The following is a 137,990-nucleotide window of genomic DNA, read 5'->3' on the forward strand; positions in this document are numbered from 1 at the left end:
GACACGAATGCATACAAAAATGTAACTCAGTCAATGTACAACTCTCACTTCTTTCTTCAAAAGTCCTTCCATCATACAAATAGTTTCAGTTCTATGTCTGGACTCACAAGACTTTATGCAAAGTGCTCATTCTGAACATTTAATGCCTCAAACCTTGTCTTTGTTGGTTCTGAAGGGCTGAGAGAACATTCTGAGCAGAAAATAAGAATGTAACTGGTGCATATAAAATGCACGTTTGAATTAACAATCATATTATAATGGAGAGAAGTTGAGCTGCATCAAGGGCTGGGGGTAAGGTGTAAAGCAGCAAGTCTACCCACAAGATCCTTCTAAAATGACTTTGCCAATATTTTTTTAAACATAGTGCAATTGTCCACAGACTTCTTCCAGTGTTACTGCAGCAGTGTCCAGATCTCTGTAGGTTTTCATCAGCAGCAGTTATGAAATAATCATGACTTTGAATAAAATTGCTTTAAAACTGTTTCTTCTGTAGACTGTGCAGGAAATAAGAAAAATATGGTCAGTACCAATTGGGATCTCCTTCATTAAAAGAAAACATTTAATGAAATGAAAATTTGTTTCAAAATATAAAGTTCTTCAGAAAGCTTGTGACTGATTAAGGAGAAACCTCTCCCATTCGAAGTTCACTCACCACAATTTTCTCAGCTGTCTCATGGGAGTTGTCAATGGTAAGCTCCTCAGCAGAAGCAGGTGGGAACTGTTCAGTCCTTAAACTAACTTCAAGGCTTTCCCTCACCATCTGCTAACCACTTTATCAAAGTTGCAAATGAAGGGGCATTATTGCCAATTGTACAAACTAGAATGACATGGCTCTGCGTGGAATTAGCCCTTTCAATTTCAAATAACTGCTGAGAGCACAATGTTCAGAAATGTTTTCTGCAATATTTCCTACAATCAACTTTCAAAGTTTTGTAGCAAAGTCTAAAAATGATCTGGCATCCTGTCCAGGGTGTACCCTGCCTCGTGCTCTATGACTGCTGGGATAGGCTCCAGCCCCCCGCGACCCTCAGCTGGACTAAGTGGTTGAACATGAGTGAGTGAGTCTAAAAATGATGTGACCTAAAAGTACATACAAAGAATTGACACTAAATGTATATTAAGTTTCACTGCTATGGCATCATGCCTTCATAGCTGATCTCAAAACATTTCATAAAAGTCTTGTGTGAAGTGATAATGTGCAAGAACATAAATGCTTCAAACACACTCACAGACCAAGGGCTATGTGATCTCAAACCCCTCCCCCATCTCAGATGTCCCCTTTGTTGGCGTTTAAGCCTCCATAATTGAAATGTATAGACCCACGAGAGAAAAACCTAGAACTTCTCACTTGGTAATGTTAAAGGGCCTCTTTGTTGAAATTTTAGCAGCACCTGTAGAAACAAAGGCAAGGCAAAACAATAGGTTATGTAAGAAGATTATTTTATCCACTTTCTCCCGCTAGATCTTACAATATTATAACTTCATTAGCATCATCACTGTCCTTTCACTGTACAAGATTTAGATCCTTGCACTGATCTGTTTTAAAGTCATTTCTACCTGTGACCAATTATGCATGACTGATAGGTTCTAATTTAAATTAACTTGCATGACAAGAAACAAAGTGGAGCATATTTATGCATCCTCATCATCATCATATCTTGTGCCAATACTGCAAACAGTTCAAGGCTTCTTGGTTGGCTTCATATGGGTCTTGTTGGGTGACATTTGGACCCAGTTCACAATCATGGAGAATATGTTGCATGGTTTGGTTCGGGTGGCCACATGGGAACTCAGCTGTGTCCCCATTTCAGGAGGTTCTGCCTACTTCACTCCTGGCTCTGTTCAGGGCAGCCCATTTCCTTCTGGGCAAGTGAGTATCATGAGGTAGGGACTTACAGGGACTCTAGAGAGCTTTGAGTGGAGGTAGAGTATCCAGAGTTTTCCATCGGTCTAGTTGGTATACCGCCGAACATTTATGTAAATTAAAATAACGTGAGGTTTTAAATGAGTGGGTGTCCATTTTTTTCTCAGGTTTTATTGAGTCATATTGGTTGCATCAAGTGATACCCTTCTCGAAGACCCAGAGATAAAGAACTGTTGCAATTTTTTCATTTTTCCATTAAATAATTGTCTTGGGTGAAAACAACATAAACAGTCAGCAACATTTTTATTTATAGAATGTCCTTTGCAGTGAAATAAAGCTCTGAAACTCTTGCCCCTTACAAATGACAAAAATGCACTGCTGGGTGTCAAGAGGATATGCTATGATATTGGGCATTATTATCACTTACTGAGGTGTTGCTGGGCCGGTAGCATAGATTTACATTTACGCTACCTGTCCATACCCCAATACCCGCTTGTGCAGCGCAACCCAAGAACTGTCCGCAGACGATAACATGAAAAGGCGAGCAGTGTGTGTTGGTCCCAATATGGATATTCCGGACGATTTTATCATGGATAGTACGAAAATGAACAGCAGCCAAAGCAGACAGCTTGATGAGGATGCTCTGGCAAATCTGGAGAGCAGTGCGGTACCAGCCAACACGACAAAGTTAAAGTGAGCCAACTTTTTATGTACGCGTTTGCTGGGTGTTGTGCGTTTTGAAATGACATTAAATACTGTTAATGTGATCCCACGTGTTGTGTATCTCAGTAAGTGATAATAATGCAAATAACACGCAGTTGTTGTGCGGTATGCATTTTCAGAGGCCCGATGTCCATGCCCAGTCGCCCAAAATGGCTGATATTCGCCCAAGTTAGACGAGGGTGAATATCTGTCATTGCAGGCGACTGGGCATGGACATCGGGCCCCTGAAAATACATACCGCCCTCCAAAAGCATGTTATTGTATTAGCATAGTCTCATTTGAGGGTAGGCGATAAAAGGGTTAAATGAAGGAGCATATGAGGCAAAAAAATTGTATTTCTGGGGACAGCCCCATTATCATTATACACATTAAATCTAGTTATAATCGCTCCCATTTGCCTTGTCTTCCCTTCTCCACTGGGAACCAAAAAAAGCTGCACTTTTTGCGATTGCTTCGGTGATTGCAAACGAAAACAAAACAGTACACCATCTTTTCATGTGAAGTGATGCTGTGTTTGTGTTGGGCACTGGCAGGCTGTCCCTGGAAGTGCTCAAATCCTGTGATATCACCCAGGACTTCAAACAAAACTGCGCTGCCCCAATGGTAACTTTTTTTTTTTTTTAACTGATCACATGACTAGCAGATGCAGCTGCACTGTGAAATTTTAAAGTGTTAAATGTGCAAGTGTGGGGAATGCAGGACATTTGTTCAGGTTTATTTTATGCAAACATTACTCTATGTAACTGTCTACTTATGCATGGAAACACCTTTTTGTTTTCGCTTAATTTTGATGAAGTACCTTCATCTTGACCACAAATAAACAAAGAGGTACGGTGTGGAGTACTGAGATTACCCCCGTACTAGATTTGTATATTCGCCATCTGCGCATGCGCGAAAAACGACTTTACCCTTTCTGTGTGCGAACCACAATCGCGAGATTGCACGAAATCCACTAACATTTAAGATTGCAGACTCAATAATTTGCCTAAACAAACACGCAAGACAATTACATGTCATTAGTTTTATAGCGCAAGTATTTATCGCATTTTTTTTTTAGTTATCAACAACTCCATTTTTTTCTGTCCAACGGGTGGTTAATCACGGGGAAGAACTTACTTCCTGGTTTAGCCAAGTGTTTAGCTAGCAAGATTTTGTCGATTACTGATTAAACAGGGATTATGTTACTTAACATTAGCAGTTAATTTAACAAAAAAATCCCATATATTTAATTACGAGGGTGCTCGTACTTTATGCAAGTGTTCGTTTCGGTAAAACCATCATCCGTTTCTAAGCTAATGCTAACGCTAGCTGCCAAACTTTAGCAGTTCCTTTACCTGTGTAACTCTGCAGTAAAACGTACAGAGAAAGAAAGTGGTTGTTTTGAGTAGCGTAAGATAAAGAGATAAAAGACGGTGCTGTTGCCACATTTTGTTTAAACAGACCGTGGGTGACTCACCAGTACGTAGTTCAGTCAGGCATGGAAAGTCCCCAGCAGTCTGCTGATCGTCATGGCAACATGCAATGCTGCTACTTCCGGGAATTACCAAAACAAAAGTGAAGAAAACGAGCCCATTAGAGCAGAAAACCGGAAGATAGCAAGAACATGTAGGAGAGATACATGTAGCACAGACAAATTGTTGGGTCCTGTTAATTTAGACCAGCCTGTTTTAACATGAAAATTTGCCAATATTGTTTATGGAAAAAAAGCTATTAAAATACCTTTAATATGTATATTGTCTTGTCTCACTGTTGTAACAATGTTTTGGCTGCTGTCTTGGCCAGGTCACTCTTGGAAAAGAGATGTCAATCTCAATGAGTTTTTTACCTGGGTAAATAAAGGAAATGAATGAATGAATGAATATGTCACAGACATGAACAAGCAAAGCTCTTCAGCATCTCACCATGTCATTTAGCTTCTTCACACATAATTTTCATTAAATGCTTCTGGGCATCTTCATGGAATTTACACACTAATCACTGACTGACCTCGTGTGCTGTCAAGGTACGCGCTGCCTCCCACTTTAGTGTTCCCGGATTCAATGTTGACTCAACATTTAGCATTTCCTGTTTCAGTGTCAACTGTGCACTGAATTCCTGTGAGATCTCCTCTATTCAAGTGAGAGCTCCTCTTAATCTTTTGTTGTTGTTTATTAAGACAAACAAAAAGTTACACAAAAACCTTATAGAGGATAAATATAGCAGTGCAAAAACAACATAATGAAAAACGGGTAAATATCCTCTGCCGTATGCTCCAGGAAGTGTTCAACATTTGGCATTTCCTGTTTCACTGTGGGCTCAAAATTTGGCACTTCCTGTTTCAGTGTCAACTTGCCACTGAATTCCCACGAGATCCCAAGAGATTCTCTACTGTCAATCCAGGAAGTGTCAATCCAGGAAGTGTTCAATCTTTCTATCTTTATTAGTTGGCTATGTACCACAGGCCTTTAAGGTGGCAGTAATTAAACCATTACTTAAAAAGCCATCACTTGACCCAGCTATCTTAGCTAATTATAGGCCAATCTCCAACCTTCCTTTTCTCTAAAAAATTCTTGAAAGGGTAGTTGTAAAACAGCTAACTGATCATCTGCAGAGGAATGGTCTATTTGAAGAGTTTCAGTCAGGGTTTAGAATTCATCATAGTACAGAAACAGCATTAGTGAAGGTTACAAATGATCTTCTTATGGCCTCAGACAGTGGACTCATCTCTGTGCTTGTTCTGTTAGACCTCAGTGCTGCTTTTGATACTGTTGACCATAAAATTTTATTACAGAGATTAGAGCATGCCATAGGTATTAAAGGCACTGCGCTGCGGTGGTTTGAATCATATTTATCTAATAGATTACAATTTGTTCATGTAAATGGGGAATCTTCTTCACAGACTAAGGTTAATTATGGAGTTCCACAAGGTTCTGTGCTAGGACCAATTTTATTCACTTTATACATGCTTCCCTTAGGCAGTATTATTAGACAGCATTGCTTAAATTTTCATTGTTACGCAGATGATACCCAGCTTTATCTATCCATGAAGCCAGAGGACACACACCAATTAGCTAAACTGCAGGATTGTCTTACAGACATAAAGACATGGATGACCTCTAATTTCCTGCTTTTAAACTCAGATAAAACTGAAGTTATTGTACTTGGCCCCACAAATCTTAGAAACATGTGTCTAACCAGATCCTTATTCTGGATGGCATTACCCTGACCTCTAGTAATACTGTGAGAAATCTTGGAGTCATTTTTGATCAGGATATGTCATTCAATGCGCATATTAAACAAATATGTAGGACTGCTTTTTTGCATTTGCACAATATCTCTAAAATTAGAAAGGTCTTGTCTCAGAGTGATGCTGAAAAACTAATTCATGCATTTATTTCCTCTAGGCTGGACTATTGTAATTCATTATTATCAGGTTGTCCTAAAAGTTCCCTGAAAAGCCTTCAGTTAATTCAAAATGCTGCAGCTAGAGTACTGACAGGGACTAGAAGGAGAGAGCATATCTCACCCATATTGGCCTCTCTTCATTGGCTTCCTGTTAATTCTAGAATAGAATTTAAAATTCTTCTTCTTACTTATAAGGTTTTGAATAATCAGGTCCCATCTTCGCTCTATTGGGGAATCAAATCCATATAGTTTTTTTTTTTAAATAAAATGGTCGGTTTCTGTTCTAATAGACCTCGTATATATATATATATATATATATATATATATATATATATATATATATATATATATATATAAAAACCCTGGCAAAAATTATGGAATCACCAGCCTCTGAGGATGTTCATTCAGTTGTTTAATTTTGTAGAGAAAAGCAGATCACAGACATGGGGGATGAAAATTTACAGGGTGATTCCATAATTTTTTCCTCAGAATTGAGTGATTCCATATTTTTTTCCTCTGCTTGGTCTAAAAAAGTAACCGTTACTGACTGCCACAATCTTTTTTTCTTGATTTCTTATAGTGTTTCTTAAAGCCAGAAAGTTGTCATTTGAAATGACTTTAGTTTTGTGTCATGTCTGTGATCTGCTTTTTTTCTACAAAATTAAACAACTGAATGAACATCCTCTGAGGCCGGTGATTCCATAATTTTTGCCAGGGGTTGTATATACATATATATATATATATATATATATATATATATATATATATATATATATATATATATATATATACATATATATATATATATATATATATATATATACACACACACACACAAAACGTAAACAAACTTGTATTATACACATATGCCACATAAAATGTAATTATTCGCATGCCAACTTTATTCTGTCAAAAACTGTAAGGCTGACTTAGGTTAATTAAGATTAATAGCGTTAGAATAGTTACAAAAGCAGACTTACGTAAGAGTTGTTGAAGACGAGTACGACGATAAGGCGACTGTGGGTCATGAAACAATGTGACTGGTTTGTCAAGTCTGTGGAATTTCCAGGGTTTCCCCGATCACTTCTGAAAGTTTCCACTTAAGTCTGTGCTGACATTTACAGTAGTGACTGTATTTATTAAGCCCCCCCCACACACACACATTTTCAAAATAGAGGTGACAGCTTCATGATTTGTGACTTTACTCCATGTAAAGGCCCAGTCACATAGCAAATTAACGAAGCACTAAAGTACCTTCAACACTTGCCTGAAGAAGCACAGCTTGTGGGCGTGACACATCTGTCTCATCGACACGATTTTTTTTTTTCCATAAATGACGTCACTTACTGCACCTCTTTAAAAGCCAAGATTTAATTTCTGATGGAAGAGGAATTCCTGTGAATGCTGTATTGATTTACTAATGAAGTAGGGTGCTTGAAAGTTTTACTTTTTTTGTAGGTGTAAAAAATGATGTAAAAAACTACTGCAAATGTTATTTGCCAGTTGAAAAAGGTGTAACTTTAACACATTTAAAAATGTTCAGTTAGTTTCAGTGTTGCATGAATGTATAGAGCAACTTATCCAAAAGTGAGCACATATGTATAAGTGACAGCAAAAGTACATTTAATCAGTCACATTATTCACTATGTCACAACATAAAATTACGTAGATATTATCGTTACACAAATCGTTACACAAACCTCCACCAATACTACTTTTCTGTTCCACAAATTTTTACCTTGGAAAAAAGTCCTGTTAGAAGTGGCTTTTCATAAGATAAAATATAATACAAAATATAGATCAAAAGAGATTTCATCCATTCATTCATTCATCTTCTACCGCTTAGTCCATTTAAGGGCCTATCCCAGCAGCCATAGAGCGCGAGGCGGGGTACACCCAGGACAGTACACCAGTCTGTCGCAGGGCCACAAACAGACAAACAAACACAGACACACCCACACACACACCTACGGACAATTTAAAGATTCCAATCCACCTAACCCGCATGTCTTTAAATAATAAAATAAATAAATAAAACAAATAAATTTATCTCACTCAAAATTCTACTCACAACACCCCATAATGATAGCATGAAAAGTTTTTTTTTTAATTTTTGCAAATTTATTAAAAATAAAAAAATAAACTAAGAATCCACGTGTACATAAAGTATTCACACCCTTTGCTCAATACTTTGTTGAAGCACCTTTGGCAGCAAATACAGCCTCAAATCTTCTTGAATATGATGCCACAAGCTTGGCACACTCATTCCTCTTTGCAGCACCTCTCAAGCTCCATCAGGTTGGATGGGGAGCGTTGGTGCACAACCATTTTCAGATCTCTCCAGAGATGTTCAATCAGATTCAGGTCTGGGCTCTGGCTGGGCCACTCAAGAACATTCACAGAGTTGTCCTGAAGCCACTTACAGTTAGAGACAATCCAACCACTAAGAGCAGTGGACAGCCATAGTCAGCACCCAACTCCAGATGTAGAGACGCTGCCTTGGTCAAGGGCAGAGACAGGAGCAGATCCTAAATAAGCATGTTTTTGATTATGGGAGGAAACCAGAGTGCCCTGAGGAAACCCACGCAAACACGGGAAGAACATGCAAACTCCACACAGAGAGGTTGATCCCACAACCTTCTTTCTGTGAGGCACCAGTGCTAATCACTAGGCCACTGTGCCACTCAGTTTGGGAACATGCCCACTTTGGCTGAATATCAGTAATGTTCACCAAATGGGATTTTCAATATTAAATTCAAATGTTCACAAAATTCATAATCCAGATCAACCTTTGCCAGGTGATAGTGAGTGACAGTGTGCACCTCACTTTCAAATATGAGAGCTGAGAGATTGGGGCATGTTTGATTAAGATGTAATGTAAAATATACATTAAATAAGGTTTTCAATGTTAAATTTAAATGATCACAAAATCTGTAATCTGGGTCAGATCCGGATCAAACTTTGTCATTCAATAAGGGATACCATCGTACATAATGCAATGAAATATGAAAGAAATTCAATCTTTTTTGACACTTATGAATTTTTGAAAATTTGTTCAATGTTAAAGGATAGGGATTTTTCCAATTTTCCAACATTTTTCCTGACTTTGACCTACAGTACTGTTCAGAATAATAGTAGTGCTATGTGACTAAAAAGTTTAATCCAGGTTTTGAGTATATTTCTTATTGTGACATGGGAAACAAGGTACCAGTAGATTCAGTAGATTCTCACAAATCCAACAAGACCAAGCATTCATGATATGCACACTCTTAAGGCTATGAGATTGGGCTATTAGTAAAAAAAAAGTAGAAAAGGGCGTGTTCACAATAATAGTAGCATCTGCTGTTGACGCTACAAACTCAAAACTATTATGTTCAAACTGCTTTTTTAGCAATCCTGTGAATCACTAAACTAGTACTTAGTAGTATAACCACAGTTTTTCATGATTTCTTCACATCTGCGAGGCATTCATTTTGTTGGTTTGGATCCAAGATTTTGCTGGTTTACTAGTGTGCTTGGGGTCATTGTCTTGTTGAAACACCCATTTCAAGGGCATGTCCTCTTCAGCATAAGGCAACATGACCTCTTCAAGTATTTTGACATATCCAAACTGATCCATGATACCTGGTATGCGATATATAGGCCCAACACCATAGTAGGAGAAACATGCCCATATCATGATGCTTGCACCACCATGCTTCACTGTCTTCACTGTGAACTGTGGCTTGAATTCAGAGTTTGGAGGTCATCTCACAAACTGTCTGCGGCCCTTGGACCCAAAAAGAACAATTTTACTCTCATCAGTCCACAAAATATTCCTCCATTTCTCTTTAGGCCAGTTGATGTGTTCTTTGGCAAATTGTAACCCCTTCTGCACATCTTTTATTTAACAGAAGGACTTTGCGGGGGATTTTTGCAAATAAATTAGCTTCACACAGGCATCTTCTAACTGTCACAGCACTTACAGGTAACTCCAGACTGTCTTTGTTCATCCTGGAGCTGATCAATGGGTGAGCCTTTGCCATTCTGGTTATTCTTCTATCCATTTTGATGGTTGTTTTCCATTTTCTTCCATGCGTCTCTGGTTTTTTGTCCATTTTAAAGCATTGGAGATCATTGTAGATAAACAGCCTATAATTTTTTGCACCTGTGTATAGTACGTTTTCCCCTTTCCAATCAACTTTTTAATCAAACTCCGTTGTTCTTCTGAACAATGTCTTCAACGTCCCATTTTCCTCAGGCTTTCAAAGAGAAAAGCATGTTCAACAGGTGCTGGCTTCATCCTTACATAGGGCACACCTGATTCACACCTGTTTGTTCCACAAAATTGACAAACTCACTGACTGAATGCCACACTACTATTATTGTGAACACCCCCATTTCTACTTTTTGTTTTTTTACTAATAGCCCAATTTCATAGGCCTCAAGAGTGTGCATATCATGAATGCTTGGTCTTGTTGGATTTGTGAGAATCTACTGAATCTACTGGTACCTTGTTTCCTATGTAACAATAAGAAATATACTCAAAACCTGGATTAATCTTTTTAGTCACATAGCACTACTATTATTCTGAACACTACTGTATGACCTTTCTTCTTGCCTATCAGGATATGAATCCTCTTTAAAATTTCATCATATATGAAAAATTGTGGGTTACAGGCTGTTCACAAAAATACAGACAAAACCGAGTGAAAACATAACCTCCGAGGTAATTATTTCTCTTCTTTCTCTTATTTCTCTTTATTTCTCAGCTTGTACAAGGTCAAAAATGCAAAAGTTTGGATCAGCTAAGACAGGTCCTAGGGGATGTTGTGAATGCAAAAAAAACTGAAAGTAAATACTTGGTAGGAGTAAATGAGGTTTTTTTTTTCCTCCCCCAAAAAAATGAATTACGATTTATTTGCTTGTTTCAGCTGTGGTTAGTTGATATGTGATTGAAGTGGATACGTTTGTAGAGGACACTTTGCTTGACATTTTGGATGTATAATAAGTGTATGTTGGTGTCAGCATTGGTTAGTTATGAGTGTTCAAATGTTCCAAAACAGGGAAAGTCCCCAAATTTGGGGACTCTAGGGTTTAAGAGGTTAAAGGTTTTGGTGGGCTGCAGAAAATTTCAGATGTCAAAGAGCCCTGGCATTCTTAGGTTTGGGAATGGCTGTTCCAGACAGCACGTGGATTTCATATTCATCTCAAAGACATTTTGCCAGTAATCCAAGTTACTTCTACAAGCAAGACATTTAGAAGTCCAAGATGTCCAGTTGTGGTAAACTTTAAGACCTCAGTCACACATAGCAAGAATGTGCAGGAATCAAGCAAAATCAGCCTGAACTTCGAGTTTTGCAGTCAGGAGGGACAGCCAGTCAGGACAGCCGTGTACGACTGCCGGACGACCACATAGAATGTGGGTGGATTCAGTCTGCCCTGAGTCATGCACACCCACACGACCGCAGCCCAAACATTGTCGAGCAATAGTGCAGAGACAGAGACTGCTGTCAGACTGCCCCAGAATTATAAATAAAGCATCCAGACTGGCACATGGATGCGCTTGAGTGCTGTCACTCCCTCACTTGCCCACCCACTCATATACTGATTCACTCATCCATTCTCTCCCTCACACGCACTGACCTCTGAGCAGGACATGCAGGATGGACATGCATGTCGGCGTGATGAGCACACAGAACTTGGAGGAGCTGTGCACTGCGCTGACTGATTCACTGGTGTGTCCCAGGACGGCACCTGACATGGGATATGTTTATGCTGTGGTGGATGAGGCATTTGTGAGCCGATGTCGTCAGCACATGCCACAGCCAGTGTGAGCGGGGCTTCCCTGGCTGTTGTCTGCCTTGCGCTGTGAAACGCACCTGGGGCTGTACCGGAGGTGAGTTCATATACATATTTATGGTGTCATGGGCTGGTGAAACAGTTCCACTGTCATTCCTCTGACAGTTACATGGTGAACATGTCAATCTGTGTATTATGGGGGTGACATCCTGTTCAGCCGCATTGTGGGTGCCGCGCCGAGCCTCTGACGTGCACAATGGCACATAGACTTGCAGTGACACACGGTGCTTTGTTTGATTGCGCAACGTTCACGTCCACTTCACATGATGGATGCATGCCACATACGTTGCATATCAACATATCCTTTGCACTCTCAACAGGATCAAGTGGTGGTGCAAGTACGTGGCACAAGTGGGACATGCCGACAAGACGTGTCTATTTCGGGGTTCCCCGACCACAATCAGATTGTACAGAATGCTGTTATGGCGCAATACAAATATGCAGATTGCAGTGGGATTGTGCTCAGATTGCACATAGACTGTCGTTCGATGGGTGTCCTAACTGGAGTGCACCACGTGTTTTACATGTGCAAAACATTCGAAGCAGCCGTGGGAAGGGGCCCAGCCATGTCAACTGCTCTGAGACAGCTGTCCAACGTTTTCAGACTGTGTCACAGAACATTTCGTATGTGGGTCGATTCATCATTTGGACACCCTTCAGCCTCATTCGTGCTATGTGAGCCGGGGATCTAAGACATCTCCTACCTGGATGATGAAGAACCTTCATCAACACATTTCTACACACTTTAAGGCAGAAGCCTTGAAACTGGTGAGGAAATATGAAAGGCTCTAATATTTTAATATGTTTATTGAACATGAAAATGAGTATAGTAAAATATATTATATAAAGCACATGCATAAAAAGAATAAAAAAGTTTTGAATACTTCCAAATACACTGTAAAAAACAAAGCCAACATCATACTGTATGTAACAAACAGTACATGCATGAAAAACAGGTTAGGTAGTGTTTCATTAGGTGAGAAAGCAATAATAATAATTTAAAAAAATCATTAGACAATATTTTATGATTAAAAATTGGTGACATGGTTCTTGGGAAGGAATAGTCTTCACCCTTTTTTGTGCTGTAGTTATTGGAATTACTGGAACAGGGTATCTTTCAATTAACAGCTTCAAATTCAGATACTCGTTATTTAAGACACACCGCAGTAACAACACAACACATTAAAATTTGATTATAGACTCAAGACAGCTTAGTGCTCCAAATACCGATGACTGCATTTCATCCTGTATGTAACAGAAGGTTGCAGCACCAGTTTTAGAACAAACAGAACATATGGTTTGAACAAAATACAGCAAAAACACAGCATCCATAATTAGCACACAGTTTCTTTTCTTACAAGGCACAACATGGTTTTTAGCTCTATGTCCAGATTCTGACTTACAGGGGTTACATCAGAGTCAAGGAAGATTTCCATTTGAAAACTGAACATTATACACCAAAAAGGCAGACAAGTAACAAGTTTATGAACTGGAACCTTAATGATTCAGGCAGTGACAGATTTATAGAAGGGGCAAGAAATACTTGGCAATTCAATGTATAATTTGAGCATGTAAAGAAGGAAATTCAATAGCGTTATAAGTACAACGCAAATTTATGAAGCCTGTAGAGGAAACCTAACACCAGTTCATCAAAAGGTTGCCTGAATGTTGGATGGGATTTTAAGAATTATATTTGGCCACAATGCCTCATGCCCAAGATAGGAGAGAAGAATTATCACTGATGGTGAGAAAGTACTTCAAGTGTTTGGTACGCAGAACAGAAAAGTTCTCTTCTTGTGGCTACTTTAAAAAAATGTGATGGATAGTGCGACTGTATCCTGTGTGATTGAGGGTCTGGACACAACAGTATCACAACTTTAAAATAAATTGCTGCCCAACAAAATAACACAACACCGTTGTGAACCTTATACTGTATTAACTTGTCACAGGAAACAAAGACTAGACAAAATCAGCAGACTAAATCTATTGCAACACACACAATAACAAAAAAGAAAAAAACAAAAACAAACATGAGCCAACATTTAGTTACATTTTTAAAAACTGGTGTCATTTGTTTGGTTACTGAATTGCATTTTACCATTTTATGTTTTTCTTGGATACAAATGCTCAGGTGCAGTGTTTTCAGAAAGAGATCCTACTAATAAAGCATACTGCACTAACGGCCAATGCCAAGACTGTTATATTTTCAATCATTCTCCATTAAAGTTTTTGTCAGTTTCTCTTCAGCTTTTACATACATATAGGCCCACAGTATTTTACTAATCTTTGTAATAACGCTTGTGGATTTTAATACTGTTTTCTAGCTTATGAGTTTTTTTAAATACTTGAGGCTATTGCAAGCTTTTTGTGAGTTCAATCAGCTTTTTTTATCCAGTTGTCAACATACATCAATCTTCCAAACACTGTCACAAACTAAGGTCGGGAAAGGTTTGACAGCAAATGCTGCTGCTGGTATTTACGCACTTTTAAATTTAATTTTGGGAAATTTTCAATAGTCAAAATGTGCAATTCCAAAACCTTTATTTCCAACATACATTCATTTTAGGGTTCTTAATTCAGATAGAGAATTCACATACCCCTATATGTATGTCCAGATCTGAATTTTAATGATTTAAATTTTGAATCCGATTTGAGCTTACTGAAACTGAGCAACTTGACCATATATTTAGAATGTTATTGAGACGAATTCTGTATGAATTTGAGAACTTTAAAATAGTAATATACTAGAAATAAAAATTTGGAATTTGCAATAGTTGCATCCACAGCATAAAATCTGTGACAAATCAACATGCAGACAGACAATGTAGTCAGTAAAACAACACAAATACACTGCTAACCTGGTGCACATATGACTGCCACTTTTCAATCTTGCTTGTTCTAGTATCTCAAAATCTCTTGTGAATGTTATTCAGTGAATGTCATAAATTACCATTAATGTAATAAACAGGATGGGAAGATTTCAACTTTTCATCTTTCATACACTGGGTGGGGGGAGCATGGTTGTTACGGTCCAGGTAAGTGAACCTCTCCAGAGTTCAGCACTCTCGCTGCACTCTTCTGATGGCTGAGTCTAATGAGTTATTGATAGCTTAGAACGTGGTCATAATCCAGGACAGTCACAAGTCTAGACACTCCAATTCCTCAATAAGCCTCTCAAGATGCAGACCTAATGGGCTCCACGACCCTTTTAAACACCCAACACATGCAAACACCGAAGCTTGAGGTCAGAACACATCACTGACACATCCTACAGTTGACTATGAAGAAGCCAAATCATCTTATTAGGTCTATCAAAGAGAAAAGGCTCAGAAATTTCTAAACAAAACCCTCTGCCCTCATCACCTACAATTGCGAGTTAACAAAAGGCAGCAGAGGTAACAACCCAGAACAAAGATCCAGCCGGTGTTTCTGTTTTAAGGTGTTTTTTTTTTTTTAAACACCATTAGGACTTATTACTTCTGCAGAACCCATGCACTACATATCAATCAAATCTGAAATTCTTTGACTTATCTCCTCCACTGACCGTAGACTGCGTATAAAGATTTCCACCTCTTTATATACAATTTGACTTTCAATTGCCAACATGAGCACAAAAATCATGGCTCTACTGCCCTCAAACATGTTAATCAGAAGGGAGTCCCTCTACACTTGGACAATTCCTACCTTCCTCACATTTATCTACAGGATGTTGAGAGGTAGTTGCAATATATGCATGTGTTTTATCTTAGAGATGAGCCAAAGTATGAGTTTGTAACTGCAAAGCACGTGAAGAATATACTTCTTAGTGTTAAATACATTATTATTTTAAAGGTTTTCTATTCATTATATAGCCCTTATATGTAGACTTTACAAACACAACCTTCACTTGGTAGCAATTTACTGAAAAAAGTATCACACAAGTGTGGACAATAAAAGAATTCTGTCCTCTAAACTACTCAATGATGCACTTTCCCAGGGCAGTGTGGGAGCTTTTCCTGATAACTAAAGAGAAACAAGTGTGGATGTTCCGTTCCTGTAAAACCAGGCCAAAAGGGAAAACACCATCTTCTTACTACCATCAGTGAGTCACATTATTTAGTCAGTCATAGTTGGAGTAGTGTTAGACATCCATCACAGGTATCCCAGCAAAGTTTCTCTGAACCGCTTTTGTTGTAGTGAATCCTTCAGAAATCTGAATCTTGTTTTGAATTCTTGATCTCAAACCATATGTGGGTGCATCTATAGCCAGGTGAGCAGGCTGTCTTTGTCCATATGTGAGCTGGACAGAACGGTCTCCATGTCCATCAGAAGGTCTGAACTTAGACCCTCAGGGATGCAGGGCATTAGCTCATCCCCTTCAGACATCGGGAGTACAGGCATGGTCTCCTGTAAAGACACTGATGGGTTCTCTCCAACATCACCTAAACAATTCAGAACAGAGGGTAAAAGTTATTGTTCATCCACAAATCTATGTTTGAGGATAGAGAAAGTATTCTGTTATTAGTAAAATGAAGCTTTGAAATGGCTCCTTTAAGACAGTCATGACATATTTGAATTCTTGTTTGCTCTGTAAGACAGGCTGTTCAACCATGACATTGCTCCTTCTGACCTCCTTTGGGAGTAGGGGTTGGTCAATAGTAGCTCTTTTCCAGTTAAAGCAGCAAACACAGAAACATACTTCCTTTGATACCTCAAAATGGGTGGTGTTTACGTTTTGTATCTGTGCAAATTTTTTGGCTACAATCCTTAAAGTAGACCTGCATTGAAATAAACGTGGTCAGATTTCAGAAAGAAATAGCTGATATGTATTTATAAGACCCTTATGAATGCAGTAAAGTAAATCTGTAAGCCCAAATTTGTAATTCAGTGGAGAAATCTTCATTTAAAAATGACAAATTTGCAGCTAAAATTTAGCCCTCTGTGAAAAGTTTCTACAGCCGTATCATTTCCATGACGTCATGGACAAGACGACGCGCTCCCGCCTTCAGTCCGATCCTGCATTGAAATTGATTTTATCTGTTAGTAATGTTACTTACACATGTCCTGGTTTCAACATCCAAAAGTAAGCTGCAATGAATGTGAGATACAGATCTGTGTGCTCAGATCAGCAACGACATCGACAGCGGGCGCCATTCTTCCTCTCCTGCTCTCTGCCTCTGCTGCGCTTATTAAGTCTGCGGGCTCGTTAACGAGCTTGTTAACCGCCGATGCAGTGACTGCTTTGCAGCCGGTGTTGTGCTAGATTCAGCGCACAACACCGGCATCACCTCTCTGTCTACTGAATGGAGCTGCAGCACACTTGGCACAAGTCCTGAGATTACGCTCGCTGTTTTAATGCGAAGCGGCCGGTACACCTGTTGCTGCAAGGACAGACTTCTTGCTGCAAAATCCACAGCACCGCACGTCTCGGCAATCGGAGCCCCAGAGCTCCATGGACGCTGAGAGAGGTTTATATATTTTTAATGACTGGGAATCTTTGCGGGTCTCGCCTCCATATCCCACAATGGTACCGGAGGCGAAAGACAGTAGATTTTCATTGTGACACCACTCAATCAAACGGGCATATGAAAAAGTCCCCCAAAATAATTTTCAGGCAAAAATAAAAATAAATGTATACTCACCAAATGTACCGCAAGACAATATGAAGTTTTAAAAACCGTCGATCCTTCCGTATAAGACAAAAAGGTAAGCGATGCAAACTGACGTAAATCCACTAATTACAATTGGCGCAATGCATGCTGGGAGAGGGTCTTGTCCGTGACGTCTCGGCAGCGTCCATGATGAGAGGGACAATTTGTGGAGGGTTAAATGTTAGCTGCAAATTTGTCATTTTCAAATGAAGATTTCTCCGTTGAATGACAGATCTGGGCTTACAGATTTACTTTACTACATTCAGAAGGATCTCATGTGTAAATGTAAGTCATTTTTTGTTCAAAAAATCTGACTGCATTTTTTTCAATGCAGGTCTCCTTTAATAACTGTTTTGGTGTAGTTGAACCAAAAGACATGCACAGGACAGTCAGCAGTCATTTAAGTTCCGAACATACACATTTCAAGCTCTCCATCGGCTAGTTTCGTTTAACATGAATCAAATACATTAACACACACACACACACACACACACACACACACACACACACACACACACACACACACACACACACACACACACACACACAAGATTAGTGGTCAGCACTGTTGCCTCACAGCAAGAAGGTTGTGGGTTCAATTCCCACCTGGGGCCTTTCTGTGTGGAATTTGCATGATCTCCCCATGTTTGAGTGGGCTCCCTCCAGGTGCTCCGGCTTTCTCCCACATTCAAAGCGTGCACGTTAGGTGAATTGGAAACTTTACATTGACCATAGGTGTGCATGCAGGTGTTAAATGTGTCTGTCTGTCCATACGTGGCCCCGTGATAGACTGGTGTCCTGTACAGAGTATACCCCGCCTCAAGCTCCATGATTGCTAGGATAGGCTCCAGCCAAATGACCTCTGACCTGTGACCTTTAACAGGAGTTATATACACACACACACACACACACACACACACACACACACACACAGATATAACTAGCACATTGCCCATGGGGATGCAGGGGTTCTAGATTGGGTAGTGTTTATAAAAGTTTCTATAATGACTTGGAATGAAGTGTGAGTCCAAAATGTTTTAGAACCTTAGACAATTTTTAGTAGAATTCAACAACCACTTTATTTCCTGTTAATTATGTAATTTTTAAAATGTTAATTACTGTCTTGAATGAATGAATGAATTTATTCAACACACACAAAAACAACAACAAAAAGAAGATGGATTGACAATGAAAAAGAAAATGGATTGACAATGCATCCATGTGCCTGAAAGGGTGTAGGCCGAAGCAAAGCTTTTAATGCCTACCCCTTTAACTCAAAGTAACATCATCTAGTCATCAGAAGGAGTGCAAAGAAAGAAAGAAAGAAAGAAAGAAAAAAAAAACAAAAAAAAAAAACTATTCCCACTCCCATTTTCAACCACATCAAATCTCTTCAACTTAAAGGACACAATCTGAGTGTTACCAAACAAATTTACAATTACAAATGGCTACACACAAAACTCATCCTTCTTCAGCAGATACATATCTTGAAAACATCATTTCTTCTTGATTTTTAAACTGACTGATATTTGGACATTGTTCGAGTTCATCCGTCAGGTTATTCCATAGTCTAGGGCCACACATGGAGACACAGAAACCTTTCCTGGTCATCCAAGCGCCAGCAATTTAAAAATAATACAAGCCCTGTAAATTATATTTTCCCTCTTGCTCAGTAAAATATTCTTGAATTCTAAATAGCACTTGTTTATTTTTCACTTTGTACATTAATTGAACAGTTTTGAACAAAATCATATCGTGAAGTTTTAATATTTGAGATTTAATGAACAATGGGTTGGTGTGGTCTCGATAACCTGTCTTAATGTATTTATAAATTGTTTAGGTTCTTGTTATAATGCAGAAACCTTACAGAAACCTGGTTACAGCAGGATGAATATGTTAGTTTAAATGAGTCAACACCCCCGAGTCACACTAACTGCCAGAATGCTCGTAGCACGGCCGAGGCGGAGGATTAGCAGCAATCTTCCATTCCAGCTTATTAATTAATCAAAAACCCAGACAGAGCTTTAATTCATTTGAAAGCTTGACTCTGTCGGACTCTGTAGTTTTCTCTGGGCCCCTCCCCAATCGGACCGGGAGTGACATGTTTAGCCGCATGTTCTCCTTGAATTGCTGGCTGTCTGAGTGGTGTCCAAAAAATGAGGTGGGCTTCATAGATAATTGGCAAAGCTTCTGGGGAAAACCTGGTCTTGTTAGGACAGACGGCATCCATCCAACTTTGGATGGAGCAGCTCTCATTTCTAGAAATCTGGCCAGTTTTCTTAAATCCTCCAAACCGTGACTATCCAGGGTTGGGACCAGGAAGCAGAGTTGTAGTCTTACACACCTCTCTGCAGCTTCTCTCCCCCTGCCATCCCCTCATTACCCCATCCCAGTAGAGACGGTGCCTGCTCCCAGACCACCAATAACCAGCAAAAATCTATTTAAGCATAAAAATTCAAAAAGACAAAAATAATATAGCACCTTCAACTGCACCACAGACTAAAACAGTTAAATGTGGTCTATTAAACATTAGGTCTCTCTCTTCTAAGTCCCTGTTAGTAAATGATATAATAATTGATCAACATATTGATTTATTCTGCCTTACAGAAACCTGGTTACAGCAGGATGAATATGTTAGTTTAAATGAGTCAACTCCCCCGAGTCACACTAACTGCCAGAATGCTCGTAGCATGGGCCGAGGCGGAGGATTAGCAGCAATCTTCCATTCCAGCTTATTAATTAATCAAAAACCCAGACAGAGCTTTAATTCATTTGAAAGCTTGACTCTTAGTCTTGTCCATCCAAATTGGAAGTCCCAAAAACCAGTTTTATTTGTTATCTATCGTCCACCTGGTCGTTACTGTGAGTTTCTCTGTGAATTTTCAGACCTTTTGTCTGACTTAGTGCTTAGCTCAGATAAGATAATTATAGTGGGCGATTTTAACATCCACACAGATGCTGAGAATGACAGCGTCAACACTGCATTTAATCTATTATTAGACTCAATTGGCTTTGCTCAAAATGTAAATGAGTCCACCCACCACTTTAATCATATCTTAGATCTTGTTCTGACTTATGGTATGGAAATTGAAGACTTAACAGTATTCCCTGAAAACTTCCTTCTGTCTGATCATTTCTTAATCAATCAATCAATCAATTTTTTTTATATAGCGCCAAATCACAACAAACAGTTGCCCCAAGGCGCTTTATATTGTAAGGCAAGGCCATACAATAATTATGTAAAACCCCAACAGTCAAAACGACCCCCTGTGAGCAAGCACTTGGCTACAGTGGGAAGGAAAAACTCCCTTTTAACAGGAAGAAACCTCCAGCAGTCTTCTGCTGGGACTGGTTGGGGCTGAGGGAGAGAACCAGGAAAAAGACATGCTGTGGAGGGGAGCAGAGATCGATCACTAATGATTAAATGCAGAGTGGTGCATACAGAGCAAAAAGAGAAAGAAACAGTGCATCATGGGAACCCCCCAGCAGTCTACGTCTATAGCAGCATAACTAAGGGATGGTTCAGGGTCACCTGATCCAGCCCTAACTATAAGCTTTAGCAAAAAGGAAAGTTTTAAGCCTAATCTTAAGAGTAGAGAGGGTGTCTGTCTCCCTGATCTGAATTGGGAGCTGGTTCCACAGGAGAGGAGCCTGAAAGCTGAAGGCTCTGCCTCCCATTCTACTCTTACAAACCCTAGGAACTACAAGTAAGCCTGCAGTCTGAGAGCGAAGCGCTCTATTGGGGTGATATGGTACTACGAGGTCCCTAAGATAAGATGGGACCTGATTATTCAAAACCTTATAAGTAAGAAGAAGAATTTTAAATTCTATTCTAGAATTAACAGGAAGCCAATGAAGAGAGGCCAATATGGGTGAGATATGCTCTCTCCTTCTAGTCCCCGTCAGTACTCTAGCTGCAGCATTTTGAATTAACTGAAGGCTTTTTAGGGAACTTTTAGGACAACCTGATAATAATGAATTACAATAGTCCAGCCTAGAGGAAATAAATGCATGAATTAGTTTTTCAGCATCACTCTGAGACAAGACCTTTCTGATTTTAGAGATATTGCGTAAATGCCAAAAAGCAGTCCTACATATTTGTTTAATATGCACTTTGAATGACATATCCTGATCAAAAATGACTCCAAGATTTCTCACAGTATTACTAGAGGTCAGGGTAATGCCATCCAGTGTAAGGATCTGGTTAGACACCATGTTTCTAAGATTTGTGGGGCCAAGTACAATAACTTCAGTTTTATCTGAGTTTAAAAGCAGGAAATTAGAGGTCATCCATGTCTTTATGTCTAAGACAATCCTGCAGTTTAGCTAATTGGTGTGTGTCCTCTGGCTTCATGGATAGATAAAGCTGGGTATCATCTGCGTAACAATGAAAATTTAAGCAATACCGTCTAATAATACTGCCTAAGGGAAGCATGTATAAAGTGAATAAAATTGGTCCTAGCACAGAACCTTGTGGAACTCCATAATTAACTTTAGTCTGTGAAGAAGATTCCCCATTTACATGAACAAATTGTAATCTATTAGACAAATATGATTCAAACCACCGCAGCGCAGTGCCTTTAATACCTATGGCATGCTCTAATCTCTGTAATAAAATTTTATGGTCAACAGTATCAAAAGCAGCACTGAGGTCTAACAGAACAAGCACAGAGATGAGTCCACTGTCCGAGGCCATAAGAAGATCATTTGTAACCTTCACTAATGCTGTTTCTGTACTATGATGAATTCTAAAACCTGACTGAAACTCTTCAAATAGACCATTCCTCTGCAGATGATCAGTTAGCTGTTTTACAACTACCCTTTCAAGAATTTTTGAGAGAAAAGGAAGGTTGGAGATTGGCCTATAATTAGCTAAGATAGCTGGGTCAAGTGATGGCTTTTTAAGTAATGGTTTAATTACTGCCACCTTAAAAGCCTGTGGTACATAGCCAACGAACAAAGATAGATTGATCATATTTAAGATCGAAGCATTAAATAATGGTAGGGCTTCCTTGAGCAGCCTGGTAGGAATGGGGTCTAATAAACATGTTGATGGTTTGGATGAAGTAACTAATGAAAATAACTCAGACAGAACAATCGGAGAGAAAGAGTCTAACCAAATACCGGCATCACTGAAAGCAGCCAAAGATAACGATACGTCTTTGGGATGGTTATGAGTAATTTTTTCTATAATAGTTAAAATTTTGTTAGCAAAGAAAGTCATGAAGTCATTACTAGTTAAAGTTAATGGAATACTCAGCTCAATAGAGCTCTGACTCTTTGTCAGCCTGGCTACAGTGCTGAAAAGAAACCTGGGGTTGTTCTTATTTTCTTCAATTAGTGATGAGTAGAAAGATGTCCTAGCTTTACGGAGGGCTTTTTTATAGAGCAACAGACTCTTTTTCCAGGCTAAGTGAAGATCTTCTAAATTAGTGAGACGCCATTTCCTCTCCAACTTACGGGTTATCTGCTTTAAGCTACGAGTTTGTGAGTTATACCACGGAGTCAGACACTTCTGATTTAAAGCTCTCTTTTTCAGAGGAGCTACAGCATCCAAAGTTGTCTTCAATGAGGATGTAAAACTATTGACGAGATACTCTATCTCCCTTACAGAGTTTAGGTAGCTACTCTGCACTGTGTTGGTATATGGCATTAGAGAACATAAAGCAGGAATCATATCCTTAAACCTAGTTACAGCGCTTTCTGAAGACTTCTAGTGTAATGAAACTTATTCCCCACTGCTGGGTAGTCCATCAGAGTAAATGTAAATGTTATTAAGAAATGATCAGACAGAAGGGAGTTTTCAGGGAATACTGTTAAGTCTTCTATTTCCATACCATAAGTCAGAACAAGATCTAAGATATGATTAAAGTGGTGGGTGGACTCATTTACTTTTTGAGCAAAGCCAATAGAGTCTAATAATAGATTAAATGCAGTGTTGAGGCTGTCATTCTCAGCATCTGTGTGGATGTTAAAATCGCCCACTATAATTATCTTATCTGAGCTAAGCACTAAGTCAGACAAAAGGTCTGAAAATTCACAGAGAAACTCACAGTAACGACCAGGTGGACGATAGATAATAACAAATAAAACTGGTTTTTGGGACTTCCAATTTGGATGGACAAGACTAAGAGACAAGCTTTCAAATGAATTAAAGCTCTGTCTGGGTTTTTGATTAATTAATAAGCTGGAATGGAAGATTGCTGCTAATCCTCCGCCCCGGCCCGTGCTACGAGCATTCTGACAGTTAGTGTGACTCGGGGGTGTTGACTCATTTAAACTAACATATTCATCCTGCTGTAACCAGGTTTCTGTAAGGCAGAATAAATCAATATGTTGATCAATTATATATCATTTACTAACAGGGACTTAGAAGAGAGAGACCTAATGTTTAACAGACCACATTTAACTGTTTTAGTCTGTGGTGCAGTTGAAGGTGCTATATTATTTTTTCTTTTTGAATTTTATGCTTAAATAGATTTTTGCTGGTTATTGGTAGTCTGGGAGCAGGCACCGTCTCTACGGGGATGGGGTAATGAGGGGATGGCAGGGGGAGAGAAGCTGCAGAGAGGTGTGTAAGACTACAACTCTGCTTCCTGGTCCCAACCCTGGATAGTCACGGTTTGGAGGATTTAAGAAAATTGGCCAGATTTCTAGAAATGAGAGCTGCTCCATCCAAAGTGGGATGGATGCCGTCTCTCCTAACAAGACCAGGTTTTCCCCAGAAGCTTTGCCAATTATCTATGAAGCCCACCTCATTTTTTGGACACCACTCAGACAGCCAGCAATTCAAGGAGAACATGCGGCTAAACATGTCACTCCCGGTCCGATTGGGGAGGGCCCCAGAGAAAACTACAGAGTCCGACATTGTTTTTGCAAAGTTACACACCGATTTAATGTTAATTTTAGTGACCTCCGATTACTGCCGATGTGAATTACAATCTTACCAAATTTACGCTTAGCCTTAGCCAGCAGTTTCAAATTTCCTTCAATGTCGCCTGCTCTGGTCCCCGGAAGACAATTGACTATGGTTGCTGGTGTCGCTAACTTCACATTTCTCAAAACAGAGTCGCCAATAACCAGAGTTCGATCCTCGGCGGGTGTGTCGTCGAGTGGGGAAAAACGGTTAGAGATGTGAACGGGTTGAAGGTGTACACGGGGCTTCTGTTTAGAACTACGCTTCCTCCTCACAGTCACCCAGTCGGCCTGCTTTCCCGGCTGCTCGGGATCTGCCAGGGGGGAACTAACGGTGGCTAAGCTACCTTGGTCCGCACCGACTACAGGGGCCTGGCTAGCTGTAGAATTTTCCACGGTGCGGAGCCGAGTCTCCAATTTGCCCAGCCTGGCCTCCAAAGCTACGAATAAGCTACACTTATTACAAGTACCATTACTGTTAAAGGAGGCCGAGGAATAACTAAACATTTCACACCCAGAGCAGAAAAGTGCGGGAGAGACAGGAGAAGCCGCCATGCTAAATCGGCTAAGAGCTAGTAGCTACGCTAAGCTAGCGGATACCTAAAAACACGCAAAGTGAATAATGTGTAAATAATTTAGAGGTGATTCAGCAGAAGGAGTGCTTTAGTTAAGGCACGTAAAGATTACACTGGGAAACAAATCGTAATCTAGATAACTAGATCAATCTAACTACGCAGATTAAACAGCTAACAGATACAGAAAAACACAGCTGTGCTCCGGAACAGGAAGTGATACAATACCGCAGTGAGAGCCAACCACCAGTAGAGGCAAGCAAGAGAGTGGCCAGACCGGAGCCTAACATTTACATTTACTCTGATGGACTACCCAGTAGTGGGGAATAAGTTTCATTACACTAGAAGTCTTTCAGAAAGCGCTGTAACTAGGTTTAAGGATATGATTCCTTCTTTATGTTCTCTAATGCCATATACCAACACAGTGCAGAGTAGCTACCTAAACTCTGTAAGTGAGATAGAGTATCTCTTCAATAGTTTTACATCCTCACTGAAGACAACTTTGGATGCTGTAGCTCCTCTGAAAAAGAGAGCTTTAAATCAGAAGTGCCTGACTCCGTGGTATAACTCACAAACTGGCAGCTTAAAGCAGATAACCCGTACGTTGGAGAGGAAATGGCGTCTCACTAATTTAGAAGATCTTCACTTAGCCTGGAAAAAGAGTCTGTTGCTCTATAAAAAAGCCCTCCGTAAAGCTAGAACATCTTACTACTCATCACTAATTGAAGAAAATAAGAACAACCCCAGGTTTCTTTTCAGCACTGTAGCCAGGCTGACAAAGAGTCAGAGCTCTATTGAGTCGAGTATTCCTTTAACTTTAACTAGTAATGACTTCATGACTTTCTTTGCTAATAAAATTTTAACTATTAGAGGAAAAAATTACTCATAACCATCCCAAAGACATATCGTTCTCTTTGGCTGCTTTCGGTGATGCCGGGTATTTGGTTAGACTCTTTCTCTCCGATTGTTCTGTCTGAGTTATTTTCATTAGTTACTTCCTCCAAACCATCAACATGTCTATTAGACCCCATTCCTACCAGGCTGCTCAAGGAAGCCCTACCATTAATTAATGCTTCGATCTTAAATATGATCAATCTGTCTTTATTAGTTGGCTATGTACCACAGGCTTTTAAGGTGGCAGTAATTAAACCATTACTTAAAAAGCCATCACTTGACCCAGCTATCTTAGCTAATTATAGGCCAATCTCCAACCTTCCTTTTCTCTCAAAAATTCTTGAAAGGGTAGTTGTAAAACAGCTAACTGATCATCTGCAGAGGAATGCTCTATTTGAAGAGTTTCAGTCAGGTTTTAGAATTCATCATAGTACAGAAACAGCATTAGTGAATGTTACAAATGATCATCTTATGGCCTCAGACAGTGGACTCATCTCTGTGCTTGTTCTGTTAGACCTCAGTGCTGCTTTTGATACTGTTGACCATAAAATTTTATTACAGAGATTAGAGCATGCCATAGGTATTAAAGGCACTGCGCTGCGGTGGTTTGAATCATATTATATTATTGACCTCTAGTAATACTGTGAGAAATCTTGGAGTCATTGTTGATCAGGATATGTCATTCAATGCGCATATTAAACAAATATGTAGGACTGCTTTTTTGCATTTACGCAATATCTCTAAAATTAGAAAGGTCTTGTCTCAGAGTGATGCTGAAAAACTAATTCATGCATTTATTTCCTCTAGGCTGGACTATTGTAATTCATTATTATCAGGTTGTCCTAAAAGTTCCCTGAAAAGCCTTCAGTTAATTCAAAATGCTGCAGCTAGAGTACTGACAGGGACTAGAAGGAGAGAGCATATCTCACCCATATTGGCCTCTCTTCATTGGCTTCCTGTTAATTCTAGAATAGTACCATATCACCCCAATAGAGCACTTCGCTCTCAGACTGCAGGCTTACTTGTAGTTCCTAGGGTTTGTAAGAGTAGAATGGGGGGCAGAGCCTTCAGCTTTCAGGCTCCTCTCCTGTGGAACCAGCTCCCAATTCAGATCAGGGAGACAGACACCCTCTCTACTTTTAAGATTAGGCTTAAAACTTTCCTTTTTGCTAAAGCTTATAGTTAGGGCTGGATCAGGTGACCCTGAACCATCCCTTCGTTATGCTGCTATAGACTTAGACTGCTGGGGGGGTTCCCATGATGCACTGAGTGTTTCTTTCTCTTTTTGCTCTGTATGCACCACTCTGCATTTAATCATTAGTGACTGATCTCTGCTCCCCTCCACAGCATGTCTTTTTCCTGGTTCTCTCCCTCAGCCCCAACCAGTCCCAGCAGAAGACTGCCCCTCCCTGAGCCTGGTTCTGCTGGAGGTTTCTTCCTGTTAAAAGGGAGTTTTTCCTTCCCACTGTAGCCAAGTGCTTGCTCACAGGGGGTCGTTTTGACCGTTGGGGTTTTTACGTAATTATTGTATGGCCTTGCCTTACAATATAAAGCGCCTTGGGGCAACTGTTTGTTGTGATTTGGCGCTATATAAATAAAACTGATTGATTGAAATTGATTATCATATGCACACTATTATTATATGGCTACAACAGTACGTGCACTGTGATTGGCTGATTTCCGGTCTGACATCTTCCCATATCAGACCGTTACCATGACGACTGGTCTGGAATGTATACTGTCAAGACCTTGGTCTGATATTTTTCCATACAGACCTTGTGCTTGGTTAATAATCCTTTATTATTATCATTACTTCTATTTTGTCATTTGATTTTTAAATGGGCCACAATGGAAATAAGTGTTTTCACTTTCTTTTGTCATCCATGTATTTTCAATTATATTATGTACTTACATTGAACTTACTACACTGAACAAAAATACAAATGCAACACTTGTTTTTGCTCCTATTTTTCATGAGCTGAACTCAAAGATGTAAAACATTTTCTATATACACACAAAAGACCTATTTTTCTCAAATGCTGTTCACAAATCTCTCTAAATCTGTATTAGGGAGCACTTCTCCTTTGCTGAGATGCCTCACAGGTGTGGCATATATAGATGCTGATTAGACAGCAGGTGTGCCTTAGGCTGGCCACAATAAAAGGCCACTATGAAATGTGCAGTGTTTTATGGGGGGGGGGAATGTCCAGAAAACCAGTTATCTGATGTGATCATTATTTGCCTCATGCAGTGCAACACATCTCCTTTGCATAGAGTTGATCAGCAGCAGTTGAAAATTAAATAATTGCAAAGTGCTGCCTGGTAATAAGTTAAATAAAATGTTCTCAAATAAAACAAATTTAGGAAATATTATAAAAAATACATTCCTAGTAAACAGCTTTTAACAAAACCTTTCCACAAGTAAAACAAAGCACAACAGTTCCAGCATGAAGCCCTGTTCAATTTTATTCAACCTTCATATTTTTGCCAGAAAATTAACTTGTCCAAAACTGTCACTCTAAGGCATTTAAGAGAATTAATGTTAAAGAATCCCTTTACTTTTGTACAATTTATTTTATTTTCTATCTCTTTCTATTAACTGTTCGTTTAATGTTTGTTAATATATCTTTTTAAATAAAGTTTTGAAAACAAAAACATTGTGGGAGAGGCAAAAAAGTGAGTAAAACCACCTTAAAAATATTTAGAATCACAAATACACTTGATTCTTGGTTTGTTTATTTATTTTGACATTAAAATTGGCCATCACTTATTACAATAAAATAACTTCTCATGGCCAGGGCTTCTCAAAGTCTGGGAACTGTTTAATCACAGCGCAGCAAACGAGGTCAGTAGGCTGAGTGAGTCTGAGTGAGGAGGATTGTAGATATCCCTCCGCTCAGTGCTTTATAGGCTGCTGCAGCGGAGGAGGGGGAGACCCGCTGCTGCTCGCTGACTTCCACTTTCAGTCACCAAACATCAGAAAAGTCTCCAGTAACGCCAGGAAAATTAGCTAGATTTGTCGCTAGTCGCTTTTGAGAAAATAAGTCATCAAGAGGGTGAATGAATGAGTTTATTTGGCACACGTGTTAATAATATAACAATTTAACAAAAACAATAAACAAACCAATATAACATTATAACAAAATAACAATAATATAAACCAAAAAACAAACCCCATGTGTCCGAAAGGGAGTGGGTTGAAGCAGAGCGTATCACGCCCACCCCTTATACCACAAATCTAACAATTATATAAGAATTATATCCACGCCTGCTCCCAGCTCTCCACATGTCTCCAGCAGCCAGCCTTCCAGTCCCCCTGACCTCCCACCTTCTACCCCCCGGTCACCTCCAGTGCACTCCGGACCTTGTTCCTCCTCCGCCGGTACTGTACTCAGCACCAGCCCACCTCAGCTTCCCCCTCCCTCCCCCCTCACTGCAACTCCAACCAAGGTGAGAGGCCAGCTCCTGCAGCTGAAGCAGAGGAAAGCAGCAGGACCTGATGGGATCTCCCAGAGGCTGCTGAGGACCTGTGTAGATGAGCTCTGTGAGGTCCTCAGCTACATCTTCAACATGAGCCTCAGCCTGGGGGTGGTCCCCACCTTGTGGAAGACCTCCTGTGTGGTCCCAGTTCCCAAAATACCGCACGCCAAGGAACCAGCCCACTACAGACCAGTTGCCCTGACCTCCCACCTCATGAAGACCATGGAACGGCTCGTCCTGTCTCACCTCCGCACCGTGGTGAGCGACATCCTGGACCCACTGCAGTTCGCCTACAGGCCCGATGTTGGGCCTGTAGGCAAACTGCAGTGGACATTCTGGACATGTCTCGGTAAGGCTTGGCTTTTTGCTTTAAACAAAGTTTGAATTGTGATGTAATCCATCAAATCTCTGAATTTTAATAAATTTAAAGACACAAATAGAGAATGCGTTGGTTCACGGTAATGTTTATTGCAGATGATTCTTATAGCTCGTTTTTGTAAAAGAAATATCTGATTAGTATTTGATTTGTAAGCGTTTCCCCACATGTCCAGAATCTGTTCAGATTGAGGGAATCCGGTTACAGTTTATGAGGTTGTGCAATTTTTAAGAAACCACCAGTAAGAACAAATGCGAAGGGTTTTTGTGTATCTGCGATTGGGGTGAAGAAATGGAATGAATGTCCGGCAGAGATTAGAATGTGTGGCACTTTAGTTCTCCACCATGTCCAGAAGCTGTTCTAGATTATCACCACTACTGAAGACAGTTGTATCATCTGCAAATAAAATACACTTTAGTGATTGCGACACCCAACCTATATCATTAATATATAAAATAAATAAGGGACCAAGCACAGAGCCCTGCGGCACTCCACAAGTAATTTCCCGAAGTACAGAGGTCAGTGTTATTGAACTGAACATATTGAAATCTTCCCTGTAAATAACTTGATATCCAATCATATGCAAGACCTTTGATCCCATATTTTTGTAATTTAGTTAGTAATGTTGCATGATTCACCGTGTCAAACACTTTCTGTAGATTAAAGAAAATGCCAACTACGTATTGTTTTCTATCAATTGCCGTTGCTATACTTTTAACAAAATCCATCAATGCCAGTGATGTCGTCCGAGATTTTCTGAATCCATACTGCTCATCACAAAGTATCTCATGCTTTAATAAGTAGTCATGCAATCTCTTAGCAAATATTTTTTCTAGAATTCTGGAAAACTGTGGTAGGAGTGAAATAGGTCTATAATTAGGTCTATAATTAGAAAAAAACATGCCTGTCACCGGTTTTAAACAAGGGTATTACTTTAGCTATTTTCATTTGAGAGGGAAATTTACCAGTACTTAATGACATATTGCAAATGTGATTGAAATGTTTTACTATACAATCAATTATTTTCAATAAAGCCATATCCAGATTATTATAGTCAGATGATTTCTTACTTTTAGAATTATGAACCAAATCAATTATTTCTTTTTTGTCGGTTCCACCAACATTGACACAGGTTTACTGAATGTATTATTGTTAATCCAAGAATTATTACTTGTAGAATCAATACTACTTGCAATATTCTTCCCCACATTAACAAAATATTCATTAAAATGATCAGCAATAGATTTATTTGCATCAATCACAGTGTTATTATCTGAATAAAAAATGGAGGATAATCCCTAGCAATTTTATTCTTTTTTATTATCTCATTTATGATGTTCCAAGTATTTTTAATATTGGTTCTATTTTTTTCAAGTAACTCAATGTAATACCTATTCTTACTAAGTCTCATAATATTTATTAATTTATTCTTATATGTTTTATATTTGCTTTCAGCTTCCTTAGTTCTTAATTTTATAAATTGTTTACACAATATATTTTTCTTTTTATATGCATTCTGAAGACCCTTAGTTATCCATGGTTTGTTACTGTACCAATTTCTATGAATTTTTTCAACAAGAGGACAATGTTTATCATATAAGCCTGAAACAATGGAGACAAAAGTATCATATGATTTGTCAATATAGGGTTTGGAAAGTCACCAGATTTAGCGAGAAAGTCGCCAAGTTGGCAACAGTGGATGTAAACACATGCAACGCGAACTCACCCATGCACAGCCCTGTACCGAACCGAAAATCCTGTACCGAAACGGTTAACACACACACACACACACACACACACACACACACACACACACACACACACACACACACAACACACACACACACACACCACACACACACACACACACACACACACACACACACACACACGGGTGGTCCTGGAGACGGGCCGACCGTGCGAAAAAACAAAAAACAAAAACGGGGTGGGGGGGGTTCGTGGTTACAACGCGCGCAACTTTTGTTCAGAATCATCTTCTTATCACTGGTAACGACGCGGCTTTCCTCTCACTCATTCAGCAGCTTCACAGTGCTTCAATAGCGACACAAAGAGTGCAGCGAAACGACACGAGTCATTGGATAAATACTGGGCTTTGTCCCGCCCATCGGACACTCAGCGTGTCTGGGGCTCTATGGGGCAGTGGGCTGGCCTCGGCTGGCCCTTTTTGATCGACAGCGAAATGAGCGAATCAGCGATCTTTTGGTGTAAACATCCGTGGGAGCATTTTTTAGTTTACATTCTGTTCTGAGTTGAATCGGAGACTTTCCTAATCCTCTTAGCGGCATTTTCTTTGTTAAAAAAGACTAGCGACAAATCGAGCTTCTATTTCTGGTGTTTTTTTTTTTGTAGCTGCTTGTGTTCGGAGACTGACTTCTATCACTCTTTCTGACTTCTATCGCAGTTTGTGTCCCTACCGAGCAGCGGGTGCTGCTGAGCTCCTCCACCGTCACAAAGCACTCTCAGGCGGACACACTTCACACTAGCCTCGCGCCAGTCCCAGCTAGCAAGCTAGCTAAGTAGCAAGCTGCACATAATGGCAGACAATTTGAATGTTGTGGACCGGATTTTGGCGAAGCCATTTGATAGTCTTCCTTACGAAGAAGCCATGGCTGCTGTCATGGCTTCAGCTCTCAATGGTTTGCAGGCCAAAGTTAAAGCAACAGCCCCCAGTGCAATGTTTGTGCATTGCTATGCACACAGACTGAATCTGGTTATGTCTCAGGGGGCTAAATGCTTATCTGAGTGAAGAATATTTTTTGCATCACTCTCTGGGTTTGCCACATTTTTTCTCAAAATCCACAGAGGATGTCTTTTCTTGAGTCTGCAGGCTGCTCAAGGTTGCCCAGAAATGCTCCTACTCGATGGCATTTCACATCATGGATCGTGAGCACTGTGGCAAACAATTATGATGCCCTCCTGCAAACTTTTGAGATGATCATTGCAGGTAAGTCCATGGATGATGACACAGACTGTGCCAATTTCTTTGTGTTTGTTATTGCAGTAGTCATTAAAACTGGAAATTTGTTCTTGAAAATAGCTGTTGTGAGTTAATTTGTGGGATTGTGGGTGTTGTGGACGAAGTTAGTGTTTTCATGGGTGGTGGGGTGGAGGTGGTGGCCACGTTAGTGTGCGCGGGGGGGTTCACCCAGGGAGTAAATCACTCTAGGACCACCACTGCACACACACACACACACACACACTTGTGCTCAAAAGCTTACATACCCTGGTAGAATGTTTGATTTTTTTTTTGGCCATTTTTCAGAGAATATGAATGACAATAAATGGCTTCACACAACCACTAACCATGGGTGATTTTTTTGTGTGTGTTATCAAACAACTGTGTTTAGTCTTTTTAAATCATAATGACAACAGAAACTAACCAAATGACCCTGGTCAAAAGTTTACATACCCTGGTGATTTGGGCCTGATAAAATTCACACAAGTTGACACAAATTATTTTGAATGGCTACAAAAGGTAACTATCCTCACCTGTGATCTGTTTTCTTGTAATCAGTGTATGTATAAAGGTCAGTGAGTTTCTGGGCTCCTGACAGAGCCTTGTATCTTTCATCCAGTGCTGCACTGACATTTCTGGTTTCTGAGTCATAGGGAAAGTTAAATAATTGTCAAAGATAAGGTAATTGAACTGTATAAAACAGGAAAGGGATATAAAAAAGATAGTCAAGGGACTGACGATGCCAATCAGCAGTGTTCAAATTCTAATTAAGAAGTGGAGGATGATGGATTCTGAGGGATTCTGTTGGAACCAAACCAGGTAGACCAACAAAATTTCAGCAACAACTGCCACCAAAATTGTTCAGGATGCAAATAAAAACCCATAAATAACTTCAACTGAAAAACAGGACTCTGAAAAAAAAAATAGTGTGGCTGTTTCAAGATGCACAATGAGGCACTTGAAGAAAAATGGGCTGCATAGTTGAGTCACCAGAAGAAAGCCATTACAATGCAAATGCCACAAAGTATCCCCCTATGCCAAACAGCAGAGAGAACAAAGTCATTTGGAGTGATGAGATCAAATTCAAACTTTTTGGCCACAACCATAAACATTATATTTAGAGAGGAGTCAACAAGGTCTATGATGATAGGTACACCCTTCCTACTGTGAAGCACGGAGGTGGATTGTTAATGTTTTAGGGATGTGTGAGCTATAAAGGCACAGGAAACTTGAAAATTGATGGCAGGATGAATGCAGCATGTTATCAGAAAATACTGGAGGAAAATTTGCACTCATCAACCCGGAAGCTGCTCATGGGACGTACCTGGATGTTCCAACATGACAAAGATCCAAAACACAAGGCGAAGTCGACCTGTCATCCGCTGCAGCACAATAAAGTGTAGGTTCTGGAGTGGACATCTCAGTCTCCTGACCTCAATATCATTGAGCGACTCTGGGGAGATCTCAAACGTGCAGTTCATGCAAGACAGCCCAGGAATCGGAGGCTTTTTACCAAGAAGAATGGGCAGCTTTACCATCAGAGTAAATAAAGAGTCATCCACAAGTACCACAAAAGACTTCAAGCTGTCATTGATGTTAAGAGGGCAGTACACTGTATTAAGAACTGGGGTATGTAAACCTTTGATCAGGGTCAATTGGGTAGTTTCTGTTATTATGATTTAAAAAGAGTAAACAGCTGTTTGACAATAAATGGCTTCACACAACCACTAACCATGAGTGAAATAAAGGGTTTTGTTCTCTCATTCATATTCTCTGAAAAATGTGTATATATATATATATAAAAAAAGATGCTGATTAGACACCATTATTAGTGCACAGGTGTGCCTTAGACTGCCCACAATAAAAGGCCACTCTGAAAGGTGCAGTTTTATCACACAGCACAATGCCACAGATGTCGCAAGATTTGAGGGAGCGCGCAATTGGCATGCTGACAGCAGGAATGTCAACAAGAGCTGTTTGTTGCTCGTGTATTGAATGTTCATTTCTCTACCATAAGCCGTCTCCAAAGGCGTTTCAGAGAATTTGGCAATACATCCAACCAGCCTCACAACCGCAGACCACGTGTAACCACACCAGCCCAGGACCTCCACATCCAGCATGTTCACCTCCAAGATCGTCTGAGACCAGCCACTCGGACAGCTGCTGAAACAATCGGTTTGCATAACCAAAGAATTTCTGCACAAACTGTCAGAAACCGTCTCAGGGAAGCTCATCTGCATTCTTGTCGTCCTCATCGGGATCTCGACCTGACTCCAGTTCGTCATCGTAACCGACTTGAGTGGGCAAATGCTCACATTCGCTGGCGTTTGGCACGTTGGAGAGGTGTTCTCTTCACGGATGAATCCCGTTTCACACTGTCCAGGGCAGATGGCAGACAGCGTGTGTGGCGTCGTGTGGGTGAGCGGTTTTCTGATGTCAATGTTGTTGATCGAGTGGCCCATGGTGGCGGTGGGGTTATGGTATGGGCAGGCGTCTGTTATGGACGAAGAACACAGGTGCATTTTATTGATGGCATTTTGAATGCACAGAGATACCGTGACGAGATCCTGAGGCCCATTGTTGTGCCATTCATCCAAGAACATCACCTCATGTTGCAGCAGGATAATGCACGGCCCCATGTTGCAAGGATCTGTACACAATTCTTGAAAGCTGAAAATGTCCCAGTTCTTGCATGGCCGGCATACTCACCGGACATGTCACCCATTAAGCATGTTTGGGATGCTCTGGACCGGCGTATACGACAGCGTGTACCAGTTCCTGCCAATATCCAGCAACTTCGCACAGCCATTGAAAAGGAGTGGACCAACATTCCACAGGCCACAATTGACAACCTGATCAACTCTATGCGAAGGAGATGTGTTGCACTGCATGAGGCAAATGGTGGTCACACCAGATACTGACTGGTATCCCCCCCCCCCCAATAAAACAAAACTGCACCTTTCAGAGTGGCTTTTTATTGTGGACAGTCTAAGGCACACCTGTGCACTAATCATGGTGTCTAATCAGCATCTTGGTATGGCACACCTGTGAGGTGGGATGGATTATCTCAGCAAAGGAGAAGTGCTCACTATCACAGATTTAGACTGGTTTGTGAACAATATTTGAGGGAAATTGTGATATTGTGTATGTGGAAAAAGTTTTAGATCTTTGAGTTCATCTCATACAAAATGGGAGCAAAACCAAAAGTGTTGCGTTTATATTTTTGTTGAGTGTATATATATATATATATCAAATAATTATACATTAATTCATGTAATGTGTCAGTAATAGATTGTGCAGTGTTTGCTGTTGTTGAAACCTTTATGCTTTACATTTTTCTTGTTGTGTTCAGGCAGTCATGGGTTCATTTAATTTTTGTGTCTATGAAAATACAAGCTATCATAAAATGTATTTATTTTTTAGAAAAACATGGCAATTGTACCTGTGTGAAGTACCTTGGGGTGACTTTGTTGTGATTTGGCACTATCTAAATTAATAAACTGAATTGAACTGAAGCTATTTCTCTGTTTGAGAGATTCTGGAAAGGTTATTCAAGCTTTCATTTCTTCTTGGCTCGACTACTGTAATAGTTTTTATTTTATTGTCAGTCTGTCGCAGAGTGGTCCACTGCACCTGGTGCAAAATGTTGCGGCTCGGCTATTAACTGGCATATGCTAATTAAACCACAAATTTCCCATATTGGCTTCCTTGCATTGGCTGCCAGTTAGTTTTAGAATTGATTTTAATATTTTACTGTTTTTAAGTCTTTGCAGGGGTTGGTGCCTCCTTACCTCAGTGGCCTTTAAAGGACATATCTCATGTTTAACGTCCCAGTTAGTAAGACAACATAAAAGTACTCATGATTGTAAGTGTCTCCGCATATGTGCTAATAATTAGTGATCTCTGATGTATTTTATTCCTTTCTCTCTGAGCATTACCAGGTGCATTTCCAGAAAACGTTTCACTCAGCAATCCTCAGCATTTTTCCTCAGTGTGACAGAAATCTCTCAATGACTGACAGACAGAGGGAAACGAACCTGCTGCGTCCAAAAACGAAGTTTCTGAGCTGCCGTTCAAAAGTGATGGTTCGGATTTATAGAGAGAAGATGACACGCTTCACCCTGAAACTCTTAACTTTTTCAGAGAGTCAGATTTTGAAGCCTAAAGTGTGGAGACGTGCTGTTTACTGAAGCTGTGTACATGGAGGTTGGGATATCTGATACTGTTTTAACAGACTGCCTGGACACAGAGATGGATTTGTAAGTCAGAATATATTATTTCCAGGAATTGATGGGCATTATGTGCCATGATCGTGAGAGAGGCTGGAGCCAGCGTCACGCGTGCGCACTTCTTTGCTCGTGTGGAGTTTACATTTGGAAAACAATATAACACGGTGAGTCTGGCATGTTCAGCATTTTACCCCTTTTGTTGTATTTTGTGGCAATTTTTTTTTCTTTGAGGAGCTGGAGTGTGCGTGTTGTGTGTGTGCGCTGCTGCTGCTCGTTACCCCTCTCAGCTTGCTGCTAAAAGGAATGTCTCCAAGATGGTCTTCCCCCCAGCAGCAGATGTATTTTTTAGATTTTATTGATAACACTCATAATAATCATAATAAAACGAGCCATCATAACATGACATCACACTTATGTCAACTTTGGAATTAATCTGTGCCTGCGTTATTAACGTTATCAGCTGCATTCCACTGAAGCGCACTCTGGGACGCTTCTAGTTGCGTCAATTGTCGGAAACACCCGAGTACTCACAAGTACTTTGTTTTCGGATGCCTCCATAACTGTTTGCTGCGAATGCCGTATACTTTGAAACCAGTCATGGAAGTGCACAAAGTAATCCTGGTGGATCATCGGATGGTCACTAACAGCCTAAATCTAAATTGTTATGATTTTGGTGCAACATGTCCTTTAAACCATGCACACTCCCACTAGAGGACCAGAAGGGATCCTTAAAGTGCATATCTGTGGTAAATGAAGTATCAAATGAGCTGACTACTATTATGAAATTATGGATGCATTGTGCTTTACATTTGCTGCCTTATGCCCCGAGAAATTAAGTCATAAACATGGGGAAATTGGCATGATTTTATCTGCTGCTGATAAATGCTCACAAATGTGGGGACCTGTCAGAAAAGTTGACTACGGTGACATCATGTGAGGTGCCGCCTCCTCAGAGACATCATTGAAATGAATGGGAAACCGGATTTTTTTTTTTTGCAGCTCAAAATTTGTTTTTTTGTTGACTTTGACGGTGAACAGGTGAACAGGTGTGTTTTGGGAGGGTTGTTTATTATTTGTATAGTTTTCCCACAGATAAGATTTTTGAGGGACAAGTGGAAGTGTTTTGTTCATGCCTCCCAGAAAGAGTGGGGAAATTCAGCAGAGCACAGCGTGAGAAATGTGCTTCAAAAACTACTTGGAGCCGGAGTCATGGAGAACAAAAGAATTTTTCCTGTGTGTTTAAAGGTGGGAACATGAAGACTTTGACATAAAGTGACTGCTGCTGTAATCTTAACGTGAGCGATGTACCGTGGACACTGAACCTGCCCCCCAGCCATTTAACAGCATTACTTGCTTACTGTACCAATGATTATGAATGGACAAATGACAGATGGAACCAACACCAATGCAACAATTGGTGATTGTATCTTTTCTGACTGTCATGCATTCCTATGATTTGGAATTTTTTTTTTTTGAAAGGAGATAATGACTTTGGAACCAGAACAACAGCGATTCTACATGGCACACAGGAGGAGAACTCCGCTGGGCAAATCTCTCAGGGTATGTATTTTTTACTCTGTGCGTTTCAATATTTAGACATATTCTGTGTAGGGTCCCCCCCCAATACAAAAAAGCAACCTGGACTGACATGCAGTCATAATCTGACCATGAAACTAAGTGTCCACAGATGGAATGGGGTGACCTTCAGCTAGCTAAAAGTCGGTACCCAAGGTTACATAATGATTATGGATATAAGTGGCTATTAATGTCGTGCATCCTTCTGATGCACTCTGGCTATGTTTACTTTTATCAGCTATATCACTGCCCACACAACTTAAAGACATGATTTATAATCTGGTATATAATTTTTTAAAAGACAGCATGATTGTAGTGAGATATGTACTTTAACTTCAGGACCTCCTGACATTCCACACTTTTAAAACTCTTGAAACTAGGCAAAAATATGATTAGTTTTAAAATCTTGATACTCTTTCAAAATAATTGGTGGGGAGTGGTGCATTACCAGTGTCCATGTGATCCACAGAGCTCATTAGGTGGTCTGACGTGCGCGGCAAGCTGCTGACGCTCAATCCACTGTCAGTGCTCTCATTGCGAGAGTGAGCACTGCACAACAACACACAGAAAACATATTTGCATATGTGATCATGATCTGGTTTTCAGAAGGGGAAAAAAAAAGGCTGACATCCCTGTACACATCTGTCATCAATCCCACAGCACAAGGTCGACAGTGAAGTCACTGTCGATCTTGTGCAATAACATCAGGCAGAATGTGAAGAAAAATATATTTTTCAGTACATTACACACACACACACACACAAAAAACAAAACACACCCCCCACTTACAAAATATTTTTCACTACATTATTTTCATAGTCCCAGATGAACAAATTCAATTCAACTGTAAATAACTTGAATAAAAAAAGATTTAAAAATTAGTCCTGATGACATGAAGTTCATAATACACATTACATGATTAAAACTCTACGTGACCAAGAAAATGTTTCTTCTTCAGGTTTCCAGCTGGCTACATTTACTGAAAATTTGTGTCCCCAACAAGAGGGAAACCAGCAAATTATGATGGCTGCACAAATTATATATTTGAGAGCACATATTATGCAACTCAAGGTTTTTGTGATGATCTCTATCTTAATTTCTTTGTGGAAAACAAATGAAATCACATTCACACCACCACTGTACTGAAGTTACAGCAGAAGATGAAAGGTTTCAAAACCTGGCCACATAAAACCACAAAAATCTGTATGAACTATCAAGTGAAACAACTTGGAAGCAAGTCCCTATTCTGAGACCATGGACTTTTGTCAGAATTGGGTGGACTGTCTCCTGTCTCCTGCCCTGAGTGTCTGGGTCGGGGTGTTACTGGTCCAAATACATCTCTGAGTCTTGTTCATGAGTGGAGGAAAGCTGGAGTGTGAGCTTGGCAGCCGGCTCAGTGTTGCGCCTGAGGCTCCCCTAAAAATTGGTCTGCCCTTGCCTTCAATGTGCATGCGTCATTTTGGAGCGTCAGCAGCAATTCACTGATTATCACCTCGTTTCTGCTTAAAACTGCACTCCAGTCATCATCTATCTCAGCGACAGATATCTGAAGCTTTTGTACAACAATCATTTCCACATAAATTCAGCATTATTACATAATAAAAGACGGGATAGATTAGAGCGCCACAGCAGCACGTCTGAGTCTGACTTGCTGCTGCGCCTACGTCATTTCAGAGTGTCAGTAAAGACTCACAGATTATCGCCTCATTTCTGCTTAAAACTGACTTTAGAATGATTTAATAGGTTTTACTTTGTCATCTGATGGTTAATAATCATATTATTCCCTTTGATTGCTTTGGGTGTAGAGAGTCAGACTCAGACAGTCTCAGACGCATACACAGTGAAGGTAGAGCGATCCAATTAGTAGAGGGGACCGTTCGGTCGGTGACACTGGATCATCATGGTGAAGAAAGAGCTGAGCCAAAAGGCAGGGCTCTTGCTGTATGGCGCTATCCTCACCTATGGTCATGAGCTTTAGGTAGTGACCAAAAAAACAAAACAACAGATACAAGCAGCGGAAAGGAGGTTCCTCTATTGGGTATGCAAGGTTACACTCACAGACAGGAAAAGAAGCTAGAATATCAGGAACTTCTAACAAAAACTGCTGCTGTTTCACATCGAAAGGAGCCAGCTCAGGTGGTTCGGGCATCTGGGGAGGAGTGTAGTGACCGTGTAACATTTTAAATGTACCATCTCTATTTCTTTTTCTTTATGACCACAGCACTCTAACCTAACACTACGGAAAAAGCTGATAGACACAATGACACTACAGTAATTATTACTATCAACTCACCCATTAAGTGTAGGCTCCAGGCTTGAGGTTCTGATCCTGACATCAAGAGATGGGACAACAGTTTGTGTGCTTCTATCGTGGTCCATGACACCAGGAATCTGGTTCCTTCCTCCTGCATCCTACAACACAGACACAATCCTGTTTGTGTAACGTCACCCGAAAATGAAAGCACTATTACTCCGAAATGAAGGGACAAACACATAGTTGTGGTCAGACATTTGCATACACTAATCATGGGCATGAATGTCATGGTAAATTTGGACTTTTAATGTTACTGAACTGTTCTTTTGCCAGAATGGAATGATTGTACGGCATACACCATTAATTGGATGCAATTTTTATTTTGGATTTTCTTATGGATTTTCTCTAAACCACACATGGTCAAAATTATGCATTCGCTTAAATATTTTAGTAAGTGTTAATGAAGGTTCTACAATGTCTTAACGTGACACAGTCAAAGCCTATTAACTCCTCATTCATGAACATGATTGACTACAACTGGTAGTTTCTCTTTGTCAGCACAAAAAAGAAGTGTTTGACAGAACTGAGACTGACCAATAGTTAGAAGAATGTGAAAGTCCAAGGAACTCAGTGAAGATCTGAGAAGAACTGTAGATTTGCACAAGTTAGGAAGGTCTCTTGGAGCCATTTGTAAACTGCAGATTCTAAAATTATCCATTCAAACAACTGCATAAGTTAGTCAGATCTAACTCTTCTTTGCCAAGGTCTGGAGGAAGACCCAAACTGTCATCCTCAGGTGAAAGGAAATTGGTTAGGATGTTCTCGATCAACTCAAAACTTAAAACTGCTGCAACACCAGCATCACTGTCCATAGTGAAGCGAGTTTTATATCACCATGGACGAAGACAGTGCCAAATAAGAAAGAAGCCCCTGCTCCATAATCTACACTGTCAAGCTAGAATGAAGTTTGCAGCTGCCCACATGGAAAAGTGAAACGGCTTCTAGAGAAAAGTTCTATGGTCAGATGAGACAAAGATGGAGCTATTTGGCCAAGTGACAAGAGGTATGCTTGGAGGAGTAAGGGTGAGGCTTTCAAACCTAAGAACACTGTACCAGCTGTCAAGCATAGTGGTAGTAGAATCATGCTCTAGCTCTGTTTTACTGCCAGTGGTACTGGTGCACTGCACAAAGTGAATGGAATAATAAAGAATGAGGACTACCTCCAAATTCTTCAACGTCACCTCCTATCAAAAGGTAGAAAGTTGAAAATTGGCCATAACTGTGAAAATTTGTGGACTATACTTAAAAGCCGAGTCTATGCCAGGAAACCAACCAATTTAATTGAACTCTACCAATTTTGGCAAAGAGTGGTCAAATGTCCAGCCAGAATTATGCCAGAACCTTGAACCAAATATTAGTGTGTGTATATATATATATATATATATATATATATATATATATATATATATATATATATATATATATATATATATATTATACACACACACACACACACACGCACACATACACCTATTTGAGCCTGTATGTATCCAAAATAAATTCATACTTGTGCATGGGGAGGTGATGGCCTAGTGGTTAAGCGATGGGTTTCAGACCAGAGGATCCGCGGTTCAAACCCCAGTCTGGATGGACAATCACTATGGACCCTTGGGCAAGGTCCTTAATCCCCTAGTTTCTCCTGGTGTGTATTGAGCACTTTGCATGGCAGCACCCTGACATCAGTGTGCGAGTGTGTCTGTGCGATCATTATAAAGCGCTTTGAGCTTCTGATATAGATGGAAATGCGCTATATAAATGCAGTCCATTTACCATCCAATTCTTGTTTTTTAAAGGCATTAATGATGTATGTTGTACAATCATTCAACCCAGGGAAAAAATAGTTCAAAGTACTCATTAAAAGCCCAGAATTACCACACATTCATGCCCATGATTAGTGTACATAAACATCTGACCACAACTGTAGAACACAACACATGAGAAATAAATTAAATGTAAGGGCATATGTCAGAATGTCAATTTCTAACAGAACATGTTGAGGATGGTCCAGTATATTCAAACACAACATGGTTGACCTCTGACCTGTGGTGTCATTTGCTTGGGAAGGCCCTGCTGTTTGCACCGGAGCCTTTCCTTCTCCTGCCTTTGCTGTAATGCCATTCCAATAATGGCAGGGTTTATCTTCTGGCCTGGAACATAAAATTCACATAAACTGAATATTTTCACTGTGATCAGCAATTTCATTCCATGTGAGCAATGATATGTGTGAGAATAACTTTTCTAAACTTTGCGATCTTTCATATTTCCGTTGCCAAAAAAAAAAAAAGAGCAACTTGTGATTGTGGAACAAAAGGTTTGTCATTGACAAACAGGAATGGTCAATTCTGCAGACACAAATTTGATAGTGTGCTACCTAGACGCGGGTCGACCCATGTGGTGGTCTTATTTATGTGATCGATGTAGTACACCTCTCCCTCTGCAGTCACAGCCTGCTCCCAGCCTTCAGGCAGCGGACCTGAACAGCAGTGAAAGTACACAGTAAGAAGGCAAGTGGTGGCTGCAAGTGCACGGAGTGCTGAAGGCAAATAGTTGATTCTGGCCCACGTTTTGTGCAAGTGTAGCTCCTAGTTTACTGAGGCAGATGTGAATGATTGTAGGTAAATGGCTACAGCTACGACTATGGAATTAAAGTGCTGCAACCACTACATATCGCACCCTTGTGCTGTGAGTGAAGCCTTTAAACAGCCACAGCACTGAGACAAAATTTTAATACTTACAAATACTTACAATGAGTGGAATATGTGCAAAAATTGGCAGCATAAAAAGTAAGGCAAGCAACTGAAACTGATGAACTACTTCTTGTTTCTATAGATGAACCCGTTTCATGAATCAGTCTTGGTGCCGATAAGGATTTTATTTAGTGTTCAGATGTGACAGATTAAATATCAACTACTATTTCTAGAGTCCAGTTAGTTCCACTGAGCAAAGTATACAAATGAAAACAAAATAAAAACTGGCACTAGAATTACACAATCTCCCATCACTTTTTCAGCATGCTAGCATTTTCAAATCAGCACCCTATAAAGCATCATCTGCATGTTGTTACAGTCAGGTCCATAAGGGTTTGAACAACAACAATTTTGCTTCTTTGCTTTAATTCAACACAAATATTACATAAACTATTGGAGTTATAGGCTTTTGTGGCTGTGATTGGAGAAACTGTGCAGGGTGTTGCGTCACCGGTCACAGCTTCATGGTTAAGTGACAAAGAGAAGGGCTTCAAAACAAAACAGATTTTTAAAGAAAACAGATCAAATCTATACTGAAGTTTTCAATGTGCTTTCTTGTAAACTATAGCTATCTCCTTTTAAGGAAATCCTTCCTCCTCTGTGCAGTTCTACCATGAAGCGGTGTATATATATATATATATATATAAAATGACCATAATTCCTAAAAGGTTAATGCAATATTTTTGGAAAACCCCTTGAATGAATACTGAACATCTACACTGCAAGCTCACTGTGACCGTTTAATTAAAACAATTTCATAGTTGTGGTCTACAGCGGCCAAAATAGTTCAATTCCTTATGGGCGTGACTGTATCAACACAGTATATGTAACCTACAAATATGATGTCTCTTAATTATTATGCTGCTTTGTATTATGATTGGTTTGTTGTGTTCACAAGAATCTATTCAAACACACAAGCAAAATGACAAAGGTCTTACATTTTACTATATGTACATAGTGATGGGACACCAACACTACTACTACTACTAATAATAGTATCAGAATTGGCTTCTGACTTCTGTAGCAGTCTTCTAGGACTACACTAACTGATAATATTCATACCATTATTCATTGTAGTAGTAACTTATTGAATCGGCTATTCAATAAACAGGCACAAATATCCTTATCTCAGTGTCCCAGAGTCCAGAAACACATATGCACAACCAAAATCCAATGATATGCTCTCTGTATCAAGTCAGAACCATTTTCTCAAATTTTACTAGTTTTCTCTCTAATTAATGAGTTTAAAATTTGTTTGTTTTTTGTTTTTAAAGAAGCAAATTTCAGGTTTAAACTTCTTTAAATTGTTTTTGGTGGCTTAGAAACACTTCAAAACTTACTGCCCTGAAAATTCATTAAAACAGAATTATTTCTTATGTACCCAGATTTAATCTAGGTACACCACTGATTATACACTGCTTAAAATCAGTTCAAAATTAGAAAATATTGAGTTTTAAGCGTAAATCCTGCAAAGGGATTCAAGTCCAAAATGTCCCCAAGGCCTTAATATAGTAAAATTATTTTCATTCCCACCATGGGTTGCCACATCCACAGATGTACAGAACAGGTTGTGGTGAATCCTGAAGTAGTATGACCTATCAAGTACTAGCAGTTGGGTAAACCACCAAAAGCAAGGACTGTGGTTTTACAAAAATACTGGACTCGAAAAAGAAGAACAGGCACGTTTGCGGAGGGAAGCTAAGTAATACCTGTTTCTGGGTTGATGGATTGTTGTTGTGCAGGAGGTGCGGTGCTGGTGAGGGAGTGAACTGGAGTATTTGAGATAGGATGTTGAGCTGCAGCCGACTGAAGCTGCGAAAGGCGAGGGTCATGCCAAGTGGTCGTTTTATCCAGGTGACTGCAAACACACAACAAGTCTCAACACAACTGTATCCGTTAAACTGCTGTAACCTGACAAAGAAAAGGTGCAAAACACGCTTTGTCTCAACCTGCTGTACCTGTACTACCAGGTGTGCGTGTGCACACTTAGGACAAAGTTTAGAATTTATCAAAAACATGAGAAAGTTGTTTCAAAATTAAATATTTGTTTTTTCATGCCCCTCCAACCTATAATTAAAATAAGCAGAAAAGTAAGGAGGGCATACACAATCCCCAGAACCACTGAAGTCAGTAAATCCCTTTATATATCAGATTTTTTTTCCAAATACTTAATTGATGCAGTCCATAAATCTTAACCAAATGAAAATATACAGTGTGCAATAAAGACAAATTACCTTCCAGAATCAATATGCCAATCTCTCTCTTTGGAGAAATGTTCTTTGTTATCGCTTTACAAAGTTCAGCACATGACATTATGGACACTTGTGGGCAACAGCATAGCTGCTTATGAACAGTATCTCTATGAACTTAATTCCTTCGATAATGTTGCACTAAGGTTGTCCTAGTGGCAAAGATCCTATAAACCAAATCTTGAGGGGGAATCCCGTTAGTATTGTTTGTGATACTGCTTGGAGAAAAAAGAAAGCCCTTGAACAGATGGATAGATAGAATCTGGTATAGTACTATAATCCCCTTACAGAGCAAGTACCTCAATGGGATAGAAATTGGGCTACCAATATCAGGATTTGATTACAGGTCATGCTAGCTGTCCGTGTCCTTGGACAAGACAGTTCATCTGCATTGTCCCAGGTCATCCAGCAGTAACCTTGGATGAACAATTAACTTGTGATGGACTGTTGCTGTGTATTGGGGGCAGTCACAGAAAAATGTTATCCAGGAATAAGCACCACCGCTACATCAATCTCAGAGCCTGTATACTGCAGGATGTACTACTACGTCTTCCTCTTTTATATACCCCGTCCCTTTCAGTCCACAGTATACTAAAAAAGTAGGTTTAATGTACTTGAAATATATGTACATTGTCACTTTAATCTTTTTTCCCATGTTCAAAATGCAGTGTATCGATGACAAGTAGTAAGAGTCAAAAAGTAAAACAGGAAAAGAAAAAGCATAGTCAGTTTATTATCTTTATCCTAACGGGGGGGGGGGGGGGGGGGGGGATAAATCCGTAAACTAACACGAGGTACATGATTTGCCTAATTTTATGCAACCTTATATTATGTTTAAAACATATTGCATATACTTCCTCTGATGATGAAGTGATGAATTATGACCGCCTCTATAACCCATCAGATACCGACAGCATGGAATGGTTTATCCAAATTAGCACCCCAGTTAGCATATTTGGATTTGTAGACATCATCCAATTTGTGTCACCATAATATGCACACATTCAAAATATATGATAAAGTATTCTTGAGTAGTGGCTGTTAGAAATGAAAACCTTCATCCTCATTAATACCCAAATACATGTTCTAAATAACCCAAAAATCTAATTAGCGCATTCACTGCCCAGATTGAAACAAACTGAGCTCCCAATTTTTGTCTTTCTACTTTAAACAGAATCTCTTTCAGCATTTGAACAAGAGTTGTTTGGATATATCCCCTATATTTACTGACAGTTAGTAGACGACCAGTGGTGGGCACAGCTAACCAAAAAGTTAGCTTCGATAACCATTAATCCAATAACTGAAAAGTTATCTTTTATGATGCTAAACTGATAAATTGCTAAAAATGTATCTTTATTACAGATAACCGATAGCTTTTATTACTGATTCGGATGCGGCCATATCAGATTACACTGTCTGCTTCTGATAAACCAGTTTCACTTTCATTCTTCACTGCTGGGTAAATTCAAGGATCACAAACACATAAGAATGCATGAAAAATGAATGAAGAAAAAATAAAACCCCAAACACTGTCATCTTTCAAAAGCAGTAAAACACAATATTAGAAGTATGAACTAAAAAACTGCTGCTTTTTCACGTTTTGAACCCTGCGACTTAAACAACCAAAATACGTCCATTAATGTACTGATTCGCAGAATAAAAGACACATAGTAAATATGAATTCTGACCTGTTAGTTTCAGTGGGATCCATCTGAAGAAATAATCCACATAAAGCATCTTTTTTTAAAATCCAAAACAGTGTCGAAAGAGGGAAGAAATCCCTCTGTACACAGCTGCACCATGATAGCTCCTCTCCCCCACCAAGTCTTGGCGATTAAATTATACCGTCAGCCACAAAGAAATAAAAGAAAATAATGTTAAAATCAGTCTGTTTTGTTTTTGTGTCAAGTGGACGATAACACTCACTTTAACGTCAAAAGTGAACCTCAACTACACAACCCACAATGCTCCCTGCGTCGACCGGCCAATCACGTTTTGCGCTTAATGATGATGTCATCAGCAAGTGACAGGCAGCCAGTCTGCCACAAACACGCAACAAACGGACTAAGATGTTTAATTTTGGGGTTTCCAAACATTTTTGACCGTTAAACTTTGCTCACTTTACCAGCAAAAAAACAAAACAAAAAAACAAAAACAAAAAAGTTATCAGACTGAAAGTTATCGGCGCTAAATTTATCAGAAGACAATTGGTCCGATGATGGTTTTAAAACTTATCTGAAAAGCTAATCCACTAGCAAAAACATGAGCTTCGATAATTAGCTGTTATTGGATTAGCTGAACTGTGCCCACCACTGTAGATGACATTAATGTGACCTACACGCTCGGACTGGGAATACGTCCCAAAATTTATATCATGGCATAATTTTGAAGTATGGTCAGTGATGGTATATATCACACAGTGGTGGGCACAGTTCCGATAATAGATAATAATCGAAGATAATGTTTTCATTATCGATTATCTTTTTAGATAACTTTAAAAACCATTATCGGACCAATTATCTTCCGATTAACTTTTGTCCGATAACTTTTAGACCGATAAACAAACCTTAACAGCGACAAGCATTTCGTAACAGATATACAGTTATACCCTCTGCAAACAGAAGAGAGCTGCTTTTATGAAAAGCGTCTATCTTCTGCAGACAAAGGAGAAGTGGTCAAAAAAAAAAAGAAAAATTTCCTTTTGACACCATACCGATATGCTGGCAATATCACCTAAGTCATCCAGAGGCATACATTTTTAACTTATGGTTCAAATTTTAACCAAACTAATTTTGGACAAGTTATTTAAAATTACTGTCATGTCTGAAGTTTTATAAAGTGAAAATATCAGATATATGTTTTAGTTTTAAAGTAATGTGCTAATTTTTAAGGTTTTGTGAGCACATGCTGAGCCCAGCAGTGCATTATGGGTAGGATGATGTAATCTCACGTTCACGACAGGACAAATGCATTTCAGACACTGTTCAGGCTCCACGGACAACAGCATTAAACTCTAGTGCCTAAAACTCTCTTGAATATATTCTCTGGGTTTATAGACGTTATTGTATTTGCGTTTGTTAAATTCCACGCATTTTAAATGTAGCAGACAGGGATTATCTGGAATTTTGTTTTCAAGGCCTCTACTGCCATCTACTGGCCAGTAGTGTTCATGGCAGTATTCGCCCTAAGTACTAAGCGTCTGGGAACCAGTAGATGGCAGTGTTGTATTTGTTTTGACCTCAGTTATATCAGATGATTGTCAAATCAACATTTTGGCTTTGCAAATGGCTTTCTTTTTTACAAATGAAGTTTAAAACAAAACAACAGCAAAAAAAAATAAATAAAATAAAATAATAATAATAATAATAATAACAACATTACAAGACAGCTCTGCAGTGTTTGCACAGGCACAGTGCGAGCGGTTGGATGCTTGTAGCTTTTCAGCAGGAGGATAACCTCACGACGGCCGACCAGAATAATATCAAACAGGTTAGATTTTCATTGGACGATCATACGATCGGCGATCAGGAGGTGGTCCTGAGATGTTAAACGCAGCTTGTTACTCCATGTACACTACACAATGCAGGACGCGCGATTAACCTGAAACTCGGTCCAAAAAATTCCTGCATGAAAAATCATCTTGCAGTGTAAAGCACGTTTTACAACATCATAAAACGTGCGCACATTCTCTCCACATGCAAAAATTTTGCGATGACACTTCCAGGGCTCCGTAAAAATGCCTGTTTTTACAAATAAAAAAATGAACACCAACACATGACAGACGTCACATTAACGTGTTGGTTTACATAATGAATGACTGAACCAATCAGTGTTTAGCAGAGGCACTTTTACCCAGAATCCTTTGCGATTTGTCTGTGTTTGTTACAAAACCTCAGAATTAGTGTATTATTCAACATTAAAAGATATATGCTATATTTTAACTTTGTACAAATGACAGAATTGACATTAATGGAGTTATTCTATCGGTATTAATGTTATTTATAAATCAAAACCATAAGTTAACATGACTTTATTTTTCAAGACCTCCGCCTGACCGGAGTGTTATAATTGATAGAGAGCTGGCTTTAGGGCTGCTCTCAGGGTACCTCTGTGTTGGGAGCTCTGTAGTAAACAAAAGCTTCCAGCAGGGGCAGAATGTTCAAAGACAAAAGTGTGGTCTCAGTGTGTGGGTCTGTTGTTACTTTTAATATTAGTAGAAGTTATTGTGGCATTAAAACTTAAATTCGTTTTACTAGTAGTTGCAAATGTACCAGAGACAATATTGGAATTCATCTGTTGTCGGTTATCTGTAACTTCCGATACATTACATTTTTGGGTGGTATATTGTTTTATCTTTATCGAAGATAACTTTTCAGTTATGTGATTATCTGTTATCGAAGTTAATTTTTGGGTTATCTGTGCCCACCTCTGATATCACAATGGTAGTAATTTTAAAATTTCAAAGCAAGAGGTTCTGAAAGACTAACGCATTGCTATGGCAACTGCAAGGCAGCTATTACTGTACTCTTAATTGTATTTCTATGTGAAAAAGTTGAATATTTATAATGTTTACCAACAACACTGAAGGTTTCCAAACAAAATACAGTGAAGATGATTAGAAAGGGGTGCAGGAACTGTGCACAGACAAGCTTTCAAAAGTTGAACTGCAGATAAATAAATGAATAAATACAAGCCTTATTGCAGTTATGTGTGGATATATATGTTGGATGTGTGGCCTTCTTTAACTTTGAGATGTACAATTGCCTATCACTTGTTACTCAAAGTGACCAAATATTTCTTCATGTAGTAAATTGTTACTTTGGGTCAATTTGATCCAAGTATCGCCCAAAAGGTTAATCAGATGAGACCAACAAAAATTAGACCTTACTTGAGGAAGTAACGCTGCCCAGTAGCAGTTTTGGCCATTTCCCAGCCATGGGGGAGTGGCACATCATCAGGTATGATGGGTGCTGCTGATGCATCTGCTGCTTGAGTGGAGAGGGAATTGACTGGGAGGGAGGCAGGGGAGGAATGGGCGCGGACGTGATGTGGCGTGAGAGAACCGCAGACGCCTCCATCTGAACTGGCCTGAAGAGAAACAAGTAGCATGAATGACCATTTGATGCATAAAATATATCTTGTTGTTGACGTTATGTGTCATTTTGTATTATGTCAAATCATCAGACATATGCTACATTCACATGTTGACGGAAGTAAAACCATCATACTAGTGATGACATGGAGACAATTTTGCAGTGTTAATTGGATGGATAATTTACTTACTTGAAAGATACCACATCGTTTTCACAGTTTGAGTTTGCAATTTTTAGCGTATTGTGGGAACTTTCTGTGATATCACTTCATTTGTAATATCACACAAGTCATTCCAGTTTACCTCACATAAAGTCGGGTGACCCTGCAGTAAAATAAATAGCGTATTTTCTGGAGTATAAGTTGCTTTTTTTAAACTAGTTTGTGAGGCCACGTGACTTATACTCCAGTGTAACTTATATACCGAAAAATCACACATTTGTTGTTAATAATAATAAAAACTGTAATTACTATTCATATAGGACATGCCCAGGAATCAGAGTACTAAACAAAATTAACTCTAATAATAAAAGAACACCAATAATAAAGTGTACACTACAACAATGCACAAAGTAAGTAAGTTCCTTCGGCTGCTCCCTTGTTTGCACTCAGGGTCACCACAGCAAATCCAAGGTGGATCTGCATGTTGAATTGGCACAGGTTTTACGCCGGATGCCCTTCCTGACGCATCTCCACATTACATGGAGAAATGTGGCAGGGGTGGGATTTGAACTCAGAACCTTCTGCACTGAAACCAAGCGCATTAACCACTTGTCCACCACCCCTGCCTTACAACGCACATGCACAAAAATCCCTGATAATATAGAAAAAGGTGCAACTTGCACTCGAGTGTGACTTATACTCTGCTGCTACTAATATACGGGTTTTCCTCTTCAAAAGGCTTTTTTTTTTTTTTTAAAACAGGTGCGATTTATACTCCGGAAAACATGGTGATTGCTTTCCACTGCTAAAAGCAAATCAGCATCCAGTTTGTCCTTGTGACTGCAAGCAGAAAATTTTTCCATCTATGGTATGTATCATCGCGTGGTGTGCTGCTCTCGCAGTCTGTCACAGCTGAATTTGATGTTGTACTCTCATGAAAAACAACGGACTATCCGGTTTACCTTCTGTCACACACCACCAACATGTGAATGTATCATTAAAGGTGTTGCCATACTATGACAAATTAAATTAACACGGATTAGTAACAGACTGAAATAATTTGTCTGGTGGCAAATATCGCTTAATCCGTTGGTCTCCAGTGAATTTGGAGCTTTAATGGATGGATGATGTCACATTTCCACTGGCAACACAAGCAGCCGGACCCATCAGAAGATTTTTCCGGGTTTCAAGACATACAACCCCTGGCAAAAATTATGGAATCACTGGCCTCGGAGGATGTTCATTCAGTTGTTTAATTTTGTAGAAAAAAAAGCAGATCACAGACATGACACAAAACTAAAGTCATTTCAAATGGCAACTTTCTGGCTTTAAGAAACACTATAAGAAATCAGGAAAAAAAAAAATTGTGGCAGTCAGTAACAGTTACTTTTTTAGACCAAGCACAGGGAAAAAAATATGGACTCACTCAATTCTGAGGAAAAAATTATGGAATCATGAAAAACAAAAGAACACTCCAACACATCACTAGTATTTTGTTGCACCACCTCTGGCTTTTATAACAGCTTGCAGTCTCTGAGGCATGGACTTAATGAGTGACAAACAGTACTCGTCATCAATCTGGCTCCAACTTTCTCTGATTCCTGTTGCCAGATCAGCTTTGCAGGTTGGAGCCTTGTCATGGACCATTTTCTTCAACTTCCACCAAAGATTTTCAATTGGATTAAGATCCGGACTATTTGCAGGCCATGACATTGACCCTATGTGTCTTTTTGCAAGGAATGTTTTCACAGTTTTTGCTTTATGGCAAGATGCATTATCATCTTCAAAAATGATTTCATCATCCCCAAACATCCTTTCAATTGATGGGATAAGAAAAGTGTCCAAAATATCAATGTAAACTTGTGCATTTATTGATGATGTAATGACAGCCATCTCCCCAGTGCCTTTACCTGACATGCAGCCCCATATCATCAATGACTGTGGAAATTTACATGTTCTCTTCAGGCAGTCATCTTTATAAATCTCATTGGAACGGCACCAAACAAAAGTTCCAGCATCATCACCTTGCCCAATGCAGATTCGTGATTCATCACTGAATATGACTTTCATCCAGTCATCCACAGTCCACGATTGCTTTTCCTTAGCCCATTGTAACCTTGTTTTTTTCTGTTTAGGTGTTAATGATGGCTTTCGCTTAGCTTTTCTGTATGTAAATCCCATTTCCTTTAGGCGGTTTCTTACAGTTCGGTCACAGATGTTGACTTCAGGTTCCTCCCATTCGTTCCTCATTTGTTTTGTTGTGCATTTTCGATTTTTGAGACATATTGCTTTAAGTTTTCTGTCTTGATGCTTTGATGTCTTCCTTGGTTTACCAGTATGTTTGCTTTTAACAACCTTCCCATGTTGTTTGTATTTGGTCCAGAGTTTAGACACAGCTGACTGTGAACAACCAACATCTTTTGCAACACTGCGTGATGATTTACCCTCTTTTAAGAGTTTGATATTCCTCTCCTTTGTTTCAATTGACATCTCTCATGTTGGAGCCATGATTCATGTCAGTCCACTTGGTGCAACAGCTCTCCAAGATGTGATCACTCCTTTTTAGATGCAGACTAACGAGCAGATCTGATTTGATGCAGGTGTTAGTTTTGGGGATGAAAATTTACAGAGTGATTCCATAATTTATTCCTCAGAATTGAGTGAGTCCATATTTTTTTCCCTCTGCTTGGTCTAAAAAAGTAACCGTTACTGACTGCCACAATTATTTTTCCTGATTTCTTATAGTGTTTCTTAAAGCCAGAAAGTTGCCATTTGAAATGACTTTAGTTTTGTGTCATGTCTGTGATCTGCTTTTTTTCTACAAAATTAAACAACTAAATGAACATCCTCCGAGGCCGGTGATTCCATAATTTTTGCCAGGGGTTGTATATACACACTGGGGGGAGCCAGATTTGAGCAGGATTCACCAAGGTCTGAATACAAATGTGGTTAGAATCTGGCTAGCTTGGGGATCATGACATACGTCCTCACTACGTTCATGCACTGACAGCTTATTCTCACTATGCCAGGCGTTGGTACGGCTGCAACAGCGAGGACAGCAAACAAACTTTTTTTCTCTGTTGCACCTTCAAATGTGCAACAACCAGGACAGCTCTGTGCCTGATGTCAGCTCATAGTTTTAAGCATGCACAATACTCTCCAACATACTTGCTGTACATCAGCTGACAAAGAACGGATTTAATGAATTGGACACAAATGAATATCAAAATTCTGCAAACGTTGCTCATACATTTCTGTAATCAGTCATAGTGTGACAGACACTTAAATAAGACTTGGCAACTTAACTCCTTAAAATGTTCAGATGCTCTGTGTGAGTAACGCAACATAATAGCATTGATTTTCACATCAGTTACTAAGTCTTTTCAGAGAATTTTTGGGTGCGACTGCAAAGACTTTGTGTCAAATAAAGATTTACTAAAGACCCATTTTACATGGGGAGGTGGGGTAAAGTAATTACTAAGTTCATCAGTGAACTTTATCCAGTCCATATGAGCAGTGATGCCGGTAACGCGTTACTCTAATCTGACCACTTTTTTTTTTAGTAACGAGTAATGTAACGCGTTAATCTTTCCAAATCAGTAATCAGATTATAGTTACTTCTCCATGTCACTGTGCGTTACTATTATTTTTCATTGTGGGTCAACAGCAGTATTAAACTTGGTCCGTGGGCAGGGGGTCGGGGTTCGACTGAACTGCCCACTTTAAGCGAGGTGTGAGCTTTTCATCCACGGTTTTTTTGCAGCTGCTCGACTCGTCCTCACCTCTTAAAACGCGGTGATCAGCACACCTGCACTGAGCTTTACAAAGACATTTTTATACTTTTTTCCCTCCTTTATTTAGAATTCTGAGCTGAGCCGCTCCGTATCGTCTCGTTAAAAACAGCTGATCCTCCGCGACGCGTCAACAACTAACACTATTTTCCACTCAAATGCACCTAAACTCTCTTTCTGAGGACCACATGATGTGAAAACGCAATAAAACTTTCTTACCTGTACATCTGGTCATGTTTTCTGCATAAATAAATGTTATCCATTCTTTGTGCTCAAACGCCAAAGCAGGGGCGAATCCCCCACAACACCCCTAGATTAAAGGTCCAGTTTTGAAGCAGTTTTTTTTTTTACTACAACTACTAATATTGCTTGAAATAATAATAATTTCGACAAGTAAAATGTTTAGAGAGAATTTAAATGTTAGAAAAATGTTAGAATTTAATAGTTACATTTATAAACAATGTAGGTTTGAAATTGCAAGTTTTACTGTTACAGTGCTGTCAACAGTTAAATATGAGGTCAAGAAAGAGGTCTTTATTTTACTTTTTATAAAACAAGTATTTATTTTCATTGAAGTCAAGAAAGGGTGACTATAAAGTAAGTTTTGGCAAAACAGGTATCATTGTCATGTTGAGGTGGCAGAGGGTTGTTGTCGGCAGCTGGGGAAAGTAACTAAAAAAGTAACTAGTAATCTAACTTAGTTACTTTTACAATTGAGTAATCAGTAAAGTAACTAAGTTACTTTTTCAAGGAGTAATCAGTAATTGGATTACTTTTTCAAAGTAACTGTGGCAACACTGCATATGAGTCATTTCAGTAGTTTTTTTTTTTTTTTTTTAATTGTGTGTCAGTCAAGATTCCGGTGCAATTTTGCATCTGCAAAATGATCTGCAGGTGGTGGATCAGTGGTTAGAACATCTGTGCAGAAGGTTGTCAGTTAAAGTCCCAGTTGGAACTGGCAGCTGATAACCCCACCTGCCCACTCAGTAGGAAAAGGGGTACCTGACTAATAGCTGGGGAACGCATAAGGAAACATATTATGGGGGGTGGTGGCATAACGGCTTGCACGTGGACCAGGACACTAGCAATTCGGGTTCGCTCCCTGATTGCAGCCACGCTCCCTAGTGGCATTCTTGACAACAGTGCTGGGGAGGAGTGAGAGACATGTGCCGTGGGCCCTTCTGGAAATAAGTCCTTCACTGGTTACCCACATTAAATAAAAGAACCTCAACCTCAAGGGGGCCACCCTATCTCATCATGCCATGGCCCAGCGTATACTCCAATATGTACATCACCAACACTCAGAATAGAGCATAGGATCCATACTTTACCTTACAATGACCCATAAAAGTTACCTCCGGTTATATTAATCAAGTGTGAATACAGTATGTCCTCTGGAAAAGGAGTCTCGAGCATCGAGGCATTTAAAGAGGCGTTTTGAAGACTTTCACCATGCAAGCAGCAGAGATTTTATATTCAAGCTTGAGCTTTATTACCTCCAACAAGCAGGTAATGTTTTCACTGGTGTTTGTTTGTCTGTTAGTAGGATAACTCAAAACATAATGAATGGATTTCAATGAAATTTGATGAGCAGACAGATAATGTTCCAGGAAACAAGTCATTCAATTTTGAAGGTGAGCCAGAAAATGAGGTCCAGAAGAATGTTTGGCACCTAGCAACATTTAACTCAAATTGTTGTCAGAGGATGTTGATGAAATTTGGTGAAGAGATGGATAAGGTCCTCAAAAATTATGAATTTTAAGCAACATGTGGCCTTGGCAGAGGTATGGACTCTCTGAGTGCCTTCTAGTTTATGAAGAATTTCTGTATCAATCTGTTCACACGTCACAGCTGAAAAATCATCATATCGGTGATTCAACTATGCATCTTCGGACAACCTGCTCTGTTTATGGTACACAGCCAGAGCACAGCGCGAGCAGGCTGTGTACCTCTGCATGTAAATTCAAAATTAAAAGGCACAAAGTCCACAGGAAGGGAATTGCTTTGTGAATGAGAAGTGTTCAGATCACATACTTTGGCATACAGAGTGTGTTCCACAACACGTGCATCTCTGCACACAGACAAATCAAGTGTGAAGCTGACAGCTAACTACACAGAAGCTAGATGACAGAAAGTGACCAGAGGTGAATTCATTCTATTCAGTTTCATAATTTTCTTGCTTTTTTTGAGGAGTGATGGCTGTGCATACCAGAGCTTTCTTATCCAATGCGAACATACCACAATCATTACAGACACCCCGTGGTAAAATTACACAACCCTATCTCCCCATATAAAACTAGTCTCATTTGAACAGGGCTTAAAGAGACTCCATTTTGAGGCAGCATCAGCTAAAGGCACTATGGCCACGTGGTGCACTTCATTGGGTACAGTCTAGCAAGCAGGTGCCTCGTTCTTGAGCACTCCAGCAGCTGGAGAAAACTAAGAGGACACCCTTGTTTAACATGGTTACGGCAGACAGGCATCTAATTTTGAGGGGTGGGGATGGATTGCTTATCTCTCTAGGTGGTTGCTACCCAAGACCCCAGGCAGTACTGCAGCAATGCATCTCTGCATGCTTCCATACCTGACCTGAAGAATTTCAGTATTTATACATGTGCAAAGTCTCAAAGTAGGAATTTTTGATGGGTTGAAACAGACTGTAGGACACTAGCATTTAACATGGCCGTTTCTAAGGGCTGATACAGCTTTAAGAGAGAGAGAGAGAAATTATGATACAGGCAAATATTGATACATAAAAAAATTGTGCACTAATTCTAGTCTAATATACACTCAACAAAAATATAAACGCAACACTTTTGGTTTTGCTCCCATTTTGTATGAGATGAACTCAAAGATCTAAAACTTTTTCCACATTACACAATATCACCATTTCCCTCAAACATTGTTCACAAACCAGTCTAAATCTGTGATAGTGAGCATTTCTCCTTTGTTGAGATAACCCCTCCCACCTCACAGGTGTCTCATATCAAGATGCTGATTAGACACCATGATTAGTGCACAGGTGTGCCTTAGACTGCCCACAATAAAAGGCCACTCTGAAAGGTGCAGTTTTATCACACAGCACAATGCCACAGATGTCGCAAGATCTGAGGGAGCGTGCAATTGGCATGCTGACAGCAGGAATGTCAACCAGAGCTGTTGCTCGTGTATTGAATGTTCATTTCTCTACCATAAGCCATCTCCAAAGGCGTTTCAGAGAATTTGGCAATACATCCAACCAGCCTCACAACCGCAGACCACGTGTAACCACACCAGCCCAGGACCTCCACATCCAGCATGTTCACCTCCAAGATTGTCTGAGACCAGCCACTCGGACAGCTGCTGAAAATCGGTTTGCATAACCAAAGAATTTCTGCGCAAACTGTCAGAAACCATCTCAGGGAAGCTCATCTGCATTCTCGTCATCCTCATCGGGGTCTCGACCTGACTCCAGTTCGTCGTCGTAACCGACTTGAGTGGGCAAATGCTCACATTCGCTGGCGTTTGGCACGTTGGAGAGGTGTTCTCTTCACGGATGAATCCCGGTTCACACTGTCCAGGGCAGATGGCAGACAGCGAATGTGGCATCGTGTGGGTGAGAGGTTTTCTGATGTCAATGTTGTGGATCGAGTGGCCCATGGTGGCGGTGGGGTTATGGTATGGGCAGGCGTCTGTTATGGACGAAGAACACAGGTGCATTTTATTGATGGCATTTTGAATGCACAGAGATACCGTGACGAGATCCTGAGGCCCATTGTTGTGCCATTCATCCAAGAACATCACCTCATGTTGCAGCAGGATAATGCACGGCCCCATGTTGCAAGGATCTGTACACAATTCTTGAAAGCTGAAAATGTCCCAGTTCTTGCATGGCCGGCATACTCACCGGACATGTCACCCATTGAGCATGTTTGGGATGCTCTGGACCGGCATATACGACAGCGTGTACCAGTTCCTGCCAATATCCAGCAACTTCGCACAGCCATTGAAGAGGAGTGGACCAACATTCCACAGGCCACAATTGACAACCTGATCAACTCTATGCGAAGGAGATGTGTTGCACTGCATGAGGCAAATGGTGGTCGTACCAGATACTGACTGGTATCCCCCCCCCAATAAAACAAAACTGCACCTTTCAGAGTGGCCTTTTATTGTGGACAGTCTAAGGCACACCTGTGCACTAATCATGGTGTCTAATCAGCATCTTGGTATGGCACACCTGTGAGGTGGGATGGATGATCTCAGCAAAGAAGTGCTCACTATCACAGATTTAGACTGGTTTGTGAACAATATTTGAGGGAAATGGTGATATTGTGTATGTGGAAAAAGTTTTAGACCTTTGAGTTCATCTCATACAAAATGGGAGCAAAACCAAAAGTGTTGTGTTTATATTTTTGTTGAGTGTAAATTATTACACTAGAATAAAGCAAGACATGCTGAACAGTTCACCAATATGCATCTATATTAAACTGTGTATTTCATATTTAAAAAGGTACAGCCAGCAGAGGGTCTTCTTGATGGTGCATGTACTGTGTTTTAAAAAAAAAAAAAAGGAAGGGGCTATCTGTATGCGGCTATATTAATAATTCCAAATTCTATTTGTATATTTGGGACATGTCCAGCTCTCCACAATTTCTCTTATACTCACTCGACTGGTAAGCACTGAAAGCCGAGATAGGCTTGTCCCAACTTGTCCTCTAACACTCCAAAACGGAGGTGTTCTTTGTCTCGCTCCATCAGCGAATCCGTCGTGACGCGCGAAGCCTCCGCGCGGCTTTCCATAATAAAATCTCTTGTTAGAAGTGAAATCTGCCGGAAAATGGCTGATGTCCAGCTCTTGTGATAACCAGAGAAATTGCACACGACGGTCCCGGCTCCACACAGCGATCCATTTAGAAATGATCTGGTGGTTTCTGCCTCTCGATGGCGGCTCAGAGCGCGGCGCGCCGAGCACCATTGTGGGCCGTCCTTAAAGCTGTAGTAACACTCCTTATTCTCTGTGAAGCCCGTAAAATTTTCACCGAAAGCCAAATAAATTTTTCGAATGGTTTCCAGCTGCCTGTCTCTAACAGTTTCTGAAAAAATTCTGATGGAAAAAAAGCCCAAATCATTCCGCCATTTCCTCGCAATGAAACAACGACGAGAGGGGTGGACCAGTGCTCACTCAAAGCCTGCCTACAGGCAAATGACGCAACCAACAGGTGTGGAAAAACATGCCCACGAAGGTTCAAGCTTGGCTGATGTAAAAACATATGAATCAAATCCATATAGTTTTTGAAAAAAATAAAAAGGACAGATACTTTTCTCACAGACCTCGTAGTTTGTGAATCTACGTGTCAATGCAAACACTTGTACAAGTACATGGCCTTGTAATCACGTGACTTACATTAACAAATGAGAGAGATGCTACATACAACAGAATTTCACTATATGAATACAGCTATGTATGGATAGGCACTACCTTAAAAAAAAAAAAAAAATCATCATGCCTTCACCTGGCATCACACAGCACAACCCCAACAGGACGTGTCACGATTGGGATACGTGTCTGTGTCAGCTAGAGTTGGTTCATCTGTTCAGTGCAATGTAAGGCTGCAGCTATCGATTATTTTAACAATCGAGTATTCTGGTGATTAATCGAGTAATCTGATAAAAAGTACTTCTGCGTTTTTAAACAATATCAATAGTCCAGGGCTCTCTCTAAGCAATGGCACAAAGTCACCGCGCCAAAGTGTTGGCATTTTGCTGAAATGACGATGGGATGTGGCTTTCTGTTTTGTTTTCTTCAACTTGTAAAATGTAACCATTTTTAAGTTTTGTGGGGGTTTTATTTGTTTTTTTATAAAGGTTGATGAACTGGGTCCCTGCATGATTTTTTTTTATCCCTCTTTCTCTGCAATTCAGCAGATGCATTTCAGCTGGAGGTTGAACATGTAGCCTCGCAGTCAGTTTTTTTTATTATTATTTTATTTAAGTCACCGTGTTTGTGAAGTGTTGTGTGTTACCCAAAAAAGCAAAAATTAAAAAGTCAAACACTCAGTGTGAGTCTGAGGGAAACACAGAAGAAAGAGTGGACTTCTGCTTTTTGTCAATGTAGCCGGGGACAGAGCTGTGACTCGCCAGGTCTGAGAGCCCCTCACACTGGGCAGAGAGAGACAACAGCCGGCCACCAGGTCAATAGTCCCTCCCCACGTAGAGCAGACCGTGTGTTTTTTAAAAATAGACAAACACACTGCTTCGCTTTAAATGCACAGTAAGTCTATTTCAGATGATCAGTGTGGACCATCTTTCTCTTAAAAGGCTTTATTTTACTCTATGTGTCATGTTGGAAAGCGATAGCTATCGCTGCTAATTTGATTGGCTGTTATGCTCCAGTCTTTTTTTTTTTTTTCTGCGGACGTTGCAGTGCCACACACAGGCCTGGCATATGTACTACAACATTAAACGAAGCTTCGAGGCACAGAATTTGCCTCGAACATTTTTTATAATCGAATTATTCGAGTTACTTGACTAATCGTTTCAGCCCTAGTGCAATGTGTGATTCACAAATATCCTAGGATTGGACCTGGACCATATCGTAATTTGCCCTATTGACGTTTCAAATTCTGCAAAACTTCGGAGAGGTCACCACACTGCGAGATCTCAGTTACATTGAGAACTGCACTGAGACGCTCTGATCGGGCTTCACTTTAACCGCTGCACATGGACAACACCATTAACATCGCAACATAAAACTATTTTTATATTGTGCCTAAAACTCTCATGAATATATTCTCTGAGTTTATAAACGTTATTGCGTTTGTTTTACGTAAACATGCAAGAATCACAGGCGGTCTCTCTGTTATGTTCAATGGGAGCTGCTGTGAGCTATGCTCGCTTCCTGATCATGTCGTTCTGGGGGAAAGTGAAGTTTGCTCTTTAACGTCTTGATTATTGTTCTTTACAACACTGTCCTCTTGAATTAACAGTCTTTTTCAAGACTTTTTTACTTTTTTTACTTTTTCACCGTGCTCCAACGCCTAAAGAAGACCTCTAACGAAACATCGCGACGGAGCACTTTTATCAGCTAACTTTCATCAGCGTTGGCAAGCTAACTAGCTTGCTAACGCTTTCGTTTTTATTTTTATTTTATTTTTTAGCACTGTTGTCGTGCTGCTCCACAGCCTGTCTAGTGGATTTTTATTTTATTTTAGCACCGCTGTCGTGCGTTACCTGTGCTGCTCCACAGCCTGTCTAGTGGATTTTTATTTTATTTTAGCACCGTTGTCGTGCGTTACCTGTGCTGCTCCACAGCCTGTCTAGTGGTTTTTTATTTTATTTTAGCACCGTTGTCGTGCGTTACCTGTGCTGCTCCACAGCCTGTCTAGTGGTTTTTTATTTTATTTTAGCACCGTTGTCGTGCGTTACCTGTGCTGCTCCACAGCCTGTCCAGTGGATTTTGATTTTATTTTAGCACCGTTGTCGTGCGTTACCTGTGCTGCTCCACAGCCTGTCCAGTGGATTTTTATTTTATTTTTTAGCACTGTTGTCGTGCATTACCTGTGCTGCTCCACAGCCTGTCCAGTGGATTTTTATTTTATTTTTTACCACTGTTGTCGTGCGTTACCTGTGCTGCTCCACAGCCTGTCCAGTGGATTTTTATTTTATTTTTTAGCACTGTTGTCGTGCGTTACCTGTGCTGCTCCACAGCCTGTCCAGTGGATTTTTATTTTATTTTTTAGCACTGTTGTCGTGCGTTACCTGTGCTGCTCCACAGCCTTTTATTTTTATTTTATTTTTTACCACTGTTGTCGTGCGTTACCTGTGCTGCTCCACAGCCTGTCTAGTGGATTTTTATTTTATTTTTTACCACTGTTGTCGTGCGTTACCTGTGCTGCTCCACAGCCTGTCCAGTGGATTTTTATTTTATTTTTTACCACTGTTGTCGTGCGTTACCTGTGCTGCTCCACAGCCTGTCTAGTGGATTTTTATTTTATTTTTTACCACTGTTGTCGTGCGTTACCTGTGCTGCTCCACAGCCTGTCCTAGTGGATTTTTATTTTATTTTTTACCACTGTTGTCGTGTGTTACCTGTGCTGCTCCACAGCCTGTCCAGTGGATTTTTTATTTTATTTTTTACCACTGTTGTCGTGCGTTACCTGTGCTGCTCCACAGCCTGTCTAGTGGATTTTTATTTTATTTTTTACCACTGTTGTCGTGCGTTACCTGTGCTGCTCCACAGCCTGTCCAGTGGATTTTTATTTTATTTTTTACCACTGTTGTCGTGCGTTACCTGTGCTGCTCCACAGCCTGTCCAGTGGATTTTTATTTTATTTTTTACCACTGTTGTCGTGTGTTATCTGTGCTGCTCCACAGCGTGTCTAGTGGATTTTTATTTTATTTTTGCACCGTTGTCGTGCGTTCGCTGTTGCCGTGCGTTACTTGTGCTGCTTCATGGCCTGTCTGGTGCCTTAACTAAAGCACTCCTTCTGCTGAATCACCTCTAAATTATTTATACATTATTCACTTTGCGTGTTTTTAGGAATCCGCTAGGTTGCGTAGCTACTAGCTCTTAGCCGATTTAGCATGGCGGCTTCTCCTGTCTCTCCCGCACTTTTCTGCTCTGGTTGTGAAATGTTTAGTTGTTCCTCGGCCTCCTTTAGCAGTAATGGTACTTGTAATAAGTGCAGCTTATTCGTAGCTTTGGAGGCCAGGCTGGGCGAATTGGAGACTCGGCTCCGCATCGTGGAAAATTCTACAGCTAGCCAGGCCCCTGTAGTCGGTGCGGACCAAGGTGGCTTAGCCGCCGTTAGTTCCCCCCTGGCAGATCCCGGGCAGTCGGGAAAGCAGGCTGACTGGGTGACTGTGAGGAGGAAGCGTAGCCCTAAACAGAAGCCCCGTGTACACCGTCAACCCGTTCACATCTCTAACCGTTTTTCCCCACTCGACGATACACTCGCCGAGGATCAAACTCTGGTTATTGGCGACTCTGTGTTGAGAAATGTGAAGTTAGCGACACCAGCAACCATTGTCAATTGTCTTCCGGGGGCCAGAGCAGGCGACATTGAAGGAAATTTGAAATTGCTGGCTAAGGCTAAGCGTAAATTTGGTAAGATTGTAATTCACGTCGGCAGTAATGACACTCGGTTACGCCAATCGGAGGTCACTAAAATTAACATTAAATCGGTGTGTAACTTTGCAAAAACAATGTCGGACTCTGTTGTCTTCTCTGGGCCCCTCCCCAATCAGACCGGGAGTGACATGTTTAGCCGCATGTTCTCCTTGAATTGCTGGCTGTCTGAGTGGTGTCCAAAAAATGAGGTGGGCTTGATAGATAATTGGCAAAGCTTCTGGGGAAAACCTGGTCTTGTTAGGAGAGACGGCATCCATCCCACTTTAGATGGAGCAGCTCTCATTTCTAGAAATCTGGCCAATTTTCTTGGATCCTCTAAACTGTGACTGTCTAGCGTTGGGACCAGGAGGCAGAGCTGTGGTCTTATACACCTCTCTGCAGCTTCTCTCCCCCTGCCATCCCCTCATTACCCCATCCCCGTAGAGACGGTGCCTGCTCCCAGACCACCAATAACCAGCAAAAATCTATTTAAGCAAAAAAATTAAAAAAGAAAAAATAATATAGCACCTTCAACTGCACCACAGACTAAAACAGTTAAATGTGGTCTATTAAACATTAGGTCTCTCTCTTCTAAGTCCCTGTTGGTAAATGATATAATAATTGATCAACGTATAGATTTATTCTGCCTAACAGAAACCTGGTTACAGCAGGATGAATATGTTAGTTTAAATGAGTCAACACCCCCGAGTCACACTAACTGTCAGAATGCTCGTAGTACGGGCCGGGGCGGAGGATTAGCAGCAATCTTCCATTCCAGCTTATTAATTAATCAAAACCTAGACAGAGCTTTAATTCATTTGAAAGCTTGTCTCTTAGTCTTTTCCATCCAAATTGGAAGTCCCAAAAACCAGTTTTATTTGTTATTATCTATCGTCCACCTGGTCGTTACTGTGAGTTTCTCTGTGAATTTTTAGACCTTCTGTCTGACTTAGTGCTTAGCTCAGATAAGATACTTATAGTGGGCGATTTTAACATCCACACAGATGCTGAGAATGACAGCCTCAACACTGCATTTAATCTATTATTAGACTCTATTGGCTTTGCTCAAAAAGTAAATGAGTCCACCCACCACTTTAATCATATCTTAGATCTTGTTTTGACTTATGGTATGGAAATAGAAGACTTAACAGTATTCCCTGAAAACTCCCTTCTGTCTGATCATTTTTTAATAACATTTACATTTACCCTGATGGACTACCCTGCAGTGGGGAATAAGTTTCATTACACTAGAAGTCTTTCAGAAAGCGCTGTAACTAGGTTTAAGGATATGATTCCTTCTTTATGTTCTCTAATGTCATATACCAACACAGAGCAGAGTAGCTACCTAAACTCTGTGAGTGAGATAGATTATCTCGTCAATAGTTTTATATCCTCACTGAGGACAACTTTGGATGCTGTAGCTCCTCTGAAAAAGAGAGCTTTAAATCAGAAGTGCCTGACTCCGTGGTATAACTCACAAACTCGTAGCTTAAAGCAGATAACCCGTAAGTTGGACAGGAAATGGCGTCTCACTAATTTAGAAGATCTTCACTTAGCCTGGAAAAAGAGTTTGTTGCTCTATAAAAAAGCCCTCCGTAAAGCTAGGACATCTTTCTACTCATCACTAATTGAAGAAAATAAGAACAACCCCAGGTTTCTTTTCAGCACTGTAGCCAGGCTGACAAAGAGTCAGAGCTCTATTGAGCTGAGTATTCCATTAACTTTAACTAGTAATGACTTCATGACTTTCTTTGCTAACAAAATTTTGACTATTAGAGAAAAAATTACTCATAATCATCCCAAAGATGTATCGTTATCTTTGGCTGCTTTCAGTGATGCCGGTATTTGGTTAGACTCTTTCTCTCCGATTGTTCTGTCTGAGTTATTTTCATTAGTTACTTCATCCAAACCATCAACATGTTTATTAGACCCCATTCCTGCCAGGCTGCTCAAGGAAGTCCTACCATTATTTAATGCTTCAATCTTAAATATGATCAACTTATCTTTGTTAGTTGGCTATGTACCACAGGCTTTTAAGGTGGCAGTAATTAAACCATTACTTAAAAAGCCATCACTTGACCCAGCTATCTTAGCTAATTATAGGCCAATCTCCAACCTTCCTTTTCTCTCAAAGATTCTTGAGAGGGTAGTTGTAAAACAGCTAACTGATCACCTGCAGAGGAATGGTCTATTTGAAGAGTTTCAGTCAGGTTTTAGAATTCATCATAGTACAGAAACAGCATTAGTGAAGGTTACAAATGATCTTCTTATGGCTTCGGACAGTGGACTTATCTCTGTGCTTGTTCTGTTGGACCTCAGTGCTGCTTTTGATACTGTTGACCATAAAATTTTATTACAGAGATTAGAGCATGTCATAGGTATTAAGGGCACTGCGCTGCGGTGGTTTGAATCATATTTGTCTAATAGATTACAGTTTGTTCATGTAAATGGGGAATCTTCTTCACAGACTAAAGTTAATTATGGAGTTCCACAAGGTTCTGTGCTAGGACCAATTTTATTCACTTTATACATGCTTCCCTTAGGCAGTATTATTAGACGGTATTGCTTAAATTTTCATTGTTACGCAGATGATACCCAGCTTTATCTATCCATGAAACCAGAGGACACACACCAATTAGCTAAACTGCAGGATTGTCTTACAGACAAAGACATGGATGACCTCTAATTTCCTGCTTTTAAACTCAGATAAAACTGAAGTTATTGTACTTGGCCCCACAAATCTTAGAAGCATGGTCTCTAACCAGATCTTTACTCTGGATGGCATTTCCCTGACCTCTAGTAATACTGTGAGAAATCTTGGAGTAATTTTTGATCAGGATATGTCATTCAAAGCGCATATTAAACAAATATGTAGGACTGCCTTTTTGCATTTACGCAATATCTCTAAAATCAGAAAGGTCTTGTCTCAGAGTGATGCTGAAAAACTAATTCATGCATTTATTTCCTCTAGGCTGGACTATTGTAATTCATTATTATCAGGTTGTCCTAAAAGTTCCCTAAAAAGCCTTCAGTTAATTCAAAATGCTGCAGCTAGAGTACTGACGGGGACTAGCAGGAGAGAGCATATCTCACCCGTGTTGGCCTCTCTTCATTGGCTTCCTGTTAATTCTAGAATAGAATTTAAAATTCTTCTTCTTACTTATAAGGTTTTGAATAATCAGGTCCCATCTTATCTTAGGGACCTCGTAATACCATATTACCCCATTAGAGCGCTTCGCTCTCAGACTGCAGGCTTACTTGTAGTTCCTAGGGTTTGTAAGAGTAGAATGGGAGGCAGAGCCTTCAGCTTTCAGGCTCCTCTCCTGTGGAACCAGCTCCCAATTCAGATCAGGGAGACAGATACCCTCTCTACTTTTAAGATTAGGCTTAAAACTTTCCTTTTCGCTAAGGCTTATAGTTAGGGCTGGATCAGGTGACCCTGGACTATCCCTTGGTTATGCTGCTTTAGACGTAGACTGTGGGGGGGTTCCCATGATGCACTGTTTCTTTCTCTTTTTGCTCTGTATGCATCACTCCGCATTTAATCATTAGTGATCGATCTCTGCCCCCTTCCACAGCATGTCTTTTTCCTGGTTCTTTCCCTCAGCCCCAACCAGTCTCAGCAGAAGACTGCCCCTCCCTGAGCCTGGTTCTGCTGGAGGTTTCTTCCTGTTAAAAGGGAGTTTTTCCTTCCCACTGTAGCCAAGTGCTTGCTCACAGGGGGTCGTTTTGACCGTTGGGGTTTTTCATAATTATTGTATGGCCTTGCCTTACAATATAAAGCGCCTTGGGGCAACTGTTTGTTGTGATTTGGCGCTATATAAAAAAAAAGTTGATTGAAGTTGATTGATTGTTCCAGACTAATACGTATATATTAGTCCAGCAGCCAAGGGCTGAAAAAAATACCCATACCCTTCATGGCGGTAGAACAAAATGAGACCTGTTTTATTTGAAAGGTATGGATGTCTACTTTTAGAAAATCATGGTTGTACTAAATTAAAATGTGTACAGTGCAGCAGATTAACCCCCTGTTTGCCAAAACATTAACATGTCTTTGTACTGCAATATCTGATATATTCCCCTAACAAAAAAGGCACACTATGTAATCAGGGCATCAATTAACCCCATTTTTTTTAGGTGTAAGGCATACCACGACATACATTCTTAGGGTTTAATTAAGTTCTTACCCTACTATGGGGATATTAACCCTTTATAATCCAAAATTTTTATGAATTTTCCCCCATGTATTTTGTTGATAGCACAGATTATTCATTGAGTGAATGGGAATAAAATAAGTTGAAGTTTATAACATTTGACAATTTTATGTCTTTTATTAGAAAATACCAGGTAGAATCATTTAAAATGGGTACAATGCTTCAAATTAACCCTTTGTTAGTTGTAAACCATCAGTTCACAGTTAGTTAGCTATCTGACTGATTATGGGAGATTGTGAGAATTCCTTTTATTTGAGGATGAAAGTACATAACTTTTATATAAAAATCATCACAAAGAATGTTCTGAAGTCCTTTTAATGACAGTATAGACAGTTTTAACCCCCTTCCAGCTAATCACATGTTGATCTGGCAATCATTATTTGAAACTTGCAGAGGGTATTTGTGTGACCAGTTTCGATCGTCATTGCAAAATACACATTTGCAGTTATTTTACTGCACATCTGCAGTAAATATTATTTGCTGCCTCATTAATTAATGCACAATTGGTCTGCCATAGAAGCACAATGACCTTCTCAGAAACAATCTGTTGGCTTAATTAAGTTCATTGAAATTAAAATTTGTATCTCATTGTTTCTACTCTTACTTACCTTTGTTAGACCAATTAATACTATCTTATTATAACTTAATTATAACTTATTTTGGTCAAATCTGGTCATATTTTGTTTGTTTAGTCCTGATTGAGATCAAATCCATTTCTTGAAACAAAAGATCAATTGTGGAGCCATCTATAGGCAAATTGAAGACATAGAATCTATGGGAAGCTACACCTGAAAATGATGAAAATGGTTATCAACAGCCAACTGCTCTTTAAGTTGCTGCGTTCAGAAATACAGTGAATTAACTGGGTAAAACCACTGAAAGATACCTAAAACACTCCGTTGTTTGTATTAGTAGTGGTTAATTTCAGAAAGATTATCAAAACTGTACAGCCAGATGCATTCCGGCAAGTTTCGAAAGAATTCTTGATCAACATGTCATTAGCTGGAAAGATGTTAACACTGTCTATACTGCCATTAAAAGGACTTCAGAACATTCTGTGTGATGATTTTTATATGAAAGTCGTGTACTTTCATCCCCAAAGGAAATCTCGGCCACAATCATTCAAATTGCTTACTAACTGTGGACTGATGGTTTACCATAAACAAAGGGTTAATTTAAAGCATTGTACCCATTTTAAATGATTCTACCTGGTATTTTCTAATAAAAGACATCTAAAATTGTCAAATGATATACACAGCAACTTATTTTATTAACATCCACTCATGAATAATCAGAGCATCAACAAAATGTGGGAAAATTCAGAAAAAATTTTGAGTTCTAAGGGGTTAATATCCCCACAGTAGGATAAAAACCACATTAAACCCTAAGAATGTGTGTAGTGGTATGCCTTACACCTGAAAGATGGGGTTAATTGATGCTCTGATTACATATTATGCCTCTTTGCCAGGTGAATATATCAAATATTGCAGTACAGACATGTTAATGTTTTGGCAAACAGGGGGTTCATCTGATGCATTGTACACATTTTAATTTAGTACAACCATGATTTTCTAAAAGTAGACATCCATACCCTTTAAACAAAACAGGTCTCATTTTGTTCTACCGCCGGGAGGGGTATCACCCTTTTCTAGCAGTCTTTTTTGGGCATGGCCGCTACTCTATATAATATGTCTGAAATTCGGTTTGCGTTTATTAAATTCCACGCAGATCAAACGTAGCAGACACGGATTATTTGTTCTAATTGTTTTAGCACGTTTTCAGGGTATCATGCATGCAGTCTCTTATTAACGTGAAGAAAAGCATAAAAAATTACATTTTTGTAGTATAATACAGTCACTTGCCCAGTTCCGGATCACTGCCAGTTCCGCATCACTGCTGTAGTATTTGTGCCGCCATTTCTCGTAATCAGCACAAATAAGCTAATACTTGGTACCAGATTGATCTTTACCAGATTGGTAAAGATTTGTGTTTTGTCTGCAAATGACCACAAGCTCGACCGGATCCAGCCATCCTTGTGATCAGCAGAGGAATCAAAACATTCCGGTGTCTGCGGTATGCACCCTTTTTCTCAATCACTCGTTCCTGCAAGTTTTAAAGTAACGATCTCTAAAACGTAGCAAAGGTAAGTTAGCCATTCAGTGTTTTTGGTTCTGGAGTGGGAAAATACTTACTTACTTGGGTAGAAAATGTCAGTGTGTTATGTCTTGCTGTTTAATTGCTGCGCGCATTTATCTCCGACGCGAAAATTTGCCGGTTGTGGATCACTTAAGCAGCAGCTTCGTGTCAGTAGTTGTGAGCCATGTGTACTTTGGGGGTCATCTCAAAATCACGAATGGGCATGAATGTGGGGGCTTTTACTTTTTAATTCGGGAGAAATCTCACCTCCACACTTCATTTTTTGCTTGTAAAAACATATAACGTCACCTTTTGAAACTAAGTAAATTCTCATTTAATAACTATAATTTATATCATTTTGTGTTTAAAACACATTCTTGTGCACAGTGTGTATCATTCTGCATTAGAAGGGCTCCAGCCAGATGCCAGGAATGCCCCAAAGTGATGCAGAGTGTTGTGATCCAGAACCAGCAAAAGTAATCCATTTCTGGCAAATGTTTGCACCACACATAATGTGGCTTCACACTTTAAGTAGAAGCGCTACTCCACCCAGACCTTTCCAGCTAAATAACATCCAAATACCCAATACAACAATACCCAATTAAAGGACATTCAGTTGCATTATGGCTCCGTATAGCGGGACTTTAAAAAAGGTGATCTGGAACTGGGCAACCGTCTGTATTAATTTACAATTGTCATCATGTGGATTCTCTATGTTGTTTGAGTGCAGCGACTCTCTGGTGCGCAGGGGATTATGGGATACATCAATAGGGCGAATAACTTCTTGTAGGTCACAAGAACTACTGTGGGTCAGTGACACTTATATTCTAACAATATACACCAAACAGTACAGTCTGCTCAGATTTTCCATCAGATCATCTTAATTTCATGTCACGTGGTGCCAGTTTAAGAAATCGTGTGGCTACTTTTGACATAAATCTAATGCCATAGGTTTGGTGTCCGTTTTGTCACGCTGGCTGGGTGGCTGCGCGTGTGACGTCATTACCTGTCTGGAGTGGCCCCGTGGGCCCTCGGGCTGCTTGAAGAAGGAGTCCGGCAGCTTCCTCATCCTCATGGGGACCGAGGCTGGCAGTCTGGACGACTGGCTGGGGTTCATCACGGCGTTAAAGAGGGCCTCCAGCTCTGTCTGCGAATCCCCGCGGACGTGCACGACCTGCTGCCCGGCCGGGGGCGCGCCGTGGTGCGCGTCCATGTCGCCAAACTTTAGCGTCTAAACAAATCTGTCGAAAAGTTCACAAACAAAGAGAGAATAAAGTTTGGCGAAAGGGGGATCAGATTTGTTTACACGTTTCTCACTGAACCCCCCCCCCCCCCCCCTTCCTTTGCCTCGTGCCAACTTTATGTCGCCGTGCGCGTGCTTATAAGGCTGGAACATACTGGAAGTGCACGAGCTGTGGAAATAAATCACTTACCGTGGAAAACAGACCACTTAACATGTGTGTGAACTTAAGTAATAAGTATGCAAACTACTACACGGATCGCACATACCTTCAGGCAGGCAGACCGTTTTCTTCTCTGCTGCTTCTGAAGAAGAAGAAGAAGAAGAAGAAAAATCACGGCAACTCACAGCAGACAGGGATTTCCGACGCAAATTTTGGAATAAAAATCGCCCAGAGATTTTTTTTTTTTCCCTTTCTCCCCCACCGAAGTTGACTGGCTGCAGAAAGAAGCTCTCAGCGAAACTTCTAAACTTTTTTTTTCCTTCACATCAAGCGTTCACATTCATGTGATAGTGCCGAGGGGCGGGGCTGCAGGCTTTAAAGCTGCCGCAGTTTACACACCGACTGGAAGTTTACTGCAACAAATCATCCCAAATACAGATCAGGGGGAAAGTAAAGCTGTTGAGTTTAACTTAATACTTAGTGCTTTCACCCAGGAGGACAGAAGTGGAGTTCAGGAGGTGATAAGAGGGCAAACCGGTTCTGGGATCAGTTGCAATCTGGGTTTTGCACATCCGCCCCTGATCGGGCCTGTTTGTCTGCGCAGGCCTCAATGTGCTGCCCCCTAGCGGAAAACACGCACACATAGTTCGGTCGTAATTAAAGGGCTATTCTGGTCGTTTTCCTGTTTGAGACCAAATACACACGTTTGATTAAGAATCAGAATCAAATTTATTGCCAAGTAAGTTCTCACATACAAGAATTATGATCTGGTGCCATTGGCACATAAACAACAATAAAAAGAAAAGGAAAAAAAAATACTTCTGTAAGAAGTAAAGGCGTCAAATAGACAAATGGGCAAAACTATGTTCACTGTCAAATAAATATAACATAGTGGAATGGGGCTGTGCAAAGGCATGCAGATGTACAGTACCTTTCAGTACAGGGATGATCAATCTGTATTTGGGGGGGCAGGGTAAACGGGGGTCTCTGGCATTATTTATATCTAGCTGTGGATGGAATTAATCTGTTTTTGTGTCTTGAGGTTTAAGTCCTGATGGACCTCAGTGTATTTATTTTGATTGCATATAAATTACAAACTCCCAAAGGGATTCTAATTATTTATCTTATCAGAAGTTTAAAACAGCTCTTCAAAACAAATATTACTGTTTGCAGCCAAAAGTTCACCACTATTAGGGGTCCCCCGCCCTAAAAACAAACAAACAAAATCCTGTCTATAATTGAATTGAATTTATTTATTTATCTGGCACACAGCTGAGCAACAACAAAGGCAATAACAAAACATAAAAGAAACAATGCACAAAGAACCCGTGTGGCCAAAAGGGTGAAGGCAGAAGCAAAGCTTATAAGCACCCTCCCCTTATGCCATTAAAAATAAAGAATGTATATATACATATACACATACATACATACACACACACACACACACATATATATCTATATATATATATATATATATATATATATATATATATATATATATATATATATATATATATATATACACATACGCACCTACACATATGGTCATAATAACTGTACAAGAGAGAAAAAAAAGGTGCATAAACAATTTAACTTAATCACAAAATTTCAAAACACAACCAAACAAGTAAGAGTGAACAGTGACAAAATGTAAACCTAATCCTTCAACCTATAAAGGGTAAATATATTCTTTTTGTAAAGCCTTTTAAAACTAACCAGTGTGCCAAGTATTTTAATATTATCAGGACAATTATTCCAAATATTAACACCCCTGACGGAAACACAATGACTTTTAACAGTAGTACGGATCTTCAATTTCTCAAATAATAATGTTCCTCTCAAACTCTAGCTGGAGCCTCTCATTTTAATCAGATTCTGGACATGTAGAGGCAAAAGCTTATTTTTAACTTTATACATAATCTGTATTGTAATATAATCAACCAAGTCCCAGAATTTTAAAATTTGCAGACAAGCAAATAACGAATTTGTTGGCTCTCGATATGGTTTATTACTGATAATTCTTATAGCTTTCTTTTGCAACAGAAAAACTGGTTTAGTATTAGTTCTGTATGTATTTCCCCAAACCTCGACACAATATATATATATGGAACAAGTAATGCATGATATAAAGTGGTCAGTGCATGTTGGGTGAGGAAGTCCTGGGCTTTGTGCAGAATTGCAATGGCTTTTGACATTTTAGTTTTAACATAGTTAATATGTGTTTTCCAGCTTAATCTATCATCAATATGAACACCAAGAAATTTTGTATCTGTTACAATTTCAATATCATGTAGTAATAGTTTTTTGCTTAAATTCCTGGACTTATTCCCAAATATGATACACTTAGTTTTACCAAAATGGAGCGATAATTTATTTAAATCAAACCATTTTTTTAAATGTATGTAATTCGCTCTCCATCTTGTCCAGGAGCAGTCCCAAATGATCCCCACTACAAAACACAGTTGTATCATCCGCAAATAAAATACAACTTACATACTTAGAAACCAAACATATATCATTAATATACAAAAGGAACAACAGTGGCCCAAGGACTGAACCCTGGGGCACCCCACAAGGAATCTTCAAAAATTCAGAATTTGTCCCACCAAAGGTTATATAACATACAACCTGATGGGCAGTTTGCCCCACACAATAAACGGTGTCTGTAGAAAATAATGTGTGTGTGTGTGTGTGTGTGTGTGTGTGTGTGTGTGTGTGTTTTGGGAGGGGGGGGGGGGGGGGTTGTGCAGATATACACAAATTGCATAACGTGTAATTCATTGACTGACCACATGTGAACATTATGATGCTCTGATGACATCAGCCAGGGAATCATTAATTCGCCTACCAAATTCTAGTTTGTATGAGTGCCACTAATAAATCAAGGTTAATTAAACATGATTGTTTGCTGGAGACAAACTTAATCATTATTCCCAGCACACCATATTTTCTATTATTTACAATTAATATCTTCCGTTCTTTGAACTCTAACCATGAACAGAAGTGAGATTTCAAATGTCAAGACTGTAGATGACAAAAAAAAAAAAAAAAAATCCACAAATGGCTGTAATTCTACACAATAAAACAATGAATTATAGATGTAAATGTCTGACGGAATGTTCTGAGTCAAAACACATCACATCAGATTTCATACACAAATTACTTTCATCATTTCAGGGTTTGTCTGTGTGTGTGTGTGTGTGTGTGTGTGTGTGTGTGTGTGTGTGTGGTGTGTGGTGTGTGTGTGTGTGTGTGTGTGTGAGGGAGAGAGAGAGAGAGAGAGAGAGAGAGAGCATGGTGGCCATGCTCCCCTTCCCCTGGGCCACCACTTGGGGGCGCCCTTGAGGAAGGTCTGAACAGTGCTTGGCACACTGCGCACATTCTGCAGTGGTCGTGGCTTGAATGTAGACTTACTGTCTTCATCGACACTGTTTTAAATTAAAGCCATAACTATATAACTCTATAACTGATTTTACATATTTTGAGGCCACTCTGATAGAACTGGATTAAATTACATTTATTTTGAAAAATGATGACACATCAAACTATTGCTCTGTTTAATTCACACTGATGTTGGATTGAATCATTACACACTAAAACTCCTGGAGTACGTTTGCACTTCTTTAAAACTATGGGAACACACACTTCATTTGACTCATGTCAGTGAGTTTACAGACATTTTACATCCCAGAAGTGAGTCCTTTATTTGCTTTAAATAACAATATCCTTTTAACAACTGCCACCAGGACCCTGCAAATAGCAAAAAGCCTTCATAAATCACATGCAAACAAAAGGCCTAGTTCACATGCACTTCCATGGACGTGCATGTGACATGTCCCACTGTGACAACATTACTATTAAATAATGTGTAAAAACTGTGGCTACAATTTATTATCTTCAAAGATGTCAACATGGCCCAGAATATGAGGTTAACTGGTCCTCACCTGCCTAACAAAATCCAAAATTTCAAAGCTGAATATACAGTAATTGCTACAAAGTAACTCATGGAAATTTTGTGCAATTCACTCACTGACTGACTTCATGATGAAAATATACATGACCTGTGTTAATCACGGGGAGGGATCAAAATAAAAGAGCCTGAAAATACACTGAAAAATATGTGGTTCAACATCACTTTGTTGACATAAAGGAGCCTTTTCTGGAGAAGTGATGAAACTGTGAGGAAACCACTGGTAAGTTCAATTGTGTGCATATTGTACTTGGTGTGTGTTTGTCCTCTGCATGTGTCCTTCAGTTGTTTCTATGCCACATTATGTATCTGCCAGAATGTGGCTGATAAAGCGCAGTGGCCTCTTTGTGTCTATACAGGAGTTGCATAAGACTGAGGGTGAAGAAAAGGGCAGCAGAAATTTCCAGCAGTCCTGTTCATTGTGGAAGGAAAAAAAAAACTTTTTGAAGTGAGTTCATGTGCTGGTTCCAGTCTGCCGAGCCACAGTCCATCAACGTCAACTAAAAAAAGCCGAGTTAAAACTCTACCCATGTCACCCCATTCAACAGGTACATGTCTAAATTTGTGAATAACTGACATTATTCACATCTGCCTACTCAGACACTTTGCTCAGTTCTGCAGCATTCTACAAAATGATCAATGGGTGGAAATGCTGTCTTATTAATGTTATTAACTCCCTTTTAACTTCCTGTTAAAAGGGAGTTTTTCCTTCCCACTTTCGCCAAGTGCTTGCTCACAGGGGGTCGTTTTGACCGTTGGGGTTTTTACATAATTATTGTATGGCCTTGCCTTACAATATAAAGCGCCTTGGGGCAACTGTTTGTTGTGATTTGGCGCTATATAAAAAAAATTGATTAATTTATATAATTGGATTCTTCTCCTTGTTTGCAGCAATTTACATTCACATTCATACTGAAGTTGATTTACTCAATAAAATAAACATAGTGAAAATCTAAATTTTCTCATCTCTAATCTAGGTAATCAGATTTTACTTTGAAAAACTGTGTGCTTCCAGTTTCCTGTACATGGTCCACATTCTATTTGCAGTTTACATGGTAATATCTCAACGTATAATATGAGACAGTTATATCCTGCTGGCTTACACTGTAAGTTTGAATAGCCTATGCAAAAAGTTTGTGTACCTCTGGGGAAATTTCCATGTGTAATTTAACATTATGACATCAAATCAAATACTTTTTTCAAACTCTTCTTTTTAATCTTAAAGTGAAAACAAAAACACCATATAGCTTGATATGAATTAAATAAAAATCCTTTCTCAATGTGTTATGATTACAATGAAATATGCAGTGACTTGGGGAGAAAAATGACATGAAAGCTAACTAAACTAAAATAACGTTAAAAGGTGTCTACAGTTAAGGCACAGTGTTTGTAAACTTTAGATACAAATTTGAAGACTACAGAAAATAAATAAATAAATAAATAATCACAAATGTACTACAAACTAAACGTCAACAGAGGGCACTGTTACACCTCAAGGCTTAACTCTTAGAAAAAAATCATTACACTACTCATATATTCATTTTCAACTGCTTATCCCTGAACGGGTTGAAGGAGGCTGGAGTCTATCCCAGCAGTCGTTGGGTGTGAGGTGGGTACACCCTGGACAGGACGCCAGCCTGTTGCAGGGAAAGCATGTTCACACCCACAGACAATTTAAAGTTTCACTGAACCTGCATGTCTTTGGAAGGAAACCAAGCACCCAGAAGGAATCCACACAAACACAGGGAGAACATGCAAATTTCACAGGTGGAATTGACTCCATGGCATTCTCACTGTGAGGCAACCGTGCTAACCACTAATCCACCATGCTACCCATCTTTGGTTACTGTATTTTTAAAAATAATAACTTACCAATTGTGTCAGTGTCACCTCCACTGGCGTAAACCCTCGGAATGTTGTTGTTGTTATTATTGTTAGTTCATCTTCATACTGCCAGATCATATGGGATAAATACAAGAGTGACATACAGTTTATCCATCAGACACAAAGAACAAAACACCTTCCACAGAATACACAAATGGGCACTTTGTTTGGACAAATTTGCACTTGGCCATCTAGGGGATGACTTAGAGGTTAGAGATGGTCTTGTGAATAGATGGTTCTTGGGCCTATCCCCCGTCAGACAGAAAAGTCACTCTGGTGGTCGGTCCTTAATTTCCAATTTGCTCCATTAGTGCAGCTGAGCTACAAACATGGCAGCAAACTGGGTACAGCCAGATCCACATTGGTATTTGTCACAAGATTTACTGCGGATGCCCTTCCTGACACAACTACAGTTTTACCTGGAGAAACACACACAGCCACTGGCATTCCAAAGAGGTCTCCCATCCAAGTACTAACCAGATACTGCACTACTTAGTTTCTGAGATCTAATGGGATCAGGCTGACACAGAGCAGACCAGCTGCATTGTGGTCATGATAATGTAAGATAAATAATGCTGATGAGATTTTCAATTCCTGTGAGCAGTGTGAACACTCTAAATCAGATTTTTTGGAATTAGAATCAGGCCACTTTTCTATGGCTACATTCACAGAAATGGCTGAATGTTTGGAGGTGACTTGTATCTGGTCTGACTGTTCTCAGAAGACAGATATCATCAGCGAATAGATACAAATCGGATTTCAGATGGCATATGTGATATGCCAACATACCAAATTTGATATTCTTCATTTTTTTTAGCTGGCTGTCTGATCTCATCCATCAATCTGGCCATCAAAAGGGCAAAGCGAAAGGAAACCCATCTGTTGTTCCTACCACACATCTTCACTATCCCATCACTCATACATATTCTGCATCACCTTCACATACCTCTCTGTCACTCTAGATGTCTTCATATAATACCACAACTCTTTGCACCCTGTGATAAGCTTTCTTTAAATCCACAAACACAATGGAAGTCCTTCTGCCCTTCTACATATTTCTCTGGCTGTACTGATGTTTTCAGATCTTCATCTCTCTTCTCAGCTTGGCTTCAACTACTTCCCCATAACTTCATGCTTTGGCAGATCAATTTTATGCCTCTGTAGTTACTGCAGCTCTGCACATCACCCTTATTATTAAAAAAATCAAGACCAGTACACTTTAGGTATCGTCCCACTTTGCAGTATTTTAATAACACTGTCTGGATTAAAAACTCTACTGCCTTCTCTCCTAAACATCTACATACCTCCACTGGCATGCCATCTGGACCAACTGTCTATCCACTTTTTATGTTCGTAACTGTCCTCACTTCATCCTTACTAATCTGCCTCACTTCATGATTCCCTCTCTCCACCAATCATCATCGTCTTCTCTCTCTCTCTCTCTGTCATTTTCTTCACTCATCAGCTCCTCAAAATATTCCTTCCACCTTCTCAACATACTGTCTCCTCAGTATTCATCACAATTCCATCTGCATCCATTATCACCCAAAGCTGCTGCAAATTCATTTTTGTTTGGTTCCACTATCTGGCCAATCCCCGAATTTCACACAATAGTCTTTCTTCTTCAGCTAACACAATCTGACCTTTGGTTTAGTCATCGCATTCTTTTGATTCTTCTCCTTGAAAGTCATTCAACAAACCACTATCTAATGCTGTCTAGCTTTACTCTTTCCTGCTACAATCTTCAATTTCTTTCAGGTTGCATCTGCTGCATAGGTCATAGTCTACCTGCATGCTCCTTCCTAAACTTTTATATATCACCCTGTGTTCCTTCTTTGTCTAAAAAAGACTAATCCTCACAGTTATTTCCATCCTTTTTTTGCAAACAAAAATGGTAATGCTGTGATGAGTGTGGAAACCCTCCTACATTTCTCTGCTTGACACACCTTCACATCTCCCTTCCATCCCTTCTGTTACCTCACCAACATGCTTATTGAAGTCCAAGGTCCAGTTACCAGTTTTATTCCGTGGGCATAATCTCCATTACCTTATCAAATTCATTTTAGAAATTTTGTCTTCAATCTCACACAACCACTTGCAGGGCATATGTGCTGCTGATATAATTCATTATCACTCTTTCAGTTTCTAGCTTCACACTGATCATCCTGACAGACCCTCTTTTCATCTCAATACACTCCATTTCCTTCCTTAGGTTAGGTTAGGTGAGGGAATAGGGGGTGGTCTATCAGCCCAGCAGAGTGTAGGTCACAAAAAGGTCCCATTGCTCCCCCCAAGAATGAACCTACTTAGTTAAATCTTTTGGTACCCTTGATAAAGGATACCAAGTTTCTTTAGTTTCCTAATCTGGTCAGGTTCCAAAATGAAGGACCCAGAATCCTCTGCCTCAGTCTACTCCATGCTGGACACTGGCCCAAAAAGTGGAGTGATGTCTCAGGTTCCTCCCCACAGGCTGTACACATACTGACCTGTGGGAGTCTCATTACCATTCTATATGTCTGTTCAATAGGTTGTGACCTGTGTGAGTCCCAACCACTGTACGTATTATACATCTAGACAGGCCAACTAGCTCCCTGGGAAACCTTATGGCCCCTCCACACATAGTGCGAAGTTTGGACGGCATTTGGACGAAAATAGTGAAACAGAGCAAAACAGTTCGAAGTTAGTGTACTACGAAACATTGCGTCAACGGACAGGCGTGTCCATGTCTGTCCAAACACAGTACGTGGTGTCCAGCTGGGATGTCCAGATCCACAGATTACCACAGCTGCTTCAGTGGGTGGACACGCCTCCTGTCAGTTCAGCACACAGACCAAAGCCACACTCGTGTGGGACTTTTTTCTCTGTGAGTAAGAAAGTGATTGTCTGCAGTCTGTTGTCGTGCCAAGAGTGCGACTGGCCACACATTTTCTAAGTGCCATGCAAGCGGTGTTAGATGTTTGTGCGTGTCACCTGTAATTTGGCTGCCACCTATCGCGAGAGGGTGCGATGGGTTCACACAGTTCACACTTTGTCTTTCAGGTGCTTGTGTATGCAAATAGTCGTAGCAACAGGTGTACAAGGTGTTGGAGGCAGGGGCGACATTACACAGTTTGCACACGATTCCTGCCTGCTAATTGGGCACTTCGTCCAAACTTTGCACTATATGTGAAGGGGTCCTTAGGTTTGGTACTTCCATGAGCTGTCTTGCCTGCCTGCAGTCACTCACGCGCTGCCATCGTTTGTGGTGCTGCCTCCTGATCCAGTTCTGGAGGGCTCTGGACTGGCTCAAATTTAGTTGAGCCAGTCTGCTCTCTCATTACCTGGAATACCTCCTTGACCAGGTACTCACACTACAACTACATTATTGATGTCTCCCAATGTGTTAAGTGCCTGGGCAAACTCCCACACCAAAGCTGATGAGAAGAGTAGCCCTTTAACAGCTCACATACCTGCCTGACTCTCTGAGTCAATAAAAACTATTTTACCCCTAAAATTGAGGTTAATCAGGAGCTCCACACACTGAATGACAGAAAACACCTCAGCCTGAAAGACGGTGGTGTATCTAGCTGAGGTTGTGTTCAGAGCTGGTCTGACCATGACTCTCTCCCTGTTATCACCGTACTAAATTTATTCACAAAAGAATATCTTTTTCCTACCTTATCACATGGGAAAGTAATAAGTGGAAGATCCGCTGATATTCTTTCCCCGATTAAGATATGACTGGCATCTGCTAGTCTTTACCACTTGCCCACTATCTCTCCTTGACCCCTCCTTGAGAGGTTATCTCTTACCTCAATTTATCTCTTATCTCTTATTTCCTTCCTTACTTCAGGATTACCCCTACATTATTTCTCCTCCTATGTACATCATAGTAGAACAGAATGAACCCATCTCCAAGCCCCCTGGCCTTACTCCCCTTACAGCTGTTCTCTTGTACACATTTTGTGTCTGTTTTTCTCCTCTCCATCATATCAGCTGCCTGTCTTCCTTTTCCAGCCATTTAAAGTTCAGGCTCTCGCCTCCACACATCTGGTCATCTTTTTTTTCTTGCTGTCTCCAGACACGTGCCCCACGTCTCTGTCCATTGCTTTGTCCAACAGCAATATCGTTTCTGCTGACATCCTCCTGTGCACAAGGTTGGGTAGGATTACTTTGAAATGTAATCCAAAAGTAATCAGATTACAAGTAATCCAAATGTATGTACATACATACATACATGTTATCCACATGTATTCTTTCAAAGTAATCCTACCCAACCTTGCCTGTGCAACAGCACGGGTGGCAGTCATCGCTAACCTGGACTTTGAATAAACCCACATGGAATTCCATTTGCAATCTGCATGTCTGGTTTGCCAAAATTGATGCAGGATGCCTGACAACTGGTTCCACTTCCTGACACAACCCTCCTCATTATCATTATCAAGGACTGGGACTGGCAGTCAGAATGCACTGATTGGTGCACCCCATGCGGTGGCGCTAACTTCAGCTGTCAATGAGAATGCTGCTTATATTTGATTTGTATGCTTTCTATTTATGTGACTATGGTGATACTCAGAACATTGGTAGTATATGAAAAGATAAAATCTGTACATCCCAGTCTCACGGTACTTCGTGGGACTGGGCTACGAAAAGTACATTAATCTATGGGTTTGTGACGGGGGTGCGAGAATGAGGCGTTTTTCGTAACGGAAGGATGAATTCATTATGTGATGGGTGCACAAAATGTGGCGTGAAAGGGGGAGTCTGGGAGGGTCATGATTAATGTCTGGGGAGGGTATACACTTACGCTATGGTTATGGTTAGAGTTAGGAGAAGGGGACGATTATAAATAGAAAAATGAAGAAAACCGTGTCACAAAAAGCGGGTGCTTTTTGTGAAAAAAGTGAGACGGGGCTGAATCTGCAACAGGGAATGGAGTGTCCTCAAACAAACTTCTTTAATTATCTTAACAATGTGCAAAGAATAATATTTAGGTCTAAAGCTCTTGGGATTTTGAGAGTGTATGACATGCAACCCGAACTATATGTAACTGAAAGATAGATTAATAACACATTATGACTCCTTCAAAGCATGTGATTTGATTGAAAGAAAATACACTGTCCTGTCAGCAGCAGATATGATGAGTGTATTCATATGAATAGACTGTTTTACAAGACTGTGTAACTTGGTACAGATGTGGGGGGCCTCCTAAGGTGCGGCACCAGGACTTTTACATTCCACTCACCGACCACAGCTGTAAACTCATGCAGGGCGACACCAGCAGTCAATCTTTTCTTTGGCACTTCACAGGAAGGACCAGCTGGACTCTGACAGAAATGTGCTTCAGATTTTCACTTTATTCATGACATTTTGGGACTCTGGTTGAAATAGTCTGAAATACACAAAAATCCTGAAATAATGAAGTATCAATAAATATAGAGGTGCTGGTTGCAGGATACAGATGCAAACCAGGAAGTCAACATGTCCAGTTGTCAGAAACACAGTCAGACCTCTATTTCCAACTAAGCCAGTCATTTTCCAAGTCGACTCCTTGCATCAGAAATTTTACCATAGGTCCAACAGGGAAAAGTGGGAGTGACAGAAAGAGGTGGAGACAGAGGAAAAAGTGGGAGAGAAAGAGAGCATAAAATTGGGTGAAAAGAAAGGAGATGCATGCAAGATGAAAAGGATGGAAACAGTGCAAACTTTGTGGAAAAAAAAATATAAATGAAGGAGGGCCTTGTGGTGTTCGCTGTGACGGACTTCAACTCCCTTTAGTCCTGTAGGAAAGAATTGTTGCACCAACCTACAGATGGGACTGATAATAATGCAGATGACAGCTGTCCTCCTCCTGCTGCTGCTTCTACCTCATTCACTTTCCTCTGCAGTACGTACAGAGTGCATGCCATAAATATTTTTATCACTTAATGTTGACATCTGAATCAGGGAAAGCTGTTTGAGGATATAAAACATGATGAGATTTTAGGAGCAGTGTTGAGCTGCTTAATGTCTTACTATTTACTTTATCTATGTAAATCATTGGTTTTCATGTATACTAGATCTGAGGAAAGGATCTGGGCTGTGAGACAATTTCAGAAGGTAAAAGATGTGGAGAATTTTTTGTGAAATCTGACCAACAATTTTCAACATTTTATTTTTCCTATTTTAAACTTACATGCACATTTATTTTTTATAGTGATTCTTTCATTGCCTAGAACATAAAATTTAGAGGATTATAAACTCAAAATAAAAATGAATGTTTTATCTTACATATACACTCATCGGCCACTTTATTAGGTACAGCTGTTCAATTGCATGTAAACACAAACAGCTAGCCAGCCAATCACATGGCAGCAACTCAGTGCATTTAGGCATCTAGACGTGGTGCAGATGACTTACTGAAGTTCAAACCGAGCATCAGAATGGGGGAAGAAAGGAGATTTCAGTGACTTTGAACGTGGCATGGTTGTTGGTGCCAGACGGGCTGGTCTGAGTATTTCAGAAACTGCTGCTCGACTGAGATTTTCATACACAACCATCTCTAGGGTTTACAGAGAATGGTCCGAAAAAGAGAAGATATCCAATGAGCGGCAGTTGTGTGGTAAAAATGCCTTGTTGATGTCAGAGGATAGAGGAGAATGGTCAGACTGGTTGAATGGGCGAATGCGTGATGCTGTCATGTCAATATGGACCAACATCTCTGAGGAATGTTTCCAGCACCTTGTTGAATCTATGCCATGAAGAATTAAGGCAGTTCTGAAGCAAAAGGGGGTCCAACCCGTTACTAGCAAGGTGTCCCCAATGAAATGGCCATGAGGGTATCTTGCAAACTGCAACTGGTCAACAAAAACACAAGGACTAAGAACAGTCAAGAACCTCACAATAACAATATTAATAATGATGATGATGATAATTTTAATTTGTACAAAACATGAATGAGGGTTAAACATTACCCACCCCATGAGCAAGCACATTGGCAGCAGTGGTTAAAAATAATAATAAGAAAAAAAAAATCTCCCAGGTCTTTTTTGATTATAGGAATCAAATCAAATCAAATCAATTTTATTTATATAGCGCCAAATCACAACAAACAGTTGCCCCAAGGCGCCTTATATTGTAAGGCAAGGCCATACAATAATTACGGAAAAACCCCAACGGTCAAAACGACCCCCTGTGGGCAAGCACTTGGCAACAGTGGGAAGGAAAATCTCCCTTTTAACAGGAAGAAACCTCCAGCAGAACCAGGCTCAGGGAGGGCAGTTTTCTGCTGGGACTGGTTGGGGCTGAGGGAGAGAACCAGGAAAGGAAGAAACCTAAAGTAGGCCAGACTCAATGGGGAGACCATCTACTTTGGCCCTACAAACAAAATAAAACAAAAGCACAACAAAAACTCAAATTCAGTTTGTACACCTAGGGTTCTTTCTCTGACACTGCTTGCCCCCCCCAAGCTGGCTCTGTCATGATAACGGACATGTAAGAAATAAAGCCTTTGCTAGCTAGTTCTTATAGCCAGTAGCTCACCGGTGCCACAATAGGGTAGTGTGTACGTGTATGTGTTGTTGTTGTATTTGCAGTTGTAGTGCCGTAAAGCAGTTTGTGTTTCTCGTGTAACCTGAGACTGGTTCAAAGGCTGGCTTTCTGCTATGGGCCCCTTGGTGGGGGAGAGAGAGCCCCCATTCTCCCCAAAATGGGGAGGAATTTAACCATTACAATTACTCCCAAACTGTAAAATTAAGGTTAAAAAAGTTACTTAGTGCCCCTTTAAAGGGCTAACATTAGCATGAGCCGAGTGCCTCCACTGTGAGCAAAGGGATTTATAATGTGCTTAAAAACCCCCATAGATCCAATTTTGCTTAGAAAAATCTTACTCCACATTTTTAACTAATTTACAACTATGTGTGGTTTTTGAGTTTTTCACTGAACAGACTAAGTAACATATAACAGACACAGAGATTTGGCCCTGAAAGAATTAAGGTATTGATTTTGTGCTCTACTTGTCAGCCACACCTTTGATATAGCAAGTGACTCATCGTATTAATGAGGGGCAAAATGTGTGGAGGCTGTGCACAGCAGAGAATGGCTTATTATTCCTTGATGAAGTGGATATTACAATTTAGATTTTTAATATTCTGAGGTGGTGGGGTAGGTATGCAAGCTAACAAGTGCCCTTGTAGTTCAATCTGTAATTCTTCATGAAATACTTGAATTCAACTCAAACTAGATGGAGGTTGTTACTGATGAAATGTTCACTGTCATCCTGTTTTTAAATGCTAGGAAACAGGAAGTAGCACACATTCCAACCATTCAAAGACACTCAATGAGGACGTCTCCAACACCCCCGTCAAAAGTCAAAGACAATTTAAGGGGGACAAAGGTCAAGAGACGTGCGCCATCCCATGTGACATCACTGTTAAGCTGCTGAGAGATGAGAAACATTCAGTTTGTGGTGAAAGCTCTACCTCCCTCTTTGTGTTTTTGTCACATTGATCATCACCATCATTGTCATCATCCTCATAATTATTGTTTGTGTTTGCAGGCCAGCTGCAGCAGTCACTTTTGGCATTTGGACGTAGCACCCGGAAGCTGATCAGGGATGTGATGGAAGAGCAACAGAAGGCCCTGGATGTCCTCAGCAACCAGGTAAAGTTGAGTTTGTCTCTCAGTTCAAAGTGTTGCCAAATGTCTGATTGGTTGGTTGTATAGTTGTGTCAAATTTACAGATCACAGAGATGATGACCAAAGTGCAGACGCTCAGCTCAGAGGTTCAGAGAAGCAACACTGAGATGTTCACTGTCAAACCTGTGCCGTCCCACGGTAACTCTCTCTGCACATGCATGGACACACGCACACACCAGGGCTGGATCCATAGTGAAAATCTGACATGCATTTTTGCCCAATGATAAAATAAAAATCGTACGCGTCTTGTTATTCAATAATCTTCATTCTTTTATTTGTGTGCAACATACACTGTCACACTTCTTTTAATATATTTATTATACTTCATGGACCATAGTGAACACTTCTTATTTGTATAAATACGATGTCCTAAAAAAAACCCAACTATAACAAAAATTGACTGTAAACAGGATCAAATTTATTGCCTAAATCTTTCAATTATACCTGAATCTATATATGATTTTTTTCAATTGATAAAATCAATAAAAAATATGACTGCATATATTCTTAATAATAATATATTGAGATACAGACAGTTCACAGAAGACATTTTCCATTGATACCAATCAAAATTAGAAACAGTCCAGCAGGTAACAATATTCATCATGTCCATGACTAAATATACTAAAACAAATACATCACAATTGTACACATATCACAATTGTGATATGTGTACAATTGTGATGTATTTGTTTTAGTATATTTAGATTATGTTGTGATTTGGCACTTTATAAGCCGATTGAATTGAAACTGAATTAAAATTGAACATTTTATTGAGTCTTAAAGTAAATAAATATGAAATTGGTCACTGGATCCTTAAACTTTGGACATAATAAACTCTACATGGTGGAGCCTTGATCTCTGGACATAAATAGGAATAAACAAAATCTGTAGTTTTTGTCAAAAGCATTTCCTTTCAGACATTATTGGCATGAATGTCTTTCCATATATCTGAGCTGAACTCTTACAGCTGCTGTGCTTCACTTCAGGATGTAATTTGTAAAGAAATACAGCATGTTTCATTTTGGGAGGAAAAAAACATTTTAGTCGATTGTACTTTCTTGTCTGTATTACAACGTTTGGAAAGAGGTGTCATTTTATTTAAAGCGGCAATTTATTTTGAAGTTATTAATTCTGACCGGACTCTGTCTCAGCAGAGAGCCGCGCAGCGTTTGGAGCTGTGCAACGGAACGGAGGACGATTCTCGTTTCTTGACTGCAACAAGACATGAGTCCCAGTTAATGACTTTAATCCACACAAAAGTGACTCATGGTATTTTAATGGCTTTGAGAGGGGTTAAGAAGCGGACTTACCGCTTCTGAAGAGCAGTGAATCAAAGAACCATGAGCCACTGAATCGAAGTGTTGCTTCAATGGTTCACGGCTTCAAAGTGGAGTCGCGCTGCAGAAATGGTTGATTACAGAGCCGCTGCAGACCAAACCCTGAATATCCGAATTTATTTGTACGTCCGTATGACTCTGAAACTTGAAAAAATCCGTATAATTTACGGACTATAGGTTGACATGAAAACCAAAGCTGTGTTCACCGCGGGGACACGTTCGGCACTATTCGGGATTATTCAAGTTTTTTTTTTTTTTTACCGATGACGAACGATGTGTAAAAAAATTTGACCGATACAACTGCATCGGTCCAAACCGGTCTGGATCCGGGCCTGCACACAGTCACCACTAGGCTTCAAAAGTGGAGTATTTAAAAAAGAGTTTTCTTGAATATTACAGTTTTTACATTAAACTAATCTGCAGACACAAGGTTTACAATGCAACCAAAAAGATGTTACAACCTGAGAATAATTGGGAGAGTGCATACTTCTGCCAAGCCTCTTCCACGTTGAGATCTGCATTAATATCACAATCTAAAAACTGGGTTTTCAGATATTCTGGCAGCATACAAACGCTGACAATCTATACTGGGAGCACGCACTGGAGCCACGCATCACCACATTTACTTTACTACTGAACCCCCGTATTGACATCTCTCAAACTCAGAAGCTCCTAGAAAACTGAATTTTTCAACAAGTTTCACCTCATACATGTTCACTTCTCATGGCTGAGTCCAGGAAGTCATTGAAAGCCTGGATTTTAATTTTGATGTAGGATAATCGTAAAACCAGACACTCCCATTCTTCACTTCTCAGCTGTTGCAACAGTAGCTGCTCTACACATTTTTAAAAGAATTCCTGATGATCAAAATCATCCTTTGTTCTGATTAGGACAAGACTGCAGTGAAATCAAGGACAATCTTCTCACAGTGGTCCCAAAGATCCCCAGTGGTATTTATATCATCCACCCAGAGAATACCGATTCATCATTTGAGGTAGATGCACAATTCACCCAGACACTCTCAGTGTCACTCATTCATCAGCCCAGACACGTCTTATGGGTGTGCAACAGCATGGGGTCATTATGGTTGCATATTTGCATTTCAAAATTCTCTACTGGGGGCAAGACTGGAGGCAGGCTGGTCCAGTACCACAACCTCGGCAGCCATGCCTTTGTAATATGTGCAGAATGTGATTTTGCATTGTCATGTTGTCAAGATTCCTTGAGGCAACTTTGTTGTGATTTGGCGCTATATAAATGAAAATAAATTGAATTTAAATTGAAAATGCATGAATGTCTCTGGAAAAGATGTCTTAACGGCAGCATGTGTTGCTCTAAAATCTTTGTACTTTTCTTCATTAATGCTGCCATCACAGAAGTGTACATTACCTTGGCCAAGAGATCTGACACAACCCCATACCATGACAGACCCTGGCTTTGAGACTTGTTGCTGATAACAGTCTGGATGGTCCTTTTTGTCACTGGCCCTAAACACACCGTATCATTTTCATCCAAAAATACTGATTTGTCTGACCACAATATATTTACACAGTGTGATGGTCCAACCCAGATGGTTCTGAGCCCAGAGAAATTGATGCTGCTTCTGGACTAGGTTAACATCAGACTTCTTTTTCGCACAGTAAAGTTTAAAGTGACATTAAGTCCATGTTGTAGTGCTTGGTAAAGGTTTCTCAAAGTAATCCCTTGCCCATGCGGTTATGTCAGCTATTGATGAATGATGCACTGAAATTCCTTCAGATTCCTTGAATCATTTAATGATATTGTACACATTAGAGGGAAAATACATTAATCTCTTCACATCGTTCGTTGAGGAACCTTGTTTTTACACTTTTTTAATTATGTATTTTCTCGTGCATTTGTTGACAAACTGGAGTTCATCTGCCTTTCATGGATACCATTTTGGCACCAAATTGTGATTACAGTTACCTGTTGACATCACCTGTTTGAAATAACATCATTATTTATTTATTTATCTATCTATCTATCTATCTATTTATTTATTTATTTATTTATTTTTACCCAAAATTTTCTTTTGGAATGCGATGCAGACCTGAAATGAAGCAATAAATGGTAAAATGGTAAATGGACTGCATTTATATAGCGCTTTTCCATCTGCATCAGACGCTCAAAGCGCTTTACAATCATGCCTCACATTCACCCCGATGTCAGGGTGCTGCCATACAAGGTGCTCACTACACACCGGGAGCAATAGGGGATTAAAGGCCTTGCCCAAGGGCTCTTAGTGATTTTCCAGTCAGGCGGGGATTTGAGCCCATGATCTTCTGGACTCAAGCCCAACACCTTAAGCCCAACAATAGAGGTATATTAACAAATGAAATTAAGGTGACCGCACAAAACATGAAATATCTTGGGTTCACACTGTCTGCAATGAAACAGAATTCAAAATAAATATAAACATTATTGTTTTTGTTTATTATTTGCATTTTCCATATTATCCAAACATTTTCTGAATTGGGGTTGTAGATGCAGAAGAGGGCTTAGCCAATTGAGGAGCCCTGAGAGATTCCTATAGTTATAATAACAGGTGATGATCATAAATTCTAGGATTTTACAAAGTGCGAGTAATGAGTAAAGTAGCTGGGATATATTACTAGAAGAGGTGAGTGTCAGAAATTCAAGTTGATTTTGTGCATAGCTTTTGCTGAGAACAATGGAAAAGTCCCTGCACAAAGTACATCTTGTGTCGTAGGTATTCTGTGAGATGGACTATATGGAAGGTGGCTGGACGGTGATGCAGAGGAGGACTGATGGATTAACTGACTTCAAGCGACCCTGGGCTGATTATGCCAGCGGGTTTGGACATCTTGCAGGTTGTACATTATATGAGTCATGTTTTTGCATGGATGGCTTATGATTCTGTGAACCCCTGCTTTTAATCAGCAAATGTTATTTATTATTATTATTATTATTATTATTATTATTATTATTATTAACAAAGTACACCTCAAATATTCCATCTAAGGGCCCCTTCACACATAACATGATTGAAGTTGACGAGCGTGTGAAGGAGAAATTGTCATTCATGAAAAATTAGAGCCGCCTCTAACGCCTCGTACACCTGTACACGTGTACACCTGTCACTACAACTATTCACGCACACCAGCGACTGAAAGACAGAGAGTGCTCTGCGAGAGCCCATTTGATACCTCTCATGCCACGTATTGGCCAAATTCCAGGTGACAAACGTGAACATCCAACACCGCTCGCTGGAAAATGTGGTACCATTCGCGCTGTCAGCATGAAAATAGTGAGCAGCTGACCACTTTCAAGCTGACTGTGAAATTTGTCTAAGTGCCCCATGACTGTGGAGTTGCCAAGCAACACACATGTGGTGTGCCAGAGTGTCGGCTCCCCCCTCAACACATGTGGCGTGTGTGTGTGTTGCATGTGCCCCCCACAACACATGTGGCATAAATGGTAAATGGACTGCATTTATATAGCACTTTTCCATCTGCATCAGACGCTCAAAGCGCTTTACAATAATGCCTCACATTCACCCCGATGTAGGGCTGCTGCCATACAAGGCGCTCACTACATACCGGAAGCAACTAGGGGATTAAGGAACTTGCCCAAGGGCCCTTAGTGATTTTCCAGTCAGGCTGGGATTTGAACCGAGGATCTTCTGATCTCAAGCCCAACGCCTTAACCACTAGACCATCACCTCCCCCCAGGAGGTGAGGGGCTCAATAAAGACCTATCCCATAATGTAACCTTTGACATTTGACTGGAAGCCGTATTCAGACATCAGGAGTGGATAACCCCGCTTAAGGGACCCAATGAAAACTTCACATAATAACCAATGTCATTTCACTGCGTGACCCTATTCAGATATCATGGGTAAATATCATAACCTGTGGTATATGATTAAAGGTCCCTATTAAGACATAAAAATAACATACCGCATGCTATATGATTGAGGAGCCCTAATTAGGTATATCACATAACATAACTCTTGTTATTTGGCTTCAGGGGCCCATTAACATGTCAGGGTGGATAACACAGTGGTGCAGAGGCTTGGGCTCTAGGGCCCCCTGACCCCTTGGACGCCTGGGCCTGGTTGGCCTGTTCAGGAATCCATCTTTGTGTTTTTGAGAACAAAAATACACACAAAATGAGCCACGTGATTGTTAACTCACATCACTAGTATCAGGCCTCACTACCCAAACTGTTTGAATTTTTAATTGTGTCAATCCATTAATTGTGTGCACATTAAAAACTCTTCATTTGGATGTTGTAGATAACGAAAACAAAAATACAATAAGAAGAAAAAGAAAAAGTACACTGCATTCAGAGCTCCTTTTTTGGCTAATGGCAAGTATTAGATGTACCATACAGTATATTGGATATTATAAAGATGTGACTAAATTTCTTTTGTCTCTCCCACTAGCTGGAGAAGGCCAAGGGGATGCCCACATTTCACATGACTATGTTGGTGGATAGATAACTCCCTTTGAGAGGTGATGATGGACCGATTGTCTGTCTGGATGGTTGCCATCCAGGACCCAAGGTGGTTCCATACTGTTGCGGATGTGGTAATGGGCGGCAAGCTCCTAGACCTGACTGCAATGATCACACGTACGAGGGCTGTCAATAAAGTATAGGTCCTTTTTAATTTTTTCAAAAACTATATGGATTTCATTCATATGTTTTTACGTCAGACATGCTTGAACCCTCGTGCGCATGCGTGAGTTTTTCCACGCCTGTCGGTGACGTCATTCGCCTGTGAGCACTCCTTGTGGGAGGAGTCGTCCAGCCCCTCGTCGGAATTCCTTTGTCTGAGAAGTTGCTGAGAGACTGGTGCTTTGTTTGATCAAAATTTTTTCTAAACCTGTGAGACACATTGAAGTGGACACGGTTCGAAAAATTAAGCTGGTTTTCGGTGAAAATTTTAACGGCTGATGAGAGATTTTGAGGTGATACTTTCGCTTTAAGGACTTCCCACGCAGTGGGACGTCGTGCAGCGCTCCCAGGCGCCGTCGTCAGCCTGTTTCAAGCTGAAAACCTCCACATTTCAGGCTCTATTGATCCAGGACGTCGTGAGAGAACAGAGAAGTTTCAGAAGAAGTCGGTTTCAGCATTTTATCCGAATATTCCACTGTTAAAGGAGATTTTTTTAATGAAAGACGTGCGGACGGATTGCAGCGTCTGTTGGAAGCCTTAAGGACAAGTTGGAACATGCCCAACTATTAAACAATTTCTCAGATACTCACTCCACTGAAAGCCATCAAAAGCCACCTGGATTTTACAAATGGTTATCAACACGGAGGTGTTTTTCCTGTGCCGCCGCAACGCGCCGGTTGCGTCCCGACGTGCTGACCCGTCCGCACGTCTTTCATTAAAAAAATCTCCTTTAACAGTGAATGTCTGGATAAAATGCTGAAACCGACTTCTTCTGAAACTTCTCTGTTCTCTCACGACGTCCTGGATCAATAGAGCCTGAAATGTGGAGGTTTTCAGCTTGAAACAGGCTGACGACGGCGCCTGAGAGCGCTGCGCGACGTCTCGCACCGTGGGAAGTCCTTAAAGCGACAGTATCACCTCAAAATCTCTCATCAGCCGTTAAAATTTTCACCGAAAACCAGCTTAATTTTTCGAACTGTGTCCACTTCAATGTGTCTCACAGGTTTAGAAAAAATTTTGATTAAACAAAGCGCCAGTCTCTCAGCAACTTCTCAGACAAAGGAATTCCGAAGAGGGGCTGGACGACTCCTCCCACAAGGAGTGCTCACAGGCGAATGACGTCACCGACAGGCGTGGAAAAACTCACGCATGCGCACGAGGGTTCAAGCATGTCTGACGTAAAAACATATGAATGAAATCCATATAGTTTTTGAAAAAAATAAAAAGGACCTATACTTTATTGACAGCCCTCGTATATCCTCTGTGTGTGTGTGTGTGTGTGTGTGTGTGTGTGTGTAGGAGAACATTGGTTGGGTCTGAGAAAAATGCTTCAAATAGTTAACCAGAAAGACACCCGTTTCCAGCTTCACATCGCTCTGGTCTCCCATGATGACATCACCTCTTATGCTTCTTATGATGATTTCTGGCTGGATGGTGAATCACAGTTCTTCAGTGTGCACCTGGGAAGATATGCAGGCAGTGCAGGTATGAATAGAAAAATAAAACAATGTGCCTCAGCTCTTAGAATGCCTCTGTTGATGTGAAGTAGAGCATGACTGGTAAATGAATTATGCACACACACACACACACACACACACACACACACACACACACACACACACACACACACACACACACACACACACACACACACACACACACACACACACACAAACTTTCCTCTGTGCACTTGTGTGAGTTTTTCTGTGTAGGTGATGCATTTCGGGGATACAACCAGGAGCAGAATCAGGACACGGCGCCTTTCAGTGCATCTGATGTGGACAACGACGGCTGCAATCCTTTCTGCTCCATCGGCAAGTCCACAGTGGAAAGCTGCAGCGACCGGCACAACCACACAGGTTGGTGGTTCAACCAGTGTGGACTGGCAAACCTCAACGGCTCCCCAGAGGATGAGGAGAAGACTCATGGACAAAGAACACACATCCTCTGGGACACCTGGAGACACAATGGTGTCCCTCACCTTATCAAATCTGTAACCATGAAGATCAAGAGGATTCCGACTTATAACTGAGTGGGAACAGTACAGAGGAGAAACAAGAGGAGAAAGGAGAGAAAAGAAGAAGCTGCACTGCTTCATTACACATTATGGATTAAAAAGGCTTTTTGGTGCAGTTTCTTGCTTGATTGTTTCACTTTGACCAATAATTATTTCATAAAGCTATCACTTTATGGTTTAATTCAGAATATTACCATTTTGACTCTTTAGAACATTGACTTGAGTAAATAAAAGGGATGCAACAGTTCCTTGAGGGTGTGGTGATTTCCGTGCAGAGGTTCTTTGCTGGGATTGGCACTGATGCCTCCCTTTTATGTGAAGCTGTATAACTGTTGACACAACACACACACACACACACACACACACACACACACACACACACACACACACACACACACACACACACACACACACACACACACAAAATGCACAATGTAGAGTTTCAACAACCACAATCACAGAAGTCCATCACTGCTTTTTCATTTTATTAGCACTTTCCATATCTTCCCAGCTTTTCTGATATGAGGTGGATGGCTGTTTCAAGGAACTGGCTAAAGATACACACATGGTCCTGGACTAATATGAAGTCATATATATCACCTTTCTTTTGGTCCCTTGACCTTTGGTGACATTAAACCCAAAGTCATAACTGTTTTCAGGTGATAGAAGGCGCACGGTGGTACAGCGATTGTTGGCTTGCTTCCCATTAAGTTGGTCATTGTACATTTGGAGGTATTCAGGAAGGGCATCCTGCATAAAACTAAAACTTGTGTTAAAAAAACATGTGGATCCACAAAGGACCCGCTGTGGTGACCTTGAGCCAACAAAAAAAAAAAGGAAGAATCCCACAGAAACTCCCAAAATGAATTAAACATGGTGTAACGGTCATGTATTTATCAAAGATAAAGTAGTTCAGTGTTGGAAAGAAAGATAAAGACCACAAAGAACCATTGATTATAGTAACACTGAATCACAAATAATTAATTTGCATAGGATGCAGGTTCCCTTTTAGTTTTAATTGCAATTCTAGCTAATGAATGTTCATTTTATAGGTTTCACTCATTTTTTAAATTGAGTTTTGTTACTGGTGATAAAAACCTATTTAACACAGATATTTGAGAAATCATGTTGATAACACTTACTTCTTTTTGAAGGAAAATCCTCGAAGAATCGGTGTCTGCTAATGTTAGCCAAGCACTGACGCCATTAACCTTTCATGGAAAATAAATAATGTTCCGCATTTATATTTGAACGAAATGCTGTCAATGTGGTGTGAAAAAGAAAATGAAGTTATCAACAGTAGCTATCTGCATTTTGCTCACTGTAGCACTTTTGAACAAAACCAAAAATAAAGAAATGTGCTAAGCTGGAAAAACATCACTAGTTTGATTATCTTTTGTATACTGATCGCGGACATTACTTGAGGCTGTCTGGTTTTTATCTGAGGTTCATGGTCTTGTGTGTTCATAACAAGCCCCCCCCAGTTGAAATGGACAAAAACCGCCACTGGATTGTGGCGATAACACTGTGGGAGCTTCGGCTGTTTGTGTGGTCTGCTGTGTGTTTATCGCTTTGGGTTAGTAAAGCCAAAAAATTCACAAAGAATACCCTGATCCAGATGCACATGCCCCTCAGTGAGGCTGTGTGTATGTTTGAGTTGACAGTGTTTACAGCCAGAACCAGGCCCAGGTCCATTCTGGAGGTGAAAAAAGTCCACACGGGTGACATTTGTTAGACCTTACCTCCCTTTTCCCCGCTGCCATCTTCCTCATAAAATATGACACTATTACACCACAAAACATTCAAAGTGACTAATCTTCAACAGTCAGGTCCTTAAAAGGGAATTTTCTCTGCCGCGCTGGTACATCAGAGACGGCGATTTATCAAATCATTTTCTATTAAGATATTCACTTGAAGGAATGGGGTGTTTTATGTGACATTTATGATAAAGAATTACACTAATGTGATGAACTGTTGAAGAGCATAGGGTAAAAATAACAAAAAAACAACCAAACAAACAAAGAGAAGAGACAGTGAAGACCAACACACAGTCCAGAAAATCCTGATCCCATTCTGAGGATGTGTCTGACATGCTGGTTGGCACGCTCACACATACAGACATGCATAGATACATACGCATGCCATATACACATATGGTATGTGTGTGTTTGTGCACAGAGGGAAGTCATTTTCCCACACTGGACAGGGATCAGTGGAGAGCAGGAGCACACAGGAAACAAAGTCTACTGGGAATATAAACCCGGAGGAATCTCATCTGCTGTTCATCAGCCATCGGTTCGTCCTGCACACTCATCCAAAAGTCAGCATGTACTCTAAACATTGAGGATTAACAGCCTGGAGATTAAACCTGTTGGAAAAGCGCAATATTTGGCCAGTATTCTTTCATGTTCATAAATCAGCCGCATTCTTTAGCAGATCTGACTGAAGCATGAGGACAAAAAAGAAAAAGTTTACAAGTTTAGTGAAACCAATGAGCTGCTCCGCACATATGTAAAGTTCAACATGTCCTGTAAATAAACGTGTAGCGAGATCCAGAAGGACACTTTCTTTCTCAGAGAGAGAGAGAGAGAGAGAGAGCGAGAGAGAGAGAGAGAGAGAGAGAGAGAGAGAGAGAGAGAGAGAGAATTACTTGTTCATAAGAAACACCAGCAGAAGCTGCTGGTCACCTCCAGGATGAACTATAGACAGACCACGGGGTCTCATACCAGCCGCAGGGCCCGGAGCCGTGATAACCTGCTGCTGTTTGATGATTTTGGAGAGGAAAACTGCTACTCTGGACGATGCCTCAGGTAAGTCCTTAATCAGCATTTGACCAGCTAACACTTAGCCTAGGCTTGTGTGTCATACATCACCTTGACAAAGTGAGGAACCTTTGGGTAATTTTTGATCCTACGTTGTCCTTTGACCTCCACATTATATGTGTGTGTGTGTGTGTGTGTGTGTGTGTGTGTGTGTGTGTGTGTGTGTATATATATATATATATATATATATATATATATATATATATATATATATATATATATATATATATATATATATATATATATATATATATATATATGCTGCCATCCAAGCAACGTCTTTTTCAGGCTTATTTCAGCAAGACAAGACAACTCCATTGGAATTGGAGTTGTGCATATATATATATATATATATATATATATATATATATATATATATATATATATATATATATATATATATATATGCAGGGTCTTTTTCAAGCCTGTTTTTCAAATTCTATTGTTGCATCAGAGTGGCATTGGTCAATAATAAAACCTATACCAAAATCTTCAAAGGCTGACCCAAGAGAACCACTGATCTCATCATCATAGAGATATCAGTTTTCTAAGTACAGTTTACAAACTCTATTCTGGTATCCTCAACAACAGACTGAATCAGTATATTGAAGCACATAATACTGTATGAACAAAATGGCTTTCGAAAAGGTAGGTCTTGCATTGACCATATATATTCTATGATCAGTGGTAAGGGCCAGACTATATGAAGGAAAACATACATTTCCTTGTTTTATTGATTTACAGAAGGCTTTTGACTGGGTTAACAGAGACCTGCTGCAGTTTAAATTATTAACATATGGCATTTCAGGTAGATTTTATAATGCAGTCAAATCTCTGTATAAAGCCTCAGCTGCATGTGTTCAGGTGAATAATTTGAGGACTGGCTGGTTTCCCACTCCTTTGTCCCTCAGGCTATCAGACTGTACAGCCCCTCAGGAGGAATAACAGGAAGACAGAGGACGGGAAGGAGACAAAAAGTAGTCACCAGTAAGACAGTAGCAATCAGTATGTCTGGTATTTATTTTGTGTATATGTATTCATATTTATATTTGCAAAATGTTTTTCTTTTTTACTTTCACTTTTGCTATTTTGTGCTATACATTGTTGTTGGAACCTCAATTTCCCTGACGGAGTCTTCCCAAAAGGGATTAATAAAATTCTATCTAATCTTAGTGGAGCAGATAAGTATGACCTTTGGTCAGAATCGTTCACTTGGTCATACAAGCATCAGATTTGGCATGAATGTTCTTCATAAATCAGTGTTTGAGAAAAAAGTGCTGGCCACTTGAAAATCCAATATGGTGGTCAGGTAGGGGTCAATGAAGAATTACTCAGGGGTCAAAATTTAAAAATGCTCCAATCATATTGAAAAGTATAACACATTATTTGTCTGATCATAGCTATTCCAAAAAGGTATAGTTTGGACTATCTATAATTGAATGTTATGGAGTTATGAGGTAAGAACAGCAAAAATGGTGACAAAGGTCAGGTTCAGTTTGTACAGAGGTCAAAAGTTAAAGCTGCTCCAGTTTTTGTAAAATGTGATGCAAATTATTGGTTGAGGTAATAGGGGTTTAAAGAGGAATAGTTTGCACCATCTGTCATGCTTAGTTGTCACATTACAGGGTAACATACGTCATATGCCATAGAATCCAATGGACGTCAACATTGTTTGGCATTTACTCTGCAAACCAAGCATTCAACACAGTCAAAACTTTCTGTGTAGGCTCTCAGTTGTCCAGGTGGTTTCTATAGTAGAGAAGCTTGAATCTTTGACTGGACTGCGTTGCTTGACGTGAGGACATTTCGCTTCAAATCGCAGAAGCTTCTTCAGCTAAAATTTGCTCTGGTAGTCTGACTTCTGTCTTGACTCTTGTAGAGAAGAAAATACAGAAGCCAATAAAAGCTGGAGTTTTTTTAAAAACCTAACCAGACCCCTCCTACCGAGAGGCCGACTGCTATAGGCGAGTGACTAAACAATAGCTCTAATTAGCACCTATTGTGCTCTAGTTAGCACCTTCCTAATGACAGGGCAGCTGTCCCTCCTAATGATGGGACGGAAGCCTCTCCTAATGGCTCCCTTGACGACTCTCCTGATGATGTGAATGACTCATTACCATGAACAAAAGACTGAAACTGCTTTGACCTGAGTACCCCATTGTAAACAGGGGACAAAGCGTGTCTCAGACCCCCTCCCCGGTTAAGGCTGGGTTTACAGTATGTGGGTACCCACGATGGTCCCTGGACAAAGTGCAGAAGTCCCAGAAAACAAAGAGACCAGATAGACAGGAGACGGAGACAAGAAAAAGAGGAGTGTCTCTCCCTTATTTAGCAGGAGTAGGGGAAAAACTACAGAGGATCTTCAGACAGCACAAAATCCCAGTTTACTTTAAACCGGTTAACACCTTGAGACAGAAATTAGTTCACCCTAAGGACAGGATCCATAGTTACAAACAGAGCAATGTAGTGTATTATATCAGATGTCAGGAAAACTGTAATGAACACTACATAGGTGAGACTAAGCAACCTTTACACAAAAGGCTATACCAGCACCGCATCAATCTTTTCAATCTTTCATCCGAAACACAATAAATTCTGTGCACATTTTCCTTCCCCACAATTCTGAACCAAATAGTTTTTTGTTAATGGAGATAATAATGTATGTGCATTCATGTACAATTAATGTATCTTTATTCATTTATAGTGTAATGCAAATTTATTTAATGAAATAAAGGTTGACTTATATCAGTCAGTCAGTGTTAGGACAAACTAGGAACAAGCAGTTGGACTCAATTGCAATGAGGCAGAATTAGAGTAAAATGGCACATGTGTTCATCTGAATGTGCAAATGGGATGGATGAAGCACAGAAGGAGGCCAGGGCGTGATGTGATATTTGCCAGGTCCAGGTGGGCGTCAGTGGAGTTGCAGTGGCGGTAGGGATCTGAAGACAGGAACAAATGTAGAATTAATCCACAAAAACACAGAAGGTGCAAAAAAAATAGTCCTGAAGGAAAGCAGGTTAAATTTATCAGCTATACCACTCAAAAGACTGATAGAGAGATGACGTTGTTCATCGTTTGGCTGCCCGTGGTTGCTTTTGAGTTGCAACAACAGATTGACTACATAGCCACATGGTGATTTGGCACATTTACACTGGATGCCCTTCCTGATGCAACTTCAGTTCTATGGAGAAACACACACAGCACCTAGTTGTCCTAAGCGTCCTCCCAGCCAAGTAAAAATCAGGACCAACTGCTTCACATCTGAGAGAAGATGGTATCAGGTGTATCTTGGAGCATGTGGTATCTATTGGAATGTGTCACAGAAAGGCAGAAGACCTGCGTGTTTAATGCGTCAAACCTCATCAACACCACATTTGAAAACTCTTGAAGTTCCCTAAATTTGAGAACAAGTCACTGAGGCGTTATGTGTGTTCACCACTTTAAGATGCATTTGTCATCTGACTTCGTGGCAGCTCGGAGAGACAGATGATGGCTCGTATCAGCGCTGTAAAGCGACGCCAGGTTCTCCGTGGTCCTTCGTATATGTTCTCAGCTCCTTCGGTCAGCCTGTCAGAGGTGGAGCAGCGCTTTCTGGAGGCGGCTGAATATGGCAACATCCCAGAGGTGCGGCGAATGCTGGTCAACATCCCCAATTTGAATGTCAACGCTGTGGACTACATGGGCCAGAATGCACTGCAGTTGGCTGTAGCCAACGAACACCTGGAGGTGACAGAGCTGCTGCTCGGGAGGTCGGATTTGTCCAGAGTGGGTGACGCTCTCCTGTTAGCCATCAGTAAGATGTGTGCATTTACGTGAGTGTGTGTGCACACAAGCCAAAAACAAGCAAATTTGGCAGCGCAGTCTCGTTTGAGGGCGGGCACTAAAGGGGTAACATATGACACATGATGTAATTTCTCTACTTCCGGGGACAGAAACACAGCATTTTTCTAAGCTATTGGGCAAATTACATGCAAACAAAGCGAAAATGAAAAGAAAAAGAAAAAGTGACGAGAGAATGCAGCTACTCTGGTTAGCTGTGTAGGCTAACACTTACTGACACGACCTCTCCCATTTGCCTTGTCTTTTCTTCTCCACTGGGACTGAAAAAAAAAAAACCTACGTATCGCAACTGCTTCGGTGATTGCAGCTGAAAACAAAACCATACATTTTTCCATGTGAAGTTATGCTGTGTATATATTGCACAACGGGAGCGGCTGTCCCCATAAATGGTCAAATCGCATGAGATCACACAGGGTTCAAACGAGACTGCAGTGCCCTATAGGTTGGACACACCCTGAAGTATGTATGTGTTTTGCCGTTCTTTTTGTGTTTTTTATTTTCTTTAAAGTGTGAAACACCAGCCAATTCTAGGCACTTTTTTACTGACCCCCACTTACACCAGTCACCCCCCGCCACCCTGACGGAAAATGACCAGAAGCTCATGTGGCTTCAATAAAAATCACCACTTGATTTATTTCAGTGTCTCCTGACAGCAGGTTCTGGGATCAAATTATTTCGATCCCAAGTTTCTGTTTGGAAAACTGATCATATTGTATGAATTTGGCCAGAAATTCCTGCTTTCACCTTTGATTCCAGTGAAATGAGCCATTACACCATTTATTTATTATTTATGTAGATCTCCCATCGATTTCTATTTAATCGACTAGATGGCGGATGCAGTCCCTGAGCTGTCGCCAGCAGCCTTCATCTTGCTTAGCGTTATTCCGCTTTGTCAGGCATTAGAATAAATAGAAATATGATGATGCGCTGACTTAAACTTGGGTTAAAGTGATCTGAAAATGCTATTTTGTGCAGCAATCAGGTGCAGCGACAAGCTGACAAATGAGTATCAGCTGCTTAAATTAAAGGTTAAATAAATAAAAAAATGAATAAGAATAAATTGTGGAGTGAGCTTTCATGAGTGTGTATTATATGTAATATAAATGGTGTGGGGAAATGACTGAAATTGCTGAATAAAGGTTAGAAAATGATTTATTTTTGTGTTGATCTGTATTCTTTAAAGTGACTGTAGTTTTACTGCCTGAATACTCCCTTTTTAATTAGCCTCGGGTTTTTTCTCCACATCAGGTTTTCCATCCTGATATTTTCTGTCAGAGCAAATTCATAGAATGGAAATTCTTTTACTCTCAATTTGGTGGTCACATGACAGTCGCTTTGACATTGTATGTTCTACGAATTCTACTAAGACACAAATGAGATAATTTCTCTATGATATACTGAATATTCCAGTGTAGTGTTTTCAGATTTCTTTCAACTTGGTCCAGAAATGACTGAATAATCTTACTTTCACCCTGGTTGGCGTGGCTGTTTCATTTTATTTGTATGATTTAATATTTTCGCAGAAAAGCATTCTGTAAAGGTTAAGCGCAGTCTTTAATATTAATCTCTTTAATATGATTCGAGCGTGCGAAGCTCTTACTTTCATCCCTGATTATTTCCCATTTTTAACTTCATAATGAAATTAATTACGGATCAGATTGTATCTCGTGTGGTGGCAGACACAGTGTGCTTGACAAACTGATGGTATTATTTTCTATCTGGACTAGGACGAACAGATTAATTCAAGTCTATTATATAAATAGTCTGATCTTCCTCGGGATTTGTTTTGTCAAATAGTGGCTGTACAAATGTGGGACTGAGTTTGAATAAATGTAATAGCACAGTAACAGCATGGAAAATGCAGATTTATGGCTGAAACTCTCTTGAAAACATTGATCATTGATCAAATTGATTTCTATTTATGTCAACCAAGATGGCGGCGCTCTGGCAACAGTCAGCGAATGAGCGGATCGTCCTGGTCCTCCATCTAGTGCGTCAATAGAAATCGATGGAATCTCCTTTAGCTTCCACAGAGTGACTGCTAATCTTCCCGGGGTCCACAGTGGAAAATTACATGTGAATAAAACATGTAATATGAAAATATATCAAAAGCAACAAACATGGGGAAAAAAGACAAAAACGGCTGAAATTTCAACAAATCCGCAATTCTTCATATTTATTTGTATATGTATAAAAGATAAACAAGAAATCTAAAGATATCCTGCAGCCTATCGTGATGTAATTCAGTTGGGAAATGATTTTGGAGTTTAGAATTTGATGCCAAAATCAAAATGATACCACCTCTCGAAAATGTGCTTGGGGTGGTAATTTCCCTGTTTAGCAAATAAATGTAAGTTTTTTTTTGTTTGTTTTTTTGGCTGCTCCCATTATTTCTGGGTATCCACAGCTGATTCTGCATGGAGTCACATTTGAAATTGGCACAAGTTTTTTTTTTATTTTTTTACACCAAATACAAAGCACTGTTTTTTGTGCACAATGTAGGTAAAGGTTATGTGCGTATCACAGAGGCCCTGTTGGCTCACCCATCCTTTAGAGATACGCGTCGTCTGACAGCGAGCCCTGCCCAAGCAGACATGCTGGATGACTTTTATGCCTACGATGAAGACGGGACAAGGTGAGGCAGTGTGAAGAAATTTTGATGAAACTAAGACTTTGTGTACAAGCTCTTAAAACCCAGTAGCTTAGAGCTCGGGATGTGATATCGGCTATCATTGATCCCATTTGTGCAGGTTCTCTCATGACGTGACTCCGATCATTCTCGCAGCGCACTGTCAAGAATATGAAATAGTCCACACCCTGCTGAGTAAAGGAGCCCGCATCGACCCTCCTCACGACTACTTTTGTGGATGTGACTCTTGCAACTACCAGCAGCAGTATGACTCCTTCAGCCATTCACGATCAAGAATCAATGCCTACAGAGGCCTCGCCAGTCCTGCTTACCTCTCCCTGTCCAGTGAGGATCCAGTGCTGGCAGCTCTGCAGCTCAGCAATGAACTTGCCATGCTGGCCAACATCGAAAAAGAGTTTAAGGTACAAGCATAAATGTTTGTAAACATGCATAGAGATCGATACCAGAATGTTTACATAAAACAAACACAATAACAACAACATCTAAAAACCTAGATAATATAGTCACAAGAGTTTTAGGCACAATATACAAAGAGTTTTACCTTGCAATGTGAATGCTGCTGTCAGTTAAATTGCAGCCTTATCAGAGCATCTCAATGCAGTTCCTAATGTTAAGGCAAGGTCCCACTGGCGTTTAAGACCCGGTCCCACATGGGGAGAGGATTAATTGCGCATGAATTGATTATACAAATTTTGGGCGTTCGTTGTCATCCGCAACAAAATTGGCCAAAAATGACAAATGTCTCAGCATGAATTACGGATATATTAATAATGTATAGCGAATATATGATAAACAATCATGGATATATAACGCATGTATTGAGGAAACGGATCGGACGCATTGCGATTATCACGGAAGTATAACGGCTGTATTGAGAATGCATTGCACACGTGTTGCGGGAACAGCGCTTATATTGCGTGTGTGCGGCATCTGCACTGTGGTCATAAAAGAAGTGTGCTTGGGCCTTTTGGCATCACTATTCACACAGACACCACAGCCTTTGGAGCAATTGCTGGACTTGGACAAGTTGATTGGTATGTTGTTGGATGGCAGCAACTATCACACTACGTCTGTGGGGATCCATAACTACATCTGTACGTTTCTACAGCTGGACTGGCAATGACTGGCAAGTATGTTGATTTCTGCCACATTTATATAGTACTTTGGGTTTACTTGAAGTGTTTGTTATGCATTTGCAAATTGTCTGCAAATCAGATGCAAAGCAGACGTAATACAAACACTTTATTCGTGGCCAATCTGTCTGCATTCGCTACAACTTATTTTAGTTTGTGATGTGAACGTGATCGGCACGCTATATATCTGTTTTACACACTGTCCCAGCTGCCAAGCTGCAATACCCCGTCAGTTGCAGATATCAGCGGATAACGGCGGATATACAGCGCATAGATTGAGTATGTATTGCGTATGTAAGGCAGATGTCATCCGCAACCGAAATTTTGTGCAGCTCAGAAATCCTGGCAACGGAAAAACGTGCCTCTGCGGATAACTGCGGACATGTGCAGATGTCGGCCGACTCATACAAGCATATTTCACGGATATTTTGTATGTTTAGCGATTATAAACCTATTTTGTGCGCACAGTGCAGCTGACACCAGCGGTTCCCCCTGCGGGTGGTGAGCCCACAGGGTGATGTAATAATTCATTAAGTTCAAACAACGACTTTAATGAACAGTTGTCTAGTGCTGTATCTTGTCATGGGTGATGGTAATATCCTGAGGCTGCACGCTCTGTTCCGAACACAGTTCACTTTGTGAATATGACATATACTCATCCATACACATTTTCTGGCATGGTATGTGTAGAATGACTACTGCTGTCTATCGAGTCAGTGTAAGGACTACGTGGTGGGTCTTCTGGATCTGTGCCGCAGTACAGAGGAGGTGGAAGCCATAATGAGTGGGGAAACTGACAGTGAAGACAGCTACGACCTACCAGGTCGCCCCTCCCTCACACGGCTCAAACTGGCCATTAAATATGAACTCAAAAAGGTCAGTATGCTCACAAATAAGCAATAATACTGGTGGTGATATTATACAAAATGTATATAGCCTAGGTAAATCATTTAAAATGTTTAAGCCGTTAACCACATCACTGATGACCATACCAACAAAACATAATGGTTTTAGCTGAATTTCCAGCCTTCCTGACCCTATAGAGTATATCAATAACACTAGAAGACTTAGAGAAAATTTGCAGAAAAAAAAAGTCAATAGAAAAATAGGCTTAGAAGTACCAACCTCATTAAAAATAAACTGTCAAAGAAAGTGTGGCTCGGTGCAAGAAATCAGAGAAACAAGCATTCAGACAATTCATAGCCTTGCTCCCACCTATCTCCACATACATACTGTATGTTGGTGAATATTAATATGTAATATGTATGTGCTCTCTGCCTCTCCCCGGGGAGAAGCAGAGAGCTGGGGTCGCATTGCTTATTTGTCCTCAGCTCAGTCGCCAAGTGTTGGAGTTCACTCCGGTGAACAAGAGGGTCGCGTCCCTACGCCTTCGGGTCGGGGACAGGTTTCTCACCGTTGTCTCGGCCTACAGGCCGAGCAGCACTGCAGAGTACCCGACCTTCCTGGAGTCCCTGGGAGGGGTACTAGATAGCGCTCCGACTGGGGACTCCATTGTTCTCCTGGGGGATTTCAACGCCCATGTGGGCGGCGACAGTGAGACCTGGAGGGGGGTGATCAGGAAGCACGGCCTCCCCGATCTGAAACCGAGTGGTGTTCAGTTGTTGGACTTCTGTGCTAGTCACAGTTTGTCCATCACGAACACCATGTTCGAACACAAGTGTGTCCATAAGTGCACGTGGCACCAGGACACCCTGAGCCGGAGGTCGATGATCGACTTTGTAGTCGTATCATCTGAACTTCGGCCACGTGTCTCGGACACTCGAGTGAAGAGAGGGGCAGAGCTGTCGACCAATCACCACCTGGTGGTGAGTTGGATCCGCTGGGAGGGTAGGAAGCCGGTCAGACCTGGCAGGCCCAAACGTATTGTGAGGGTCTGCTGGGAACGACTGGCGGAACCCTCTGTCAGCGAGGTCTTCAACTCCCACCTCCGGGAGAGCTTCTCCCAGATCCTGGGGGAGGTTGGAGACATGGAGTCCGAGTGGACCATGTTCTCCACCTCCATTGTCGATGCGGCTACATGTAGTTGTGGTCGCAAGGTCTCTGGTGCCTGTCGCGGCGGCAATCCCCGAACCCGGTGGTGGACACCGGAAGTAAGGGATGCTGTCAAGCTGAAGAAGGAGTCCTACTTATCTTTGTTGGTAGGTGGGACCCCAGAGGCAGCTGACAGGTACCGGCAGGCCAAGCGAGCCGCAGCCCGTGCGGTCGCAGAGGCAAAAAGTCGGGTCTGGGAGGAGTTTGGGGAGGCTATGGAGGAGGACTATCGGTCGGCCTCGAAGAGATTTTGGCAAACTGTCCGACGCCTCAGGAGGTGGAAGCAGCTCTCCACCAGCACTGTTTACGGTGCGGATGGGGAGCTGTTGACCCTGACTGGGGATGTTGTCGGGCGGTGGAAGGAGTACTTCGAGGATCTCCTCAATCCCATCGTCACGTCTTCCGAAGAGGAAGCAGAGACTGGGGACTCAGAGGCGGATTCATCCATTACCCAGGCCGAAGTCACCGAGGTGGTTAGAAAGCTCCTCGGTGGCAAGGCCCCTGGGGTGGATGAAATCCGTCCTGAGTACCTTAAGTCTCTGGATGTTGTGGGGCTGTCTTGGCTGACACGCCTCTGCAACATCGCGTGGTAATCGGGGACAGTGCCTCTGGATTGGCAGACCGGGGTGGTGGTCCCTCTGTTTAAGAAGGGGGACCGGAGGGTGTGTTCCAACTATAGGGGGATCACACTCCTCAGCCTCCCCGGTAAGGTCTATTCCAGAGTACTGGAGAGGAGAATTCGACCGATGGTCGAACCTCGGATTCAGGAGGAGCAGTGTGGTTTTTGTCCTGGTCGCAGCACACTGGACCAGCTCTACACGCTCCATCGGGTGCTCGAGGGTTCATGGGAGTTCGCCCAACCAGTCCACATGTGTTTTGTGGATCTGGAGAAGGCGTTCGACCGTGTCCCTCGGGGCACCCTGTGGGGAGTGCTCCAGGAGTACGGGGTTCGGGGTCCTTTGCTAAGGGCTATCCAGTCCCTGTACGACCGCAGCAGGAGCTTGGTTCGCATTGCCGGTAGTAAGTCAAACCTGTTTCCAGTGCACGTTGGCCTCCGCCAGGGCTGCCCTTTGTCACCGGTTCTGTTCATTATTTTTATGGACAGAATTTCTAGGCGCAGCCAGGGTGTAGAGGGGGTCTGGTTTGGGAACCACAGAATCTCGTCTCTGCTGTTTGTGGACGATGTGGTTCTGTTGGCTTCGTCAAATCAGGATCTCCAGCGTGCACTAGGGCGGTTTGCAGCCGAGTGTGAAGCATCCGGGATGAAGATCAGCACCTCCAAATCCGAGGCCATGGTTCTTGACCGGAAAAAGGTGCTTTGCCCTCTTCAGGTCGGCGGAGTGTCCTTGCCTCAAGTGGAGGAGTTTAAGTATCTCGGGGTCTTGTTCACGAGTGAGGGACGGATGGAGCATGAGATCGATAGACAGATCAGTGCAGCGTCTGCAGTGATGCATTCTCTGTATCGGACCATCGTGGTGAAGAGAGAGCTGAGTAGAGGGGCAAAGCTCTCGATTTACCAATCGATCTACGTTCCGATCCTCACCTATGATCATGAGATTTGGTTCATGACCGAAAGAACGAGATCGCGAGTACAAGCGGCCGAGATGAGTTTCCTCCGCAGGGTGGCTGGGCGCTCCCTTAGAGATAGGGTGAGGAGCTCGGTCACTCGGGAGGAGCTCGGAGTCGAGCCGCTGCTCCTCCACGTCGAAAGGAGTCAGTTGAGGTGGCTCGGGCATCTTTTCCGGATGCCCCCTGGACGCCTCGCTGGAGAGGTGTTCCGGGCACGTCCCACTGGGAGGAGGCCCCGGGGAAGACCCAGGACACGCTGGAGGGACTACATCTCTCGGCTGGCTTGGGAACGCCTTGGGGTTCCCCCGGAGGAGCTGGGGGAGGTGTGTGTGGATCGGGAGGTCTGGGCGGCTTTGCTTGAGCTGCTGCCCCCGCGACCCGACTCCGGATAAAGCGGAAGAAAATGGATGGATGGATGGATGGATAGAATATGTATGTGTGTGTATATATATATATATATATATATATGTGTGTATGTATATATGTATGTATATGTATGTGTATATGTAAATATGTGTATATGTGTGTGTGTACATATATATTTATTTATTTATTTATATTTACATTTATATAAATATGTACATATATAAATTTATTGATACATAAAAATACTTTTCTTTTTCTTTCCTCATTGTTTCCCCCACTTACATCACTTACATCACTATCACCAGATCAGGGCCGGCAAGTGGTGGTCTGTTGCTCGAAGGTCTCCCCCTTCTGCCAGCAGACTCCAAAACCTTGTCTTTTAATGCAGAGCCTAGGACATTCAGCAAAGGGTGGACCTGTGTCAGGGGGCGACCCCTCTCTGGCAGCAGGTTTACAAAATACTTTGCATCGTTTAATGCACCACACACAAGACGAATGGGGAGGGAGGGGAAGGGAAAAAAAAACACAACATAAATTAATTAATTAATTAAAAAGTCAAGGTAATAAAATTAATAAAATAATAAAATAAATGAAACATATTTGAATATATATGTGTGTATGTGTATACATGTGTGTATAGGTATGTGTGTATTTTGTGTGTGTGTGTGTATATATATATATATATATATATATATATATATATATATATATATATATAGACAGAACTACCATCGACGCATACAATAATAATTCTTCTAAATAGTCATTCTCTGAATAAATGTGGGGAATGTATTGACATATGAAAATGACTTAAGGAATGGCACCAGCAATATCACAAAAAACAATTAATTGACAATAATAATAATATTATTGTTGTCATTATTACTAACTATTATGGTGGGAATTTTTATTATTGTTATTATTATTATTATAGCTATTCATCACTAATATATGACATCAATTACATAATAATAAAAAAGGAATATTGGTCACACTCGGTAGTGGTAATAATGTATGGGTGTTTGGGGGTGGGATTAAATAAGCTCGTCTTCTTCCCACCCCTTTTCGGGCTAAATGCGTGTGTATGTATGTACTTATGTATTTCCTGTTCTTTTCAACCCAATGTGGGTAAATGTAAATGAGAAAGAAATGCTTATTTTGTAAAGCTTGAAATAAATAATCAATCAATCAATCAATATTGCCAACCCTGGATGCTTTCAGGGCACGCTTTCAGCTTTATGCAACAAAAACTTGGTGATGGTGTAGAAATACCACAAGAACCCTCACTGCGGAGCTTCTATTACGTCCACAGAGATAAATGACTACTTTCTTGAAAGCTTAAGGTGCATTATGGCATTCAATCATTTGCCCACACTGGCACGTACATAAAGTCTGTCATGGTAATGTAGTTTTTAAGACTCAGAATCCCAACATACCTTGCAGCCACTGGGTAGTCATATGGGCCAATGCATTGGCACACATACGTATTACATTGCAAATCTATTTTTTCCAAGTATATTCTCTTTAATCTCAATGTCTAAAACACCAGAGATCTTACAGTGATTAATCTGATGACTGAGTTCAGGGTAACGTTCATTAATATGTGGCCTGGCCATTTAATTTTCTATTTTCTGTGGTCATCAGTTTGTGGCACATCCCAACTGCCAGCAGCAGTTGCTGAGTATCTGGTATGAGAATCTGCCCGGCCTGAGACAACAGACCACAGCTGTCAAACTGCTGGTGGTGCTGGCAGTGGCCATAGGACTGCCTGGGCTGGCTCTGGCCTACTGGATCACTCCATGCAGTAGAGTAGGTAACACCTGTGCTCACACACCACACTCATGTGCAGTTGTTGCATTCATTTTTCGTCCAGCAGATAAACAATAACAATCAGATGTCTGTTTTTCCCTCCATCCTCGTCTCCTTTCATGGCTCTCAGGTGGGGAAAGTAATGCGTAGCCCCTTCATGAAGTTCGTAGCCCATGCTTCATCATTCACAATTTTCCTGGGTCTTCTCATCCTGAATGCTGCAGACCGCTTTGCAGGCACCACACTGCTGCCTAACATGACCCACCACCAGCACGCTGAAGGACCGCACTTCAACTCTGACCCCCTACTGCTCTACCGCATGACCACAACACCTTTCACGTGGATGGAGATTCTCATCATTTCATGGGTCATGGGTGAGAGAGAGCTAAGGTACTTCTGATGGTGACTATCCATATCGACAATGTTTGATTTCTGTTTACTGCTGCTGCAGGTATGATCTGGGCTGAGGTGAAGGAGATATGGAGTCAAGGACCAGGCGAGTACCTGCTGGAACCCTGGAACTTCCTGGACTTTGGGATGCTGGTGATTTTCCTCGCCTCTTTCAGCTGCCGATTCTCTGCATTGAGACATGCTGGCATAGCCCAGACATACGTGCACACGCACTACACAACACTCATTAATGTGACACTGCCTCCTGAGATACACTACTTTACACTGGGTGAGCACAGCTGTCTTTGAAGACCTAATTAACTCCAAAACTATTAAAAATCAACTTAAAGGGGCCCTATTATGCACCTATTCACCAGCCGTATAAACATGTAATGCAGTCTGCAGCCAAAAATATAGATACCGAGGTGATGTATCCAAAGAAAATTAAACTGAAAAATTACAAATTTTATGAAATGAGCCGTTCATGTGCTCCCTATTTTAAATGGGAAGGAGCTAATGCTTACCACTCTGCCCTTGCTCTCTCTCTCTCTCTCTTTCTCTCTCTCTCTCTCTCTCTCCTAGAGAATGTGAAAGCATCATAACCCTAATCCATCACAAACTGTCTCACTGGGCAGGAGTCTTGATATACCATTGCATTACATATGTCACAGAAGTGTAAAACCAGCTGTTTAGATTTTTCTTATTACAGAATAATTTCTGTGTCCATAGTCATAGAACTATAGGAATTTGGGAATATTTAATATGCAAGGTTGGGTAATCCAAATGTATTTGGATCACTTGTAATCTGATTACTTTTGGATTACATTTCAAAGTAATCCTACCCAACCTTGTTAATATGAAACTTCAACTACTAGTGATGCAAGAAGTCACTGATATGAATCAAAAATTGATTTTAAAGTATAGATACGACTACATCAAAACATCACTGCCTGAATTGATCTAAATGTAATATGAACCAGATGATGGTGTAATTTTCACATTACATCAGTTAAGTCATGTTTATTTTGCTGCTACTTCATCATTTTCAGACTTTCATAAAAGTTCAAAGATCAGTGTCAGGCTCTCCTGAGACTGGTTATAGGAACGTTTAACTTTGTGAGGTAAAAACAAAATCAACATGTCCAATAGTGGCAGGCAGTATAACTAATAAATATACCTGTTGGAACTTAATTCGGTACTTTATTGTTTCCCATAATTCCCTGGTGGCCTCCTGAACTTCCCAGAATGCACCGCGGCACCAGCAGAGATCCATAGTCTCCCAGTGTATGTAAACAATGGCTAGTGAGGATGTGGATGGTGTCAATTTAGCGAGTTTATGGGTGATTATGATGATAACACGTCTCACGTTGAGAAGGTTATCTAGAGGAGGTATAGCACCTGTGATGGACTTCTGCTGTGCCCCGATGTTGTCTTGTTGTCCATACTTCACAAGGTGTGTTTACATTGTGCCCTGAACTGGAACTCTGCTGAAATCGACCTCTCGCGTGACGGCATGAGATTCACAACTGTGAAACAGCGAATGGTTGGTTCACAATTTGCTCATACTGTGATACTGGTTTAAAACAGGAAAGTTATGCTATGCTAAAAGCAGGTGGCTTCCTCTTCTGGGCTTCTTCTCTGCTGTTTTTTCTGGTACTGTATGTGGTGCTGCCCCCAGTGGTGAACAAAAGGCAAGGAGAGACAGTGGCTGGAGCACAGTAGTGAAAACAGAATTTTAATACATATTTGAATTTCAGCAATGACACTTTTGACTTATTCTGACATATCCCAGAAAATTAATGTATGTCTACATTAAAGACTTGTATCCGATTACACTGAACAACATTACTTAGAATCACATGGAATTGCATTGTTCTGTAATTAAAAGTACTGATCGTGAATTGTATCATAGTTTATGTGTCTAGAGACCTATCATCTATATATTAAAAGCCATGTGGCCTCTGTGTACACGTATATATATATCTGTGTGTGTGTGTTTGGCTTTGATCATGGAGAAACAGGGGAGAGCTGACATTTGGCATTTGGTATGCTTATGTATTTTGGGTCACTGAGAAAAGAAAATGTTGACAGGACAAATATCTTTGGAGAAAATAGGGATATTAGGTAACAGCAGTAAACAATGGACATTGATAACTGCATTCTGAACTCACACGCCATTCCACCAGACGGTAGTAAATTATCTATATATTAAAAGTGAAGTGGCCTCTGTGTACAGGTATGCGTGCATGGCTTCGAACATGGAGAAAATGGGGAGAGCTGACATTTGCCATTTGGTATGTTTATGTATTTTGGGTCAAGGATGAACGCCGCCAAAACAGAACATTGATAGGACTAATTTTTTGGGAGAAATTATGGATATTATTTAACAGCAGTGAACAATGGACATTGATAATTACATTCTGATTCACACGCCATTCCAAATCATTATAGAAACTTTGCATAATTTATTACCACCCGTGAAAAATGTCAGCTACCTATTTTATACACACTACCCAATCTAGAGCCCGTGGATCCCCACGGGCAACGCGCCAGTACCGTTTCATAAGGGAGAGATGCACATTCCTCACAATCATATGTAACTATAAATGTTACATAAGAATGATTTTGCATAATAGAGCCCCTTTAAATGAACATATAATTACTCAAGTTGACTGACTGATCCACCCTTTTTTTCCTGCAGCACGTATCTACTGGTTACCGTCAGATCCCCAGCTTGTGTCTGAGGGTCTGTACGCGGTCGCAGTGGTGCTGAGCTTCTCACGGATTGCTTACATCCTGCCAGCTAACGAGAGCTTCGGCCCACTGCAGATCTCATTAGGAAGGACGGTCAAGGACATCTTCAAGTTCATGGTCATCTTCCTGTTGGTCTTTCTGGCGTTCATGATTGGCATGTTCAACCTGTACTCCTACTACCTCGGGGCAAAACAGAACGATGCTTTTACCACGTGAGATCTGCACACATGCTACCACATACATTTAACCACATCTTTTTAATTTTCCTACTTTCCAGGCAAATGTCAGTTTCTATTCACAATCCTACAGGACTAGCTACAGTGAGCATTTATTATTTGATTATTATTGTCCTTTTGCTGCTCCTGTTTTGTTCTGGGGCACCACAGTGGATACAGACAGGTCTGCATTGGTATTTGGCAAGTTTTATGTCGAATTTCCTTCCTGATGCAACTCCAGTTTTACCTGGAGAAACAGCCCCTGGTGTTCCCAAGAGGTCTTCCATCCAAGTACTAACCAGGCCCCACATTGCTTAGCTTCTCAGACTATTATTGTGTTATTTATTATTCTAGATTCTAGCATATATTTCTTACAGTAGAACCACGGGAGTAAGCCTGCCACCATCACCAAATGGGTTTACCATAGCACTGGTTTAGTTATGTGGCTCTGTAGTGTATGTGCACCTCTGTGCAGATGAGGAAAATTCTTACAGCTGTGTGTGAAGGTTGTTTTAACTGAAGAAAAAGTGCTGAAGTGAGTATTTGAACATCTTTTAAGAAAACAAAAACAAGTGGCACCAGCATGTCCAGCAGTGTGCCGCACCTCTGCAGAAATAACAAGTTTGTATTATTTTGAAACTTTTACATTTTGCCAGAACATTCAATATCCACCTCTATATTCCTTTTTAAAGTAACATATGCAAGCCTGATGCTCGCTAATGGTACACTGTGGCCCAAACAGGAAGTGTCAAATTCTTAATCCACAGTAAAATAGGAAATGTCAAATGTCAAACACTTCCTGGATCGACACTTCCTGGATTGACAGACGAGATCCCATGGAATCTCGCAGGAAATCATTGGCAAGCTCACACTCAAACAGGAAGTACCAAATTTGTAGTCACAGCGAAACAGGAAAGGTTAAATGTTGAACACTTCCTGGCATGGGTGGAGCTAGAGCAGAGGCCAGAGTTTCACTGGACTCCCCTGAAATCTGATTGGACACAGATGATTGACATGTTTTTGAAATTAATGAGTCATATTGACTGCTAGGTTCCTCCTGTCCAGTAGTTGGTGCTGTGTACCACAAAAAGTTCTAATCCACCTTAGTAGAAGAAGAAAAATGTTTCCCTCAGATTTGAACTGAACACATCGTTTGAATTATGGACTTCTAATGACACCAAACTTATATTGGTGAGTAAACAACCATATTTTATGCCAGAAATGAGGTCCAGGTAGTTAAAAGCAGCATTTCCCCTTTAATTTGGGGGGTCTTATAGAAACACATGTTTAAGGTAAAAGACAACAGCTGATTCATGCTCTGTTGTCTTATTAGTGCAGCAGATAACTGAAACAATCATTCAAATGGTGATACAAGCATCAAATTCAGCACAAATACAGCTTAGACACAACACTTTTAAAAAAAACGACTGGCCACTTGAATTTTCAATAGGCGGCCAGATAGGGGTCAATTGAATTACACAGGGGTCAAAATTTAAAATTGCTCTAATCAAATTGAAAACTACATCACATTACTTGTCTGATTATAAAGATTCCAAAACGGTATAGTTTGGACAATCTGTGACTGAATGTTATGGAGTTTTGGGGTAAAAACGGCAAGAATGGTGACAAAGGTCAATTCAGTTTGTACAGGGCTCAAAAGGTAAAGAGTTGCTCTAATTTTGGTAAAAAGTGATGCAAATTATTGGTTGCGTTAATAGGATTAATAAATGGAATAGTTTTGACAGTCCTGAATGCTTGATCTCCAAAGTAAAGGTCAAACAAGGTCAATGTGCATTGGATTCTATGACATGTGACAGACACATGATGCAAACTGTTACGTTTTAAAACCTGATTAACTCAACCAATAATTTGCATTTTTTTTTAACAAAATTGGAGCACCTTAACTTTTGACCCCTGTACAAACTGAAACTGACCTTTGTCACCATTCTTGCTGCTTTTGCCTCATAACTCCATAACATTCAGTCACAGATTGTCCAAATTATACCTTTTTGGAATCTTTATGATCAGGCAAATAATGTGGTGTAGTTTTCTATATGATTAGAGCATCTTTAAATTTTGACCCCTGTGTAATTCTTCAATTGACCCCTACCTGGCTGCCTATTGAAAATTCAAGTGGCCACTCAGTTTTTTCAGAATAGTTCATGTCTATGGAGTATTTCATGTTTCAGATTTGATGTTTGTATCACCATTTGTAGGATTCCACTCTAAATATTCTCTTATCTGCTGCACTATATATCAGCTATAAGATACTTTCTAAAATTATCTTCCTTAACTCAAACTGAAAGCAAATCTCTACAACTTGATATAAATTAATTAAAAATATAAAATCCAGCTTCCTGATGAAGTGGCATGGAGGAGGTTTTTCTTAAAAAGACAACCTGAAAGTTCATAATTGATGTAAATAAAGTCCAAGACATATTCATTGACTTGGAAATGTTGATGTTTCCATATATATATATATATATATGATCATTTGGCCATATTGTGCAGCCCTACTGTCAACTAGCTGAAAACTTAGAATATTAATTTACATCTACATAAAAAAAATGCTTAAAAAGGTGGGGGTCTGGGGGAGCAGAGCTCCACCCCCCCACCCCCCCCACCCCCAGAAGCTGAAAGATTTTAGACATGCTAATGCACCCCTGAAGCATTTACTAAAAAAAAAGTCTGAAGGACCTAAATGACATGGTGAGATGCTGAAGAGCTTCGCTCGTTCATGTCTGTGACATATACATATTAAAATATATATTTTTTTATTAATCAAATGCATTTGTAGCAAATACTGCACTCTAAAAAATGCTTCATGAGGTTAGTGTGTAAAGCTTAAATTGTTGAATATTTTGAGCATAAAAAAATAAGGTTTTTTGCATGTGTAAATTTTGGCAAAGTTGATAATTTACAAAATGTTTGTATAAAATTGTTCACAGATTTAAAAACACATCTGGAAAAAGGTTAACAATGATTTTAAAATAAACAGTTTGATCATAAAAAGGGAGTTCCAACATCCAATTTATTCTGACTTAAATTACTTATAAGTGTGTCACACCTTGACGATTTTGCCAGCGTATGTGATAGTCCCATTTCCACTGAGCGGTCCTGGTTGGTACGCCACGGTATGGTACGGGTTGAATTAGTTAACTCTGGCTGGTTTTGCATTTCCACTGCCAGCAGAACCCTTTGGTCTGTCAGGCGGAGCAATCTGTTGATGAATCGATTGATGTCTGCGTTAAGTGCTGACGTGAATGAATGAGGCGCTGTGACTCTTTAAACTTTTAAAATAAGTTCATTTCTTTTTGTGGCACAAAGCACTGGTGTTCTCTGGTTCAGGCAGAGAAACGCAGCAGGAGCAGGCAAACGCAGAGGGCCTTCTTTTAAAAAGTTATGTTTCTTCAGCCATAACAAGGAACTAAAGTATTTTCAGACGTTGTTTTCCAAAGTCAGACTGAAATGAACAGGTAAGATTAAGACTTTATATTCACTCCGTGTGTGAATGGTTTTAATATTTGTAACAATCTGAAGTATTTGCATGAGGACTGCAGCTTTCAGTTGTTCAGCCAATCAATGGACAGCATCAATGGACGTATTTCAACTTATGTAACTTACAAAAAAGTGTGTCAAGAATCGCATAATTTAACTTATGGCCCGCATATGCGGCATGTACAAGCCGTACGCTGGCATGCGTTGAAAATATTGTGCATGCCCAAAAATTTTTGATGAACTCACAGTGTTATGCTACCATGCTTCAACATGCTCTTAACTTATACAAAACTTAGCCATAATTTATTAGACGTACGCCAGCATATTCGGCATATTTTTCACACGTCGGCATACGCTGGCTAAATCATCAAGGTGTGACAAGCCTGTTAATTAAGCTGGTTCAACTTAATTATCCTTGTAGATGACAAAGCAAATCAAGTATACTAGATCACTTAACTAAACTAGGGAGTCAGTGCTCTAATTCTTCTATCAGTACCAATGGGTCTAATTTATTTTGCTGGCTGTAGGCCGAAGCAGGCACGTAGTTAAAAGGGATCGTCTGTATTTTTCAACCTATTCTTTAAAGTGGATATGACACTTAAAGACAACATAGTCTTATTACATGTAACAAAGGTTATATAATTCGGTCAACCTAAACGTTTTAGGAAAGTGTACGGGGTTCTCCCGTTATATATAACATTTGAACATCCCGCCACTGAAAAATGTGCACGCCATGTGATCAGCTTCCCACTGAGCACCAAGCCTAAAATACGTCACTACATGTAGACCGTACCGGCTTGCGCGCCTGGCGGCCGTTGTTTACACTTTGTTTAGCAGCAGAAACTTTGATTAAACACAGCTCTCAGGGACTTGTTTGTCGATATGCCTCACCAGTGTGTTGCAGCATATTGCACAAACACAAGAGCGAAAGGTTTTAGCCTTTTCAAGTCCAGGCAGATTGATCGAAAGCCACGGTGTTGTGCGATGCACGAAATGTCCGGCTGCCGCTTGCTCCGCTCGCACACACGCTCGCACAGACACTTTCCTCTACCGTCTCCATGTTCTCACCGGTCATAGGAACACATAAAATGTCAACCCCAAATAATATGTTCACAATAATCTTGAAATGGTCAAAGAACTTACGTAGTAAACACGGCGGCGGCACATAAACACAGCACCGGCACGTTCACTGTTGTTTTCGGCGATCTTTTTCGAAACTTTCGCCATTTATTTCCTATTCTTTCATGAAAATAAAGTAACTAAACACGGATGAATGCAATGCCAGGCACTCGAAAATGGCAAAAACCCGAAGGTAATGACGGTGGTCCACAAGTAATAGCTACACTATCGCGGCTCCGGAACAATAACAAAAGCGGTAAACAGACGCTCGAATTGAAAATGCTATACAGTAATTAGAGTGTTATAAACAGCAGCAACAAAAATCAAAGCCTCCTTTACCATTCCATATTGTGCAGCCTTTCAAAATCCATCGGAATTGGTACGTCTCTTGCCTCTGCTTCGGCTCCACCATAAACACCGTCTGCATTATTTTCGCTGCCAGAATGCTCCTGGTTTGAATGTTCGTCCGAAAAATACGGCTCCAATCTGTAGGGACTAATCACTGCTGCGACAATCTCAGGATCCAGGAGTCAGAAATACTTGAGTCAGAAATACTTGAAGAGGAGTCAGAAATACTTGAAGAGGAGTCAGAAAAGTTCTTGTTCTCGTCACTGTCCATATTGAGGTCCATCTGTTTCCTGTTGTCGATCGAACAGACAAAGACGGGACTGTCCATTCTGTGATGTCACAGCATCACGTGACCGCTGAAGGAGCGCTGCAAGCGTGCTTTCCAATAAACACACTTTTGAGAAGTTGTACAAACTTTATTTTTCAGCGATAATGAATAAAAACACTTTCAACTTACTATACTGTATGTATATTTTGCTATTTATATCAGCTTTTCCCTAATTTTTGAAATGTCATCCCCACTTTAAGTCTCCTCTGCAGAAAGCAAAGATGAGCATTGTGCTGACAATCGTTGTTGTTGGAAAATCAAAGCCAAAGACAAATATGAATCGAATATTGATTTGATGAATGCAAATTGGAATAATTTGTTACATTAAAAAGATTTATGTGCAACAGCTCAGATATTAGATGACACATTAAAAGAGGTTCATAATACAACATTTGCTCATCTTTAAAATCACACAAAAGCAAAAGTTTTTCCTCAACAGTTTTTATGCTGCAGTAAAGTGGAATCTGACTGGTTCCTGAAATGAAGGAAATTCATTTTCTGTTTTTCTTTTAAATGAATGAAATAAATATTAAAAAAGAAGAAGAAGAAGAAATAAGCCTCAACTGCTTGATCAATAATATTAATACAATATTATTCTGTACAAAGCCACCAGTATGTAGAGTTAACTGTATGTACAAGAGTCTGTCTTTGCTTTTCTCACAGAGCAGCTTTAGACTCTCCGGTATACTATGATGATTAATGTTTGTTTGAATTTAAAAATAAGCTTTCTTCCTCTGTTTTCTTCCCCATTTCTCTGTGCAGTCTGGAGGAGAGTTTCAAGACATTGTTCTGGGCTATATTTGGATTGTCGGAAGTCAGGTCTGTGGTGATCAACAATGGACACAAGTTCATTGAGAACATTGGTTACGTGCTTTATGGAGTTTATAATGTCACCATGGTGATCGTGCTGCTCAACATGCTCATCGCCATGATTAACAGCTCCTTCCAGGAGATCGAGGTTTGTCAACCAAAATAACAGTTTGCACATTTGCTTTAGAAATTCTATAAGCCCTGGGGGGGGAAAAAATCAACTGTATTGGTTGGTTTACTTCAGTGTGTTTGATTGTCATCAAGATACTCAACTCAAAAATGTACAGACTAATTCTCATTAGTGGAGAAAGAACATGAACAAAGAAAGAAACTGTTTAATTTTAGTGTGGATTCAGATCAGAAGTAGAGCCAAGATATTTCTTTGTACTTTGGCCAACATTGCGATTTCGCGAATTCTTCATTATTTTCATTACTTTATCATCAAGAAAACTGCATGGATCACAATTTTTTAAAATCATACGCATGTAGAGTTTTAATGTCCATAAAAATTTGCTTTTTTCCCTCTTGCTGTAGATAGCAGTGTAAATGTGTGTGTGCGTGTGTATTTCAGGTTGAAGGGTGGGTGTTAATATAGTTGGCTGTTGTGCTTTGGTGAGGTATGCACTCTCCTGAGTGCCTGTCTAGGTTTGGGTTCTAACTTCAGGTTCCCAGTTTAACACTCTCCCCCATATACATTATAAAGAGTCGACGCTGCATTGACCGCTGTTGCGTATTGGCGCTGACAAGCCGTGGGGCCGCCATCTTGTACCAGTCATTCGGCCCGCTCCACTCAGAGCTGTTTGGCAGGCGCAGCCCATTTAATCCATCCTAACTCTCTGAATGCTAAACTGATTTTCACGTGGGTTTTTTTCTGCAAACATCACACATGTAGCTATGATACAGGACAAATGGTTTGTCATATTTTAATATTCATAGTGGGATTCATAGTGGGAAGAGTAATATAATATTCTGATATAGCCTAGAATGTAGACAGGTATTTTGCAAACACACACATTATACATATATACATACACACACTATATATATATATATATATATATATATATATATATATATATATATATATATATATATATATATATATATATATATATATATATATATGGATATGTTTAAGGATATGATTCCTTCTTTATGTTCTCCAATGCCATATGCCATATACCAACACAGGGCAGAGTAGCTACCTAAACTCTGTGAGTGAGATAGATTATCTCGTCAATAGTTTTATATCCTCATTGAGGACAACTTTGGATGCTGTAGCTCCTCTGAAAAAGAGAGCCTTAAATCAGAAGTGCCTGACTCCGTGGTATAACTCACAAACTCGCAGCTTAAAGCAGATAACCCGTAAATTGGAGAGGAAATGGTGTCTCACTAATTTAGAAGATCTTCACTTAGCCTGGAAAAAGAGTCTGTTGCTCTATAAAAAAGCCCTCCGTAAAGCTAGGACATCTTACTACTCATCACTAATTGAAGAAAATAAGAACAACCCCAGGTTTCTTTTCAGCACTGTAGCCAGGCTGACAAAGAGTCAGAGCTCTATTGAGCCGAGTATTCCTTTAACTTTAACTAGTAATGACTTCATGACTTTCTTTGGTAATAAAATTTTAACTATTAGAGAAAAAATTACTCATAACCATCCCGAAGACATATCATTCTCTTTGGCTGCTTTCAGTGATGCCGGTATTTGGTTAGACTCTTTCTCTCCGATTGTTCTGTCTGAGTTATTTTCATTAGTTACTTCCTCCAAACCATCAACATGTCTATTAGACCCCATTCCTACCAGGCTGCTCAAGGAAGCCCTACCATTAATTAATGGTTCGATCTTAAATATGATCAATCTGTCTTTATTAGTTGGCTATGTACCACAGGCTTTTAAGGTGGCAGTAATTAAACCATTACTTAAAAAGCCATCACTTGACCCAGCTATCTTAGCTAATTATAGGCCAATCTCCAACCTTCCTTTTCTCTCAAAAATTCTTGAAAGGGTAGTTGTAAAACAGCTAACAGATCATCTGCAGAGGAATGGTCTATTTGAAGAGTTTCAGTCAGTGTTTAGAATTCATCATAGTACAGAAACAGCATTAGTGAAGGTTACAAATGATCTTATGGCCTCAGACAGTGGACTCATCTCTGTGCTTGTTCTGTTAGACCTCAGTGCTGCTTTTGATACTGTTGACCATAAAATTTTATTACAGAGATTAGAGCATGCCATAGGTATTAAAGGCACTGCGCTGTGGTGGTTTGAATCATATTTATCTAATAGATTACAATTTGTTCATGTAAATGGGGAATCTTCTTCACAGACTAAGGTTAATTATGGAGTTCCACAAGGTTCTGTGCTAGGACCAATTTTATTCACTTTATACATGCTTCCCTTAGGCAGTATTATTAGACAGCATTCCTTAAATTTTCATTGTTACGCAGATGATACTCAGCTTTATCTATCCATGAAGCCAGAGGACACACACCAATTAGCTAAACTGCAGGATTGTTTTACAGACATAATGACATGGATGACCTCTAATTTCCTGCTTTTAAACTCAGATAAAACTGAAGTTTTTGTACTTGGCCCCACAAATCTTAGAAACATGGTGTCTAACCAGATCCTTACTCTGGATGGAATTACCCTGACCTCTAGTAATACTGTGAGAAATCTTGGAGTCATTTTTGATCAGGATATGTCATTCAATGTGCATATTAAACAAATATGTACGACTGCTTTTTTGCATTTGCGCAATATCTCTAAAATTAGAAAGGTCTTGTCTCAGAGTGATGCTGAAAAACTAACTCATGCATTTATTTCCTCTAGGCTGGACTATTGTAATTCATTATTATCAGGTTGTCCTAAAAGTTCCCTGAAAAGCCTTCAGTTAATTCAAAATGCTGCAGCTAGAGTACTGACAGGGACTAGAAGGAGAGAGCATATCTCACCCATACTGGCCTCTCTTCATTGGCTTCCTGTTAATTCTAGAATAGAATTTAAAATTCTTCTTCCTACTTATAAGGTTTTGAATAATCAGGTCCCATCTTATCTTAGGGACCTCATAGTACCATATCACCCCAATAGAGCGCTTCGCGCTCAGACTGCAGGCTTACTTGTAGTTCCTAGGGTTTGTAAGAGTAGAATGGGAGGCAGAGCCTTCAGCTTTCAGGCTCCTCTCCTGTGGAACCAGCTCCCAATTTGGATCAGGGAGACAGACACCCTCTCTACTTTTAAGATTAGGCTTAAAACTTTCCTTTTTGCTAAAGCTTATAGTTAGGGCTGGATCAGGTGACCCTGAACCATCCCTTAGTTATGCTGCTATAGACTTAGACTGCTGGGGGGTTCCCATGATGCACTGAGTGTTTCTTTCTCTTTTTGCTCTGTATGCACCACTCTGCATTTAATCATTAGTGATTGATCTCTGCTCCCCTCCACAGCATGTCTTTTTCCTGGTTCTCTCCCTCAGCCCCAACCAGTCCCAGCAGAAGACTGCCCCTCCCTGAGCCTGGTTCTGCTGGAGGTTTTTTCCTGTTAAAAGGGAGTTTTTCCTTCCCACTGTCGCCAAGTGCTTGCTCACAGGGGGTCGTTTTGACCGTTGGGGTTTTTCTGTAATTATTGTATGGCTTTGTCTTGCAATATGAAGCCCCTTGGGGCAACTGTTTGTTGTGATTTGGCGCTATATAAATTAAATTGATTTGATTTGATATGATAGAAAAGCAGATAGTGGCAGTAAAGTCAATTATTTCAGTAATTTGAAGAGACAATATATGATTGGGCTATCTACGGTATCTATCTATAAACAAAATGTTGACTAATGAATACATTATATTTCTATATAAAACATAACAATAGATATATGTCAGATAGCATGAAAATATCTATAAATCAGAGTGTATATATACTCAACAAAAATATAAACGCAACACTTTTGGTTTTGCTCCCATTTTGTATGAGATGAACTCAAAGATCTAAAACTTTTTCCACATACACAATATCACCATTTCCCTCAAATATTGTTCACAAACCAGTCTAAATCTGTGATAGTGAGCACTTCTCCTTTGCTGAGATAATCCATCCCACCTCACAGGTGTGCCATATCAAGATGCTGATTAGACACCATGATTAGTGCACAGGTGTGCCTTAGACTGCCCACAATAAAAGGCCACTCTGAAAGGTGCAGTTTCGTTTTATTGGGGGGGGGGGGGGGGGGGGTACCAGTCAGTATCTGGTGTGACCACCATTTGCCTCATGCAGTGCAACACATCTCCTTCGCATAGACTTGATCAGGTTGTCAATTGTGGCCTGTGGAATGTTGGTCCACTCCTCTTCAATGGCTGTGCGAAGTTGCAACGACGAACTGGAGTCAGGTCGAGACCCCGATGAGGACGACAAGCATGCAGATGAGCTTCCCTGAGACGTTTCTGACAGTTTGTGCAGAAATTCTTTGGTTATGCAAACCAATTGTTTCAGCAGCTGTCCGAGTGGCTGGTCTCAGACGATCTTGGAGGTGAACATGCTGGATGTGGAGGTCCTGGGCTGGTGTGGTTACACGTGGTCTGCGGTTGTGAGGCTGGTTGGATGTACTGCCAAATTCTCTGAAACGCCTTTGGAGACGGATTATGGTAGAGAAATGAACATTCAATACACGAGCAACAGCTCTGGTTGAAATTCCTGCTGTCAACATGCCAATTGCACGCTCCCTCAAATCTTGCGACATCTGTGGCATTGTGCTGTGTGATAAAACTGCACCTTTCAGAGTGGCCTTTTATTGTGGGCAGTCTAAGGCACACCTGTGCACTAATCATGGTGTCTAATCAGCATCTTGATATGGCACACCTGTGAGGTGGGATGGATTATCTCAGCAAAGGAGAAGTGCTCAATATCACAGATTTAGTCTGGTTTGTGAACAATATTTGAGGGAAATGGTGATATTGTGTATGTGGAAAAAGTTTTAGATCTTTGAGTTCATCTCATACAAAATGGGAGCAAAACCAAAAGTGTTGCGTTTATATTTTTGTTGATATATATATATATATATATATATACTCGTACATATACACAGTGAGGAAAATAAGTATTTGAATACCCTGCGATTTTGCAAGTTCTTCCACTTAGAAATCATGGATGGGTCTGAAATTTTCATCTTAGGTGTATGTCCACTGTGAGAGACATAATCTAAAAAAAAAAAAAATCCAGAAATCACAATGTATGATTTTTTAAATAATTTATTTGTATGTTTCTGCTGCAAATAAGTTTTTGAACAACTGTGAAAATCAATGTTAATATTTGGTACAGTAGCCTTTGTTTGCAATTACAGAGGTCAACCGTTTCCTGTGGTTTTCCACGACGTTTGCACACACTGCAGCAGGGATTTTTGTCCACTCCTCCATACAGATCATCTCTGGATCTTTCAGGTTTGGAGTTTCAACTCTCTCCAAAGATTTTCTATTGAGTTCAGGTCTGGAGACCTGCCAGGCCACTCCAGGACCTTAAAATGCTTCTTACGGAGCCCCTCCTTAGTTGCCCTGGCTGTGTGTTTGGGGTCATTATCATGCTGGAAGACCCAGCCATGAACCATCTTCAATGCTCTTACTGAGGGAAGGAGGTTGTTTGTTTCTCGCAATACATGACCCCATCCATCCTCCCTTCAATACGGTGCAGTTGTCCTGTCCCCTTTGCAGAAGAGCACCCCCAGAGTATGATGTTTCCACCCCCATGCTTCACGGTTGGGATGGTTTTCTTGGGGTTGTTCTCATCCTCTAAACATGGTAAGTGGAGTTGATTCCAAAAAGCTTCATTCTGGTCTCATGTGACCACATGACCTTCTCCCATGCCTCCTCTGGCTCATCCATATGGTCACTGGTGAGCTTCAAACGGGCCTGGACATGTGCTGGCTTGAGCAGGGGGGACCTTGCTGCCCTGCAGGATTTTAAACCATGACAGCATCATGTGTTACTAATGTAATCTTTGTGACTGTGGTCCCAGCTCTCTTCAGGTCATTGACCAGGTCCTCCTGTGTAGTTCTGAAATTTCTCAGAATCATCCTTACCCCACAATGTGAGATCTTGCATGGAATCCCAGACCGAGGGAGATTGACAGTCATCTTGTGTTTCTTCCACTTTCTCAGCTATTTGGTCTTGGCTATGGTGGACAGGTTGGAGTGTGATTGATTGAGTGTGTGAACAGGTGTCTTTTATACAGGTAGCAAGTTCAAACAGGTGCAGAATAAGAGGGCTTCTTAAAGAAAAATTAACAGGTCTGTGTGAGCCAGAATTCTTGCTGGTTGGTGGATCAAATACTTATTTGCAGCAGTAACATACAAATAAATTATTAAAAAAATCATACATTGTGATTTCCAGATGTTTTTTTTAGATTATATCTCTCACAGTGGACATGCACCTAAGATGAAAATTTCAGACCCTAAGTGGAAGAACTTGCAAAATCGCAGGTTGTTCAAATACTTATTTTCCTCACTGTATAACATGATCTTGCTGCAAATAGTGTCTCTATGCATCGTTCAACTTTACACCGTGCTTTGCACAAGGAGATGCTGTATGATGCTATAATGCACAGGAAGCCTTTTCTGCGTATACGCCACAAACAGAGTCGCTTGAGGTATGCTAAAGCACATTTGGACAAGCCAGCTTCATTTTGGAGTAAGGTGCTGTGGACTGATGAAACTAAAACTGAGTTTTTTGGACATAACAAGGGGCGGTATGCATGGCTGAAAAAGAACACAGCATTCCAAGAAAAACACTTGCTACCTACAGTAAAATTTGGAGGTGGTTCCATCATGCTGTGGGGCTGTGTGGCCAGTGCAGGTACCGGGAATCTTGTTAAAGTTGAGGGTCACATGCATTCCAGTCAATATCAGCAGATTCTTGAGAACAATGTTCATGAATCAGTGACAAAGTTGAAGTTGCACCGGGGCTGGATCTTTCAACAAGACAACAACCCTAAACACTGCTTAAAATCTACTAAGGCATTCATGCAGAGGAACAAGTACAATGTTCTGGAATGGCCATCTCAGTCCCCAGACCTGAATATTATTGAAAATCTGTGGTGTGATTTTAAGCGGACTGTCCATGCTCAGAAACCAACAAACCTGAGATGTTTTGTAAAGAAGAATGGTCCAAAATACCTTCAACCAGAATCCAGACTCTCATTGGAAGATATAGGAAGTGTTTAGAGGCTGTTATTTCTGCAAAAGGAGGATCTACTAAATTTTGATGTATTTTTTTCTGTTGGGTTGCCCAAATTTATGCACTTGTCTCATTTTGTTTAAAGAATTATTGCACAGTTTCTGTAAATCCTATTGACTTCATTTCACTTCTCAAATATCAGTGTGTTCATCTGCTATATGATATATTTAACTGAAATTTCTGATCCAGACAACCAATGATTTATAAAGGAAAATCATACATACATATATATACGAGGTCTGTTAGAAAACTATCCGACCTTTTTATTTTTTGCAAAAACCATATGGATTTGAATCATGTGCGCTTGCATCAGCCAAGCTTGAACCTTCGTGCGCATGCATGAGTTTTTTCACGCCTGTCAGTTGCGTCATTCGCCTGTGAGCACGCTTTGAGTGAGCAGTGGTCCACCCCCCTCGTTGGATTTTCACTGTGAGGAAAATGTCTGAACGATTTGGAGCTTTGCTGCATCAAATTTTTTGAGAAACTGTGAGAGACAGCCAGGTGGAAACCATTCAGAAGATTCAGACGGCTTTCAGGGACGATTCTATGGGGATCACACAGATTAAGGTGTTATAATCGGTTTAAAGACGGCGCACAATGGCGGAGGGTGCGCCGCGCTCCGAGCGGCGATCGACAGGCTGAAATGACCAGATCATTTCCAAAGTGAACGCTGTGTTGATCTGGGATGTCGTCTGACTACTACAGAAATGGCAGAAGATGTGGGCATAGCACTTTTTCGGCACATTCCACTGTTACAGGAGTTTTTGTCATGAAAAGATGTGCGGAGGAATTTGCGCGTCGGGACGGAGCTGCTAATGGCGTGGGACAAAAAGCAACGCTGTGATGAAGCCTCACAGGACATGTTGTGGCATGTCCAGGTCATCCACAATTTCTCGGATAGTCACATGACTGAAAAGCCATCGAAAGCTGTCTGAATCTTCCGAATGGTGCAAGAGCTGGGCATGTTACAACATGTCCTGTGAGACCAACACTGAGGTGCTTTTGTCCTGCGCCATTAGCGGCTCCGTGGCGAATTCCTCCGCTCCTCTTTCCATGACAAAAACTCCTGTAACAGTGGAATGTGCCGAAAAAGTGCTATGTCCACATCTTCTGCCATTTCTGTAGTAGTCAGACGACGTCCCGGATCAACACTGTTGTGTGGGCCGCTGAAGAGGAGGTACTGCTGGCCCACCACCACCAGATGGCGCCCTGCTTGGAGTGCGGGCTTCAAGCACGAGAGGGCGCCGGAACCAGTGGAGTGACAGCTGTCACATCATCACCACCAGCTGTCACTCATCTACGTCAACCTCCATAAAAGCCGGACTGCAACTCCACCTCCCCGCTGAGAAATCAGCTACCATACAGGTAATTCTCTGCTGAATCTAAATCGAACATTAGTCTGATCTCTTTTGCAGCCGTTTTCCTGTGACGGAGTCCTTGTCTGCTGTGTTGGAGTTTGGTGTGGACTGCGACGGCTTCGCCTCCCACCCCACCCAGATAAGTGGTTGTCTCAGGAGCTGTCCGAGTGTGTTATCGGAGGTGGAGGTTCTCCCTCCTAATTGAACACAGACTGTGGGATTACTGAGTGTGCAAACTCACACTCATCAAAAACTGTTTCTGTTCTCTGCCAGCAGTACCGGGTCTGACTGCTGAAGACAGTGGCCACCTGGGGCGCAGGGCTTTGCGGCTCCGGTGTTCTTCAGATCCGTTGGTGGTGGAAGCTGTGTGGGATCCGGCTCTTCTCGCACCAGACGTCTTCTATCTTCGAGCCTGCCACACGTCACCTGGTGTATAATTGACATTCTGCAATATTTTTATTGTCTGTACTTCGTTGTGCACTTCACAACATTAAATTGTTACTTTTTGGCTATTCCATTGTCCGTTCATTAACGCCCCCTGTTGTGGGTCCGTGTCACGACACTTCCCAACAAACACAGCGTTCACTTTGGAAATGATCTGGTCGTTTCAGCCTGTCGATCGCTGCTCGGAGTGTGGTGCAGCCTCTGCCATTGTGCATCGTCTTTAAACCGGTTGTAACACTCCTTAATCTGTGTGATCCCCATAGAATCGTCCCTGAAAGCAGTCTGAATCTTCCGAATGGTGTCCACCTGGCTGTCTCTCACAGTTTCTGGAAAAATTTGATGCAGCAAAGCTCCAAATCATTCAGACATTTTCCTCACAATGAAAATCCGATGATGGGGGTGGACCACTGCTCACCCAAAGCGTGCTCACAGGCGAATGACGCAACCAACAGGCGTGAAAAAACTCACGCATGCGCACGAAGGTTCAAGCTTGGCTGATGCAAGCGCACATGATTCAAATCCATATAGTTTTTGCAAAAAATAAAAAGGTCGGATAGTTTTCTAACAGACCTTGTGTAATAGATAAAAGTGCTTGTGCTTCAGTGCTTGTTTACTGTTACTTTCCCATGCGTTATCTTCAAATCTGTTGTCACGGAGCAGGAAAATTTCAGGAATATGACGGCCCCGCAGGTGAAAAAATGTCTTGCTGAGGAATGTTCCCTGCAGTGGAAATCTACACCAGGAGTGAATTTATCTGATTTTGGATAAGTGTGGCCACAAAGAGTCGCAGAGAAAACAGTGGTGGGTGACGTCGGTGGACGGCTGTGTTCGGGATATCAATGGTAGGGTGACCAAACGTCCTGTTTTCCCAGGATATGTCCTGTTTTCACGTCCTGTCCTGGCCATCCTGGGTTGTTTTTTAGAAAGTGATGACAATGTCCCACTTTTCATTGTTTTACATTGGGCCATTAAATTGATCGGCATTCAAGTATCATTTGAGTATCTCATTGCGGGGCTGAGTGTCCTGGTTGGTTTTCGGTAATCAAAATATAGTCACCATACTCAATGGGCTCTGTGACATGGACATGGTACTTTAAACGGCTACCACCTGTTCTTGTTATTGATGTATATGATTACTGTTTCAGTGATTCTGGAGAAATGAAAGATTCAAACAACATGAAGGTGACAATGGGGAACTTGTAGAATTTGGAAGTATTGAAGGATACAATGACTTTGTTTACATATAAAACCATGTGGAACTGGAGCAGTGCCAGACAGCAGAACAATATTCTCAACCTGGTGTCGCCGACCGAACGGTCCCCCCTAAAAATCAGTCTGCCCTGCCTTCACTGCGCATGCGTCATCAGCCGCGGTTCACCAATTATCACCTTGTTTCTGCTTAAAACTGCACACCAGTCATCATCTGTCTCGGCAACAGATATCTGAAGCTTTTGGACAACAATCATTTCAATCATAAAAGACAGAGGAAGTGATCAGAGCACTGCGGCTTCACGAGCTTCTAGCTGATGCGTTCAAATCTGTCATTTCAAAACGTCACAGATTATCGCCTCGTTTCTGCTTAAAACGACCTCGTTTCTGCTTAAAAATGACTTCAGAATGATTTAGGAGGTTTTACCTTGTCATCTGATGGTTAATAAACACATTATTCCCTTTGATTGCTTTGGGTGAAGAGACTCTGTCTCAGACAAGCTGCTGAGCTCTGAAATGACGCATGCGCAGTGGAGTCAGGGCAGACCAATTTTCAGGGGCGGACCGTTTGGTCTGCAACACCGGATCACACATCAAGTTTGTTATGGCATCAGGAAAAGGGATTTAATATGATACCATGGTGATGGTGATACCATCACCAAAATGTAACACATTTTGTAACACTATCACGAAATTATTTTGTGATGGTATCATGGAATTTGGAGTGATACGGTGGGGGGTGGGGGTGGGGCGAAGAATTGGGGCTATAGTTAGGGTTATGGTTAAGGTTAGGATTAGGGTTAAAAATAGTGATTGAACCTTGATCGCATTATGAAAAAGTGACTGTCACAAAAAAAATAAAATGTGAGACTTGGCTGATTTTCTGCATGGTTGCTGTGTGCGAAGGCAGGAGAAGTAAAATCAGTGGGATGCAGTTGTGTTTCAGAGTATGCAGTTATTACTGCTTTATTTGTGGTTATCCAACATTATTTAGACATACTTTTTTGTTTTCTGAATAATAATAATGCATTTTATTTATAGGCATCTTTCACAACACTCAAGGACACCGCACAGGAATAAAAACAAATAAAACAACAATAAAAAAATATAAATATATAACAAATAAAAAGATTAGAATTAGGTAGTGTAATTGTTCAGATAGAAAAAGCAGTCTTAAACAGTTGGGTTTTGAGTTTGCATTTGAAAATTGGGAGAGAGTTTATATTTCTGAGGATAGGTGGGAATGAGTTCCAGAGCTGGGGAACAGAACAGCTGAATGCTCTGTACCCCATAGTGATGAGACGGGCAGGGTGGGTTATAAACCATGGGTTTCAAAGCAAAGGAGCCGGAGCCGGATATATGTTGGTTGGCAAACCTTGGAAATTCAGACAAAAACCAATAGTATGCTCCAGACCCGGTGCCACAAGGGGGCGTTTGGGGGCGATGCCCCCTCACGTCATCAACCCCGCACCCTCGGATGTGAGAGTTATCAAAAAATTAAAATAAAAAAGAAAGAAAAAGAAATACTGGAAAATATAGCAAAATATTAGTTATTCAATAATATCACGTATTTAACAAATAAACCAAAATAATTAACTAAAGTAATTAATTTTAAAACAAACGGATATGGTGTGTGTCTGTGTTCAAGCGATTTGATAGGTTGAGGGTTGCGCTTGTCAGTGCGGCAGAGGGCAAGGATCCTGAGTCCAGCGATTATGGCAAGGTGGACGAATTAAAGCATGCTCGATTTATTCAAGCAGTGTCAGAGCTGAAGTTCCTGGGATTCGTCAAGTCCACCAAGCAAAAGGCAGATCATGCAGCACTTGGGGAGGGTGTTAATGCTGCATTTACACATAACGATGACAAGTCACAAATGCCACAAAGTACACATTCTTGGCCGCTTATCACGAATGTGATGATTCGGGGCAGAGGCGTCAGGTGTCCTCAGGAACTGCTGCAACTTGTTACCACACGTTACGATTAATGGCACGTGTTGCTGGAGAATTATCAGGAACCATTACGCACGGTCAAGAATAGTGTTCCATGTTGTTGCGCGCTATTGTGCGTAACAGCGCATCGTTAAGTTCTGCCACGTTGTGAACGAAGGTGAATTGTCTCCACACACACACCCATATTCATCCAACCGAATTCAGATCGCTCCAGTTTTTCTGAAGAACTTTGTGACTGCATGCGTAGTTGGGCTCTGTGCCATGGAGGGGCGCACATGCCCAATTGCGCTGTGTTTGCGCTTGTGATGGAGGGCTGTATGTGGGGTTAATCTACTGTCTCCTGTCGTTTCTCAGATCAGTTGTTGGTTTGGTTTTGTGGTATGCAGAAGATCACTTGACCGAGGGTCTATACGTTCAAATAATAATTAAAAAAATACTGTCATCACTCTTTACTCTTAGTCAGTCTCTTACAACGGTGTAGCCTAAATACATGAGCTTTCCAGGAGCGCACCCAATTCATTACGCACGCTCAAAGGCACGTCCCCTCCGGTGCGCACTTTTTTTGTGGCAGGGGGGTGACCCCGCCCCCTGTGATAAACTCATCGCCCCCCCCCTTAATATTTTTTTTCTGGCACCGGGCTTGGTGTGCTCCCTATGATGCTATGTAAGTCCCTATATGGTACAGAGAATTCAGTGTTTGTCACTCAAATGAACAGGTTTCCTGCAATGGACTGGAGTCCTGTCCAAGGTGTATCCCGCCTCATGTCCTACGAATGCTGGGATAGACTCCAGCCCCCCTGTAACCCTTAACTGACAGTAGAGAAAATGGATGGATGAACAGGTTTTTTGGAATATTGCACTTGTGACAAGACAAATAATTTGCAGTTTGAGGGGCACTCATTAGAGATCGTACCATTCTTTTTTATTGAAGTCTAGAGAGTATCTCTGAGCAAACTGAAGAAGATGAAAAACTAAAAACGCAACCAGCCAACCGAAAAAACTCCCAAAAAAGAAAAAACAAAAACACCTAGGGCCCAATGGTAAAAAGTGTAAAAAAAGGAAAAAAGACTGAATCTTGATCCATTCAAACTGTACTGTGTTCCTCCATAGTTAACAGCATGAAAATGATGATGATGATGATGATTATTATTATAGTAATATGATGACAAGGAAGGAAGCAAATAAACAGGCACAAGTGAAAACAAAATCTTGAGTTGAATAGCTATTTTCTGTTTTTGTGCAGAAAGAAGCATGAATACAGCATTAATTTGAGAAGAAACTGTGTATCAGGGACAGTCTGCAGCTTTCTTTCCTCTTTAACCTGTTTATTCCTTCCTTTTTTTAGGATGATGCTGACGTTGAGTGGAAGTTTGCTCGAGCCAAACTTTGGTTCTCATACTTTGAGGAGGGAAGGACGCTCCCTGTGCCCTTTAACCTGGTCCCCAGTCCAAAATCCATGTTGGGTCTGACCACTGGCCTCAAGTCTCTGCTCTTGCAGATCAAGGCAGGAAACAGAGAGCACAAAACTGAGACACAGCTCAATCAGGTACCACATGAAACATCTCATATTGTAGGTCAGCCTGTAGTGTAGCAGAACGTATCCTGAGCTCCTCCCAGAGGTCTATAAACTGCATCATTTCAGAACTGAAGAGAGAATTGAACCTATGAAATGTTTCATAATAAATTCTGCTCAAAGCAGTTCATTTCATTTTTGTTTCTAGCTTGGGGAAGGCAAAAGTTCAGGATATGGTAGTTCAAACAGCCCTACCAGATACCAGGTATATATTTATGCCCTTATTTTTGCTGCTGTAAGTAACAGATTTACTACATAATGTAGCAGTCAATAAAAGTTAGTCAGATGTCAGTGTATTTTTTATATATATATATTTCATACACATTGCTGTATCAAAAACTTTTTTTTACTGAAATTTCAGTTCCTGTAGTCATAAGATTTTGACACTGTTTTTGCATTGCTGTTTGCAGAAGATCATGAAGCGACTGATCAAACGTTACATCATAAAGGCTCAAGCAGACAGAGAAAGTGATGAAATCACTGAAGGTGAGTCCTGCAGTAACAAGCTGCTTCAAATATATCCATCAATACTTTTGCTGAAGTACACCAGAAATCATGGAATTTTTTTTTCATTATTATCGTCAGTATTTTTCCTGAATTGTTAATTAAAATTGTATTTATTATACAATTAAAAAAAATTACTATAAATTTATGTCATTAAACTTTTGTACTTGCTTCCAGGTGAATTGAAGGAGATCAAGCAGGACATTTCTAGTTTGCGGTATGAACTTTTGGAGGAGAAAGCACAAAACATGGAGACGCTGGATGGACTGCTGAAGAGACTGGGACAAATCAGCACACCTTCATAACTCAACATGAACACTAGGTTGGAGTTCGGTGACTTTGCGCCGTCACTGAGATAACAGCGACATAACATCACTACAATACAACAAGAATGTGTCTGTTGTTGACTGGATGTATATGTGTTGTTTTGGTGTTTGTCTTCTTCACATTTGACATCAGAAAGATGGCCTAGTATAAAATGACGAGATGACATGAGACATTCCATGACCCAAACACAAAGAAAGTACAGTTGAGATAATGTATTGAAATTTGTGAATGAAAATTAAATTATACTTAAAATGAATTAAAAAGGCCAATATATTGTGTGAAATAATTCTAACTGCAATCATGTCTTCGGACTTCAAAGATTTTTTTTTTATATTAAAGGAGAATTTTATTACAAGTTGATATACGATATATACGATATACTCGTAGACATCGCACAGTAATTTCAAAAATTTTGCATTGAAGTTTCAACCTGCAAAAAATTAGAAATATACACAATTCAGTTTGTTTACTGTTTTTAGCCTGGCCAAGCAACACCCACACTCATACAATGCAAATAAACAACACTTAAGTAAGTAAATAAATAATAATAACCAAACCGTCTCAATCTCACCTCTTTGCATTGTTACTGATATGCTCATTCTGAACCCTGTCCATCTTTGTCACTCCCAAGGAGTGGTGCAGCATCTTCAGTTCTGCCTGCGCTTTACTAGCACCAGCACCTCTTACATACCATACAACAAGGCTGGCCTTGTAAATGATCTTCTTTGCTTCTCTGCTACACTCCCATTACTTTGAAAAGTTGACCCAGAGTATTTAAACACATCTACCATCACCATCTCTGCTCCTTGCAACCTTAACGTTCCACAGCACTCTGTCTAACAGCATTGCAGGGAGGTAGTGGTGTAATGGTTTGCATGTTGGACTGGGACACCAGCAATCCAGGTTCGCCTCCCGATTGCAGCAGCATGCTCCAAAGTGGTACTTTCAATCAATCAATCAATTTTTTTATATAGCGCCAAATCACAACAAACAGTTGCCCCAAGGCGCTTCATATTGTAAGGCAAGGCCATACAATAATTATGTAAAACCCCAACGGTCAAAACGACCCCCTGTGAGCAAGCACTTGGCTACAGTGGGAAGGAAAAACTCCCTTTTAACAGGAAGAAACCTCCAGCAGAACCAGGCTCAGGGAGGGGCAGTCTTCTGCTGGGACTGGTTGGGGCTGAGGGAGAGAACCAGGAAAAAGACATGCTGTGGAGGGGAGCAGAGATCGATCACTAATGATTAAATGCAGAGTGGTGCATACAGAGCAAAAAGAGAAAGAAACAGTGCATCATGGGAACCCCCCAGCAGTCTACGTCTATAGCAGCATAACTAAGGGATGGTTCAGGGTCACCTGATCCAGCCCTAACTATAAGCTTTAGCAAAAAGGAAAGTTTTAAGCCTAATCTTAAAAGTAGAGAGGGTGTCTGTCTCCCTGATCTGAATTGGGAGCTGGTTCCACAGGAGAGGAGCCTGAAAGCTGAAGGCTCTGCCTCCCATTCTACTCTTACAAACCCTAGGAACTACAAGTAAGCCTGCAGTCTGAGAGCGAAGCGCTCTATTGGGGTGATATGGTACTACGAGGTCCCTAAGATAAGATGGGACCTGATTATTCAAAACCTTATAAGTAAGAGAAGAATTTTAAATTCTATTCTAGAATTAACAGGAAGCCAATGAAGAGAGGCCAATATGGGTGAGATATGCTCTCTCCTTCCAGTCCCCTGTCAGTACTCTAGCTGCAGCATTTTGAATTAACTGAAGGCTTTTTAGGGAACTTTTAGGACAACCTGATAATAATGAATTACAATAGTCCAGCCTAGAGGAAATAAATGCATGAATTAGTTTTTCAGCATCACTCTGAGACAAGACCTTTCTGATTTTAGAGATATTGCGTAAATGCAAAAAAGCAGTCCTACATATTTGTTTAATATGCGCTTTGAATGACATATCCTGATCAAAAATTACTCCAAGATTTCTCACAGTATTACTAGAGGTCAGGGTAATGCCATCCAGAGTAAGGATCTGGTTAGACACCATGTTTCTAAGATTTGTGGGGCCAAGTACAATAACTTCAGATTTATCTGAGTTTAAAAGCAGGAAATTAGAGGTCATCCATGTCTTTATGTCTGTAAGACAATCCTGCAGTTTAGCTAATTGGTGTGTGTCCTCTGGCTTCATGGATAGATAAAGCTGGGTATCATCTGCGTAACAATGAAAATTTAAGCAATACCGTCTAATAATACTGCCTAAGGGAAGCATGTATAAAGTGAATAAAATTGGTCCTAGCACAGAACCTAGTGGAACTCCATAATTAACTTTAGTCTGTGAAGAAGATTCCCCATTTACATGAACAAATTGTAATCTATTAGACAAATATGATTCAAAACCACCGCAGCACAGTGCCTTTAATACCTATGGCATGCTCTAATCTCTGTAATAAAATTTTATGGTCAACAGTATCAAAAGCAGCACTGAGGTCTAACAGAACAAGCACAGAGATAAGTCCACTGTCCGAGGCCATAAGAAGATCATTTGTAACCTTCACTAATGCTGTTTCTGCACTATGATGAATTCTAAACCTGACTGAAACTCTTCAAATAGACCATTCCTCTGCAGATGATCAGTTAGCTGTTTTACAACTACCCTTTCAAGACTCTCAACAACAATGCTGGGGAGGAATGAGAGACACATGCCATGGGCCCTTCTGGAAACAAGCTTCGCACTTTTTTTGGCTACCCATGTTAAAGATGATCCTCTTCTTCTTCCTCTTTCACACACATACTCCAGCTCGCTCCTATTGAACTTCATTCACCATCTCTCCAGAGCGTATCTCCACTTTTCGATGTTCATCTCAACCTACTCTCTACTCTCAGTACTGGTGAAAATTTAATCTGCAAATTCTTATCTGATCTTGCCCACCACCATTATAAACAAGAAAGGGCTCAAAGCCCATCCTCGACACAATCCCACCTCCACCCTGCTCAGCGTGACACTCTCATTGGAACGACATCTCTGCTATGTTGGCAATGAGGGATAGCTCACCCACTGAGCTCGCCAGACGACTTTTGCCAGACTCTTCAGCGTGCTGCTCTTGTTAGAGCGACAACATACAGAATGTGTTTCTTCCCAGATAGATCTCTTTCACTGCAGCTTCTTGTTCTGACTTTAACATGAAGTTAACACCCAAGTCTTTCATCGCCAACTGTAAATGGTAATCAAAACATTCCAATCGTATCTGTCTGAACTCTTCCACATCAAACTCCATTGTGTCAATGTTTACAATGTGCTTGAGTGATAACAGGCAAAGTTGCTCATAAACTTTAAGTTTCTTAAATGTTTATTATGGCCACTCTTCAGTTAGCTTTATAATTTTATTACTGGTAAATTTTAGAATTAATTTAGATGAGATATACTCATTATCTCACAGGAATTATTACAATTATCTGGTAACACAGAATACTAACACAGAATACCCAGAAACTGGCTAGGACAGGGGTGTCTGTAGACCTCAGAGACAGGATTGTA

General features: G+C 40.6%; 3 protein-coding genes across 6 annotated transcripts; 2 read left to right on the forward strand and 1 right to left on the reverse strand.

The window, feature by feature from the left end:
* Positions 1–12,601: 12,601 nt before the first annotated feature.
* Positions 12,602–72,091, reverse strand: LOC117517390 (transcriptional coactivator YAP1-like). Of its 2 annotated transcripts, XM_034178393.1 has the most exons (9): positions 71,765–72,091; positions 71,262–71,496; positions 50,659–50,858; positions 45,231–45,379; positions 43,146–43,247; positions 42,815–42,921; positions 40,754–40,872; positions 38,909–39,009; positions 12,602–16,233 (listed from the first exon to the last, which is right to left on the reverse strand). In XM_034178393.1, the coding sequence occupies exons 2-9, from the start codon at positions 71,466–71,468 to the stop codon at positions 16,052–16,054; spliced, it is 1,167 nt and encodes a 388-aa protein (XP_034034284.1). In that variant the 5' UTR covers positions 71,469–71,496; positions 71,765–72,091; the 3' UTR covers positions 12,602–16,051. The 2 variants fall into 2 exon arrangements, with proteins under 2 accessions (XP_034034284.1, XP_034034285.1); XM_034178394.1 differs by lacking the exon at positions 43,146–43,247 and having other exon boundaries at positions 71,765–72,084.
* Positions 72,092–83,113: 11,022 nt separating this feature from the next.
* Positions 83,114–94,330, forward strand: angptl5 (angiopoietin-like 5). The gene is made up of 8 exons (XM_034177446.1): positions 83,114–83,378; positions 85,766–85,937; positions 86,028–86,131; positions 86,212–86,305; positions 88,398–88,501; positions 90,239–90,359; positions 93,469–93,654; positions 93,882–94,330. The coding sequence occupies exons 1-8, from the start codon at positions 83,304–83,306 to the stop codon at positions 94,199–94,201; spliced, it is 1,176 nt and encodes a 391-aa protein (XP_034033337.1). The 5' UTR covers positions 83,114–83,303; the 3' UTR covers positions 94,202–94,330.
* Positions 94,331–96,819: 2,489 nt separating this feature from the next.
* trpc6a (transient receptor potential cation channel, subfamily C, member 6a) lies at positions 96,820–134,763 on the forward strand. Of its 3 annotated transcripts, none has more exons than XM_034178396.1 (14): positions 96,820–96,996; positions 100,485–100,813; positions 103,354–103,486; positions 103,602–103,902; positions 105,325–105,510; positions 110,266–110,430; positions 110,561–110,804; positions 110,882–111,109; positions 113,522–113,786; positions 119,845–120,040; positions 133,404–133,604; positions 133,780–133,836; positions 134,042–134,117; positions 134,313–134,763. In XM_034178396.1, exons 1-14 carry the CDS (start codon positions 96,881–96,883, stop codon positions 134,438–134,440), a joined length of 2,625 nt encoding a protein of 874 aa, XP_034034287.1. In that variant the 5' UTR covers positions 96,820–96,880; the 3' UTR covers positions 134,441–134,763. The 3 variants fall into 3 exon arrangements, with proteins under 3 accessions (XP_034034287.1, XP_034034288.1, XP_034034289.1); XM_034178397.1 differs by having other exon boundaries at positions 100,485–100,804; positions 134,313–134,762; XM_034178398.1 differs by lacking the exon at positions 100,485–100,813 and having other exon boundaries at positions 96,837–96,996; positions 134,313–134,762.
* The last annotated feature ends 3,227 nt before the right edge of the window (positions 134,764–137,990 follow it).

Source organism: Thalassophryne amazonica, chromosome 9 (genome assembly GCF_902500255.1).
Source record: "Thalassophryne amazonica chromosome 9, fThaAma1.1, whole genome shotgun sequence".
NCBI lineage: Eukaryota > Metazoa > Chordata > Actinopteri > Batrachoidiformes > Batrachoididae > Thalassophryne > Thalassophryne amazonica.

Bases quoted from the DNA above. Each gene is read 5' to 3' on its own strand.
- LOC117517390 (XM_034178393.1), bottom strand. From the start codon at position 71,468: ATGGACGCGCACCACGGCGCGCCCCCGGCCGGGCAGCAGGTCGTGCAC. The intron at 50,859-71,261 runs GTAATGACGTCA...GTTTCTCTTCAG, and splicing joins CACGGGGCCACTCCAGACAG to GCCAGTTCAGATGGAGGCGT. The intron at 45,380-50,658 runs GTAAGGTCTAAT...GTGTGTTTGCAG, and splicing joins GGGCAGCGTTACTTCCTCAA to TCACCTGGATAAAACGACCA.
- angptl5 (XM_034177446.1), top strand. From the start codon at position 83,304: ATGGGACTGATAATAATGCAGATGACAGCTGTCCTCCTCCTGCTGCTG. The intron at 85,938-86,027 runs GTGAAAGCTCTA...TTGTGTTTGCAG, and splicing joins TGAGAAACATTCAGTTTGTG to GCCAGCTGCAGCAGTCACTT. The intron at 93,655-93,881 runs GTATGAATAGAA...TTTTCTGTGTAG, and splicing joins AAGATATGCAGGCAGTGCAG to GTGATGCATTTCGGGGATAC.
- trpc6a (XM_034178396.1), top strand. From the start codon at position 96,881: ATGAACTATAGACAGACCACGGGGTCTCATACCAGCCGCAGGGCCCGG. The intron at 103,487-103,601 runs GTGAGGCAGTGT...CCATTTGTGCAG, and splicing joins TACGATGAAGACGGGACAAG to GTTCTCTCATGACGTGACTC. The intron at 113,787-119,844 runs GTGAGATCTGCA...TTCTCTGTGCAG, and splicing joins CAGAACGATGCTTTTACCAC to TCTGGAGGAGAGTTTCAAGA.